Source organism: Trichomycterus rosablanca, chromosome 16, assembly GCF_030014385.1.
Source record: "Trichomycterus rosablanca isolate fTriRos1 chromosome 16, fTriRos1.hap1, whole genome shotgun sequence".
Classification (NCBI taxonomy): Eukaryota; Metazoa; Chordata; class Actinopteri; order Siluriformes; family Trichomycteridae; genus Trichomycterus; species Trichomycterus rosablanca.
Genome location: NC_086003.1, coordinates 10,416,103 through 10,537,240, shown reverse-complemented (window position 1 = coordinate 10,537,240; position 121,138 = coordinate 10,416,103). Strand labels below are relative to the sequence as shown.

General features: G+C 37.6%; 4 protein-coding genes across 7 annotated transcripts; 2 read left to right on the top strand and 2 right to left on the bottom strand.

The window, feature by feature from the left end:
* Window positions 1-268: 268 nt before the first annotated feature.
* Window positions 269-14,143, bottom strand: c16h5orf15 (chromosome 16 C5orf15 homolog). The gene is made up of 3 exons (XM_063011540.1): window positions 14,050-14,143; window positions 12,173-12,819; window positions 269-1,271 (listed from the first exon to the last, which is right to left on the bottom strand). Exons 1-3 carry the CDS (start codon window positions 14,135-14,137, stop codon window positions 1,140-1,142), a joined length of 867 nt encoding a protein of 288 aa, XP_062867610.1. The 5' UTR covers window positions 14,138-14,143; the 3' UTR covers window positions 269-1,139.
* Window positions 14,144-18,542: 4,399 nt separating this feature from the next.
* Window positions 18,543-36,796, top strand: ppp2cab (protein phosphatase 2 catalytic subunit alpha b). Its single transcript, XM_063011732.1, has 7 exons — window positions 18,543-18,852; window positions 28,615-28,824; window positions 28,933-29,106; window positions 29,224-29,313; window positions 29,436-29,597; window positions 33,089-33,207; window positions 36,204-36,796. The coding sequence occupies exons 1-7, from the start codon at window positions 18,751-18,753 to the stop codon at window positions 36,274-36,276; spliced, it is 930 nt and encodes a 309-aa protein (XP_062867802.1). The 5' UTR covers window positions 18,543-18,750; the 3' UTR covers window positions 36,277-36,796.
* Window positions 36,797-40,925: 4,129 nt separating this feature from the next.
* On the top strand, window positions 40,926-57,954 carry skp1 (S-phase kinase-associated protein 1). Of its 2 annotated transcripts, none has more exons than XM_063011733.1 (6): window positions 40,926-41,038; window positions 43,181-43,277; window positions 43,373-43,446; window positions 53,606-53,749; window positions 57,140-57,280; window positions 57,419-57,954. In XM_063011733.1, exons 2-6 carry the CDS (start codon window positions 43,181-43,183, stop codon window positions 57,452-57,454), a joined length of 492 nt encoding a protein of 163 aa, XP_062867803.1. In that variant the 5' UTR covers window positions 40,926-41,038; the 3' UTR covers window positions 57,455-57,954. The 2 variants fall into 2 exon arrangements, with proteins under 2 accessions (XP_062867803.1, XP_062867804.1); XM_063011734.1 differs by lacking the exon at window positions 40,926-41,038 and adding an exon at window positions 41,488-41,536.
* A 7,090-nt stretch (window positions 57,955-65,044) lies between these two features.
* tcf7 (transcription factor 7) lies at window positions 65,045-120,345 on the bottom strand. Of its 3 annotated transcripts, XM_063011130.1 has the most exons (11): window positions 120,169-120,345; window positions 117,223-117,301; window positions 116,680-116,786; window positions 83,625-83,751; window positions 80,728-80,815; window positions 73,709-73,828; window positions 73,237-73,399; window positions 72,966-73,073; window positions 72,014-72,062; window positions 67,526-67,598; window positions 65,045-65,531 (listed from the first exon to the last, which is right to left on the bottom strand). In XM_063011130.1, exons 1-11 carry the CDS (start codon window positions 120,343-120,345, stop codon window positions 65,246-65,248), a joined length of 1,377 nt encoding a protein of 458 aa, XP_062867200.1. In that variant the 3' UTR covers window positions 65,045-65,245. The 3 variants fall into 3 exon arrangements, with proteins under 3 accessions (XP_062867200.1, XP_062867202.1, XP_062867201.1); XM_063011132.1 differs by lacking the exon at window positions 67,526-67,598 and having other exon boundaries at window positions 65,405-65,531; XM_063011131.1 differs by lacking the exons at window positions 65,045-65,531; window positions 67,526-67,598 and adding an exon at window positions 65,532-65,554.
* Window positions 120,346-121,138: the final 793 nt, after the last annotated feature.

The following is a 121,138-nucleotide window of genomic DNA, read 5'->3' as shown; positions in this document are numbered from 1 at the left end:
TTCCAACTTTTATGGGTAATATGCACTAACAATCCATGTTCAACAGTTACACTACTAATCATATTTATTGACATTAATGAGGATTATTTTGCATTTCCAATTAAAGTTTTAGATGCTTACATCTTACCAGATGCTTCTTACCAGAAGAGAATTCCTGAAATTCCTGAAACTGACAAGTACTTGCATTCTATTAAACTGGTAAACTGGGTAATTAAAATACCAAAAGTGCAAATAACTTTTCCACAAGGGTAAATAAGTATTGTACAACTTTGTTCCTTCTCTGTGTATAATTGTTTAATCATTAAATGTAACAAATTGTTCAATAACAAAGGTAAACAAAAAGGCAGTTGCTTATTAAACAACACTATTTTTGTATGCTGTTATTTATTTTGTTCTGTTTTTAAACTTAAATGAGTATTAAAAAAAAAAAGTATATTCACAAATGTTATCTATATGGTAGGTGTAACTTATAACACATCATGTTTATGCAAAATGTTAATACCCGTGGTCAAATTTCACGCTATCTGTGGTCAGGTAGTGCAGATCAAAATAAGCTTTTCTTTCCCCTTGACCCAAAAACTGATTGTTTGCATAAACAAAACAGTACATACTTTCTTAAATGCTACAATACAATTTGGAGATTAGGCAATTATATTAGGATTAAAAAATTGGGATTAAATCTAATGATTAATGGGACCAGCCCCAAAAAGTACCTAAAGAGACGTTCATTTGATTATTTCTTTCAAAAATGTAAAGACAAAACATGCTGTATTCTTTAAAATCAAATGACAAATGAGTGCAGGTCAAAACAGATCTTTGTGTTAAGCACATATAAAATTTTCATCAACATATTACTGTAAGGATAGCAATGATAAACTAAGAATAATCCTTTCTAAGTAAAACTTTACACCAATACTAATTATTACTATACATTTAACAACTGACTTTTTCTTAAACTATTTAAAACAGAAAGGTAAAAATAATAATTACAGAAAACCAACCAGTAGATGGTGAGACTTTATAAACCGTTCCTTTGTAAACCCACAAATCGAAGCATCATCCTCATTAATTGTGCAACACAATTTGCATTTAGCCCATCTTTACATTTACATTAACATCTTCATTTCATGTGCAGTTTTTTAAAAGATGTAATCATTTGTCATTTTCAGCGATGGCATTGCCTCATCAATGTTCTGGTCAAGTCTACGATACTCTACACTGCGTGAGCAGAGGCCATCCTTCCAACGCCGAGTCTGAGCCAGAAGCATAATCTACAGGCAAAGGGAACAGTAAATATTTTTTTTTAAAACTAAACAGAGTACCATTCAAATTAAATAAGACAAGAAAAAAATCTGCATAATGTAACACTCCCGATAACACTTTTGTATGATGTAATAGATTAAGGCACTAGTTACAGCATGGAAAAAATTCAGAGACAAAATTATCATATTTCCCTAGTTTCCCACTGTTTTACCTGCTACCAAACTGCTACCAAAGCAAGAAACGAGAGAGAAGGACACTTGCATTGTTTTAAGTAACACTACACAAGAGAAGTACAATTTAAACCAGGGGTCACCAACCTTTTCCAGACCGAGAGCTACTTCAAGGCTACTGAATAATACGAAGGGCTACTTGGTGATACAAACTTCCTGAATAACATAAAGTTGCACAGTTTACCTTTAATATTATTATTATTATTAATATTCATATATATGAAGAGACTGTCATATCATGTTAATGTTAATGATTCCTCAGAAAAATTATTAACAACAATTTAGGAAGCATATACTGTATATAGCTCACAGTGATAGCTCAGTGGTTAAGGTACTGGACTAGTAAACAGAAGGTTGCCGGTTCAAGCCCCGCCACCACTAAGTTGCCACTGTTGGGTTCCTGAGCAAGGCCCTTAACCCTCAATTGCTCATTGTGTTCAGCTCATTGTGTAAGTCGCTTTGGATAAAAGCGTCTGCTAAATGCTGAAAATGTAAATGAAAATGTAAATGTATATTTCAACATGTAACATTATTTATCTCTATTAATCTAAATCTGTTTCAATATTTGAAAGTCATAGCTATCACATTTTTGATATTTTTGTAAATATCTTTCTTGACAGTTTTGTATGAATTGTATGGTTTGTTTTTGTATGTAGCATTTTGATCAAAATCAAACCATTTTTTGTACAAATGATCATTACACTTATTTTGGATTTAATGATCTTTATTATATTTTAATATAAAATAAATATAAAAGGATTTTTTTTTTTTTAAACAAGGTTTGTAGGAGGTAAGGGACATTAATTTTGTATATAAAAAAATACATGACATTTATTTTTACTTTAAAATAAATGGAAAATAAATACAAACGTTATTTTTAAAAAATATGGTTTGTAGTATTTAATTTGTTTTTATACAACAGGTAGTTCCGACCTTACAATCTGATTGGTTAAGAAGCGTTCTAAACGTGCTGATATTCGTGATAACAGCACGGTCTTTTCACACCACAATGGTATTACTCTGCTGACGCGTTGCCATTAATGACAAGCTTCATGCACACAAACGTGCACGCAGGCAACACAGCCTTTTTTTCCCACTCGCGTTTTAAATCCGTTATCTGATATACAATCTAGCGCATTGTGTAGGGAACATAACCAATTGTCTAATTCACTATCTAGTGCACTATGTAGGGAACATATATCCATGATCTGATACACAATCTAGTGCACTATTTAGGGAACATTAATGTGTTTGTAACGCGAACAGTTAGTTAAGCCAGTTAGCAGCTCCTAGTAGTTCTGTTTTCATCCATAGCCTTTGGTGTGTGCGAGAGGTTTTTTTATTTCTTTTTTTCCCTTCGGAGGTTCTTGCTTTCTTCTTCTTCTTGTTCTTACCTCCCTGAAATGAGTATTTGCAACTTGGGATGTCTGCTTTGTAGTGTTAAACTTTATATTTGTTGTGGAACTACTTTTTGGCTGAAGGTATTGTCAATATTAAAGCATATTTAATATGAAATTCAGGGCTTCTTTGATTTATTTTCTTTCTTTATTTTGTAAAAACTGTTGTATAAAAGCAATAGAATGCTCGAGGTCGTGTGTTATCGCGAATAACATCACGGCTGTGATGATCTACGGCACTCGCCTTCGGTTCGTGCCTGCGACCAAATCACAGCCGTGATGTTATTCGCGATAACACACTCCCTCTCGTGTTCTATTGCTTAAGTATAAAATAGTTTGACATTGATCCATTAAAGCATTACAAGACTTGAATGGAATTATTTCTCTGTAATAAGTAAATGTTTCCTACGTTTTTCTGTTAGTTTGATGACGGTCCCTAATGCGTTAGCTGAAGTGGGGGTTTCATTTTAACCTATCTTTAAATAAGTACATGTCATCTTAAAATTACCATAAAATAGTTTTTGTAGTATGTTGCCTATTTTTATCTGTGTAAGAAAAATAAATATAGATAAATAAAGTAGGTGTTAGGTGTTTTTTCAACCATTTATATAGATCGGAATGGCGAATGTTAAACGAATGTTGAATATTAAACTAACTTTACCGCAGTGAAATACTGTCCTGTTTGTACTCATCACTACTTTTGCAACATTTTAGAAGAAATCATGTTTATTATGGTGACCGCGACAAAAATGGCAGTTTAGCGAGGGAGCTCCGCAAAACCGTGAACGATTTAACAAAAAACTCCGGACAAATGCCACTAACCATTTAAGTGCGAGTATGTCAAACCCTTCTGTAACCAAGCAGTGTGATATTTTTACACGAGCGCGCAAAAACACGTCAAAAACAACTTCGACGAGCCCATCAGCTAACAAGAAGGCTAACGTTAGCGACGACAGCATGGCTAATATAGCCGAAGTTCTAAACGAGCTGAAATCACTCCGTGCAGACTTTGGGACAAAGTTGGACAATATGACCAGCCGCTTAACTGACATGGCAACCTCGATGGCTGCACTGGAGAGCAAGGTAACGGAGGTGAAGGGAGATGTTACCGCTAACACAACGCGCATTAATGAAGTAGAATGCCGTGTAAGTGATGCCGAAGACATGCTGGAAAATGTAAACTCTACGCTAAACTCGGCAGTTAAACGAATCGCTTTCCTTTAATCAAAAACGGATGATTTGGAGAACCGAGGTAGGAGAAAGAATCTCCGTGTGATTGGTGTACGAGAGGGAGCTGAAGGTAAACAGTCACTTTTTGACTTTATCAGTAATATGCTCACTGATGGTCTGTAACGCGTTACTCTAATCTGACCACATTTTTCAGTAACGAGTAATCTAACGCGTTACTATTTCCAATCCAGTAATCAGATTAAAGTTACGTATCCAAGTTACTGTGCGTTACTATTTTAGTGAAAAGATATTTTTGCTTTCTTCTTGGCAGGGGCGGAGCCAGGGGGTGGCCAGTGGTTGCCATGGCCACCATAAAGTAATCTTCGGCCACCCCTCTTGGCCCCCCCACCACCGCTTTGCCGGAAATTTTTTTGCGGAAGCATTTAAACACGCAGGAGCAGCGCACCTCAGATGAGTAGTTCTTCACCAAAACAGTGCAGTAATACACTCAACATAAACGTCAACCACCAACACAATTACAGAAGTACAGTAGTACTATTTAGTAGTATTCGTGGCGCGCTACGAGTAAAAGCGCCAGCTGGCTCTGCGCATTCCAGTGTTGCCAGATTGGGCGATTTGAGACCGTTTGAGTTCGCCGAAGTTTTAATGCTATTACAAAGCTGTTTGTTGACATCAGGGCTTTCCGCGGATTTCAACACAACCCCTACAAACTCAGGGTCCTGCACAATGGCAAGATGCATCTCTTTTCAACACCACCTGAAGCTGAGGAGTTCTACAGAAGCATCACACAGCCCAAGTGATTTACACAGAAGGTGACTGTTTTCTAAGTAGTTGAGCTTTGTAAAACTACTAAGATACATGGTTAGCTAAAATAATATTGTGTTCTGAAAAGGAGTTTATTTTATAAAACAGTGTGCACGGTTGAGGAGAACATGGGTCGGGTTTGTTTGACTAGTTGCTCCCCAAGTGTTGTGGATCAACGTTCCCCAGTTTTTCAACCCGAGGGAGGGAGGGGATAACCCTAATTTGAAAGGGTGTTGTGTACGTTCTGAGGAGAGGAGGTGTTTTTATGTTTGTTTTGTATGTGTTTCTGTGTTGGTGTTCATGGGTAGTTGTTGGTGTATGTACTTGCATCACTTCCACCCTTTTGTGTATTTATGTTGTTATTCATTTACTTATTCTTTATTATTATTTAACATTGTAATCGGACAATAATTTATGGAGATATCAAAACAAAGCAAATTTGAAATTGAAATTACCAGCTGGAATGTGCGAGGAATAAGAAAACTAGCCAAACTCAAACAAGTAATGTCTAGGATAAAATATCTCAAATCTAGAATAGTTTTCTTGCAAGAAACTCACTTAATGGGCTCAGACATACATTTTTTGAATAAAAGGTGGCCAGGCCAGGTATTCTATGCCTCACATAAAACTCACGCGAGGGGTGTCGCTATACTCATACACAGATCAATACCATTCCAGGCCACAAAAACCATACAAGATCCATTTGGGAGATATGTTATTGTGCAAGGTGATATTTTGACACATAAAATTAATTTTATAAATGTCTATGGCCCCAATGAAGATAGCCCATCTTTTTTTTTTAAATTTATTTCTCACTTTGTCTGCCTTGGAAGGGTTATATATTATAGGGGGAGATTTCAACTGCACCTTAAATCCGATATTAGACAGGTCCACTCAAATTGATACAACCCACATACAAACTAGGAAAACGCTGACTAATTATATAAAGGATCTAAAATTAACGGATATTTGGAGGGCACATAATCCTAATGACAGAGTATACTCCTGTAACTCCAGTACATATAAAACCCATTCGCGTATAGATTATTTCCTAATCTCAATGGAACTACAGCCCAATGTTAAAAAATGTTGGTATAATAGTATAGTAATCAGCGATCATGCAGCCGTATCAATAGGAATTCAATTAGGTAGGCTGGAACATTGTTTGAGATGGAGGTTGCAAACGTATTTGTTACAGGATCCAGCCTTTGTCAAATTCATAGAAAGCTGCATTAATAAATATTTTGAACTAAACAGAGATGAAACTACAGCTAGTGTGAGATGGGAAGCATTTAAAGCTTATATAAGAGGAGAAATTATTAGTTACCAAAATTCCAAAACAAAGCAAAATAATCAAGAGCTGCGAATATTGGAAAGCCAAATTAAAAAAACTTGAAAATGAAATATATGAGGACAATGATACTGGAAAACTACAGAATCTTTCTGTCTTGAGGGCAAAATATGATAAATTGACATCTGATAAGGTAGCCAAGAGTCTAATGTGGACTAAACAAACCTACTATGACCAAGGGGAAAAATCAGGTAAACTACTGGCCTGGAGAGTTAAAAAAAATGCAGGCAGAGAGAATAATTGCAAGTATAAAATTAACGTCTGGCAACTCAACTACAGATCCACATGAGATCAATAATAATTTTAGAGATTTTTATGAACTACTATACAAGTCAGAATACATAGAGAATGGGGAGGATCAGAATAAATTTCTTAACCAGTTACAATTTCAGAGGATATCAGATGATGAGAAAACAACACTAGATAGCCCACTAACAATAGAGGAACTCTTTGATGCAATAGGTGATATGAGTAGCGGTAAAGCACCAGGACCAGATGGTTTGCCAATAGAGTTCTACAAGACATTTGGTAAACAGCTTGTTAAACCACTTCTGGATATGTATGAAGAATCATTTGATAAAGGAACGCTTCCAGATTCACTCAGATTAGCTTTAATAACCCTAATATTAAAACCAAATAAGCCCCCAAATGAATGGACCGATTAGTTTAATGGGATGTGATACAAAAATATTATGTAAAGCTCTTTCGGGAAGATTGGATAAGTATCTTCCTCAATTAATTAATGGCGATCAACAAGGCTTTATTTTCTGGATATAAAATTAACAATTCCAAATCAGCATTAATGTTCCTCAACAAAGAAGAAAGGCATAATCCCATAGTAAATACCCCATTCGCAACAACTACAGAAGGTTTCAGATATTTGGGTGTGAAGATCACTCCGGAAATAAATGAAATAATCCCATACAATTATGATCCCGTTACAGAGAGTTACTGACACACTAAATCGCTGGTCTACTTTGCCTATATCTATGATCGGACGAATAAATCTAATAAAAATGAATATTTTACCCAAATTTTTATTCTATTTTCAAACACTTCCACTGCCGTTACCAAATTCTTTTTACGATACACTCAATAAATCATTAAGTCAATTCATTTGGAGTAATAGGAAGGCAAGGCTCCGTCTTAAACTATTATACTTACCTTATGAGAGGGGAGGCCTCCAACTTCCCAACTTTAAATGGTATTATATGGCTACCCAGCTAACCGCGGCATCGTGCTATTTCAGTGGGGTGACACCCCCTGCCTGGGTAGATATTGAACAACAGTCCATTCCAGATCTGCCATTACGTTCATATTTATACTCATCTAATATCAAGACGCTGAAAAGACGTACAAAAAATCCCTTTCTTAAAAACACAGTTTCAGTTTGGCATGCAGCACACGAACATATGGGAGATTGGCCTAAATTATCTCAGTTCACTCCTATTTGGGGTAATGAACAGTTTACACCAGGCAGAAAAGATGGGGGATTTAAGTTATGGAATATGAGAGGCATTCAAAAAATAATGGATCTTTATGAGGAGGGAACTCTATTATCCTTTAATCAGCTATGCCAAAGATACAAAATTCCTAAGAAACACTTTTTTAAGTATCTGCAGCTAAAAAGTTACATGTCCTCAAGATATAAACAGATAGTGTGTTTACCACCTTTATCTAAACTTGAAGTTACACTTCAGAATCTAGAGGGGAAGGGACATATAACTAAATATTACAACATATTGGTTGCTTATAGCACAGAATCAGTAATGGATAAATTGAATGCATGGGAAACGGATATTAAAGAGAACATTGATGAAACAGATTGGGAAGATGCATGTCTTAAAGCACAAAAGCAAACAATAAATACAAGGTTTCGATTGCTTCAATACAAGTGGCTAATGAGAATGTATATAACACCTGTTAAACTCCACCATATGTCTGCTAATATTCCAGATATTTGTACTAAGTGTATGAATGAAAAGGGTACTCTTTTTCACTGCTTATGGAAATGTATAGGGATTCAGAGTTTTTGGAGAGATGTCGTGGGCTGTTTGTCAGAGATGTTTAGTGCCAGAGTCCCTTTGAATGCCAAACTATGTTTGCTTGGGATATATCCAAAGAACTTTTTACAAACACCAAAACAATATCCAGTTCTGGACTTTGGACTTCTTCAGGCCAGGAGAGCTATTGCGCTGTGCTGGAAGGGCATGGAAGGTCCTGCATTGAAAATGTGGATAAGGGAACTCTCAAACTCTATTGGTCTAGAGAGACTGACATACAGTGTATCACAAAAGTGAGTACACACCTCACATTTCTGCAAATATTTTATTATATCTTTTCATGGGACAACACTATAGAACTAAAACTTGGATATAACTTAGAGTAGTCAGTGTACAGCTTGTATAGCAGTGTAGTTTTACTGTCTTCTAAAAATAACTCAACACACAGCCATTAATGTCTAAATGGCTGGCAACATAAGTGAGTACACCCCACAGTGAACATGTCCAAATTGTGCCCAAAGTGTCAATATTTTGTGTGACCACCATTATTATCCAGCACTGCCTTAACCCTCCTGGGCATGGAATTCACCAGAGCTGCACAGGTTGCTACTGGGATCCTCTTCCACTCCTCCATGATGACATCACGGAGCTGGTGGATGTTAGACACCTTGAACTCCTCCACCTTCCACTTGAGGATGCGCCACAGGTGCTCAATTGGGTTTAGTCCATCACCTTTACCTTCAGCTTCCTCAGCAAGGCAGTTGTCATCTTGGAGGTTGTGTTTGGGGTCGTTATCCTGTTGGAAAACTGCCATGAGGCCCAGTTTTCGAAGGGAGGGGATCATGCTCTGTTTCAGAATGTCACAGTACATGTTGGAATTCATGTTTCCCTCAGTGAACTGCAGCTCCCCAGTGCCAGCAACACTCATGCAGCCCAAGACCATGATGCTACCACCACCATGCTTGACTGTAGGCAAGATACAGTTGTCTTGGTACTTCTCACCAGGGCGCCGCCACACATGCTGGACACCATCTGAGCCAAACAAGTTTATCTTGGTCTCGTCAGACCACAGGGCATTCCAGTAATCCATGTTCTTGGACTGCTTGTCTTCAGCAAACTGTTTGCGGGCTTTCTTGTGCGTCAGCTTCCTTCTGGGATGACGACCATGCAGACCGAGTTGATGCAGTGTGCGGCGTATGGTCTAAGCACTGACAGGCTGACCTCCCACGTCTTCAACCTCTGCAGCAATGCTGGCAGCACTCATGTGTCTATTTTTTAAAGCCAACCTCTGGATATGACGCCGAACACGTGGACTCAACTTCTTTGGTCGACCCTGGCGAAGCCTGTTCCGAGTGGAACCTGTCCTGGAAAACCGCTGTATGACCTTGGCCACCATGCTGTAGCTCAGTTTCAGGGTGTTAGCAATCTTCTTATAGCCCAGGCCATCTTTGTGGAGAGCAACAATTCTATTTCTCACATCCTCAGAGAGTTCTTTGCCATGAGGTGCCATGTTGAATATCCAGTGGCCAGTATGAGAGAATTGTACCCAAAACACCAAATGTAACAGCCCTGCTCCCCATTTACACCTGGGACCTTGACACATGACACCAGGGAGGGACAACGACACATTTGGGCACAATTTGGACATGTTCACTGTGGAGTGTACTCACTTATGTTGCCAGCTATTTAGACATTAATGGCTGTGTGTTGAGTTATTTTCAGAAGACAGTAAATCTACACTGCTATACAAGCTGTACACTGACTACTCTAAGTTATATCCAAATTTCATGTCTATAGTGTTGTCCCATTAAAAGATATAATGAAATATTTGCAGAAATGTGAGGGGTGTACTCACTTTTGTGATACACTGTACATTGTATGGGGCAAACAAAGGGAATTTACCAATCTCTGGGAACCGTACATGATTATAATGACAGATAAAAATGCTAATCTCACTGAATAAAAATCTGTAAGCTGTGAACATTGTGAAAGGTTTAGCATTGTATGTGTGTATTATTTATTATGTATATTATTTATTTAATTTATTATTATGTATTCATTTATTTTTATCTATTATTATTTTTTATTCTTGTTTTGTCTTTTAATTGTATTTATGTATGATTTATATTGGAAGGGTGGTGGTGTATGTGTATATGTGCATTGGGATAATGTACAGTTGTACTGTTGTGTCTGTTCCAAAAAAAGAAAAATGACAACAAAGATATTTTGAAAAAAAAAAAAAAAATCATGTTTATTATCAGTTATGTACGATTTAAAAAAGCTGATGTACATGGAAGTTTTAGTGACACGTACTGTACACGTACTCTCCATATTGAAGTTCTCTTTCGCTTTTCTTGTGTGTGTTTTTCATTATTATTATTTCGGGGTAAAAACCGCATCTCGCTCCGCATCGTAGCTGCGCATGCGTAGCTCGCACGACATAAAACTCAGACCAGATCAGAGCTCATATAAACATCAAACATTATTGTTTTTGAATGTTATATTCAGTATTTTGTCATTTTCAAATCTACATCAATGCAAGTGTTATTGATTCAAAAAGAGCAGCAACACAAATATAATATTTAGACGGAGCTCTATAGTCACTAGTGCTATTTTAGAACATGCCCCGCGGGCGACTCACATGGTCCCTGCGGGCGACCAGGTGCCCACGGGCACCGTGTTGGTGACCCCTGATTTAAACAATGCCTCTAAAATCATTCTTTTTTAAATTTAATATGCCAGTATGAACAAATCAATCTGTAATCTGGTACCTTGTTTGCTAATTAAATCGCACTGCTAACAAAAACTTTTGAGTGAAATTTCTGCTAATATTTTACTAGATTATTTAGCTGTTTGTTTAATATAAGAATAAACATAGAGGGTTGGTTTCCTAGACAGGGATTAAGGCTAGTCCAGGACTACATTTTGCTTTAAATGGAGAATCTCCATTCAAAATGCTGTGTAGTCTAGGACTAGGCTTAATCCCTGTCTGTGAAACCAACCCAGAAAGTTTTATAAGTAATTTAAACAAAGATGTAGCAAATGCATTTAGGTTAAAGTTAATTGAATGTGTTTAAGTAAAAATGAAATTAGTTCTCCTTTAATATCCAATCATGATTCCCTCATCTGTTACCAATTCACCTGCTCATTTGGAATGTTTCAGAACATTAAAACTTGTATTGTCTATTAACTTTTCACTCTTATTTTGCCCCGTCCCAACTATTTTGAGTGTGTTACAGGCATAAAGTTAAGTTTGTTTCTCTTGTTCTAAAAGGGCCCACAATGACGCCCAGGTGGCACAGCGGGATATTTCGCTAGCACACCAGCGCCAAGATTCTAAACTCCTTGGTTTGAAACTCGCCGTTGCCACTGGTCGGCTGGGTGCCATCTAGCAGGCATAATTAGCAGTGCCTGCAGCAGACACGGTTCTTCTAGGGCGGGATGACCGGATTATGTGGGTGGAGTCTTTAAAACGCTGTGTAAGGACCCTGGTTGGGCCAGTGATAGCTCAGTGGTTAAGGTACTGGACTAGTAAACAGAAGGTTGCCGGTTCAAGCCCCACCACCACCAAGTTGTCACTGTTGGGTCCCTGAGCAAGGCCCTTAACCCTCAATTGCTCATCGTGTTCCACTCATTGTGTAAGTCGCTTTGGATAAAAGCATCTGCTAAATGCTGAAAATGTAAATAGTTGGCAGGTAGAGAGGCGCCTGTGCAGTGTGCATAGGTGAAAAAGGGTTCTGCTAAGGGCTGCGCGCGGGTCGGAGGAGGCATGAGCAGCAACATACCTACCTCGACTGCAAGCAGGTATAGGTGTTAAAAAACAATGTCATTATTACTACTGCTGTTATACAAGGTACAGCTCTATATTCTTATGTGCTACATATCTTTTTAAAATAAGAGTATTTCATTTCTATTGGTGTAAGGATGACATACCTTTCTTTTATTGTGGTATGTGATGTAGACTATGGCCACCAGGAAAGCAATGATGACCAAGTGAAAGAAGAAATGAGAATCTTCATTCTGGGTGGCAAAGATGGTGGTGTCTTTCATGTGGACTTCAAACTTTCCAGACCTCTCAGGCAGGTCTTTTGTAACATCTCTCATAAATTCATCATCCGGCAGGTCTTGGCTGGAAATCTTGCTTTCCTTGGGCTGGACATTTTCTACTATACCCAGTAGGTCATCTTCAATATCATCATCATCCTCATAGTTTGTGTTTACATCATTTTCGTTTATTTCAAAAGAGGTTGCAGACTCATAATAATCAGGATGTGGCTCCTCTTTAGCAGAGTCTGTGACGACTGAAGATGATTTGGCTTCAAGAGTGGCATCAGGAATTGGCACACTTTGCTTCTTTGTATCCAGCTTTTCCTCAGTATGACTGCCGTGTTCTGGAGTTGCATCAGCAGTACTATCTGATTTAGGTGACACTGGCGTTAAGGTGGTTGCTGCAGTGGTGTCATTAAATTGAGCCCCTGTGAACTTTGTGTCATTAGATTTGGTTTCAGAAGAGTTCTTTTGAGGGGATGACAGATGGGTTGAGAAGCTGGCAGATGTAAGAGTGGAGACAGTCGTTTCATCTATAACAGGATACAGGTTTAGCATTAAAACGCTGCATAGCACACTGACATACTCCCACAGTAACTCTGAGACAATTTTCTCCTTACACAAGTCTTTGTTTAGGGAGTTTGCACAATCAATCAGAATGTCAGACATATCTAAAGGCTAATGTATGCTTCCTGTTAAACCTGCTTCTAATGAAGCACTGGAACAAACATTAATGTACCTTACACCTCAGCACTCACTGGCCACTAAGAACTTTTGAGGTGATGTAGGAAAAGAATGAAGTACGTTTTACAATCATTGTAGCTAAAGATAGTAAAATGTAAAAATTTGTTTTTATGACAGACAGCATGCCATGGGTGGATACACGAGATCTAAATGTCTCTCTGTCCCTGTATTTATGTATATGCTTGTCCTGGCCTGTTGTCCATCATTCATTCATTCATTCATTGTTTGTTTGTTTTATTACTAAGCGGATCAGGGACGTGGTGGGTCTGATCATTGAGCAAAAGGCAGAAATCACCTCGAACAGGTCGCCATTCCATTACAGTACAAACAGACACAGAGACACCTTTCAGTAGCTCCAACTGGCCTGACTGCGTGTCTTACTGCATGACTTCATAGCCTAAAATTGGGTATTATTGTTTGTAAATTTTAAGTACTTATTATGCAACTGAAAGAATAAAGGCTGTAGCTGCTGCTAAATGAGCAATAGTGTGAAACAGAAATGTGTATTTATAGTGTTTATATGCACTGTCCACATCAGGCTGCCTAAAATTAAATTGAAAAACGACTGCTTTGGAATTTACCCTACTACTACTACTAATGGCACATTGTTCTTCAGTCTGACTAAACTACACACTGAATGACAAGTGACTTCTACCGTTAAATCCATTCAATATTCATAATTCACATTTCTGTCAAAGCTGAGAAGACTTTTAACATTACTTAACATCACCAGGAGTAAGCAGAGTGATACAGGCATGGACAGTGAAAGTGCTGTTATTAAACATATAAAAAATATATACCGTGATTGATGATTCCGCTATGGTCAATAGATTTGCTCAACAAATGTGCAATATTAAATAACTTCACCGCAGTCATTTCAAGTAAAGTAACTAACCTTTGCTACACTAGCTATAGCACTCTATGTAGATAGATAAATATCCAAAAAAGATCATAATAAAACCACTATAACTGAGTAATAATCCGAAAACCACACAAAATAACAAAAGACTACAACTTACTGACAGATGTTACAGGTTGTAAAATAAATAAAACAGCCAATAAAACAGCATATAAACATTTCTCTTCCGTCTTCATCACAGCAGCCATTTTAAATAGAGGATTTGTGTAGAGTGCAAGTGGGCGTGATCAAAAGTTAAATGGCTCCTCCTTCTCTTTTTCCTCCTCTTCTTTTCGGTATATTAGCAGGTTAAGATTCAACTGTAAAGTTGCATACCGCCACCTACTGTACTGGAGTGACGTTTCTGTAGTTGATTACTGCCTATACTTGCATACTTTATGACTTTCAGACTTTATGCTTAACATAGCTGTTTAACTGAATTAACTGCATTTAGGAGACTGTAACTAATGTTACATCTTTTATCCATATACTGACACATACCATAACTGAGAGTTGCATTCTGCAGTCTGACTTGCTCTATTACTATACCCTGCTTTTACTAAAGATATCAAAAACAAAATTACAAGATCACGGTTTATAACATGACTAATGCAGGCCAAGAAATAGTATTGGGTATTAAGTGTTAATGTATATACACACAGCCAGTTTATCAACATGTCTGATAAACCTTTTTAACCTGAGGTTAATGTTTGTTTGTTTATTAGGATTTTAACGTCATGTTTTACACTTTTAGTTACACTCATGACAGGAACGGTAGTTACTCATTACACAAGATTCATCAGTTCACAAGGTTATATCAAACACAGTCTTGGACAATTTAGTGTCTCCAATTCTCCTCACTTGCACATCTTTGGACTGCGGGAGGAAACCGGAGCACCCGGAGGAAACCCACGTGGAGAACATGCAAACTCCTCACAGAAAGGACCCGGACCGCCCCACCTGGGGATTGAACCCAGGACCTTCTTGCTGTGAGGCGACAGTGCTTCCCACTTAGCCACCGTGCCACCCACCTGAGGTTAATTACTTTTGAATTTTGTAAGGTTGCTTTGAGACAATGTCTATTGTAAAAAGCGCTATATAAATAAAGTTGACTTGACTTGACTTTTGATATGAGATTGATTATGTTTAAAAAAACAAAAAAAACAAATAAAAAACAAATGTAGAGTTCTCCTTGCTAAAGATGGAAAGAATTATCCAGATTGTAATCGTCAAAATGTGCAAAACCAGCATCTGTTGTAATATATCTTTGGATACTTGGATATGTGTTAATGTAGCATTGACAGTGAGAAATACATTGGGTTTTGAGTGAGACAAATGCAGCCCTGTCAGAAAAGGCTTTTTCTGGATTCATGATTATTTCAGCAAGACAACACCATTCTGCACATGCCACAACAATGTGGTTTCATAGACACAGAGTGCATGTGCTGGACTGGCCTGACTTTAGTATAGATCTGTCTTCTACTGAAAATGTATAGAAAAGAATAAACAGATGAATCAGACAACATAGACCACAGAATGTTGAATAGTTATAGTCTTACATCAAGCAAGAAGGGGCAAAGGTTTTATTTTACAAAACTGCAACAATTAGCACTCTTATTTTCCAAATAATTAAAAAGTGTAAGTGATAGAAAATATGTGGTAACCCATATTTTTTGTGTTGCAGGCATCAAATTATTTTTTTTTTAAAGTTTGTTTAAAATTGTTGCAAATTTATTAAAAATAAAACACAAAGATATAGCTCAGGGGCATCTATTTTCACTGATCATCATTTAGATGTTTCTACAACTTAATAGGAGTCCACCTGTGGTACATTTAGTTGATCGGACATGATTTGGAAAGGCACACACCTGTTTATATAAGGTCCCTTAGTAGACAGTGCATGTCAGAGCACAAACTAAGCCATGAAGTCCAAGGAATTGTCTGTAGACCTCCGAGACAGGATTGTATCGAGGCACAGATCCAAATCTGAAGCCTTAAATTTCTGAAGCATTAAAGCAGTGGCCTCGGGGTAGAAGGGTCTTAGTCAGGGAGGTGAGCAAGAACCCAAGGGTCACTCTGACAGAGCTCCAGTGTATCCTTGTGAAGATGGGACAACCGATCAGAAGATCAACCATCCAGGCAGCACTCCACAAATCATGCCTTTATGGTAGAGTGGCCAGACGGAAGCCACTCCTTAGTAAAAGGCACATGACAGCCTGCTTGGACTTTGCCAAAAGACCCCTAGAGGACTCTCAACCCATGAGAAACAAGATTCTCTGGACTGATGAAACCAAAAGTAAACTTAACTAAACTTAACAAAGTAGTACTTATGTACATGTTATATTTTTGTGTTTTATTTTTAATACATTTGCAAAAATTTCAAACTAACTTTTTTCACTTTTTCACTTTCATCATGGGGTATTGTGTGTAGAATTTTGAGGGAAAAAATTAATTTAATCCATTTTGGAATAAGGCTGTAACATAACAAAATGTGGAAAAAGTGAAGCGCTGTGAATACTTTCTGGATGCACAGTATGTAAACTGTCTGTATGCAGTTAATCTAAACAGTCATGGTGTTTATTGTTTGTTCTCCAGTAACATTAAATATACACACCATAAACAAGGTAGTTAATTTACATACGTTTTTTGTAAAGCAAACTCTGTAATATTACGACATTCTAAACTAAAGTTTTCTAGTCTTATACTTCAATAATGTGTGGTTCAAACTCGTCATCTTACTTACATTATATTGTTTTTAGCCTTGGTATGTGACCCCACTATCTTATCTGCCAGCTACAGCTAGCAAACGGGTGACAGCACGTGCTTGGTAATTCACTAGCAGGCTTACTAGCTTTCAAACTTATAAACTGCTTTTATCAGCCAGACAGAGACTGCGGATATTAATGTCAACTTAACTTAGTGACAAGACAAAAGTTTAATTAACACTGACATTTTAGCCATTCTGCTTTGCCCTTTTACATACTAAATAGCAGTTGTTACAAAAGGTTCCAAAGGTTACCTGCTGTTGATGGCAGCTCCAGGGCCTCTTCATGGACTTCACATAGGGAGAACATTAGACACTTCCAAGACATCCTTCTCACAGCCGAGCATTTAGTATGTGCGGGCCAGAATTATGCAAGGACGTTTTCTTTACAAGTGGTCCACATAACCTTCTAAAAGCAGATTGACTCGCTTGCAGTCAGCATTTTGGCACAGTTACCACACTTGCACCAGTTGGTGTTGCCCACCCACTTCCCACTTGGGGAACCAGTGGCTGCTCCTCAGCACAAACTTGAGTTCATACAGTTACTCTCCTCCTAACTGATTTAAATGCATAAGCTATTGGGTTTCTTTGAATTTCTTAAAAACACCATTAAGCTTTATCTTCTGCCATAGTGTGACTGAAGCAACAAGAAAATGAAACCAATCTGCCTCTTTACTGGTAAATCATGGACATTCTAGTTTATGCCACTATGGTGAATCTTGAGTGCTAAATCAGATATGTTCTCTCCCTGTATGTTACAGACACAGTTTTATTATTGGTCCATCTTCATTTTAACTCGTTTTTCACAAAATTTTGGGGAAGATAATGCTTTTATTTAAAACCTCTGGCAATAAAAATAAATTTATAATTTTTTTAAACAGCAAAATATGACTTTAATGTGATTACAATTTAAACAGCATTTTTCTGATATAAAAAGAAAGAAAAACATGACATATAATTCCCTATAATGTATGAGTCAAATAGCAAGATTCTAAATTAAGCAAATATTAAAATATTTTACTGTAAAGAAGCCAGGTAACTTTAAAGTTGTTCAAACTCTTTGTTGAGTGGAGCCAGACCGTATAAAAATAGTGAAGGCAAAAATGATTCATAGAAAGTGAAATAAAAAAATAAAAGCAACATGGTAGAGATCAGGTGCAGCAGCATTTGTTTATTTTGACACATGCTCTGCACAAGTTATACACATGTACAGTTAAAACTACAGTTATTTTCTATTTGTGCTAATCCTCATCTGGTATTTTATTAGTGTATAGTTTCTGTTTTGAATCTGTACTGTATTTTGATTCTGTGCTATTTCAGATTCCAGATTCAGATTACTTGACTTTTTGCAAACTAAATACTGTAGACACAATTGCCATTTAACCATTTTATCTACACTTAATCACCCATAACAACACAGTCTTGGAATGTCCTTAAATTGCTCAGCCAAAGCCAATACTTAGCCCAGACAGTTTTTAACGTTTCCTACTGTCGCATTTTAACATTGTATTGTATGTGCAAGGTAGCCAAATAAGTTGTCAGTGAAAAAATGGCTCATTTTAAATGAAAGTCAGAAAATGTGCTAGTTGTCACCAAAATACTGCCCCTGTGGAGTGCATCTGCACCTAAAAGGTAACACGGACAAGTTGGTATAAATGTGGACCCCCCTCTCACTTTCATTATTATTATTATGATTATTATATTAATTTATAAGAATTTAGTTAGCGAGCTTAATTCGGTTGTTTGAAGGACCAATGAAAAAGCATGACCCGTTATGTGACCAATGAGAGCGTAGTTTCCTCCGGTTCACAGTGTTGAGGAAGAAGGCTGCATTGTGGTTCAGGGTGGGACTATCACAATTGACGTCTTCCTTAGTAGAATTATGCGGTTTTGTTTGAGGATTAAGAATTCAAGCGTTTCAGCCACATGAACAAAATTACTTATTTGAATTAGGGTGGGAATTCCCTACAAAGTGCATAAGGTTTACGAAATTCTGGAGGGGCGTTTAAATAAAAAACTGTGATTACATTGCCTGAAAATAGCAAATACAGAACAAATATGGACGAAAAGGCCTTTACGAAGGAACTTGATCAATGGATTGAACAACTTAATGAATGCAGACAGCTGTCGGAAAGTCAAGTCAAAACATTGTGTGAGAAGGTATGTTCAACGAAATTCCTGTTTTAATCTTTATACTACAGAAACTGGTAAAGAAGACGCTCTAAATAACGTAACTAACAGGCTAGCGCTCAAAGGCTTCATGTGGAAATGGCGCCGAAGACATTTCATCCAAGATTTCAAGACTTACCGTGACAGTGTAATCCCACAATGTAGATTTAAAAAACATCCACATTTCTGTACAGGGCAAAGTATTTTACTTTACCTATTCATAGCTGTTATCGGCTAACAGACTAACGTCGGTATAGTTGAGATGCGTATCTTTAGACTTAAGTCTTCTAACGGAAGTATTTGGTTTGGAGTTGTTTTTACTTAGTTTAACGTGTATGAACACTAGTATAAGCTCGTTATGTTTTTAAGGACGTAGTCCAGAATATATCATTATTAAACTATGTAGGTAATACTCCTCTATGGTCTCACCACCAGAATTTAAAATGGCGCCGACTTTTTTCGCACACATTAAATTGTTTCTTTTACTGTTGACCCAAATTGCACCTTAAGATTTAAGAATCTGTATCCTACTACAGACCTCTAGACGAGCTGAAGTTAGTTCCCACTCGACTATGCAAGCCAAGTATTAGTAAAGTGTTCATATTCCTCACTAGGCTGTTCACTATGTCCATACAGAAAAGCTGCTGTTCTTTCTTAATTGAATCACTACAGAGGAGTTATATACGTTTAAGTGTCAGTGAAAATAAGTCAAGTCAAGTCAAGTCAACTTTATTTATATAGCGCTTTTTACAATATACATTGTCTCAAAGCAACTTTACAAAATCCAGGACCAACAGATACAAAAACCCCTGTTGAGCAAGCCGAGGGCGACTGTGGCAAGGAAAAACTCCCTGAAAATTACAGGAAGAAACCTTGAGAGGAACCAGACTCAACAGGGCCCATCCTTCTTGGGTGGTCTGGAGGATACTTTAAATAAATACACGATTTACACAAATCATACAAACACAGAATTGAATGATCTAAAAGTCATACAGTGGTAATAAATAGATAAATAAACAATTAAATAATAATAGAGTTGTTATCCGCTCTAGTCTTCAATAAAGTCTGTAGTGATTTCTTGTCGTTGCAATTACTCCAGACCCGTCACATCTGACAGGAGCAGCATCGTTGTCCCGGCAGTCTCGACTTTAATCCTTAACCTCGGCGGGTAAACAGGTTTCCATCAGAATGCCCTCGGGGTAAAACAACAGAGAATGTAGTTAATAATGTACAATGCTAGTTGACAAACAGTTTTACAGAGAGTTTTAGACTCCGGCAGCCCTAATTATTACAGCATAACTAAAAGGGAGAGCGAGCAGGTAACAAGGTCATGAAGGCTTTCACAGGACATCAGCGCCCACCTCTCCTACCCAAACCAGAGTGATTGGACAAGAGAGGCAGAACGACAGCGACCCAACATCCCTGATCACCACAAGTTTCTATGACCAAGAACCCCCAAGCTCTGCGCCTTTGTCTATACTAATCAAAAGCCTGAGAAAATAAATATGTTTTCAGTTTAGACTTAAACATTGAGACTGTGTCCGAATACCGAACAGAGGCAGGAAGATTATTCCAGAGTTGTGGAGCTTTGTAAGAAAATGCTCTTCCACCAGCTTTGGTCTTTTTAATTTTAGGAACTATAAGTAACCCTGCATCTTGTGAACGAAGTGGATGTGCTGGGTTGTAGTAATTAATAAGCTCACTCAGATACTGTGGAGCCAGACCATGTAGCGCTTTATAGGTTAGTAAAAGTATTTTGTAATCAATGCGAAATTTAACTGGCAGCCAGTGTAGAGATGATAGAACAGGAGTGATATGATCAAATTTTTTAGTTCTAGTTAGCACTCGAGCTGCTGCATTTTGAACTAACTGGAGTTTGTTTAAGGATCTACCAGAGCATCCAGTTAGAAGAGCATTACAATAATCTAACCGAGAAGTTATAAACGCATGGATCAGTTTTTCGGCGTCATTAACAGATAGTATATTTCTTATTTTAGAGATATTACGCAAATGATAGAAAGCAACTCTAGTAATATTATTAATGTGTGTATCAAAGGAGAGATCTGAATCTATTGTGACACCTAAGTTTTTTACATCTGGGCTGGGAGTAACAGAGAACGTGTTTAAGTTTAGCACCAGGTTAGACAACTTGTCTCTTGCAGCTTTAGAGCCAACAAGTAAAACCTCAGTTTTATCTGAATTAAGTAAAAGAAAATTACACGACATCCAGTTTTTTATGTCGTTTACACAATCTTCTATCTTACTGATTGTGTCAGTATCATTTGGTTTGGCTGATATATACAGCTGTGTGTCATCTGCATAGCAGTGAAAGTTTATGCCATGTTTATGAATAATTTCACCTAGTGGAAGCATATAGAGTGTAAATAATAGCGGTCCAAGTACCGACCCCTGTGGAACACCACACTTTACTTTTGTAGTTTCTGAGCATTTATTATTTACATAAACGAATTGAGAGCGGTCAGTCAAATATGATTGAAACCAAGAGAGTGCGAGTCCTTTAACACCTACTGTATTTTCTAGCCTCTCCAGTAAAATGTTATGATCGACCGTATCAAACGCTGCACTAAGATCTAATAGAACAAGAAAAGAGACACATCCATTATCAGAAGACATTAACAACTCGTTAACTACTCTAATTAATGCGGTTTCGGTACTATGGTTGGGTCTAAATCCTGATTGAAATTTTTCATGAATACAATTTTCATTCAAATAAGAACATAGCTGTTTGGAAACGACTTTTTCTAATATCTTTGAGACAAAAGGAAGGTTTGAAATTGGCCTATAATTAGATAAAACATGTGGATCAAGATTAGGTTTTTTAATCAGGGGTTTAATAACAGCACTTTTAAACAATTTAGGTACATACCCAAGGCTAAGGGATGCATTGATTAATGTAAGCAGGGGCTCTACAATAGCTGGGAGTAAATCTTTAAGTAAACGAGTTGGAACAGGATCGAGTATACACGATGATGACTTCGATGATTTAATCAACACAGTTAGTTCATTTTGGGAGATTGGATTAAAGGAATTTAGTTGGATTAACTCGTTACTATTATCACCAATGCTGCTCGGAGTGAGTCCATACTTAACATTGGCAAGTGACACACTCTGACTCTGAAGTCGTATTTTTTCTATCTTGTCATTAAAGAATTTTAAAAAATCATCACTGGTACAGTCGGGCGGTATATTAGATTCAGTTTCATTGACGTTTTTAGTTAATTTGGACACTGTCTCAAAAAGGAATCTAGGATTGTTTTTATTTTTCTCTATTAGGGATGAATAATATAAAGATTTAGCTTTTATAAGTGCATGTTTATACTCAGTTAGAGCATCTTTCCAAGCAATCTTATACACCTCCAGTGTAGTGTGACGCCACTTACGTTCTAATTTCCGTGCTGCTTGTTTAAGTGCGCATGTGTGGTCATTGTACCAAGGAGCAAGTTTTTTCTCCCTAATCAGTTTAGTTTTGAGTGGGGCTACGTTATCTAAGGTTGTGCGCAGTACGGTCTCTAGGTTTTGAGTTGCCTGATCTAGTTCTTTAGGTTCTGATGCTGATATATTTGGTAATTCTGGTAGGCAGTTTATGAACGCTGCTGCAGTTGCAGATGTAATAGTGCGCTTACATTTAAAACGATTTGGTTGCTGTATATTATTGGACAGGGACACTTCATATATTAGTAGGGAGTGATCAGAGATTAAGTCATTCTGTGGTATAATTTCCAGGTTGTCTATGTTTATACCATAAGTAAGTATTAAATCTAAGGTATGTTTACAGCGGTGAGTGGGTCCTGTTACATTTTGGGTGATGCCTAAGGATTCTAAAATAGAATCAAACGCAATTTTGAGTGGATTACACTTATCCTCATAATGAATATTAAAGTCACCAACAATTAAAGCTTTCTTAGTTGATAAGACTAATTTAGAAAGAAAATCGGCAAATTCGTTAAGAAATTCTGAGTAAGGACCAGGGGGTCGATAAACAGTAACCAGTTTAAACATACTATTTTTATCAGATGAACATTTATTGGTTATGTCAGAGATAAGAACTTCAAACGAGTTTGTTATGGGAGATGATTTTACAGTAAGACCTATGTCTTTATCATAAATTGCGGCTATTCCTCCACCACGACCGCTAAGACGTGGCTTATGTTCATAACTGTAACCCGGAGGAGATGCTTCATTTAAACCTAGATACTCATCAGGTCTAGCCCAGGTCTCGGTTAAACACAGGGCACTAAGACAATTATCTGTAATTATTTCATTTACAATTACTGTTTTGCATGCAAGTGACCTGATGTTTAGAAGTCCTAACTTTAGTTTAACTTTACTAGGGTTTTCATGATGCTCATTTAGATTAATTTTAATTAAGTTATTATGACATACTTTTTGATTTTGTTTTGGCTTACACCTGCCACGGTAAACAGACACAGTCTCAATGGTTTGTGACCTAAGGATTCCGGGTGACGTCCGATGGCGACTCGCAGACAGTCGGTTAGGCCTGTTAGTCTGCTGCCTGGTCTTGGCTCTGGATAGTCATTTAACACTATTTGCCGCTACACTAACGCGGTGGTAAAGCCTGTCACCTATGCTGCAAGAAATGCGAGCAGCACCCTCCCACGTGGGGTGGACACCATCCCGCTTCAAAAGACCAGGCCTTCCCTCAAAGGTGGACCAGTTATCTACAAAATCGATGCAGTTTTCTGAGCACCATTTAGACATCCAGCGGTTCAGCGACAACAACCTGCTGTAGGTTTCGCCACTGGGTCGAATCGGTAAGGGGCCAGAGCACACTACTGCCTCAGACATCGACCTAGCTAACTCACACACCTCTTTAACATTACTCTTAGTAACCTCAGACTGCCGTAAACGAACATCATTAGTGCCGACGTGGATAACAATCTTCGAAAATCTACGATTAGCATTAGCCAGCACTTTCAGGTTTGCTCTGATGTCAGGCGCCCTGGCCCCCGGAATACAGGTGACTATGGTTGCTGGTGTCTCTATGGGGGTTGCAATACGCACGTGTCGGAGCTGAGAATCTCCTATAACCAGAGCACTTACATTAACAGGCTTCTCAGCGGGTGGCTCACTGAGTGGGGAAAACCTGTTGGACACGTGCAACTGAGATGGTCGGTGCTTTTCCCTACGACTATGTCGCCGAGACGTCACCCAGTCGCCCCGCTGTGAGGGCTCTAATGCCGGAGTCTGGGGTTCTGTACCTGAACTGCTGGCATTCGGGACTGCTACAGCTGAATCTAAGCCCTCACTAGTAGTAGTCTGTTCTAACGCCCGAATGCGCCCTTCTAAAATAACATCCCTTTTGAACACATCCAACTTCATTATCAAAGTTCAAACGTTATAGTTTATGTAATACACTCTGCTGACTAAATAACTGCAGAGTTCCAAACGTCCTCTGGCCTTAACATCATCACATACTGGAGCGTCATTTCATGGTTTCCATGGTCAGACAGCTGCATGAAAGGCTTATATCCCCAAGCACAAAGCCAAGTGTCTGATGGAATAGTGTAAAGCATGCCACCACTGGACTCTAGAGCAGTGAAAATGTGTTCTGTAGAGTGCATCAAGCTCATCCCAGATAGTCTGAAAGACAGTGAAAATGTGTGCTATGGTCAGATGAGTCCACAGTTTAGCTTGTTTTCAAGGAAAATGAACGTCGAGTTGTCTGTGCCAAGCATGAAAAGGAGCATCCAAACTGTCAGTAAAACGTGCAAAAACCTACATCTGTCATCGTATGGGGGTGCATTAGTGCCCGTGGCCTGGGTGGCTTGCATATGTGGGAAAGTACCATTGATGCAAGGCATATGTTGGAAATGAACCCCATAACAGAACAGTGCCCGTATTCGAGCACAGGAATTTAAATCGTTGGTAAATAAGGTACCAGTTGAAAGTTTAAAATATCTACTTTTTAGCAATGTAAACAATTTTAGCTTATTTTGTTTATAAGTTACCTTAAAACAATGTAATTCAGAATTTCTGACAAATTAGTGTTTATACTTTGTAATATTACAAGGCTGTATTTGTATTAATCTTGACAATTTTATATCAAACAAACCAGCAGAATCTCACGATCACATTTATACTTTAAAATTACCCCCCCGAAAATAGAGATGGACCGATAAGCGTTTTTGAGGCTGATTCCGATCGCCGATCACCTTTCAGCAAGATCGGCTGATAGCCGATACCGATCTAGGGCGGGGCTATATGCCACGGCAGCGCAACATGCAATTTTTTGCGCAAGCAAGACATGAAACATGGTCTAACTGGTTTATTACTATTTTTAACGAACTCATGTGAAACAGCATAATATCTTTAACAAAATTAGCAGTAAATAAACAAAGTAAATCAAACAAATACAGCCAATAGTGCAATGATTATATTTAGAACATTAATTTAAAACGAAAAAAGTATATTAAATAAATGCAGTCAAAACTGCAGTCATTAAACGCAGACTCTGGGTTATTTTAAACGAAAAACTGCAACCATTAAATGTAGATCTTGAATTGTTTTAAAATGAACTCAAATTGTTTTTAAACAGTAAATTAAACAGTCAGTATTGCAATAATTAAACGTAGCCCTTAATTAAAATGAAAAAAAAAACAGTAAATCAAACAAATACAGTTAAAATACTGCAATCATTACATTTAGCCCATTAATTATTTTAACACGAAAAAACTGTAAATTAAACAGTCAATACTGCAATAATGAAACATTGCCCTTAATGTTTTAAACGAAAAAAACAGTGAATTAAACAAATACAGTGAAAATACTGCAATCATTAAATTTAAACCATTAATTATTTTAACACGAACAAACCGTATATTACATAAATGCAGTCAAAAATGCAGTCATTAAACTCGGACCCTGGGTTATTTCAAAACAAAAAACTGCAACAATTAAATGTAGATGATGAATTATTTCTAAACGAAAAACTTAAACGCAAATTAAACAAATGTTGTCTGCATAGCGTCACTGAAATCGCACAGTTGTCAGAGGTCTTGAATGAATTAAAGATTAAATATAACAGCAGCCCTGGATGAGTCTGTGTTATATACGGTAAACAACTGCCAGACTGACTGCTTCAGTTCTGGATGTGTTAAACTTTATAAAAAAGTCTGTGTTGCTTTTGCAGTTTAGTTAGTGAATCTTCAGGTGTGACGCTCCGCATCGTTCATGTTTTTGTATTTCTCCGTTTAGTACCGTAACAGCGATTTAAACCCTAAATTGTGATCCTTAAACAGCTTTACATCTGACTTCAGTAAATAAATACTTCAGAAGTTCATGTCTTGTTAAAAACTCGACCGTCAATCACACTCAGTTCTGTTCCCTGACACATTACATGGAATTTGATACACTCGCACACGTGTAAATCAAAACTTGCGGAAATGTAATGACATAGCGCTCCCGTCAAAAACATGCCTGTTATATGGCATGTATGATGTACATTTATTTACGTCTGATTTTTTATTGCCACGGACCTCATGCAGGCCGGCTGGGGATGTCTCGGGCCGTACGATGCCCAGGTCTGCTTTAGCCGCTCGCGAAAATTGCATATTTTGCTTAAAAATCGGCCGATACCGATACATAGCCGATCGATCCTTCCATCTCCACCCGAAAAAGTTTGATATTTGATAATGCTTTATAACTGCAAAATAAAAGCGCATGGTAAACAGCAGCACTGCATCCCAGATCACCACACAGCAGCATAAAATCATAACCACTGCTTACTTTAGCTTCTCTTTCTAGCTTATGTTTGTGTGTTGTTCCATTAGGAATATAATCCACTTTTTGTAAATGTTTTCTTTCTTGGTGCCCATATTTGATATTTCCAGAATATATATACACTGATCAGCCACAACATTAAAACCACCTCCTTGTTTCTATACTCACTGTCCATTTTATCAGCTCCACTTACCATATAGAAGCACTTTGGGTTTCCTACTGGAGCTCCGGTTTTCTCCTACAGTCCAAAGACAGTGAGGTGAATTGGAGATAAAAATTGTCCATGATGTTAAAATCCAAATAAATAAAAAACAATTGTTAAAAGCACCTACATTTTTTGAGTTGTTATCATCGTTTGTGTGTGGCAAAATATATTTATTGCATTTAGCTGTTTTTTTCTGATACGTTATGGGGTTTTATGAAACTGTATATTTTATTTTATAAACTTTCTGAATAAAAAGCCTTAAAAATTAGCTATGTCCTTCAGGTGAAAAAAGCACAAAATAGGCCTGTCTATTATGAGGTTAAGAAAGACACATGCTGCCATGAAGGCGACATCTTTTCAAGGGAAGTCCATGATTATTTTAGCAAGACGATGTTAGGCCTCATTCTGCAAAGGGTTTGGGTTCAGAGAAACAGAATGTGTGCTACATTGGCCTGCCTGCAGTCCTGACCTGTCTTCTACAGAAAATGTATTGTGTAGCATTGGAAGGCAAATCAAAGGGCTGCCACAGACTGTTGAGCTGCTGAAGATGCGTATCAACTGAGAATGGGAAAAAGCCTACTTGCAACAATTTGTGTTCTCAGTTTCCAAACCATTAAAAGGTTTTATTAATGGAAGGGTGATGAACACTGTGGTAGACATGCCTCTCCCAATGTTTAGGGAAATTTCCCGGATGTAGCAGGAGTTATTTCTTATTCATGCATTGGTTGACTTAAGTGGGCTTGGGATCATCTTACTGGAAAGTTTAATAATCACCAGGGTTTAATTTAACCAGAGTTAAATTCTTCTGTGTGTGTATGTGGTTGCATATTTCCGATTGCAATTACAGATTTCAGTATGGACAAACGTATATGGACAGTTACACATTATACCTACAGGAGCTTTTTTGATATGTTATTCTAAATCTATAAGCATTAATATGGAGTTGGTCCCCATTTCGCAGCTGTAACAGCGTCTACTCTTTTAACACTGTTTGCCAAATCAACCTAAAAAAACATTTGTGAGGTCAGACACAATGGTTGGCGAGAGAGTGGCTTTTTTCTAGTTCATCCCTAAGATGTTTGATGGGGTTGAGTTCAAGCACTGTGCAGGCCAGTCAAGGTCTTTAACACCAAATTCGCCCAACCATGCCTTCATGAATCTTGCTTTGTGCATTGGGGCATAGTCATGCTGGAACAGAAAAGGGCTTTTCACTAACTTTTCCCATTAAATGGTAATGTCTTGGTATGCTGAAGCATTAAGTTTTCTCTTTATTGGAACTAAGGGTCTGAGGCCAACCCCTAAAAAAACAACCCCTCAGCATTATTTCTCCTCAACCAAACTTCACAGTTAGCAAAATGCAGTCAGGCAATTAATGTTCTTTTTGGCAACCCATCAGATTAATCAAAGAAAAGCGTGATTAATCATGCCACAAAACATGTTTCCACTGCTCTAAGGTTCAATGGCGGCATGCTTTACACCACTCTATTATTGACTTTGATCCAAATGTTCGTAGTGTCTTTCACAACGACAGTGTGCCGATCCACAGAATATACAGGGTTTCTGATGGGTGTGTGAAAGTGATTTAAATTTTATGATATGACTTTTGTACCAGATTTTAGCCAAGTTAAATACTGAAGGTTGCATATATTTCTGGACATTGCATTTTGTTTGCATTACCCACTGCTAATGTACTCGATCTCAAACATGAGCTTGATTATCAGTGACTTAGTTTGTGTAATGAAAACAAATTTCTCACTTATTTATTTGCTCATTGTGCTTTTTTACAGGCTAAAGAGATTCTGACCAAAGAGTCCAATGTGCAAGAAGTACGATGTCCTGTAACCGTGTGTGGAGATGTCCACGGCCAGTTTCATGACCTTATGGAGCTATTTAGAATTGGAGGAAAGTCACCAGACACAAACTACCTTTTCATGGGAGACTATGTGGATCGAGGCTATTATTCTGTGGAGACGGTTACATTGCTTGTAGCTCTTAAGGTAGTTTTTGATAACATATAAGATATCAAGTAAAATACTAGTCATTTTAAAGCTTTGTAAAGACTTCATTTCTATTGTTTACTTTTTTTATTATTTTTATTATTGCAGGTCAGGTACCGTGAGCGCATCACAATTCTTAGAGGGAATCATGAAAGCAGGCAGATCACACAAGTGTATGGTTTTTATGATGAATGCCTAAGAAAATATGGAAATGCAAATGTTTGGAAATTCTTTACAGACCTCTTTGATTACCTTCCCCTAACAGCCTTGGTAGATGGCCAGGTATATTAATCTTATAATATTTTTTATGTTACAGCTGACAGTTGTAATAAAGTGGATTTTGAATGTATGATAACTAATAATTGTATTATGTAAAAAATGTAACCAAACTTGTTCTAGATATTTTGCCTACATGGAGGATTGTCACCATCCATTGACACACTGGATCACATTCGTGCATTGGACCGCCTGCAGGAAGTTCCTCATGAGGTACAGGACTAAATACTATCCCTAGACTATCCAGGACACTGTCACTTATACATTCTTATTTAATTATTGGTTAAAAAATATACTGTATTTATTTCTAAGTTGCAGACTGTCTTCTTTTGCAGGGACCGATGTGTGATTTGCTGTGGTCTGACCCAGATGATAGAGGAGGTTGGGGAATCTCCCCAAGAGGTGCAGGCTATACATTTGGGCAGGATATATCTGAAACCTTTAACCATGCCAATGGCCTTACCCTGGTCTCTAGAGCTCACCAGCTTGTAATGGAGGTGGGTGGAGCAGCATGTACAACATCTACTCTGTGCCTACATTTATGTTCTGGGGCACTTGTGCCCCTATTGTAAAAAAGACAAATGAGGTTCCATACATTTTGGTTAGTCTATATGTTATATTGAAATGATCTGGACTGCTTATGTTTGTTAAAGGTTTTTTATGTTTCTGTTGAAAATTTTTACATAATTTATAATTTACAAGGGATTTTCAAAATGTTTCTGCAGTTTTATATATTCGTTGGAAACTGTGAGGGCGGGAAGAGTAGTAATTGGTTGTCTGAGATAGCTTATAGTCTGGATGAGCGCGATCTGATTTCCACCTTTTTTGACCGCTCAAATAAGGTTTAAGGGGAAGAAGATTTTCATGTAATGATTATGTGAAAGCAGCAGTGCATCAGTGGCTTGATATTCTTAATAAATAAAGTTTAAAAAAATCGTTTTTGAAGAATCCCCATATAATTTGTACATTCATTTATATTTTGGGCAATCATGGGAACTTTTAAAGTTATGTTTCTATATGGTATACATACATACATATACAGTACTATGCAAAGGTTTCATTTCTGTAATTGAGACCCTCAGTGTGCGTGTTACTTCTGTGTACAAAAGTGAAGAGTGCTACAGTTCTAACTACAATATACAGTATATATATGTATATACAGAGGTTGGACAAAATAACTGAAACACCTGGTTTTAGACCACAATAATTTATTAGTATGGTGTAGGGCCTCCTTTTGCGGCCAATACAGCGTCAATTCGTCTTGGAAATGACATATACAAGTCCTGCACAGTGGTCAGAGGGATTTTAAGCCATTCTTCTTGCAGGATAGTGGCCAGGTCACTACGTGATGCTGGTGGAGGAAAACGTTTCCTGACTCGCTTCTCCAAAACACCCCAAAGTGGCTCAATAATATTTAGATCTGGTGACTGTGCAGGCCATGGGAGATGTTCAACTTCACTTTCATGTTCATCAAACCAATCTTTCACCAGTCTTGCTGTGTGTATTGGTGCATTGTCATCCTGATACACGGCACCGCCATTGGATGCACATGGTCCTCCAGAATGGTTCGGTAGTCCTTGGCAGTGACGCGCCCATCTAGCACAAGTATTGGGCCAAGGGAATGCCATGATATGGCAGCCCAAACCATCACTGATCCACCCCCATGCTTCCCTCTGGGCATGCAACAGTCTGGGTGGTACGCTTCTTTGGGGCTTCTCCACACCGTAACTCTCCCGGATGTGGGGAAAACAGTAAAGGTGTACTTATCAGAGAACAATACATGTTTCACATTGTCCACAGCCCAAGATTTGCACTCCTTGCACTATTGAAACCGACATTTGGCATTGGCACGAGTGACCAAAGGTTTGGCTATAGCAGTCCAGCCGTGTATATTGACCCTGTGGAGCTCCCGACGGACAGTTCTGGTGGAAACAGGAGAGTTGAGGTGCACATTTAATTCTGCCGTGATTTGGGCAGCCGTGGTTTTATGTTTTTTGGATACAATCCGGGTTAGCACCCGAACATCCCTTTCAGACAGCTTCCTCTTGCGTCCACAGTTAATCCTGTTGGATGTGGTTTGTCCTTCTTGGTGGTATGCTGACATTACCCTGGATACCGTGGCTCTTGATAGATCACAAAGACTTGCTGTCTTGGTCACAGATGCGCCAGCAAGACGTGCACCAACAATTTGTCCTCTTTTGAACTCTGGTATGTCACCCATAATGTTGTGTGCATTGCAATATTTTGAGCAAAACTGTGCTCTTACCCTGCTAATTGAACCTTCACACTCTGCTCTTACTGGTGCAATGTGCAATTAATGAAGATTGGCCACCAGACTGGTCCAATTTAGCCATGAAACCTGCCACACTAAAATGACAGGTGTTTCAGTTATTTTGTCCAACCCCTGTATATATATATACTGCTAATAAAAAAATAAAGGGAACACTAAAATAACACATTCTACAATGCCTTCATCATGCAGGAACTGCTGACACACTTCAGCCACATGAGGCCTAGCATTGTCATGCATCAGAAGAAACCCAGGGCCCACTGCACCAGCATATGGTCTCACAATGGGTCTGAGGATCTTATCCCGGTACCTAATAGCAGTTACCACACCATTACTGACCCACTGCCAAACCGGTCATGCTGGAGAATGTTGCAGGCAGCAGAACGTTCTCCACGGCGTCTCCAGACTCTGTCAAGTCTGTCACGTGCTCACTGTGAACCTGCTCTCATCCGTCAAAAGCACAGGGTGCCAATGGCGAATCTGCCAATCTTGGTGTTCTCTGCCAAATGCCAATCACCCTGCACGGTGTTGGGCTGTAAGCACAAGCCCCACTTGTGGACGTCGGGCCCTCATACCACCTTCATGGAGTCTGTTTCTGACAGTTTGAGCAGAACCATGGATATTAGTGGCCTGCTGGAGGTCATTTTGCAGGGCTATGACACTGCTCCTCCTGTTCCTCCTGGCACAAAGGAGGAGGTAGCGGACCTGCTGCTGGATTGTTGCCCTCCTACGGCCCCCTCCATGTCTCCTGGTGTATTGCCTGTCTCCTGGTATCTGCTTCATGCTCTGGACACTGTGCTGACAGACACAGCAAACCTTCTTTGCCACAGCTCGCATTGATGTGCCATCCTGGATGAGCTGCACTACCTGAGCAACTTCTGTGGGTTGTAGACACCGTCTCATGCTACCTCTAGCATGTGGAGGCCACACAAACTACTGAGCCTCATTTTAACTTGTCTTGAGGAAATTCCACTGAAGTTGGATCAGCCTGTAATTGGATTTTCCACTTTGATTTTGAGTATGATTCCAAATCCAAACCTCCATGGGATAATAATTTTGATTTACATTGATCAATTTTATGTTATTTTGTTCTCAATGCATTCCACTATGTGATGAATAAAGATTTTCAACTGGAATATTTCATTAATTGAGATCTAGGAGGTGTTATTTTAGTGTTCCTTTTATATTTTTGAGCAGTGTATATATACACACTACTTTTACATACTAGTCCTTTTTTTAACTATTAATAACTTAACTAAATGCTATAGCAATAATGCAGTATAGATTTTGGGGTGGTGAATTTCTTAAAAAGGGTATTTATAGTACCCATCCCCTGATAACAGGATGGGTACTCACTCCACTTATCTTATGTGACGTCACTCCACAATGTTTAAAAGTATGCATTTATTTTCTGATTTAAAGCATTGCCTAACCAAGAACTGCACACTTTTTTACATAGTATGTCAAATTAGGGACAGTAGGGTAGTTTCTATAAGGGTAGTTTCTGTCTTGATTAGATGACCTACTACTTAATGAGGGTAAAACACAAGTCATTAGTTTCTGTGTTCCTTTATGTTTTTTGTTATTTTTAGTCAGAAATGTGGTTGAACAAATAAATATTGTCAATCTCTTCTATTTAGTTCATAACTGCTGTAGGGCACTATAAAAATGGCAACTAATACATGATGTTTTTTGCAGGGTTACAACTGGTGTCATGATCGAAATGTGGTAACAATTTTTAGTGCACCCAACTACTGCTATCGATGTGGTAATCAGGCAGCTATCATGGAACTGGATGACACTCTAAAGTACTCTTTGTAAGTATCTCTAAAACATAGTAACATTAATTCAACAGTCGTTGTGTGTCATGAGATACTGAAGCCTGGTTATGCTGGTTCATGCTTTGTTTTGGGTGCTCAGTTAGTTCAGTGATCTCTTTAGCTTTTATTTCAGCTAGGCCACTGTGTTGACTGGGTTTTCAGCAGACAAAATTGGCCACCACCCTTCACTGTTGTCTTTGATGCAGTGAACTTTTGTCCTGTTCTCTTCACATCAACCCATGTTACAGCTATACTTCGATCTGATTCTTTACACATCTGATGGTATGGCTGTGGTCACTTTTGGACTGTGTAAATGTGGTTTGGATACAAATTAGGGTTGGGCGATATTGCCGATTTTCATACCGTCTTCAGGAAATACCGCGGTATACGGTATTACCGCGGGGGGGGGGGACAAACTTTACAGTGTACACACTTGAGTGTAATTACAATATTTCAATGTTTTATTATAAAAAGATTTAACAATCTGAACGTCAAACATTGCTTATCTGATCTATAATAAATACGCGTAAGTATAAATGCATGTGTATCAATTACACTTTAACACAAACATTAACACATAACATTTTGGCATTGTAATCTCTCACTGCCCACACAAAACAGAATAATAGCAGGCTAAACACTTCAATATATTTCAAAAGTTAACTGCTTATTTTATAGTTACAGATATTTCTTAAAAGTGTATGAACGTGTACGATTAGTTATGCCTGTAATCCAGAATTAAGTTCTATACCGTAACAAAAAATATGAATGTAAATGTTCATGTTGCGATGACGGTGATGTAAAGTAATGTTAAAATAATTCAAAGTCCAAACATTTGAGTGGTTAACGAGAACGCTACTTTACATGTCACATTTACAAATCCGATCTATTCCCTACACACTCGCTCCCTATGCCCTATAGTGCGCTTAACATTCTTAAAGGGCCAGACAATATATTTTATAATTCACATTACACGACAGGTGAGACGTTCTTTTTTCTTAATATAGCGCTTTTATTTAGGAAAAAATAGTTCTTACATAGGCAGGAAAATCGATGGCAGACAAGAGTCAGAACAGCGGATTGGGCGTAACGTTATTATTACTGTTTGCTCTTTTTTCTTAACACTTGTGCTCGATTTACACTGAAGATATATTTAGTAAATAAGTACATGTCCACGCATGCACGCGCTTGTGTTCATTTCCGGTTGAACTGATAAAAAATTTTGATTTTGAAAAATTAAAAGACGAGCCGTTTTTCAGTTTCTGCTTGTTAGCTCACAGCTAATGCTAGCCAGTGTGGCTCTTCACCAGTGTTGCCAACTCCTCAGTAAGGAAAGTAGCTATTGGCTGTCCTAAAAGTCGCTAGAAGTCGCTAAATGACGTCATCGCCTAATTTGCATAAGGTCCATTTGCATGTAATTGACGCTGTAGAAGAGAGGAATAACGTCGTGGGAGAGACAAAAAGTGGGTAAAAACACCCTAAATATGTTTAGAACTACATATGAACATTCTTCTGTTAATTCGTGGTTTGTTTTTGTTTTTTAAGACAACACTGAGCTACTCTGGGTAGGGTTACCAGATTGCGACAGTAATTTTCAGCCTAAATGCATGAAAAAATGCTCAAAACACAGGATAAGCAAATGATGTTTGGCATTTCACAAATAATAAACCAGTTAAACCATCATGACCTACAAATCAATATCTTAAAATGTACAGATCAGTAATTATACATTATAAAGGACAAATAATTTTTGCTTGCATGTCTTTAAAGTAGCCTACCAAGTTTGTAAAATGCATTATTTGTTAGGACACAACCCTTTGCATGTAAATAAAAATAAACTTGCAAGCAATGAAAGTTTTCCCTCTCGTACATATGAGAGGTTGTATGTACGAGACTTGCTTACCTTCATATTCAACTTAAATCACTTGTCTAACATATGAATCAGTGTATTGATGGGTGTGGCAACAGTGTCTTGGACTGGAAAGAATAACCTGTCAATCAAACTTTTCACAACTGGTTGGATGTGGTGGGAGAAGGGAGACCTATTTATACTCCACCTGCTTTAGCAATAGTTTTTTTATTTATATTTTAAGCTGCCAAAATGATTACAAACCAGCCCATGTTTTGTCCACATGCCAAAGTGTTTTTCCCTGCCAATTTCCAACAAAATCCGCTCATTTTGGTGGAAAACCGCCCAATCTGGCAACACTGACTGTGATACTGACCGCCCGTGTTTTGGGACAGGGGAGGGGCTCACGGCAGCACCCACTGCTCGTTGAGGACAGTAACTGCAGAACAATATAATTTTATATAACAGTTTTCACGTTCGAGTCTCCAAAAGTCTCCAATAACACCAGAAAAAGTCGCTAGATTTGTCGCTAGTCGCTTTTTTTGAAAAAAAGTCGCTAGAGGGGTCTGAAAAGTCGCTAAATATAGCGACAAAGTCGCTAAGTTGGCAACACTGTTCTTCACTTGTCTCTCTGTGTTATCACCAGTAAGCACCCCACAGCCAATCGGCGAGCTCCAACCGCCTACCCCTCCCTCCCCTCCCACCCCTCCCTCACTGTGGATGCGCGCATGTCCTAAAGTCTCAGTTTTCAAGGTAAACCTGAAGCAGAAATTCGGCGCTTCACATTTAAAAAATACGGTCACCATTTTTGAATACCGTCACCATTTTTGAATACCGTCACCATTTTTGAATACCGCGGTATACGGTAATATCGTCATACCGCCCAACCCTAATACAAATTATTCAGTTTTTAGAGTGTCACGCACTGCCCCACTTAAAACTTTCAGTTTAGCTATTTTTTGATGATGAGAAAGCCTCTCATTGCTTTGAGAACTGTTTGATGTCATATTTAACAGGCAAACAGAAAAATTTATTAACTTAAGCCACTGATAAGTAGATTAAATTAATCTAGTGTTGTCTAAGCATGTGCTTTAATGGAAGAAATAAGATTTATTAATGTGTTTATTTGCTTATTTCTATACAGCTTGCAGTTTGACCCAGCCCCTCGCAGAGGAGAGCCCCATGTCACCAGGCGAACACCTGACTACTTTCTTTAAATCCTGTACAGTGCAGTATTTCCATGATTTAATTCACATTTACCTTGGAAATGAGACTAGAATGGTGGCAAGTATAGGATATGGGGAAAAAACTTTAGATTAAAATGTCTTTGTACATGGACCAAAAGATGAGTGTCATATCCAAAAGTCTCTGTCTAGTATCATGACTGTGATAACCAGTAAATCCTCAGTTCTTTCTCATTTCTTTCTCCTTACCTGTAAATCTAGACAGGAAAAAAGATTTTGCCGGCAATCAGACAGCTGTTTTTAATCTGTCAGCAATGTTTTTTTATTGGAAAGCATAAACTTAGTAGTGTTTAACATGTTTGAAACTTTCATCCATATTAAAGGTCTTAAAAATTCACAATTCACAGAAGGAAAAATAAACTTGAAAATAAAGATGTGTAATTGTGTAATCAGCTGTTTGTCTGCCAGCTAAAAGGTGTCTGAATAGTGAAAGATGATTAGATATCTGTCAAACGGGCACCAGCTAAATAATAAAGTTGGATCTTGCTTCTCAGTTGTGTCCCTATTTATTTGACCCTATCTGAATGCAGTATTACAGTTCATTATTTATATATGATACACTTACATTGTTTGAAGAATGTATTTAGTGCTTTAAAAGTATTTATGCCATTCTGGCTATTGTTTAAGATATTTAAACAAATTCAATACAAAGTAAAGAACTTGTAATGAACACACTTTTTAAAAAGATTTTTATTTATTCAGGAACAAGTTAAACATCAACTGACCCTTGGTGTTCATAAAAATCATTGGATTTAATAAGACTAGACACCCCTGGGTTTGATAACGTCCAGTCCTATGGAATTTAAACATCTTAAATAAAAACCTAAAGTAGGCTAAGAGGTCACAACAAAGAACATACATTGCTGTTATCAAAAGAAAAAACCCAGAGGTCATTTAATGCACAAACCAGTAAATATCAGTCTGGAAATGGATGCAAGGTTCTTGGTCACCAACAAAACATACGTAGAACCTTCATCTACAAATATAGAAATACAATATGTGACCGTTTGTCTTGCCTCTGAATATCAGAGTCCAATCAGCATCAAGTTGTGTTCCGTACAGTACCGCCCCTTTTGGGAGATTTCAGTCTGATTAAAAATCGCCCAGATTTCTCTGATAGACTCATATTAAGGCAATTTTTTCAACTGTAGTCACTGCCATGCAATTTGTATGGGTACTGGGAGGGCTAGCACTTACGTGCTTGCATCATAGGTAACCTGGTGTAGAGATAAGCACCTGAACAGGGTGAAGTTGTATTTACCATTTAATTATACTACATGGATGAGCATCCGATGACTTATCCTGGTGTAGGGATAAGGTGTGGGGCACCTAGCAGTCTGGTCAACATGGCTATGTCCACTCGGAGCAAATCAATGTGTCATTAAGAGAAGTGCCATTCATTTGTCATAGTACTCAGGATAAATTGGCAACTAACTGACTTCAATGAGAGGGTAATTGATTACTTTGCTGCTTTTAAAGAGGGATGAGCAAAATTTCAATGCAAGTAAGTAATGTAATTTTTACATTGTGATTGCACTTACTGTATCTCCCTAATTGTAATTCTAAGTCTTTTATTCATTGCACATCAGCCCCAATGCCAATCTTTATTCTGGATCTGCTGCACCTAAAATAAAATACTATCTGAAATTAGCAATTAAAAAAATAATTAAATTATTTGTGTGAAGGCTTTACTTAATTGTATTTGATTAATGGTAAAGCTGGTCTCTCTCCATGTTCAAAGTTATTTGTGAGGACAAACTGATAGATGACAATTTCTGTTGATGACCAGAGCTGATTTTTTAGTAATTGTAGAGCCTAAATAATTTTATTCAAGAAGATATGTATATATTCTATGCTTTAGATAAGAGACCATGTAGTTTTTTTTTAAAACAGATTTTAACATCCAAGCTTCATATAAAAAACTAAGCAGTTCTACAGCTTTGTATTTATACTTCTTAAGATGCGAACAATGTCCAGTTGCTACCAACTAGTACTCAGCATCCGTGCTGCCACATCTGCCACTGTCTCACACGCCTGCTGTAACCATTATGCTGGACCGCCTGCAAACTTGAAGCTGCTGTTTCAAATATTTGCACTACTGAGTACTTGCTCTGTTCTCACAGCATCTCACCACAGACCCTCTCAAGCATTAAAGAATCAAACACCAAGAAATTGCTTTGTTTCTCTGTATGACAATCCATTTAAAGGGGTTTCAATATTTGACAAATGCATCAATAACGCATGTTTTGTTATTAATGTTATTAAACTAATAAATAAACAGCTACTCTTTAACAAGACAACTCACAAATGCCTTTATGGTTGGATAATCTTAATCTCTTCTATTCAGTGTTTGGCCCTGAAATAAAATAGTACATGTCCAGAAAAAGAGGATGTATGGTCACCCTAAAAAAAAAACCTTCAGTGAACTTTTAGCTAACGTGCATGACATGTAAAAAACCGCAGTCAAGCTATTCACACTTAAAGCATTAGTGTTTAAATTTTGGGGGGAATTACGGTAGTGCATGCATATAGACCTGAGCTTATATGTTATTTACACCGCAACTTGATTCAAAACTACAGTATCAAGATAACTGAACACACTAAGCTTGAATCAGATATGTGGTGAAACATCTGGGTTTTGAGAGATTTAACATGCCTCAATATACAGTATACTTTAATTATGAACACAAACACATGGGGCTGAATCTGTTAAAAGTCTAATAATCATATGTCCATCATTCCATATTGACTCCTTTTATTTTAGGATATCAGCCAAGTGTCCCCACCAGGTTTGAAGCAGATCGGTGGTGGGATTTTAAAATTTTGGAAAGGTAAACACCTTAAGGTATACTCAATATCAATGCTTGCACATACAACATGACTTATTTGTTTGTTCATATTATATTAGAGTTTTCAGGGGTTTAATAACTCTCAACATATACTGAAATTATGAAGCCATGCATTTGGAGCTGTATCTGTAAAAATCTCATATGTCCATGCCAACTTAATTCTGTACTAGCATATCTGACAAATGTCCACACGAAGATTGAATCAGATCTATGGTGGGAATTTTGTGATTTGTGGGGATTTAACACACCTCAATATACTGTATATTGTAATTATGAACACATTCATATACATTTGGGACTATCTGTGATAGACCTTACAATATGTTTTTTCATTCCAATTCATACTACTCTACATCATCTGACAAGTGTCCACACCAAGCTTGAAGTAGATATTTGGTGAAAAATGTTAAGGTTTAAAAAATTAACCACCTTAATGTTTACTGTAATTACTTAAAATTGTTCTGTTTACTGCATATCTGTTTACTGTATATCTCATTTTTAACAATGGTTGGAAGTTTATTAAAAAACTCAAACATCTGGCAAATATCTTATATAAATAAAACTTCACCAGTATTATCCCCCATCCTTCACATTTATGCAGCTAAATAACAATAAAAATAATAAATATATAAAAAATCAGAAACAAAATCGGCTAAACAATGGCAAAGTGCAACATTAATTTCAGTAGATTAGCTCATAATTTTTATTTAATTTTTAAATTAAGGCAGTGGTAGCTCAGCGGTTAAGGTACAGGACTAGTAATCAGACGGTCCTGGTTCAAGCCCTACATCTGACAGCTTGCAACTGTTGGGCCCTTGAGCAAGGCCCTCAGTTGCTTGCAATGTATAATCTCAATTGTAAAACGCTTTGGATAAAGGCGTCTGCTAAATCCCAGCTAACACAGAACGTTCCCGTAACGTTAGATTTTGGTTCCTCTATGGTTATTTTTATGGTTATGGTAACGTTCTATTTTCGTTAAAAAAATCAGCGCTGTTCCCGGAACGTTCCTGGAACTATGAAACCTAACGTTCTCTCATGTTTTTATGAAAACTAACAGAGAACGTTATCTAAAAGTTGCCTTAAGGTTTTCTTTCTTATGTGTATAAAGTATCGTTCCAGTAACGTTCCCGGAAGGTTTTCTCATGATCCAGTGAGAGAAATTAGCTCTATAGCAAGCAGAACTCTCCATTAGCACAACTAGAAAATGAGGTTTTCTTGTCTAAAGTTTTCAATAATTTACAGGTTAGTACAAGGTTCCCTTAAAGGTTTCAATAATTTTAAGGTTACGGAACCAAAAACTAACGTTCCCAGAACGTTCTGGGAACCAAAAATTGTTAGCTGGGATGCTATAAATGTAAATATTACAATTGTAAATATTAAACTTTCGTTTAATATTCAAAATTCACACTTACCTACTTGAGCTTACCTATTTAGGCTAATGAACTTAAACCAATTCTAAAAAATGAATTATAATAGTCTTTATAAAGGGTTCGCGTTTATTCGTGTTAGGTTAGCTTCCTCCGTGTTGTGAGCGTATTTCCGATAAGCACCTCAACAGGGTTAAGTTGTGTTTACCATTTAATTATACTACATGGACAAGCATCCAATGACTTCTAAAAAAGCAGAATAGTACATTGAATATATTCTTGAAAAGTTAGACTTTGTGCGTTTTTACTTGTTTTATATGCAATCTTTTGTACCCACTTACTTGGTGTGACCGATAGCTGTATGACGCAGGCTGACGTATGTTGTTGGTTGCCTGGATTTCTGACAATGCGCCTGTGCTAGCTAGTAGCTACACACCAAACGCTTTACTGGGATTTCAGGTGACGACTGGCTTTCTGGTGGTTACATTTTGTTTTAAATCGGTCAGCAACATAGTCACTGTAAGTAAACACTACTTATCGAATACCGGACTACAGCGAAATTATGTTGATTAACAATAAAATACAAATGTAGATTTTCATATTAACCCAATGTTTTCTAGCTGCGGCCTTCAACAAGCACTCTTGTGTTAGCTAGATTGTTTTACAAAAACTGGTTTATAATCAGAAACTAGTAATTAGCGACTTATTACTCGTTTTGCTCAGCAGAAACTTTATCACGCCACATTTGCCTATTATGTTGTGTAATAATACGTTGATAAATTATGTTGTTTTGCATAAGAAATGGTTGTTGTGTAGCTGCTGGGTAGCTAACCTTTACAGGAGAGCCGGTAACGCTAACTTGCTAGCTAAATTGTAGCGTGTTTTATTTATTTATGAAACCGGAAAGTCACCCTGTTCTGTACATAATATAGCACTTTTGTTATTAAGTTTAATATGAAACCGAAGTCAACCAAACGATAGATACAGCTGGAAACTGCCATTCTGTTTTTTAAAAAGGTAAGACACGCGCTTTCGCTCTGTCTTTATTCTCAACAATAAACTCAATAACGTGAAAGGTATGTGATGTACGTGACGCTTTTCTGTAACTTTACTCGTGATCACGGGCATTTTTGCAGGCTAACCGATTATTAAAATTAATCGAATATGATTTTACATTTTAAGACAATCTGAATAAGCACAAAATACAATGATCATTTCATTTGTCAAAAAATGTTTAATACCAACTGGCCAAGTGTGGACAAAATTGCTTCCTTAATTACTTAATTAACCAGTTCGAACAAACTGAACAACTTATTGGGATGAACTAGACCAGGGGTGTCAAACTCATTTTCACCGATGGCCACATCAGCATTATGGTGGCCCTCAAAGGGCCGATTGTAACGTATCCTGCTGTGATTGCAGTCTGTTGTTTTTCTTGGTGGCCGAATTCTGCATTTATATTGTCCTACTTTACCACAGACATGGCCTCATAACACAAGAGATGCACCGGTTTCTCTTCCTGAAGCACAAACTTGTTTTCACTTTCATTAAATTTCCTCCTTATGCTTAATTTTCTTACTTATCTTCTTGTACATTTTAGGATCATGTGTAAATATGTGTAACATCATCTACTGGCAGGCTGTGTCACTTTGCAGGTCACAAAATCAGCATGCATTTTGAAAGATGCAGTTTGCTTAGGATTTTACAGTGTATTTTTAAGACAATTATTCTGCCCTCACTAATAGTTTATCCCCCCTTCCCAGCTAAACAGACAGGCAGCTCCCTTCAGAATACAGTCGGTTTATTTGCTCGCCAGCTGTGTGATACACTGTGTGCTACACTGTGTGCATCAAAATGAAGTAAAAATACAAACAATAAAAACAATAAAGAACTTAATACAGTAAAGGCACACAGCTGTAGTCAAGTGTTACATCTGGTACAATATGAGATTTAACCAAACGTAAAATAACGCTAACGAGTAAAAATTTTGTGTAAAGATACTAATTGCTATAGTAACGTAACAACAGTATTTAATTACGGTAAATTTGTAACTAAAACGCTGTGATCTACTCACTAAACGATGCTTTGGTATTATACTGAAAGATAATTATTTGTATTTATTTATTATTGTTTACATTACTGACTGGCGGCACGGTGGCTAAGTGGGTAGCACTGTCACCTTACAGCAACAAGGTCCTTGGTTCGATCCCCAGGTGGGGCGGTCTGGGTCCTTTCTGTGTGGAGTTTGCATGTTCTCCCCGTGTCTGTGTGGGTTTCCTCCAAACATTACTGACTACGCTACTTCGCGTTCTCTTTGCCGTAAAAGTCACATGGCTTCTTAGCGAAGGTTAAAGTTAATTGCCATGACTACGATGTCACGGTTGTCTCTTAAAGGCGCAGGAGTCCCGTTAAATTATAAGCGCGTCTCTGTAACGACTCGAACCATCACAACAATCATACAGTTGTTAAACCTCTCGCGGGCCACATAAAATGACGTGGTGGGCCGGATCTGGCCCGCGGGCTGTGAGTTTGACACCCCTGAACTAGACTTTCAAAGAAATAAGTTGTCTTTGTTGTTTAAGGAGTTCTGTGTAATGTATACATAAAGTAGTAACATAAATAACCACGTGTTGTTGACTGTACAATAACAATCTGTTACAGATGCCAACAATTAAGCTGCAAAGCTCTGATGGAGAAATGTTCGAGGTGGATGTTGAAATCGCTAAGCAATCTGTGACCATAAAAACCATGCTAGAGGGTAAGCTATCTCAGTTTGTTGTGGTCACAAGATTTTACAGCATAGCCAGTCATTCCTGTGCTTGTGATATAACGTAAGGATTTTTAAAAAAATAGATTTAGGTATGGATGATGAAGGGGATGATGATCCTGTCCCTCTTCCCAATGTGAATGCAGCCATCCTCAAAAAGGTGCAGTATATGGATTTACTTTAATACTTTTTCAAAATATGCTGACAAGGCAAGCACTGTATGTAAACTTTATTTTTTAAACAAATATTTATGCAGATCCTTTTATTTTTCAGAAGACAGTTTTAGTCAAGTTGGAATCGAAAAGTTTAACTAAAATGACTGTCATTAGTTGGGCATAAACTGCTTTAGAACCTGCTAAGATTTTATGTCAATAAGACTACCTTTTTTTTATTACCTTTACTTCTTGGTAATAATAAAATTTAAGTGCTGAAACACCTTTTCTATAAACATTGTAACTGGATTCCTATACCTCGTTTAAATTATTTAAGATAATGACACAAAGTTCCATTCAAAAATCTCTATGAAAAATCAACGTCACACAAGAGCATTTGCTATTCAGATGTCATTTTAATTATATATATATATATTATATATATATATATATATATATATATATACAGGGGTTGGACAAAATAACTGAAACACCTGGTTTTAGACCACAATAATTTATTAGTATGGTGTAGGGCCTCCTTTTGCGGCCAATACAGCGTCAATTCGTCTTGGAAATGACATATACAAGTCCTGCACAGTGGTCAGAGGGATTTTAAGCCATTCTTCTTGCAGGATAGTGGCCAGGTCACTACGTGATGCTGGTGGAGGAAAACGTTTCCTGACTCGCTTCTCCAAAACACCCCAAAGTGGCTCAATAATATTTAGATCTGGTGACTGTGCAGGCCATGGGAGATGTTCAACTTCACTTTCATGTTCATCAAACCAATCTTTCACCAGTCTTGCTGTGTGTATTGGTGCATTGTCATCCTGATACACGGCACCGCCTTCAGGATCCAATGTTTGAACCATTGGATGCACATGGTCCTCCAGAATGGTTCGGTAGTCCTTGGCAGTGACGCGCCCATCTAGCACAAGTATTGGGCCAAGGGAATGCCATGATATGGCAGCCCAAACCATCACTGATCCACCCCCATGCTTCACTCTGGGCATACAACAGTCTGGGTGGTACGCTTCTTTGGGGCTTCTCCACACCGTAACTCTCCCGGATGTGGGGAAAACAGTAAAGGTGGACTCATCAGAGAACAATACATGTTTCACATTGTCCACAGCCCAAGATTTGCGCTCCTTGCACCATTGAAACCGACGTTTGGCATTGGCACGAGTGACCAAAGGTTTGGCTATAGCAGCCCGGCCGTGTATATTGACCCTGTGGAGCTCCCGACGGACAGTTCTGGTGGAAACAGGAGAGTCGAGGTGCACATTTAATTCTGCCGTGATTTGGGCAGCCGTGGTTTTATGTTTTTTGGATACAATCCGGGTTAGCACCCGAACATCCCTTTCAGACAGCTTCCTCTTGCGTCCACAGTTAATCCTGTTGGATGTGGTTTGTTCTTCTTGGTGGTATGCTGACATTACCCTGGATACCGTGGCTCTTGATACATCACAAAGACTTGCTGTCTTGGTCACAGATGCGCCAGCAAGACGTGCACCAACAATTTGTCCTCTTTTGAACTCTGGTATGTCACCCATAATGTTGTGTGCATTGCAATATTTTGAGCAAAACTGTGCTCTTACCCTGCTAATTGAACCTTCACACTCTGCTCTTACTGGTGCAATGTGCAATTAATGAAGATTGGCCACCAGACTGGTCCAATTTAGCCATGAAACCTCCCACACTAAAATGACAGGTGTTTCAGTTATTTTGTCCAACCCCTGTGTATATATATATATATATATATACAGTGTATCACAAAAGTGAGTACAGCCCTCACATTTCTGCAGATATTTAAGTATATCTTTTCATGGGACAACACTGACAAAATGAAAATTTGACACAATGAAAAGTAGTCTGTGTGCAGCTTATATAACAGTGTACATTTATTCTTCCCTCAAAATAACTCAAAATACAGCCATTAATGTCTAAACCACCGGCAACAAAAGTGAGTACACCCCTAAGAGACTACACCCCTAAATGTCCAAATTGAGCACTGCTTGTCATTTTCCCTCCAAAATGTCATGTGATTTGTTAGTGTTACTAGGTCTCAGGTATGCATAGGGAGCAGGTGTGTTCAATTTAGTAGTACAGCTCTCACACTCTCTCATACTGGTCACTGAAAGTTCCAACATGGCACCTCATGGCAAATAACTCTCTGAGGATCTTAAAAGACGAATTGTTGCGCTACATGAAGATGGCCAAGGCTACAAGAAGATTGCCAACACCCTGAAACTGAGCTGCAGCACAGTGGCCAAGATCATCCAGCGTTTTAAAAGAGCAGGGTCCACTCAGAACAGACCTCGCGTTGGTCGTCCAAAGAAGCTGAGTGCACGTGCTCAGCGTCACATCCAACTGCTGTCTTTGAAAGATAGGCGCAGGAGTGCTGTCAGCATTGCTGCAGAGATTGAAAAGGTGGGGGGTCAGCCTGTCAGTGCTCAGACCATACGCCGCACACTACATCAAATTGGTCTGCATGGCTGTCACCCCAGAAGGAAGCCTCTTCTGAAGTCTTTACACAAGAAAGCCCGCAAACAGTTGCTGAAGACATGTCAACAAAGGACATGGATTACTGGAACCATGTCCTATGGTCTGATGAGACCAAGATTAATTTGTTTGGTTCAGATGGTCTCAAGCATGTGTGGTGGCAATCAGGTGAGAAGTACAAAGATAAGTGTGTCATGCCTACAGTCAAGCATGGTGGTGGGAATGCCATGGTCTGGGGCTGCATGAGTGCAGCAGGTGTTGGGGAGTTACATTTCATTGAGGGACACATGAACTCCAATATGTACTGTGAAATACTGAAGCAGAGCATGATCCCCTCCCTCCGGAAACTGGTTCGCAGGGCAGTGTTCCAGCATGATAATGACCCCAAACACACCTCTAAGACGACCACTGCTTTATTGAAGAGGCTGAGGGTAAAGGTGATGGACTGGCCAAGCATGTCTCCAGACCTAAACCCAATAGAACATCTTTGGGGCATCCTCAAGCGGAAGGTGGAGGAGCGCAAAGTCTCGAATATCCGCCAGCTCCGTGATGTCGTCATGGAGGAGTGGAAAAGCATTCCAGTGGCAACCTGTGAAGCTCTGGTAAACTCCATGCCCAGGAGAGTTAAGGCAGTTCTGGGAAATAATGGTGGCCACACAAAATATTGACACTTCAGGAACTTTCACTAAGGGGTGTACTCACTTTTGTTGCCGGTGGTTTAGACATTAATGGCTGTATATTGAGTTATTTTGAGGGAAGAATAAATTTACACTGTTATATAAGCTGCACACAGACTACTTTTCATTGTGTCAAAGTGTCATTTTGTCAGTGTTGTCCCATGAAAAGATATACTTAAATATCTGCAGAAATGTGAGGGGTGTACTCACTTTTGTGATACACTGTATATATATATATATATACCCGATCATAATCAATTATCCTTTCATAATTCACCTCTGCTGCTACTGACCTCCACTCCTGACAGGTGGGCTGTAACTAACCCATGCCCCTTGGACACGTGAAGTAGCCAACCACTTCTTCTTTTATTTGCACCATTTGGGTTTATGTGGAGATTTGTATTGTGAATGGAGAGTGATGCACTAGTGATGCACTAATCTCCATTATGCCCCTATGTTTGTGCAGACATCATTCACCAACCAGCAGAGGTGATAAGTGCAGCAGTTATGAGGGAGGAATCCCTCTGACCCTCCCTCCCCAAGGTCTAGCCTGTTATTAGGCCCTGATCGGCTAATAGCAGAGCTGAGAATTGGGCTCGAAATGTCAGCAGTGGTGGGCTAGAATGTTTTTACAACTGTGCCACCTTAATGCCCTATTTAGTTTAAATGTATTTTTATACATACAGTTTATCTCTACTGACCACCTTATTAAGCACACATCACAAGCACATGTTCTTGGTCGGTGCATCTGTATGGTACTTGTTACCCATAAAATGGCCAATGGCCAATAAAGTAGGTAAGTAGATAGGTAAGTAGATGGGTTTATTCACCATGGTTTCCATGGATTAACTGAATAGGTGAATTTATAAATAGCTAATAATCACACTAATGTACACTGGTACCTAAAGTACACTAAAGTACAGTGGTACCTTGAAACTTGACATCAGTTGTTTCTGGGACAAGACGTTGAGTTTCAAGGTATTTAATGTAAAATAGTGGGGTTGTTTTCGATACTTACACACTTGAAATTGAAAAACAGTCAAAGGTTTATAAAAACAAATACAATAAAACTTGCACTTTACCTTTACTTTTTTATTGTTTTCTTACGCTTTCTCAAGATCAAGCATCCTTGATTAAGAAGCGTAAGGAAACAATAAAGAAGTAAAGGTAAAGTGCAGGTTTTATTTATTTTATTTTTTTTAATGCATTTTCTCCCCATTTTCCTCCCAGTTTAGCGCACTCAATTTTTGTCTTCCACTGCTTATAGATGCCAGATTGCATCCGAGGAGATCAAGTCGCTGTGTAGACTTTTTGTACTAAAACAACGAGTGAGGAATTTTATTAGTGGAGAGAACTTATGAGCAGCAATAATTAAGAGAAGTTTAGTGTTCCTGTGTTGTTCTTTTAGTACATTAATCCACGTTAAGCTGATTCTCACGATTTCTCAGAACCCCCCGCTATAACACAGTTTATAAGTGATACAGTGAGGAAAGTACTATACAGCTAAACACAGAGTGGATTTGATCGTTATTCATCTCATATTCTCACCTTGATGATGTTTCACCACACCGCTCACGTGGAGCGTTGAACAAAGCTGCTGTTAATTTGAAATTAAATAATTCTTTTAAAAGTCTGAACACATTGAATTTAAGGGAACGTCAAGTTTAAGGGTACAAATTTTTCCATGAAGTGCGTTGTTGCAAATATTTCGAGTTTAGGTGACGTCAAGTTTCAAGGCACCACTGTATTAGCGAACAGATAATTTAACATTGTAATAGATTTACATTTGACATTTTCAGCATTTAGCAGACACTTTTTTTATCCAAAGCAACTTACACGATGAGCAATTCAGGGTTAATGGTCTTGCTCAGGGACCCAACAGTGGCAACTAGTCTAGTACCTTAACCACTGAGCTATCACTACCCGATAGATCTCATTATTCTAACAAACACTAATTTTTTTCCCCTTTTTCTCCCCCTTTAGCGCATCCAATCGTTCAATTTGCATCGTGCTTCCTCTCTGTCTATACCGAACCCTGCCCTGACAGAGGAGATCAAAGCTAACCCATATCCCCTCCGAAACATGAGCAGCAGCTGGATGCATTTTTGCCACCCGCACATTGATGAGTTTGGCGCCACCTAGCGTTGCATGCGGAGAGACACACCCTAAGGGCACTCATTCCTCAGTGTGCAGGCGCCTCTAATCAGCCGGCAGAGGTCATAATCGCATTCTGACAGAGAGAGACCCACATCCGGTTCTTTGTCCCACCCCCCAACTGAGCAACCGGCCAATCGTTGCTCATACAGCCGCCCAGCCTCGAACCGGGGAGGCAGAGCTGGATTCGAAACGATGTACTCAGAATCCAGCTCTGGTTGCAGTGTGTCTTTTTACCGCTGCGCCACCTGAGCAGCACAAATCACCAATTTTTACCTTACATAGTCCCACTGGTTGTGCACTAAAGTTGTAAACCTTGATTTGAAATATTTAAAGTTGACTTTAAACAGTCATATTGAAATTTACACTTCTTTACATTTAGATTGAGGAGGCCAATCAGACACTAAAAACCAGAAATATCACATCGTAAAATCGCATTTACACACACCCATATAACAACCAACAGAACAGTAACCATATTTTCTAATTAGACTGCATTCTGAACACATGCTCACACCCAGTGAACATAAAGCAAGGGTCTGAGATTTTGGCAATAAAAACCCACCAAAACTCAGTTACATACAGTGAGAACTTAACATCAGTGCACCATATTTTGGTTAGTGGTTGACTTTAAACTTGGTAGCTCACTGGTTAAGGTACTAGATTAGTGATCAAAAGTACAGTGGTTCAAGCCCCACCACCTCCAAAATGCCACTGTTGGGCCCCTTAACTCTCAATTGCTTGAATTTCATTCAGTCATAATTGTAAGTTGCTTTAGATGCAAATTGAAATATACATTCACAATCAAAATAAATAAATAAAGAAAGATGTTGTTTAGAAGCAGCACCCAAAAACACCAATGTACACTTTAAAATTAAACAAACCCTTTGGCATTCAGGATTATGATTATGCAGTAAATATATATATTTTTTTACCAAAAGTAGATGCACAGTGATATCCACACACACACGTCAAGTTATTTTGCATTATTAAAGACAATGACACAATGTTTCACTTAAAAATTACTAAGCAAATAAAAATCTCTGTATGATCTGCAATATAAGTCAACATCATAAGAGCATTTGCTATCCAGATGTCATTATATAACTTTAATGGTAAGAAGTTGTAATTCAGAAAATCATAGCTGTACTGAAATAAATGGTAGTTGTGTATATGCAAATCACTTAAAAGTGAGTTAAAACAAACTGAGTTAAATTAACCACAACTCCTACTAAACACTTTCTCAACAGTCCCTCCACCCTTTCCCCAAGCTAATATATGAACTTTGCATATGGCTGCACATGGGCAAACATAACTGTTTAAAAACATCCTGTCAGAACTCATAATAAATGCACAGTAATGGTGATTCACTGTAGTTTAAAATTTTATTCATTTTTTATAATTGTCTTAATTATTTAGTGCACTTACAAACACACAGTTGATGAGATCCAGTACTTTGAAACAACCATATAGTGAGTGAGGCAAACTGAGAATGGATTTATAAAAATTAAAAGTTAAAGGAGTCCTTGAGTCCATTTAGTTCAAACAGATTACATTTGTGGCTATACAATTACTGACTGTAGCCCATTTGTTGTGTATGCTTTGTAAACCTCCTCTTAGGCCATTCCTACATGGAAAGGCACCCCCATGTACATGTGCACATGTGCTTGCTGAGGTGTAAGATTTTAGTTGTCAGACAGAATAACAGAATTAGATCATCATATAGTTCGTTTATTTGTAGTTCATTTTAAGCATATCAACAACTGCACACTTAAATCATCAACATAAACTCTTGCATATGAAGTTGCTGGTAAACAAACATCCAACAAAAATTTTTATTTTTGGCCTCATGCTCCCTAACATGACTATCCAGATAAACTAATGATGCTGTTAGTCATGCAGGCAGTATCTCAAAGCTGCTGTTTACTTGTAACAAACCACTAGCGATTAATTTTAAAAACAAATATACATTGAGAATACTGAACTAGTTAATGTTATTGTTGTGCATTACTGATTTTCACATCTTTTTAAGTACTGAATATTTTTTCTTCCTCATAATGCCACCTATTTTGTAAAGTGCACCAGATTTGTTTGCTAATGATGTGCTTTTGCTGACCTACACAAACTAATTTTCAAAAAAATTCTCAGTGGCTTTTCTTTGGTGGTGTGTTTGTTCTTAGTGGTAGCCTTGTTGGCACATCTGCACAAACATCTGCACAAAGCACACACCAAGGAAGCAGTTTTGCAACAGTTCCATCAGCATAAAGCAAGCTGGACACAACGATTGTCATCTGCTACATAAGAAACAAAATTACAATAATATGATGGTACAGACAAATTATCTGAACTCCTTTTAAACACGTAACAAACTTGTATATTACTTTACTTGATGATTATCCCTACCTCCAATCTATGTCATGGTAGAAGAGCTACTTACTCCCCTTCCACTTGAACTCTTGTACATATGTCAATCCTTCTCCTTTCCATCATATCAGCTTGCCTACTCCCTTGGCTAGTTATAGTGCCTCTGTTCAAAGGTTCAACTCTCCTTTCCACTTTCTGCCTTTCTCTGTGCTGTAGAACATTCCTTTCCCCACTTTTTTTCCCTCCTCAACAGTAGCATAGTTTTTACCAGAACCCTGCTCATAAAGGTTCCTGTTTAGGACAGTGGTAGCTTTGCTACTAGGGTCCTGGACTAGTAGTCAGAAGGTCACTGGTTCAAGCCCCGTTACCGCCAAGTTGTCATTTATTTGGGTTCCTGGGCAAAGCCCTTACGCTGTATTCATTCACTCATACTATACAAAGCTACAGCTTTAATGCACACTGTACTTGTACAGACTTGTACTTGTGCCTGATTCTAATAATCAAACATTAAATGCACCATTGCTTTACATATAACATTTTACATTACATTTTCTGCATTTAGCAGATGCTCTTATCCAGAGTGACTTACAGAAGTGCTTTCATAGTAAACATTTCATTTCCCAAGTTTTAGTAAACAACAGTTGAGGAACACATCTGCTGAAACCTGTTGGAACCAAAGTGTTTTTTTTTGTTTTTATGTTAGTAAATAAGTACAAGTCAGCTTAAGTGCTTAGTAAAAAGGTGGGTTTTTAATCGTTTTTTAAAGACAGCAAGAGACTCAGATGTTCGGACAGACGGAGGAAGTTCATTCCACCACTTGGGTGCTAGAACAGAGAAGAGCCTTGATGCTGGTCTTCCTTTAGTCCTGGGTGGAGGCTCAAGTCGAGCGAGACTAGTGGCTCGGAGGTTGCGAGGTACAGAGCGAGGCTTGATTAGACCGCGAAGGTAGCTTGGGGCTGGTCCATTTTTGGCTTTGTAGGCGAGCATCAGTGTTTTAAACTGAATACGTGCAGCTACAGGAAGCCAGTGAAGAGAACGCAGCAGTGGGGTGATGTGGCAGTGTTTGGGCTGGTTAAAAAATAGACGGGCAGCTGCATTTTGAATGAGGTCAGCTGGTTATCCAGGACAACACCAAGGCTTCTTACCTTATCAGATGGTCTGATCTGGGAGTCATCAAGAGAAATGACTAGGTCCTGGGTTGGAGATTGATCTCTGGGAATGAGCAACATCTCTTTCTTGCTGGGATTGAGTTTTATATGATGAGCTGACATCCATTGTGAGATATCTCGCAGACATGCTGAGATGCGAGCTGAGACTTGTGTGTCTGAAGGAGGAAATGACAGAATGAGCTGAGTGTCAACTGCATAGGAGTGGTAGGAGAAGCCATGGGAGGCTATGACCTTACCCAGAGAGCGGGTGTAGATGAATGAATACAAATATGATTGTCAGATAAAAAAGTAATTAGCTGAATATACTGAATGAATTTTCATACAGTATGGCATCTGTGTAATGAAAACGAGTCAAGTGTCGAGTGAAACAAAATGTTTGGTTCTATGTTCTCTGCTCTCTGTAATCCCATTTCAGCTGCTTGTGCTAGGGCCTACCAGACTGTTGAAACTGAAGTTGCAGCAGAAATGAGGTGACTTTCCAGTGAGTCTTTGCTTTATCAGACATGGCTAATTGTGTCTGTAAAGTGTCCAACCAGGCCCTTTGCACCATTGAGGCTTTAACCCAGGTAGCAAAGAGGCTAAAAACAAGGACTGTTGTCTGTGCTCCGCTATGTTGATTTTTGGGAAATGACTCCTATTTGTGCATGAAGTAGATGATGTAATTGGGATGGTCATTACCAAGAAAAAAGCCAGAAAAACCTGAGGTGATAGAATTACATTAAAAGGAAAATGTTTTATATCTCTAATAGTTTATTCTTTTTCTATTTCACCCAAGCAGAATGAGTCCCTGCTGAGTCTGGCTCCTCTCAAGCTTTCGTCCAGTAATTTAGGGGAGTTTTTCCTTGCCACTGTTGCCCTTGACTTGCTCAACAGGGGTTTTTGGTCTGTTGGTCCGGTGCTGGATTCTGTAAAGTTGCTTTATGACAATGTCTATTGTTCAAAGTGCTATACAAATACATTTAATTTAACTTGACTAATAAAACTCTGTTATGTCATATTGAAACATTAAAATATGGTGGATATAGTAAATAATAATAATAATATGCCTTTTTTTCATTTGCTTGTCACTGTTTAATGCTTTGGATAAAGACCTAAAGACATTTAGTCAAAACGGCGGCCTTGTATACAAAAAGATTTTAGCATTTTTTAAACTTTTATTTGCTAATAACATTCACATACAACTTGCCAGTTTACTATGCACCTTTTGGTTTAATTAGGCATTCTTAAGCAGTTAATAAACTATGGACCTTACATATCCAACACTGAAACTGATGTCTACTATCTTGTACTGTCTGTTTGTACAGGTGATTCAGTGGTGCACACATCACAAAGACGACCCCCCTCCACCAGAGGATGATGAAAACAAAGAGAAGAGGACCGATGACATCCCTGTGTGGGATCAGGAGTTCCTTAAAGTGGACCAAGGCACACTCTTTGAGCTCATTCTGGTCTGTTGTGGTTTTATTATAATGTACCCCCATATTTTTTTTTGTAGTAGTAGTCTTTATCGTCACTATAAATTGCAACAGGTACAATTACAGCTAAATTAGCCATCAACCTGTCCAGAACATTCAATATGACAAGGGGGGGGGGGGGGGGGGGGGGGGGCAGGACAGGATGGGAAGACAGGATAAGAAACAAGAAATAATAAGCACATTGGGAGAGTAGGAGATAAAAAAACAAACCAGCAACCAGATTGTGCTCCCTGAGGAGCACACTATGGTAACACAAAAAAAGCCCCTTACAGCACACAAGCACATGTAAACATAAGAACATAACATAGTCACACCACCAGCCACGGGTTAGGGATGTGGGGGATGAAAAGTAACCAACTACGACAAGCAGCCATCCGGCGATTCACAGCCATAACCAGCGCGCGCTGCAGACCCGTCCTGCCGTATTGGTGGAATTAAGCTAAGAGTGGAGACGTTGGGTTGGGGGTTGGGGAAAATGTTCTGTCAGTCCTTCATTCCTGTAAGCAAAAAGTCTGTACAAAGTTCGCGATAAGATTGCGTTTACAGCAGTTGCTACCCAGAATGAAAAACAGCCAGAGAGCAGGGGAGGGTAGGTACGAGATGACCCGTAGCAACAGATCCTCTGGAGGAATTTCCTTATCAGCAAGGCCGATGCTGATAACAGGGTGAGCCGAAGAGCAGAAATGACTTGTTGTTTTTTTTAAATCTGAGCACGAGTAAAAATTTCTCAACACATGCTCTCAGATTGAGTCAGTCTCTGGTTCAAACCGCTTTGCCGCATAGCCGTTAAGTTTCTCCAAGATGGAATCCATATTGCGATTTATAGTCACAGTCTGAGTTCCAATGGCTCTGCCCATCATATCAATCAAATTGGGCAGTTTCTGGGGACCTTTGACAACTGACCCAACTCTTTTAATTTCCCAATACAGCAGGGTAAAGCCTAATCCAATCAGCAAAAACCCCACAATCAAAGTTCCGAATAGGTAAACATCCTCTATGTCCTCTAACGAAAGAGGTGCCAGGCACACGACCCTCCACTTCTCCCACGAGTCCATCGCGTATCCCGCCATCTGCGTTCCGCCGGGGCATGTGGGTTCCCCTGAACCCAAACTTCTCGATGAGAAGATGGTGTCAATAGCATTCAGAGACCATTTAACCAATTCCATAATTTGTTTTTTGAAGAGCAGTGCTAAGAAAATCCCTGTAGAGTAGAGTAGACGAGACAAGACGATACAGGAGAAGCCAAGCAGGAAAGATAAGGGAGGAGAGAGAAGTGCGACCGCCTTCCACGAGAGGCTTGTTGTTTATTCACTATTAAGTTTATTCAGTTGCATGACTTGGCTGTGGGGGTGGGTGGAGTTAATGTGTGTGTTATTTCATTTGCTTTTCAATCCTGCCCAATACAATAACCTGTCTGTATATAGGGCTGTAAAAACCCTGTCTTAATTTCTTCTATTTTTGCTAATTTGACACATTCTCCAGATCGTCCAGCCATGCCTTTGTAATGTGTGTAGCATGTGGTTTTGCATTGTCTTGTTGAAAAATGCATGGACACCCCTGAAAAAGATGATGTCTTGAAGGCAGCATATCTTGCTCTAAGATCTCAATGTACTTTTCTGCATTAATGCTGCCATCACAGAAGTGTAAATTACCTTTGCCAAGGGCACTGACGACACCATCCCATGACAGACCCTGGCTTTTGGACTTGTTGCTGATAACAGTCTGGATGGTCCTTTTCATCTTTGGTTTGGAGCACACGGCATCCATTTTTTCCAGAAAAGACCTGGAATGCTGATTCATCTGACCACAATACACATTTCCACTGTGTGATGGTCCATCCTAGATGCCTCAGAGCCCAGAAAAGTCAACGCTGCTTCTGCACATGGTTACCATAAGGCTGCTTTTTTGCACAGTAAAGTTTTAAGTGGCATTTGTGCCTGTAATTCCATATTGTAGTGCTTGACAAAGGTTTGCCAAAGTAATCCCTTGCCCATGTGGTTATATATCAGCTATTGTTGAGTGTCGGTTCTTGAAGCAGTGCTATCTGAGGGATCGATTGGCCTTTGCGCACTGAAATTCCTCCCAATTCCTTGAATTGTTTAATGATATTATGCACTGTAGAGGGAGAAATATGCAAATTCCTCTCAATCTTTCTTTGAGGTACATTGTTTTTAAACATTTCAATAATTTTCTCATGCATTTGTTTGACAAACTGGAGATCCTCTGATCATCTTTGCTTATAAAAGACTCAGCCTTTCCTGGATGCTGCTTTTGTACCAAACCATGATTACAATCACCTGTTGACATCACCTGTTTGGAATCACATCATTATTTAGTTTTTTCACCTCATTACTAGCCCTAAATTATTTTTAATTCTAATTTTAATTCTGTCCCAACTTTTTCTGATTTGGAGTTGTAGATGACCCATTAATGTGGCCAAGTCAAAGTCCCTTTGAGATGCTGTAGCAAGATCTTAAATGGGCAGTTCATGCTCAAAAACCCTCCAACAACCCACCTAATTAAAACAATTCTGCAAACATTTAATTACAGTTGTTACTGCCAAGGGTGGCACAACCAGATTTCAGGTTTAATATTTGGCAATTACTTTTCATGTGAGTAATATAAGGGTATATTGAATACATTTTTATCTTTGATTAATGGAATGATCATTTAAAAGCTGCATTTTGTGTTTACTTGTGTTGTCTTTATCTGATATTAAAATTAGTGAAACATTAAAACATTTCAATGTGATTTTAGCAAAATGAGGAGAAATTGCTCTTCACAGCGTATACACACAAAAGTGGAAGCTTTTAGAAACCACAGCAATTCGACCATGAAGTACAGACCATGTTAAGTTAGAGAGCGGAATCGCAGAATGCATAAAAGTCGCCAATGCTCTGCTGACTCAATAACTGGGGTTCTAAACTTTCTCTGGCATTAACATCAGCACATATACTGTTGCACCTGGAGCTTTATGACATGAGTTTCCATGGCTAAGCAGCTGCTTTCTATCTGGAAGTCTGATGGATTATTCTGAGCTGAGTAAATGTCAGGAGATTGTTACCTGCCAGACTTGCCAGCTGTAACTTTGGTGGAGAAGGGATAATGCTGTGGTGTTGTTTTTGAGCGGTTGGTCCATATTTCGTGTGTGTGAGTGAATACTTACATTATGTGCATATACATGAATCGTAGAATATGTTATTTGGTTACATACCAGTGAATGCCATGTTGGGGGGGGGGGGCTGAGGAGGATAAGCATTTGTGAACACTACACAAGTTTACTGACTGATAGTGTTATAAAAAGATTGTTTTTTTTTTTTTCTCATTTTTACTGCCACTAATGTTTTTGTCTTTCTTCCTTAGGCTGCCAATTATTTGGACATTAAAGGCTTGCTAGATGTTACCTGCAAGACTGTTGCAAATATGATTAAGGGCAAAACACCAGAGGAAATCCGAAAGACCTTTAATATTAAAAATGACTTTACAGAGGAAGAGGAAGCTCAGGTAAATGGAAATATGTATTTTGTGCAGCTGCTATTAAAATGTGAATAAGTCGTCATCATAAAATTTTATGATCATAAAATAACAGCACCATAAAATTTTAACTAGCTTTCAATAGTCTGACTCTTACATTTTATGCAGGTACGCAAGGAGAACCAGTGGTGTGAAGAGAAATGAAGCTCACTTTGACAAACACTGTAAGAATTGTTCCCAAAAACACATTACCTGGTTGCACTGCGCTCCTCATACCTGCTGATAATTACCAGTACAATGAAACCCCTTGTGTAGTCATTGCATGATCTTCATTGCTTATGTGGTGCAAACAGAAATATAATTTAAACTGTTCTTGTTTTTATTCATCTTTATATATTGACCTAAAATAAATGTTTACTTCTTACAAATAAGACATTCAATTTATTGTGATAAAATTAAACATTTTCTCATCCTGCAACCAAGTAGATTTGATTGTGTGCTCATTCTTAAGTCAAACGGAATAGAAAAAACCCAGGATTTTTTGAGGTGACAACTTGTCCTGTGGACTTGTTTAATAATTATTGTGTTTTCTTTATGCATGGCTATTATTTTGCCTCTTATCATTGTAAATGATTATTGTAAACTCTTCTTTTCAAACTAAGTTCAAATTACTTTTAAGTTTAAAAAATAAAACAGAAAATATTCTTGTGTGTGCTTCACGTTACTCTGTTACCTTAAAAGGACACTTGATAGTCTGCTTACAATCATTTTACCCACTCCTTGAAAACAAAAGGCTATGCATAAAATTTTTTCAGACTGTAAAGAAGAACTGCATGCGTTCAGACCAGCAGAGCCTTTCCATAAGGCATGTTTTTGCAAAGGACTATTATCTTATAATTGAATGTCCTAAAGTTGGATATCTTTAAAAAGCTACTGCTTACATCACACAATTTCTTTGGCCATTCAGATGTACCTAAGTCATAGCAAAGTCATCATTCTAAAAAAAATAAAATAAGGTTCTTTCAAAGTTGTCATGGAGTGCAATAAAGCAAAGATTTTTTTTTAAGTAAATGGTGATATTTAAATTGTTGTCTAGAATTTGCCCAGTGACTGAGCTGACATGAAGATGGGATCATGTGCTTGTACATGCAAGAGTTTGTTTAAGACACCCACAGTTTCAAGAAATGCTTTATAAAACAGTTACATATGCGATCTGACCAAAAATATGTAAGGCATGATGTTATGATTCAGGTTAAAATAACAAAATTTTCTGACTGGTACCCAAACTGTATGTGCACCACTGTTTTGCTTTTTTGAAAACTTTGAAATTTTGTTACTCTCTATACAGGAAGAGAGAGTTAAATACTACAGGGTGGGCCATTTATATGGATACACCTAAATAAAATGGGAATGGTTGGTGATATTAACTTCCTGTTTTTGGCACATTAGTATATGGGAGGGGGAAAACTTTTCAAGATGGGTGGTGACCATGGTGGCCATTTTGAAGTCGGCCATTTTGGATCCAACTTTAGTTTTTTCAATGGGAAGAGGGTCATGTGACACATCAAACTTATTGAGAATTTCACAAGAAAAACAATGGTGTGCTTGGTTTTAACGTAACTTTATTCTGTCATGAGTTATTTACAAGTTTCTGACCACTTATAAAATGTGTTTAAAGTGCTGCCCATTGTGTTGGATTGTCAATGCAACCCTCTTCTCCCACTCTTCACACACTGATAGCAACACTGCAGAAGAAATGCTAGCACAGGCTTCCAGTATCCGTAGTTTCAGGTGCTGCACATCTCGTATCTTCACAGCATAGACAATTGCCTTCAGATGACCCCAAAGATAAAAGTCTAAGGGGGTCAGATCGGGAGACCTTGGGGGCCATTCAACTGGCCCACGACGACCAATCCACTTTCCAGGAAACTGTTCATCTAGGAATGCTCGGACCTGACACCCATAATGTGGTGGTGCACCATCTTGCTGGAAAAACTTAGGGAACGTGCCAGCTTCAGTGCATAAAGAGGGAAACACATCATCATGTAGCAATTTCAAATATCCAGTGGCCTTGAGGTTTCCATTGTTGAAGAATGGCCCCACTATCTTTGTACCCCATATACCACACCATACCATAATTTTTTGTGTTCCAACAGTCTTGGAGGGATCTATCCAATGTGGGTTAGTGTCAGACCAATAGCGGTGGTTTTGTTTGTTAACTTCACCATTCACATAAAAGTTTGCCTCATCACTGAACAAAATGTTCTGTGTAAACTGAGGGTCCTGTTCCAATTTTTGTTTTGCCCATTCTGCAAATTCAGTGCGCCGATATGGGTCATCCTCGTTAAGATGCTGCAGCAGCTGGAGTTTGTAAGGGTGCCATTTGTGAGTAGCTAATATCCGCCGAAGGGATGTTCGACTGATGCCACTCTCCAGTGACATGCGGCGAGTGCTACGCTGTGGGCTCTTGCTGAATGAAGCTAGGACAGCCACTGATGTTTCTTCATTAGTGACAGTTTTCATGCGTCCACATTTTGGCAAATCCAACACTGAACCAGTTTCATGAAACTTGGCAAGCAGTTTGCTAACTGTAGCATGGGAGATGGGTGGTCTCGTAGGGTGTCTTGCATTGAAATCTGCTGCAATGAACCGGGTACTGCGTTCACCAGACATCAACACAATTTCTATCCGCTCCTCACGTGTTAACCTCTGTGACATGTCAATGGCTGTAAACAAAGAGAAGCTTGTAAATAACTCATGAAATAATAAAGTTACGTTAAAACCAAGCACACCATTGTTTTTCTTGTGAAATTCTCAATAAGTTTGATGTCACATGACCCTCTTCCCATTGAAAAAACTAAAGTTGGATCCAAAATGGCCGACTTCAAAATGGCCACCATGGTCACCACCCATCTTGAAAAGTTTCCCCCCTCCCATATACTAATGTGCCACAAACAGGAAGTTAATATCACCAACCATTTCCATTTTATTTAGGTGTATCCATATAAATGGCCCACCCTGTACAAACTCTATTTCAAATCTGCTTCATTGATTCTGGCTGCCACCAAATGTGCTAGTTACTGTCTCACTGCTCGTCAGCTGAAGTACTGATTTGTCAGAACAAAAGGGGATGTTCTATTTAGGTTATTAAATTTAACAAGGGAATAGGCTAAATTTAAAGCTGAATTAAAAGGTGTTAGCACTTTTACATGTTACATGGTGTGAGGTCTTGGACAGAAGGTGAAGACTTGTTTTTGACAGGAAAATTATGAAGGGTGCACTAATCTAAAAGGATATCATGACATGAGATAAAACAATACTATTCTTAAATTCTTACAGCTGTTAGCTTTTTTCATTTGATCTCTTAATAAATTTAGAACATGCATTCACAGCAAACATCACACACAAAATCAATTGACTTTAATATATTAAAAATGAATATTCCATCAATTGAAAAGTAAATATCAGAATGCCACTTATATAAAACAAAAACAAACAAAACATTTTCATCGACAGTGGATAGCTTCTACCTCAGTCAATTATGTGAATAAGTAGTCATTAAATGTAGCACAAAAGCTGCTTTAATCTACAATTAATGAACTCTATTATAAACTAAAAATGTATGTACATTTCCATTTGTTAGGAGACTTAACTCACTGAATGAATACTGGCTGACACGCATACACAGCAAAAATTAAGAATCATTTTGTCCTAATCTTAGGACAAAATCGTTTTAATAGAAAAGTAATTTAAATATATAAAAAATAAGACAACCATACATTTTTTCAAGACATGAATGAAGTACAATTTTTTCAGAGAATTTTTTGTTTCTATAAAAACAAAGGTTGCTAATTAAGCCAAAAGACCTTAACACCTTAAATTACAAGTGAAAATGTTAAAAATAAGAAGAAGAAGAAGAAATTGACTTTGCTATTAGAAATGCCCCTGTAAATGCTGCCTCTTGCCAGCTAGCTAAACTTTTATTAGCTTGCAGGTAAAATCAGTGGAATGTAAGCACCTGACTAATATACAGTGCTGTGAAAAACGTATGTAACCCAACTGCGCTTGAGCTTAGGTCACAAACTGAAGAACTGACACTCTCCTTCAGTATTTACTGGCAAAGAACAGTATTCATGGGTCCATTAATTACGACAAGTGTTCCAGATGCAGCAAAAGCAAAGCAACCCCAGACCATCATACTACCGTACAGACCATAGGCAGGGCATACCTGTATTTTTCTTTCAAGAAAATTATTTAAAAAAATTATTTAACTTTTTTTTTTTTTTCATAATATGAAAAAATGCTTTTTGTATTTACTTGGTTTATCTTTGGCTATTATTAAAATTAGTTTGATGACCTGAAACATAATTGTGACAAATATGAAACAACAGAAAAAAAAATTAGGAAGGGCCAAATACTTTCTCACAGCACTGTAATCATATTCCCAGCAGTTTATCAAACAGTTGTCAGTCATTTCAAAATAAATTAACAAGTGTACACTTCTAGTTTTCACAGAAATGCTTAATGTAAAACTGAACATCCACCATTATGGCTGCCTTTTAAAGCATATTTATTAATTTATTTATTTACTTCTTTCACTGGGTTCAGAGCTTACCCATAAAAAAAACCCTGGACAGGTGCCACCTTTTTGCAGGGCAACCACTCTAGCTAATAAACTAGCACACAGAAAAATTGTTTGTAACTTTTTGTACAGTTACAAGGGAAATGACTGTAAAACATTTGGAATTAACTGGATGTAAAACATGGTTAAGAAAATCATGCTTTCATGTTTAGGGCCTAAATTTCTTCACCATTGTGCAAGTCTGAAAAGCAAATGAAGGAGACATTAATTTAAATAAAGCGTTAATAGCTATTAAATGTTTTGTAATCTAATCACTAGCTTAGGCAGTACTGGTGGTTTTTGTTATCTGAATGGACATGTTACAGTGCCTATAGAAAATCTTATTACCCCCTTTAAAATAGTAACTTTTGGTCTCCGTCTGAAATCAGTGGTAGCTCAGTGGTTAAGGTACTGGACTAGTAAACAGAAGGTTGCCGGTTCAAGCCCCGCCACCACCAAGTTGCCACTGTTGGGTCCCTGAGCAAGGCCCTTAACCCTCAATTGCTCATTGTGTTCCGCTCATTGTGTAAGTCGCTTTGGATAAAAAAGCGTCTGCTAAATGCTGAAAATGTAAATGTAAATCAAAACTGCTTTATTCATACTTTTTTAAATTATATTTTTTATTTATGAAATTTATTTAAATGTAACTTATGTAATTTATTTTCATAATATAATAGGCAAATGCAAGGATTTTCGAGGGTATGATGATTTTCTGTAGGCTCTGTATTTTTTTTAGTACATCCTAAACATCTTTTTCAGGTTTTAGGAGGTGGTAGGAAGCCAGACGACCTTAGGAAACACATACACATAAAAACATACCAAACTCCTTACAGACAGTGACTTAAGGTCACCAGGACCTGATTGCTGTGCACCACCTTTATTAGCCACTGTACTGGCCTGGATGAAGATAATTTAATATTCAATATTTTCAAATGTGCATTTCAAAGGCTATTTTTTTCTTGTAAATTGTAGGTAACCTCACCACAAAACAATCCATGCAGCAAACTGATAAGTCACTTGTAGATACATAAAACATTTTAACCGGCTTCTCTTGTAGGTACAATTAACACTACCAAGTCAGTGTTCAGCAGCTATGTGAATACATATATATATATATATATATATATATATATATATATATATATATATATATATATATATATATATACCCATTCCAAAAAATTTGAATATCATGGAAAAGTTGATTTATTTCCATTATTCCATTCCAAGAGTTAAACTTTCATAGATTATAGATTCAGGGCCCACAATTTAAACGATTTCAAGTATTTATTTGTTTATTTTTACATAATTTGGGCTTCCAGCTCATAAAACCCACGAAAACAGGATTTCAAAAAATTAGAATACTGTGGAGAAATCAGCCCAAATTTTGCAGGGCATGAATGTTTTAAACTGAGTGTGACACACTAATCACCTACTAAACTCAAAGCACCTGCACAGGTTTCCCCAGGTGTCATTAAATTGCTTCAGTTTGGTTCAATTGTCTCAGTTCGGTTCAATATGGGGAAGACTGCAGACCTAACAACTGGCCAGAAGACCATCACTGATACCCTGCATAGGATGGGTAAGCCACAAAAGTTCATAGCTAAGGAGGCTGGTTGTTCACAGAGTGCTGTGTCCAAGCATATCAATGGAAAGTCTAGTGGAAGGACAAAATGTGGCAGGAGAAGATGCACCAGCAAAAGAGATGACCGTGGGCTTCAGCGGATTATCAAAAAGAGAAGATTCAAGAATCTGGCAGAGATCCAGAAAGAGTGGAATGAGGCAGGAGTCACAGCTTCAAAAACCACCACATTCAGACGCATCCGGGAGATGGGCTACAACTGTCGGGTTCCTCGGGTCAAGCCACTTCTGAACCTGAGCCAACGTAGGAAGCGTCTCAACTGGGCCAAGGAGAAGAAGGGCTGGACCGTTGGCCAGTGGTCCAAGGTCCTCTTTTCCGATGAAAGTAAAGTGTGCCTTTCATTCGGGAATCAAGGTCCAAGGGTTTGGAGGAAGACGGGTGAGGAACAGAACCCAAACTGCTTGAGGTGAAATATGAAATATCCACAGTCAGTCATGATTTGGGGTGCAATGTCTGGTGCAGGTGTTGGTAAACTCTGCTTGGTAAACTCTGCTTTCTTAAATCCAAGGTCTACCAGAATGTTTTAGAGGACTTCATGATTCCTTCTGCTGAGGATCTGTATGGAGATGCAGATTTCATCTTCCAGCAGGACCTGGCCCCTGCCCATGCCGCCAGAAGCACCAAAGCCTGGTTTGATGCCCATGCCATCACAGTGCTTGACTGGCCAGCCAACTCGCCGGACCTAAACCCCATTGACAATCTATGGGGTATTCTCAAGAGGAAAATGAGGGCCACCAGACCCAACAACAAAGAAGAGCTGACAGCAAGCATCAAGGAAATCTGGGCTTCCATAACTCCCAGACAATGCCACAGGCTGATTGCCTCAATGCCACGTCGCATCAAGGCAGTGATTAAAGCAAAGGGATTCCCAACCAAGTATTGAAGATTGACATATCGTTTTGAAAGTACCATATTTTGATTGATTTGATGTGATTCTAATTTCTTTTTTTTCTGCAAAAACTGAGAAGTAGTTTGGGCTGATTTCTCCACAGTATTCAAATTTTTTGAAATCCTGTTTTCAGGGGTTTTATGAGATGGAAGCCCAAATTATGTAAAAATAAACAAATAAATACTTGAAATCGTTTAAATTGTGGGCCCTGAATCTATAATCTATGAAAGTTTAACTCTTGGAATGGAATTATGGAAATTAATCAACTTTTCCATGATATTCAAATTTTTTGGAATGGGTCTGTATATATATACACACACACACACACACATATGGGTAACAGGCCAAGAGCTAGTGGCTAAGAAACTTGCAATCATTTTAAGATTTACATCAGTAAATCTTACAAATTAACTCAAATAACACTTTTAAATAAAATGTACAGTATGTTTCAAGGAGAAAAAAATCCTTATGCACTCCAAAACTCATAAAGCCATATAATAAAGATCTGCTTTTACAGAGTTAAAATCTATTTAAAAACCATGTTTTACAATTAGGGATACTTTCAGGAAAAAAACACAACATTTTACAGCTTTAACTTTTACTAATAAGGCAGTAGTGGTGTGATGAAGCATCTTCCCAAGATTAAAAAAATAAAAATCTATTTTCCTTACTTTTAAAAAAGCAGTAAAGCACACACACACACACACATACACACACACACACACACACACACACTATAGAGGCTATAGAGACTGCAATACTTGTCATCTGCTTTTTGGCCTTGGTTATGCAAACATGCATTAAGTTCATAATTTCATAATGGTCAATAAAACCTCTGATAAATTAAATTATGCTGGTTTCGATTTTTATATCACTTGGGGTGCCATGCTGTGGAATTGTTCTTGATGTTTTAACTGTCCTGACTTTGCTAAGGTCCAAATTTGTTCTGGTCTGTGAATGAAGATTGTAGACTGATACTGTTGGAGAAGGGGAGAAGCAGTGTAAAGGAGAGGTGGGATGTGTTGTGTGATGTACAGGGGGTAATGGTGAATCTACAGGACTTCCATCGGAAGAATGGGGACTGGCGCACTTTCCTCCTTGAAAGTAGCGAATGCACTTCTTTTTTCTCCTAGGAACAGTCAAGAGAGTTATCTGTGAATAAAGCGTGGATGTAAAATGTCACAAATATGTACAATATGTACATTATGTACAATACAACATTAAACATTGGTTTAAAAAACATTAAGGGGAAGCAATGTACTTTTTGACCACTGGGTGGGACTGTAGACAACTGTAGGATAACGTGGGTTCCCATAAATTGTTTATCATATGCGCTTGGCCTGCATTCCACTGTACTTGAATTTCTGTAAAAAACACAGACCTTGAACTTAGAAATTTAAAGCGGAATTGAGAGGTCTGTGTTGGGCAAAATTTTATTTTATACACAAACTTATTCTTTACAGTGCTATGCTAAGAAATATGCAATTGTTACAGTTTGATGTTTAATCAGCATTTAGTGCAGAATCAGCCAGTGTCCCCTAAATTACCAAGCAGACAGATTTACATTCGGTGTAAAAATTGAAAGCTAGACAAATGTGATTTGTACCACTACAGTGGCCCTAAATTGCAAAACAAACTGACAGGACAATAAAACTAAATATTGAATAGATCACAAATGAACAAACTAAGAAGCAAATAAAAAAATAATAAACAAATCAGAAAATAAATGACCAAAAACAAGAAAACAAGTTACCTAATTACAAAACAGGTTATAAAAATTAAAACACAAAATAATGAAGAAAACAAAAACTTATAATCAAAACACAAACAAACCAGAAAAACAGAATAAAAAACAAAACATGAAAACTATCTAATCAGAAAACACATTACCCATTATAAACAAATTATAAATGTGTGTTTTGCTAGTTTTAATTATTAGTTTATTTGTTTCTTTGTTAATTTTCTTTGTGTTTGGGCAATGTGTTTACTGATTAGTTAGTTTTCATGTTCTTTTCTTGTTTGTTTTGTCTTTTTTGTTACTATATATCAATAAGAGATGTGACATCTGGTTTTCTTCATTCTTTTTAAATACTTATAGCAAGTTATTGTCTACATGTGTACATGCAGACCATGAAAAGTCATTTTTGCAATTGCTTGTTATTAGTAGCTGCAGATCACCATTTAATAAATAGTACAGTTACTCTCACAGTATCCACACATTACTACAGTGTTGTAAACAAGTGCTTGTTTAAGGTCATAGCATGTCAATGGGAGTCAAGTCAGGACTTCGACTTGGCCACTCCAAACTTTAATTTTGTTTCTTTTGAGCCATTCAGAGCTGGACATGCTTGTGTGCTTTGGATCATTATCCTGCTGCGTAACCCAACTGCACTTGAGCTTTATGTCACAAACTGATGAGCAAACTCTCTCCTTTTAGAGTGCAGAATTAATAGCTCAATCAATTATGACAAGTTGTCCAGGTCCTGTGGAAGCAAAGCATGCCCAGACCATCACACAGCCACCACTATGTTTAGCTCTTGCTATGATGTTCTTATGGTGGATTGGGGTTGTCTAGATGTTGTTTGGCAAATGCGAGAAAAGGCTGTGTTCTTTTTGATAAGCAGTAGTTTGAGTCTTGCAACTCACGCATGGATGCCATTTTTTGTCCCAATGCCTTTCTCATTGTGAAATCATGTACTATAACTGATGCAGTTAAGGCCTGCAGTTCATTATTTTATCTGGGTTTTTTGTGACTTCCTGGATAAGTTGATTTGTTTTTGGTCAAATATTGGTAAGAAGGGTCACCAGTGTTTGAAGTTTCCTTCATTTGTGGATAACTGCTCTCACAGTGGTTCACTGGAGTCTTAGACTTTAGAAATGGCTTTGTAACACTTTCCAAATGGAATTTCAATGGCTTTCATTTTTTACTAACACTTTTTGCGTTTGTCAAAGACAAAGAAATTCTACAAAATTCATGAGCAGATAAGTTGTTTGTCACTGACACTATAGTGTACCCCAGTATTAGTTAGAAGTATTAGTTACATGCAAAGCAGACCACAGCAGCTGGAGATAGAAAAAAAGAAAGAAAGAACAGAGTTACAATAGAAGATGAGAGGTACACACCTGCAAGGGCTGCACCAGTCCGTTTGTTGATTAAGGCCAAAGCGAGCTCGACATTTCCTAGGAGAGCCTGGGTCTGAGTGCAAGGCATGCGTGCACACATAGAAAGGAAACAGAAACAAAGGAAAATAGGAAGCCACGAAAGGGAAGAGCGCAAAGGCAGAGTCCATCAACAAATAAAGAAATGGCCAAAAAAGCCAAGTTAAGTCTATAGCAATTACCACTCTATAATGTTGAGATTCCTTCTTACAACACTTAAAAGACGTTTTAGAACTGAGGATACCAAGCAATAAATACATTTTAGGTGTTAATATTTTAGGTGTACAGGGTTGTAATTATCATATTATTCGTTTCCAAATTCTCTTACTCATTATCTATTATGGACAGGTCAGGTACCAGTACCCTCTTCCTCCACAGCCATGTCTTTGTAATGTGTGTAGCATTGTCTTACTAAAAAATGCATGGACGTCCCTGGAAATGGATGTCGTCTTTAAGGCAACATATGTTGCTCTAAAAGGTTAATGTACTTTTCTGCATTAATGCTGCCATCACAACCTTTACCAAGAGCACTGACACAACCCCATGCCATGACAGTTAGTCCATCCCAGATACTTCAAAGCCCAGAGAACCGAACATGGTTAACATAAAGTTTCTTTTTGCACAGTAAAAAAGTGGCATTTGTGATTGTAATTCCGTATTGTAGTGCTTAAAAAAGTTTGCCAAAGCAATCCACAAAACACTGTTTTTAAACAATTCAGTAATTTTCTCAAGCATATGTTAACAAACTGGAGATACATAAAGATTTAGCCTATTGTGGATACTGCTTTTGAACCAAATCATGATTACAGTCACCTGTCAACATCACCTGTTTAATATCACATCATTACACAAGTATTTTTTTTAACCATATTGCCCGTAAACTGCCTTTGTCCCAACTTTTTAACACTTTTTTTTAACTTGCTGCAGGCCTGAAATGCAGGAATGTTTGTATATTAACAAATGGAATAAAGTTGACCAAAACATAACATATCTTGGGTTCATACTGTCTACAATGAAATAAAAGTCAAAGTAAATGTAAGAAACACTGCATGTTATTTTGTTTTTTTGCATTATCTACACTGTCCCAGCTTTTTCTGAGTTGGGATTGTATATTGTGATTTTAGGTAAACTGGTCACCTTTCACCATTCTTTTATAGTTTTATTTGCCCCTTGCTGATTTCTTCTATTTTTGCATATATCATACTTTATTACTTCAGATCATCAAACAAAAATGAATATAATTATAAATTTATTTTTTTTATATATATAAAAAAATTATTTAGCACAGTCTTCATTTCAGTCTTCCTTTGGTGTTACTGCTCCTATAGGGACTGAACAGAACTGGCTGCACTGGTGCCTTGGAGACTAGGGCCCCGGTGCCCACTGTTGTTGTCAATGCTTTTGGACTGTCCCCACCAGTGCCACTGTCATCGCATTAATGAGAGTTCTGCTTTTATTGCCTGCAGAGGGTCTGCCTCCAGGTCTGCTATCAGCTTCGGCTGGCACTCCAGTCTAGTCACTATTCCAATCTTTGACCCAGTCTGACCTCTAGCCCTACTTCCGGTTTTATCGCCAATTACAGCCAACTCTCCAGTCAACTCTCCAGTCAATCTCAAATTTAGCCTTTTGGCCCGTTGCCGGTCCTGGCCGGCCCCTTAAGTGTGTCTGTGTTCTTGTTAGCATCACGCCAAGCTTTGATTTCATGTAATGTGTATCACTTATTCATTGTTCCTTGCTTCCTGATATTACAGTTGATCATATTTTTATGTCTGCAATTATGAATTAACCTTGAGTTTATTTGCATGTACTCTGACCGTTGGCATACTATGACTTATTATTTGAACAACCTAATAAATAATTTGTTGGCCCACATGGCCCTGCATGAAATAATCATTGCCCTTTAGTTATGCAACTAACCAGATTTAATTTATAAATGAATTTCATTAGTCATTAGTCTAATCAATTTAATTTGATTTAATTCAAACTAGGTTATTTAACAGGACCATTTTCAGCAATGTCAAGATAGGCTTAATGCAAATACCAGAGGTGGAAAGTAACGAATTACATTTACTCGCGTTACTGTAATTGAGTAGTTTTTTACAACCAGTAATTTTACTTTTACTTAAGTATGTTTTGTATTAAGAATTGTAATTCGCTACATTTTAAATAACATCCGTTACTGAGTAAAAAAAAAACACAAAAAAAAACAAAAAAAATCGCGTCTGGGAAACTGCTGCAGTGAATTCTGCCATGGAAAATAAACTGGTGCTAAAATAAAGGAGCTGTAATCTAGGTACAGAGTAGGGAAGGGTGATTTTAAAAGTTTTACATGTTTGGAGTTTGATGTTTCGTTATTCGATAACATAGTCTAATGTCAAAGAATGGCAAAGTTTTGTCTTACATCTTGAAGGTTTTCTTTGGGTCATTTAGTGAAAGTCACAACACTTGTAACCTTGACTTGTTTTGTTTTATGAGATTTGCAGTATGACTGGTATTTGTTGGTGATAAAAGAATCCACAATTAATGCCAACTTCAGTGGTTATACAGTTTGAAAAAGTTTTATGGGATGGTCTGTCCTAAAATGACACATTACACATCCCAAATGTTTTAAATGTTGTAACAACATGTTTTTTTCTATTTTATTTTAATTAAAAACAACTATTGTGAGATTTATATCCACTTGTCCTGTTTGCATTACACAGGAGAGACACCCCCTCCTGTTAAAGAAGTAACTAAGTAGCGTTTACTCTGAGTACATTTTAAATGAGTTACTTTTTACTTGAGTAGATTTTTAGACTAGTAATTTTACTCGTACTTAAGTAAAAATTCATTAAAGTAATAGTACTTTTACTTGAGTACAATATTTTAGTACTCTTTCCACCTCTGGCAAATACATGGTAATTTCAAAGTTTCCGGAATCCTAGCTAACCACAATAAGTTCATCATAGCCAAATAGTAATAACTTGAAATAGTGGTAAATCCTCACAGAAGTGGTCAGCCTACAAATATTCTAAGAAACATCTCATCAACAACCTATCTAGAACTTTACAAAAGATCTATAATGAACACTTAAAAAAATGCAGGTCTTACTTACATCAAACTAGGTTTATTATTACACCATTAAAAAAGTCAAAAATGGTATTCATGGAAGAGCAAGTGGTTACTAACCAACAGGAACAATCAGGATCACCTTACATTGGTTAAAATACTTTGATAAAGCTGTACTTTGATTGAGCTAATTAAAAGACATGGCTTTATAGCTGGTGTAAAGCTAAAAATAATAATAATAGTAGTGCAATGGCTCTGCTTCGGAGCCTGGGTGATATATTTCAATTAACATTTATATTGTACTGTCAAGCTAAAGTTCAATTGGGTTATGCAACACAACAACAAACATAAATCATGTGAATACAAGGTTTTGTAATGGCCCAGTCAAAAATCACTCCATTGAGATGCTATGGTTAGAACTATGGTTAGAACTATAACTAGCAATTCCTGGTTGAAAGCCCTGTAATGTGGTAAAGTTAAAGCAATTTTGAAAAGGAGATCTACAGGTCTTAGAAGTGTTTGGTTGCAGCTGGTAATGTTAAACATGTCAAGTCTGTAAATGTAAACTGCCACAATTATTGTTGCAATTAATTTGACATAGTATTTTGATGCTGCATAATGGATTTTGTAAAAGGATTTAGTGACAAATATGCAAAATAGAGGAAATCAGCAGAAGCAAATACATTTTCACAGCAGTGGTAATGCCAAAAACTGTACCAAAATTAACCATCTTGGCCTGAGTGAAAATCTGGCCAGACTGCTAATTTTAGAAGGGTTTAAGGTTGTGCCACTTTTCTTCCATTTCCAAATGCCATTGATATATTGATGCTAATGTGGCTTTAGGAATACTCAAAGCCTTAGATATTGTTTTATATCAGTGCCCTGATTTATGCCTTGCCACAAGCTGATTGTGAAGAGCCATAGACAAGTGTCTTGGTATCTTGGTATTTTTGACAATACAGTATATAACTGACAATGCATTTCTAATAATGCATTTCCTTCACAAAAAGATTTTGATTGATGTACACAGGTCTTTAGAAATTCTTAGTAGCCTTCCTCAGCTACAGTTGTTTTAAGATCCAACTGAAATGCACTTTATTGTTCAAATTCTCAGATACTTTTAAGAATCCCAGACTTAACTTTTTCTTTATGTTACTTTTTTCTTTATGAGTACCAGCCCGGGTCCTCTACAATGCACACTTCACCTCCACACCTCCACAATTATTTAGACTACCTGATATTTGGAGAAGTATTTAGCCCAGAGGTTCACATTTTCCAGTCTGGTCTGTAAATAAGTAAAGTCCTCACCAAATACATGTAAAGCTATGTTTAGACATTTTGTGAGTAATTCAAATGATTTACAAACCACCCTGTATAGATATAAAAATGTTAACATTTATGTACCTGTAGAAGAATCTTGCTGCTTTTCCTTTTTTCTCCTCTTCTTTTTGCCCTGTGGGAATAAATACACAACAAAGCTGTTTTAATAAATAACACTTGTATGAGAGAACTGTAAAAAAGATATCAACTACAGTTAACTACACCTGTAATCCTACATTCAGACCAGCAGCTAAGTGACAGATTGCAAGGTTTAGGATTATTGTTCTACTGAAAGATCCAATTGTCACCCTTTTTGTGTCTACTTGGCAGACAGATTTTGATTTGAAATGTCCTGGTACTTCATGGAGTTCATGACACCATGTACCCGAACAACATTTTCTGCTAATTTTCCAAGACTGATCCATTGGGGACTTTTTGCCTCTCCTATCATCCTCTGTACTTTGCATGGGGGCAAAACAAACTTGGTTCCTCGTTCAGGCAAGCTTGTCACAGTACCAGCCTTGTTTATTATTGCTGTAAATATAGGCATTTTCGGGTAGGTGTTCTGTTTTATAGCCATTCACCGACTTATGAGGGTCAACACATTTTTCTTTCTTTGCCATACAAATGCTCTTTTGACTGAGTGGGCACAAATTCCCACAGACATACTTCAAAGATATACACACAAAGAAAAACAAAAAATTACTGTATATATGTACAATTTCTGGTGAATATTATTTATCAAACAGACTCTTGGTTTCATAAATATGCAATAAAAATGTAAACTAATATATAAACTTAAAAACCTAATGATGTATCTTTCCTTAAAATGTCCAACAATATTAGATGCAATTAGATGCAGAAATATTCCACCGCACAGAACAAGCAGCTGCAGCTTTTAAAATATCCTAATTAAAACATACATCCTGTTAAATTTCTGTTTTTTTTTTTTTAAACACCTGTGATAAGTACTCCAAATGTAACAGCTATTGACAGAAATAAATGGGAAATACATAAAAAACTCTTGGTTACTCACATAGTTGTCTCGGGCAGACCAACTAGGATAAAGCTGCATGTGAAGCTGCCGCTCTTTCCTGGCCAGCTCATAGTATTTAGACTGCTCCTCGCGAGTTAGGGCATGCCACTACAGAACAAACATGCATTCAAACACGTACACACACACACCACACACACACACCACAATCAGTGCCAGCTTTAAACTGAAAGCAGAGAAATGTGGAAGAAAAAAGATAATTAGTTAAATGGGATAGTAGCGTGAACAGGATGCTTGTTTAGGGGTCCCTTACCCTGCGTCCTAGTATCTGATTGATAGCTGCACTCTCCTTTAAGGTGCATTCTGCAATGACTTTTGCCCTCATTTCCTTCATATAAAGCATGAAGGCGTTTAAAGGCTTCTTAATTACTGGCTTTTTGGGGTCTCTCTCTCTCTTTGACTCTGGGTGTGGCTTACTGCACAGGGTAAAAGATAAAAAGGTGAAGACAATGTATTTAATTGGTTCAATTGTTAAATATATTTAAATACTGATAAAATTCCATGTAATGTTATGTAATGTATGTAAAGACACAGTAGGATGGTTAGAGGTCTTTACCAAACAACAGTTATAGTTTTGTAAATAAATATTAACCACTTGTTTTTGTGTGATATATCCATTGACTTGCAAACTTCCAATCTTTTTCAACAGAGATTAGTTTAGAGTTTACAGAACAAAAGTAAAAAGCTTCTTACGCATACATGAACAAAAGTAAAAAGCTTCTTACGCATACATGTTCCTGTCAAACTGATCATGGTTTTGTTTGCCGGAAGGGGGTACAATCGCTGGGTGTGGAATTCCTGTGGGGTGCATACCAGATGGTCCTAGCATCAGAGAGTGGGGGAACCTTCACAAAAACAAGAACATCCAAGTAATTTATTTTACAAAGACTTGTGATATAGATGATGCTTTCAATAGGAAATGTAGAACATTTAGAAGAAGAAGAACCTTTATTGTCATTATACTTGTGTACAACGAAAGTTAGTTTAACCACTCTACAAAAGATAAAAAGAAGCAAAAGTATTTACATAAACATATGGATATTTACACAGAATAACCAGTACATACAGAAACCAGTTTACTAAGAAACCAAGGTGACTAGATGACAGTTTACACTTTACTTGCACTGACAAAATTTTTATCTGACCCTAATCAGTAACAAGTTGCATAGCCTTTTTATTTTTATATCAACTTATTGATACTCGCTAACCACAAACAGTGTTCACATAGTTTAAAGAGCATCTATAGTAAAGATAATACATGTGATTGGAAGAGGACAGGTTATTTGGTTTGGCTATTGGAATGGTTATTTGAAAAAAAACCACAACACTGTCTACATAACCAAAATGTTCAAAAAAATTGTTCTTTCTTCTAATTCTTTTTAATTCTGGATTTACTAATTCTCATACAGTACAGAATTAACATAATAGTGAAAGATCTGACAATGTCTAACAAAGCTAAACTGTCTGAAGCAAAAGCCACAAATAGCTGCAGGCACTTTGCAAGGGTAGAGGCAGCTTTTTTAGCAACTAAAGCATTAGGCACATCAGATTTCACTATTTCACTACAAAACTGACCTAAAGACAAGACATTGAGTGGACCACAAACAAAGCATAAGCTTTACACAGCATTAAGCAAAAAATTCTCTCTCTTTTTCTTTTTTTTTTTTTACCAATGTTTAACTAATATTCTACTAATTTTAACTCAATAAAAATCTCAGTAAACACAAACACATTTTTCAAATAACTTTTTAACTGCGACCCTGAATACACAAGCAGAAAAGATAATGATAATGAAATAATCATTTAATTCCCTAAAAGGTTATCCAAAACAAAATTGCATTGTGTACCTTAGTTAATATTTTACCAAATTTGAAAAAAATAAAGTGGAATTAAATTAAATTACAGTAGGTCTTCTACTTTTTAAACAACTTTAACATTAACAAAATGGCACTTTACTTGCACTGACAAATTTTTTAATCTGACCCTTATCAGAATCAAATAATTAGTGGAAATAAGCAATTAATTTCTGCTGCTACATATCCTTTTTATTTTCACATCATCATATTAATACTTATCATTTAAAGCTCACTAAGAAAATATTACCAGAAGTGGATGGTCTTACTACATTTTTCTTGAATGCATTTAAGAATTTGAGTTCCAGAGGCCTTCTTGTCTCAGATTAAGTCATTCATAACAACACCTTAAAAAGGCATTGTGCAAAATGGTGTCAAAAACCACTGCTAACCATATACCTCCCTTGAACCCTAAGAAAACAAGGTTCTGTTGACAGATGTGTTGAGAGTGGAACATTTTGGAACATATACAGGTCCTTCTCAAAAAATTAGCATATTGTGATAAAGTTCATTATTTTCCATAATGTAATGATACAAATTTAACTTTCATATATTTTAGATTCATTGCACACCAACTGAAATATTTCAGGTCTTTTATTGTTTTAATACTGATGATTTTGGCATACAGCTCATGAAAACCCAAAATTCCTATCTCAAAAAATTAGCATATTTCACCCGACCAATAAAAGAAAAGTGTTTTTAATACAAAAAAAGTCAACCTTCAAATAATTATGTTCAGTTATGCACTCAATACTTGGTCGGGAATCCTTTTGCAGAAATGACTGCTTCAATGCGGCGTGGCATGGAGGCAATCAGCCTGTGGCACTGCTGAGGTGTTATGGAGGCCCAGGATGCTTCGATAGCGGCCTTAAGCTCATCCAGAGTGTTGGGTCTTGTGTCTCTCAACTTTCTCTTCACAATATCCCACAGATTCTCTATGGGGTTCAGGTCAGGAGAGTTGGCAGGCCAATTGAGCACAGTAATACCATGGTCAGTAAACCATTCACCAGTGGTTTTGGCACTGTGAGCAGGTGCCAGGTCGTGCTGAAAAATGAAATCTTCATCTCCATAAAGCTTTTCAGCAGATGGAAGCATGAAGTGCTCCAAAATCTCCTGATAGCTAGCTGCATTGACCCTGCCCTTGATAAAACACAGTGGACCAACACCAGCAGCTGACATGGCACCCCAGACCATCACTGACTGTGGGTACTTGACACTGGACTTCAGGCATTTTGGCATTTCCTTCTCCCCAGTCTTCCTCCAGACTCTGGCACCTTGATTTCCGAAAACAGTACTTTGGACCACTGAGCAACAGTCCAGTGCTGCTTCTCTGTAGCCCAGGTCAGGCGCTTCTGCCGCTGTTTCTGGTTCAAAAGTGGCTTGACCTGGGGAATGCGGCACCTGTAGCCCATTTCCTGCACACGCCTGTGCACGGTGGCTCTGGATGTTTCTACTCCAGACTCAGTCCACTGCTTCCGCAGGTCCCCCAAGGTCTGGAATCGGCCCTTCTCCACAATCTTCCTCAGGGTCCGGTCACCTCTTCTCGTTGTGCAGCGTTTTCTGCCACACTTTTTCCTTCCCACAGACTTCCCACTGAGGTGCCTTGATACAGCACTCTGGGAACAGCCTATTCGTTCAGAAATTTCTTTCTGTGTCTTACCCTCTTGCTTGAGGGTGTCAATGATGGCCTTCTGGACAGCAGTCAGGTCGGCAGTCTTACCCATGATTGCAGTTTTGAGTAATGAACCAGGCTGGGAGTTTTTAAAAGCCTCAGGAATCTTTTGCAGGTGTTTAGAGTTAATTCGTTGATTCAGATGATTAGGTTAATAGCTCGTTTAGAGAACCTTTTCATGATATGCTAATTTTTTGAGATAGGAATTTTGGGTTTTCATGAGCTGTATGCCAAAATCATCAGTATTAAAACAATAAAAGACCTGAAATATTTCAGTTGGTGTGCAATGAATCTAAAATATATGAAAGTTTAATTTTTATCATTACATTATGGAAAATAATGAACTTTATCACAATATGCTAATTTTTTGAGAAGGACCTGTACAGTATATCCTATAACATCTGTTGTACAGCTAACACAGCGTTTTACTGTAGAAACATCATACTAACAGTAAAACATTGTTTTGGAAGTGTGATAAAACTGTAAAAAAAAAATTTTTGCTGTCTGTCTACAAGCATTTGGTTACAGTTGCTACTGTTATCAGTTCATTAGATTTGCGGTGCAACACTAAAGTAAAGTAGCAAAAGGTGATCCATACTACTAATACTAATACTTTTTACAGCACTGTACTGTTTTATTATTTTAGCCCACAACCAGTTTTATGTCTCGACGGGACTGATTTTAGTAAGGCTGAAAATAAGAAAAAGTGTAAGAGAGAAAAAGAAATGCAAAATTTTATTATTAATAAGGTTTACAAATAACAAACATTTTTTCCTCATACATGCTCACATCTTCTGAATTAAAATTTTGAGATGATAAAAATCTGTGAAACACTGAGTTATTTTCTCTGATTTGATCAAAATGATGCAGCACAAACACAAAAACATGACAAAAGCATGGGCAAGCTATGCTGTATGCAAGTTTGGAAAAAAAGGGACAGGGGACACAGTAGGTTTGTCTAAACCCTTAACACCAGGTCAGGTTTTGATAATACTTTACCTGGAGAAGGTGGAGTTGCTGGAGAGGCTGGAAGAGTAGGGCGGTCTGAAGCCACATGAAGAGAGTGGATACACAGGCTGACTTTGCCTGCAGGTAATTGGATGTGGAGTAGGAAACATAATAAATGTGAACTAAGCTTGTGGACCTGCTGCAAAATCCAGTGCATGGAATTCCTTCTTGACTGAAGTCATAACTTCAGATTACTATAAGCATTTGGGTTTAACTATAAAATGTCAAATGTGCCTCAACTAAGCCACAGCTTGAGTTCTGAATAAGAATTTTGCACTTTAAAGATCTTTGAATACAAATAAACATGTGTAATACCCCAATAATTGTTATGGGACATGTTTTATGCAGGACATGGTATATAAATGTTGGATAGCCATCTTTACATTGAATGGAATTTGCTTTTATTATTAGACATTAATACATAAGAGTTTTATGGCATCTTGGCTGCTTTGTTGAAATAATAAGGCATGGTTGTGCACTTGCAGATAGCAATTAAATATTACCAGTATCTTACCAGTGATTCTTTTTTCAGAAAAGTAGTTTTTTCTAAAATAAATGATATAGGATATGGTCAACAAAGCTGGGGAATCATTTGTATGTAAATTTGAGTAATTGTCATAATCCCTAATTTTATAAGTACAAGTATATTTATGACAATTTATGACAAGTGTCTAGACAAATCTTTAAATTGGGTGGGATGTTACTTATGTTTTTACACATACAGTGTATCACAAAAGTGAGTACACCCCTCACATTTCTGCAGATATTTAAGTATATCTTTTCATGGGACAACACTGACAAAATGACACTTTGACACAATGAAAAGTAGTCTGTGTGCAGCTTATATAACAGTGTAAATTTATTCTTCCCTCAAAATAACTCAATATACAGCCATTAATGTCTAAACCACCTGCAACAAAAGTGAGTACACCCCTAAGAGACTACACCCCTAAATGTCCAAACTGAGCACTGCTTGTCATTTTCCCTCCAAAATGTCATGTGATTTGTTAGTGTTACTAGGTCTCAGGTGTGCATAGGGAGCAGGTGTGTTCAATTTAGTAGTACAGCTCTCACACTCTCTCATACTGGTCACTGAAAGTTCCAACATGGCACCTCATGGCAAAGAACTCTCTGAGGATCTTAAAAGACGAATTGTTGCGCTACATGAAGATGGCCAAGGCTACAAGAAGATTGCCAACACCCTGAAACTGAGCTGCAGCACAGTGGCCAAGATCATCCAGCGTTTTAAAAGAGCAGGGTCCACTCAGAACAGACCTCGCGTTGGTCGTCCAAAGAAGCTGAGTGCACGTGCTCAGCGTCACATCCAACTGCTGTCTTTGAAAGATAGGCGCAGGAGTGCTGTCAGCATTGCTGCAGAGATTGAAAATGTGGGGGGTCAGCCTGTCAGTGCTCAGACCATACGCCGCACACTACATCAAATTGGTCTGCATGGCTGTCACCCCAGAAGGAAGCCTCTTCTGAAGTCTCTACACAAGAAAGCCCGCAAACAGTTTGCTGAAGACATGTCAACAAAGGACATGGATTACTGGAACCATGTCCTATGGTCTGATGAGACCAAGATTAATTTGTTTGGTTCAGATGGTCTCAAGCATGTGTGGCGGCAATCAGGTGAGGAGTACAAAGATAAGTGTGTCATGCCTACAGTCAAGCATGGTGGTGGGAATGCCATGGTCTGGGGCTGCATGAGTGCAGCAGGTGTTGGGGAGTTACATTTCATTGAGGGACACACGAACTCCAATATGTACTGTGAAATACTGAAGCAGAGCATTATCCCCTCCCTCCGGAAACTGGGTCGCAGGGCAGTGTTCCAACATGATAATGACCCCAAACACACCTCTAAGACGACCACTGCTTTATTGAAGAGGCTGAGGGTAAAGGTGATGGACTGGCCAAGCATGTCTCCAGACCTAAACCCAATAGAACATCTTTGGGGCATCCTCAAGCGGAAGGTGGAGGAGCGCAAAGTCTCGAATATCCGCCAGCTCCGTAATGTCGTCATGGAGGAGTGGAAAAGCATTCCAGTGGCAACCTGTGAAGCTCTGGTAAACTCCATGCCCAGGAGAGTTAAGGCAGTTCTGGGAAATAATGGTGGCCACACAAAATATTGACACTTCAGGAACTTTCACTAAGGGGTGTACTCACTTTTGTTGCCGGTGGTTTAGACATTAATGGCTGTATATTGAGTTATTTTGAGGGAAGAATAAATTTACACTGTTATATAAGCTGCACACAGACTACTTTTCATTGTGTCAAAGTGTCATTTTGTCAGTGTTGTCCCATGAAAAGATATACTTAAATATCTGCAGAAATGTGAGGGGTGTACTCACTTTTGTGATACACTGTAGAACATAATCTTTGAGAGCTATATAGCTATATAGCTTATCTGTTGGTTAAGAAAACAACATGTGTCATAGTCAAAAATATTGGAAGCCCTACATTTCTTTTAGTAAATGCATTACTTCTCCAAAAAATTGCACTTGCAAGTAGCAATTTTAATTGCTTTGGACTGGATTATTGACACCTTTTTAAAATGGTAAAGAATAATTGGATTTTAATCATGTGATTTACTCAGTACTTAAACTCACTTGTGAAAAGTAACATAGATATCACACCTGCAACAGGATGTGAGAACCAAAATTGTACAAAAGCATGGACAATCGTAAGGCTTTAAGTCAATCGCCAGAGAATGTAATGTTCCTGTTTTCACTATGAGCAATGTCATTAAGAAGTTTACACCACATGCCATTATAGCTGACTTCCCTGGGCATGGATAGAAAAGAAACAATTTTGGCAGATTGCAATGGACTATTCGGTTGGTAGGAGTATGCTATGGTAAGAAACCCAGGAGGACCCCACTGCTAATACAGAGACATAAAAAAAAGCCTGCCTGGAGTTTACCAGAATTTACCTGAAAAGCCACAATCCTAGTGGGATGGTACATGATTGTACCATTTACAGAAAATGAAATGCCTTTAAAGAAAAGAATACAGTTCCTTTAGTCAAACATGGTTTACAGGTTCACAGCTGTTTGGGAGTTGCTTTGCTATGTCTTGACTGTATTCTTGGCATCATGAAATCGAAAGACTACCAAACAATTCTGATGTGCAACCAGTGTCAAAAAGCTAGCTTTCAGATTTAATTATTTTTTACAATTTTATTACAGCTTACAAAACCTATTTTTATAACTTACCAACTCATTGTCGGGGGCATTTGAGCAACTCCACTGGGGGGCAAGGAATAGAAGCTGGAGATGTCCTGGGACTGATGTCGGTGAACACCTGTGAGGTACATTGATGAGAACAGGTGAGGTGGGGTACTGTTTTTAACAATATAATGAAGCATTGGTTAAGTAAGTGTATCATTAGCAGACTAGAAATCTAAGAGGTAAAATAGCCTCTTGTTAATGAAACATATTTTTTCTAAATAATTACACAGATAGTAAAAAAGTTTTTTTTTAAATCATCCTGAAATGTAAAAAAGTCACTCATAACTAATTACAAAAAGAAGAAAAATGAATGTGTTGAGCAGATGAGAACACTTATGTGAAGAAGATTCTTAAAAATACCATAGTGACTGTATTTATTATTCTTTTTAAATAATATTTTAATAATATTCATAATATTATACATAATTATTCATATTATTTAATTCATATTATTCATAAAATATTATAAGGTACTCATGTGGCACAGCGGTTTCACGTTAGCCCACTACTAAAGCACTAAGATTTTAACCTGGCTGGCCAGTTGTCTACACAGACATGATTGGTGATATCTGGGGGGTAGGGGATTCCAAATAGATCAGACCCAGAATAATACCAACAATAATAATAAGCAAATAATAATAATAAACAAATAATAATAATAATAAACAAATAATATAACAACTTAGCAAACAATGAAGGCCACTATTGTTTGAGCATCATGTCTGTTGATGAAATGCTCAAAGGTGGATGTTGATGATTTCCCACTGCTTTTACAGCAGGAGCCACAGTGTTGCAAAAGGAAGTTATGTGTCAACAGCAAGCACCTACCACTTAAGTGTAACTTGAAGATAACCTGTATTTGTACAAAAGAATGCTGTTTGATGACTGTGATTTGCCAATGCTTCAGGCATGTTTCTGGACTCAACACTATAAATTAGTTGAGATGGAATGTGACTGAGTCAATTTGCTTTCTGACTTTCCTAACAAAGCTATTCTATACAGGGTATAAACACAGCATATACGTGTCTCACACAGACCACTGATTTTTAAAGATTCTATGGAAATTTTTTGTTTTCTGGAATAAACATTGTTTCATTTCTTAACTAATTAAAAACCACCTGTCCTCTGACACACACACACACACTATTATATATACTATTTTATATATGGATAATGTATAATAATGTATAATGTATAATAGATCATTTTGCACAAATTAAAACAGATTTGCAAACTTCCAATAACGTCTCTGGGTTTCCAAGGCATGGTAATGTTTTTTTTTTTTTTATTCTGTTTCATTTGTTTTTTTTGTAGTAAAAAAAGTAATTATTAAATTGAATTAAATATTACTTTAATTTGCGTTCATGTGTAACTCTATGTGTAATATTATTTGCAATATACTGTAAAACTGTTAAAACATTTTATTTACAAATAATAATGTCAACATTTTATAGCACATCAAGCCACTTTTTTACTTAATAATTAAAGTTTAAATATTGATGTTTTAGCCTGTAAAATACTTTACCTTTTGATATTTGCAAGTTCTAGAAATATAAAGCAATTGAAATTGCTTCATATTATTGTTGTTGCTCTCAGTGGAGGCTGTAAAAGCAGTTGTAGACTGAGTAGTGGTAGTAGTAGTAGATGTAGCAGTAGTACTTATTTTATTATTTTATTCTTAACTTTAGATGGATTTGATTTTAAATAGTTACACTTTAAATAGATACTGATGTAAATGTAGAGATGGACAAAGTAGTGAGATTTTACTGATATTAGCAACTTTGAGAGTTATATTAGATAGCCTTTTATAGCTAATACATTATCAGTAAATACTTTTTGAGTTAATCAGCTGGTAATGTCAGCAAATGTCATCTAAGCAGTTAAGGGAAATTCCACAGATTATTTGGCTTGATGAAGGTAAGCAAAACTGTCTAGAATGAAATTATATATTTATGTTTATATTTAGCATATATAACTGTTAAGCTATAACTCCTTAAAGTATGTACTTTACAAATGTGTTTTTCTTTTAAAAAAATCATTGATCTCAAAAACACTTAATGTTATGTTTTTCAAGATTATTTAAAGTATGTTTTATATAAACAAGCATACAAAACATCAGCTCAATGCAAGATTATAAAAACATAGCTGTGTTTTAAACAGAGTTCAGCTGTATTTGAAGCAATTTGTAAGCATTTTGCAAAAAATACATTCAAAAAAAATTTTAATTGAAAATTCTTTAAATGATTGTTCTTGTGAAAAGATGTTCTTAAAATTATAAAGAAGCATACTAAAATGACTTATCCATACAGAGCAGATAATCTGTTGGTCACCAAAACCATAAAGTGAAAGTTTCTTGAAGGTCTACTGATGAGTGGACAGTACAAAACCGTTTCATAAATATAATATGGGTAGTACTTAAAAGCAACACAATATTATGGGCACTGCCTGTGTACTTGGCTGCATCCTTAAATATGAGATTATTTTGTCTACTGACACTTATGATTTAATAATATTTAAATCCAACAATATCTTGTTGGATTATTTAATACTATGATATTCTTGTTTACCTTTAGAAATGTCTTAATGTATTGTCCAACATACAATATCAAGTTGTCTAATATTATGTAGGTATGGATATGTTGTTATTGATCAAATGTACTATTGCCAGGGGCTCCACAGAAGTTTTTGCTTTTCTGTGGCTATAGTGAAGCTTTCTTGTGGCTATAGTGAAGCTATAATCTTCTTTGACAAGGTAAAAACAAGAGCAAAAACAAACTCAAAATGGCAGAAAGATAAATATGATTTATTTATTTATTTTCATTTGATTTATTAAGTCTGATCATATTTATTATTTTTATTTCTCTTCTTAAACAGAGACATACCTGTTTTCTGGCTCATCTCTGAGGGCAGATGCTGAGGAGCTGGGTTAAAGTGTTCATTGGTATAAGGCAGAAGTGATGTCAGTGGGTGCATCCCATGTGGCTGCTGCACCACTGACACTTTATTAGCCTACAAAACCACAGACAAAATCATATATGAGTCAAGTAAACAACATGGCTAAACGCAGATGCTCTAATATCTTAGTCTAAGGGACAAATGGCTTATTTGGAAAATCCTTCCATGGCCACAAAAGACATGAAAGAACTTGTTTTCTTTAAATATTTTGTTTACAAATGGTCTTAAAAAGCAGTGTGTTTAAAAAGCCTAACAAGCATAAAAAAGTTTAATTTTTGTTGTAAACTGTTGACTTGTAATTTTACATTGATAAATACTTCTAATTTGATTTACATATAAAAATAAAATACAAGAAAAAAGATGTGTGACAGTCTGACTTGATGTGTACCATTGTGAATTCACAGCACAAACCTACTAGGGCTATTTCAAAGGACTGGGGTTTAAATGCCATTTTCTTTAATGGCTGCAGAATTTTATACTGATTTAGCCTGACATCCTATAAGCAATTATATGCTCTTGAAGTGGTTTTCCATGTTCAGATCTTTCTTTTCCAAACCCACTGAGGTTAAATGAGCAAACATCTTTAACATATAATTATCAACCTTCTATTTAAGCTTACCCTTCATACAACTTAAGATAATTATATTCCTGTCATTATAAGATACAAAGCAGCACACCCACCCAAAGTACAAGCCACATAGTGATCTTTTGGTCACTGTGACATCAAAGTAAAATTCCAATTAGATATCAGCTTAGTGTGCCATTCATCAGTGTAATCTAATTCAGTGACCAAATGATATGATGTTAACATAAAGACATTTTCTTTTATCTTACATTTATTTGAACATGAATTATGCATTAAAGAAGACCATGTTCAACAGATCAGTAGAAATGAATGATGGATTCATGGTACTGACCACTAAGGGATCCCATGGCCCATCTGCATTTAATTTTATTCACAATGCAGATAGAACACACGAGTTTAATGTATTCTTTGGTTTTAGACATGTACAGTGCTTTTTGAAGAAAGTATCCTTTTACCAACTAAACTTTGAGTCATGTTTTAATCTATTTGAGCACTGATACTTTACACACTCTAGATAGATAGACAGCCAGACAGACAGATAGACTGATTGATAGATAGATACATAGATTGACAGACCCCAAAACAATGATCTAAAAAAATATATCCTAATGTCAACTACTATGTTTTACCTGACCTTCTTCATCTTGGTCAGGATCACATTGGATCTCAAGCCCAAACTATAAACAAGAAAATACAGCCTGCTGTAGAGCACCACACGGACACAATCCTTTTCACAGTTACTTTGCCAAAGCTTGTATTATTGGATGACTTCTTCCTCTCACATTTTTGCACTTATTTATTTTTTTATATTTATATATGGTCATCAAATTCAGAGTGAGTGTTTACATGTCAAAAACAATTTAATTGTTTAGATGAAACATATATTGTCAATATATTGTCTTTGTTCTGTTTTCAATTAATACAGGTAAAAAATTGCAATCAGTTTTTATTATCTTTCCTACTATCCTAACATTTTGAAATTGGGGTTTTATATTTATGAGAATACTTGTGACATAGTTTAGACTGTTGATTACAAGAGCACTTTGGTTTTAGCTAAGTGGTCTAAGTATGTGGGCAATAGTTAAGTCTGTGGGAGAGCAAAGTAAGTCATCAACTTTCAAAGCTGCCCACATTAAATCAACAGTCTAAAGATGGGGATGAAGTCTATATAAAGGAACTAACGTACATAAGAGTTTTTTACCCGTTTCCCTACATTTGGATAAGGTTTCACATTATTGCACAAAATAGCCTAATATTTACAGGTAAAAAGTTGATTTTTTTCCTTTTGTTTAGATTTACTGTAACGTAAAAAATAATTTCCTTTCTGAGTGAAAGTGAAATTAGCAAAAAAAATTCCAGTGGTCTTTAAAACCTGTATAGGTATTTTTGTTGTATTGTGGGTAACAGTGTGTGGGATTTTTTGAATTTGCATCTATTTTATTTAAACTACTTTCAAATCACAAAACAAACTGTAAATTACATTTAAACAGGCTGACATTGTGCTAAAATCTGGAAATGATTTGGCAGCTCTTAGATGGAGAAAATAAAAGCCAGTTAGCCAGAGGTTCAAAGGCACTACAGACATAACAAGATAGACATGTTTAAACACACACAATTCAACCATTGCCACTGCACCCACACCTGATCTTACTCTCCTTCCTAATTGTTTAGCTTCACTTAGGTGGGCAATCAAAAAATAATTTATTCACTTTGGAAATGTTTATAAATAACTAACAACAATAACTTCCTACATTTCTGTTCATTTACACTTTAATTATATGTTATTTTTTTAATAATTCTTTAATTATCATATGTCAGATTTTTGTAAACTTTGTTGCAAAAAAGTCCTTTCCTTATGATTGTTAAGTGTTTTTCCTGATTGGTTCCGGTGATTTCTGGAAACAGTGACTTGCACATTTTTAAAACCATGAGCCCATTTACATATTTTTATATAAAAAGAATATAATATGAAAATAATATTTAATAAAGAAATACAACAGCACATTAATAAATATTTCTCAAAAATAAATATTTACTCATAAACATGTTAGTGTATGGTAGGTTTGCATCTATCAGATAAAACTGAATGGATTTATAATAAATTAATTTTAATTTAATGTGAACGAATTGGCATAACGAATTCATAACAATGAATTAATATACCAGATATTCATTATTATTATTATTATTATTATTATTTGATTAGCCAGGTTTTTACAGTTTTTACTTTTTTTTAAATAATCTATAGTGTTTTCCTGATTCTTTACCATTGTGCTGCAGGGAGCAACATATCTTTTTAGTTTTAGCTTTATGTGTGAGTTCATGCCCAGTAGGCATGTTTGGAAACCTTCGGGCAGGTGTAACCACAATTTAATTTTTAAAGCTCTGTAGTGTTTATACAAACAAGACCAGTGTTCTTCCACTATAAATAAAGTGTATAAAACAGATTAACATCTGAAGAAACTGTGGAAACAATAGTCTCCAATGGATGTCAATCATACTACAAATTAAACATATTTAGAAACATGTTAAGACAGCTCTAGGAGTAATAGTGAAACCTAGGGGCTGTTTAATTTTTTTGGGTATTTCTTGAGGCTCTTTTTTAACAAAGGGAAATACCTTAATGTGTTAGACATACATTTAGATTAAATTCCACTTAACATTTAACTTAACAAAACATTTTTACATATAACAGTAAGTAAGAAATTGCTCATACACATTTACAAAAAAGTTGGGACATACAAATAAAAATACGAATCAAAATTTAAATACAAATAAAAATAAAATCAGTCATTTTAAAAATGTCCATATTTAATGTTTAACCCTATCGACTTTATCGATTTTCATAATACAGTGGATATAAGTCTCCACAACTTATAAAGCCAGATTTTTGTGATCAAAATGAGACCAAGATGAACTTTTTCCATCTTTAAAGTGACATATTGTGACTATCTGTGCAATTTCATTGAAAAACAAACTGAAATTATTTGGAGGGAAAATAAAAATTTACAAATATGAGGTTGCATAAATATGCACACCCTTAAACTAATACTTGATTTTAGGACACAATTAGTTGAATTTATATAGAACCTAATCTTATACCTGCCTTTTAGCTTAGTCGTAAAAGAAGAATATGAAGAACAAAGGTGCAGACTATGTGGTGTCATAGCTTGGGTGCCACAACACTGAATGATCCACCACCAGCAGTTAATCTGAATTTAGTAACAGAAAAAACTATCAGATGACCCAAGTGATCATAACAGACAGTAAGGGTGTAAAAGTCCAGATACATAGACTGGTGCCAGAACATGCAGAAGGTTTTACATCAGCAGGAGAACTTTAAACTGAATACGGAGCAGGACAGGTAGCCAGTGTAGCTGACAAAGAACTGGAGTGATATAAGCCGACTTTTTAGAATAAGAGAGAAATCTAGCAGAAGAGAACGCATTGGAAGATAATATATGGCTTGTTAGGGAAGTGAATAAAAAGGGCAGGATTGGTTAATTCTGAACACAGACACATCCATTATTATAAAATGGCATGCACACTTATGCAACCACATTATTTTAGCATTTTATTTTCCTCTCTAAACAATTTTAGTTTGTTTTTCAATTAAATTACACAGATTATAGGTCACAATAAATGTAGAAAAAATCTGAAATTTTTTATCTTGGCTTGATTTTTTATATCCACTGTATGGCAACTCTTAATTTGATAGTCTGGGATCTTTTGTTGGATCCAGAGCCAGTAAATTTGACAAAGTGACTGGAATTCCAAAGAAGCTAAGATAGCATTTTGCAGTGCAAAATGCAATACTCTGAGGAATATTTGTTTGGGTAGGTGTTTATTCTACAGCAAGACAATAACTTAAAGCATGCCTCCAGGCTATGACAGAACTTAAGAATACAAAGAACAAGATGGCAGGCTTCAAATTATGAAATCCCAGCACTGTTTAGAAAAACTTTTTGAGCCATTTTTGATTTCTATCATAGAAAGCATGACTCAAGCATGTTCAGATCTGCAAAAGGTGGGCACACCGATTAGTCAAAAAATTTAGTTTTTATTTGAGAGATTGGTCAACTTTAATCTGCATAATTATTACAAACCCTAAGAAAATTGTGGTGTTAAAAATACTTTGACCTGGTTTATTAGGGACATTACATATCTTGTACTGTTTTCATTTGAATACAGGCCAAAACAGATTTGCAAATAAATGGGTGTCTATCTGGGTGTCTATCTGAGATCTGGGGTTAACATGTATGGACTGTATAGGAAGGGCCACAGCCAACTTTAGTTTCTGCCAAGGACACCAAGGACTCAACCAGACTATTAGGAAGGCTGTCTCAGTACTGGGGGTGAAATTGGCCACAGTGAAGATTGTGGTTGAGAGGCAGATGCTGGCAAAGGTGTCAGCAATCATGAGGAACCCCTTCCACCCACTCCATAAAACACTACAAGAACAAAAGAGTACACTGAGCAGCAGATTGTCCCTGCTCCCCTGCAGGAAAAAAGCTTCCACAGATCATTTCTCCCTGCAGACACCAGACTCTAATTCAGCTAAAAAGCAATGCATAATCATCTTCACTGGACACTTTTACTGCAGTTTATTTAATATATGTTTCTGGTCAAGTCTGTTCTGTATGGAACCTTTTTTTTGATGAATGGGTGCAATCCTTCTTAAATACTAAACAGCTACATCATTATAATGCAGCATTCATATTCATACAGATGTAATATTAATACAAAAATGTAATTACGTAAGTAAAGGATATGTATAGCTCTTACACTGTTGTCCTACCTACAGTTTAAGTGCATGCTGATGCCTAATCTTGTTTGCCTTGTGTTGTAAATAGAGCTGCTCTTGACCCAGTCTTGCATGAACAATAAAGTATGTATAATCACATTTTCTTGACTGTTTTTTGTTATCAACATTTTGACTGCCAGATGAAGCATGGAACCAGTTTTACATTGTAACACCAACAGAACCCATTTGGGTGCTATATAGAACCATTTTAATTTACAGCACATTGGCCATTATTCTGAAGAACCATTTCATGATGCAAAGAACCCTTTAAACATACAAATAAACATGTACTTTATTTGCACGTATGTAAACCCAGACAAAAAATAAGTATAGCACATCTTTGTGCAAAATAAGCAGGATCAACAATACAAACATTTACCACTACAAGTGGCAACATCGTCATTGTTCCTTCCACTCGCAAGCAACTCAGCTTATCAATGCTGTTAATAAATTATAACTTATCCAAATAATGGATCCCTGGGCTCTCTGCTGAGTTTGTCTTGGTATGGTTTCCTCTCAGCTACTTCAGCTTTCACTGGTACGAAGGAGTATAAAAATAATGCAAGTGTATTTTCTGCTACTTTCACTGCACCGGTAAATAAAACAATACCTGGTGCCTTGGTTACATCACAGACATTAAACACACGTGTACAGTACAGTTTCCTATCAGAAATACAAAACATGCTGGCTGGATTAAAAAATTTTTAAGCATGTGTTAGGAAAATATAGTAATACAACAAATACACTGACTAGGCATAACATTATGACCACTGACAGGTGAAGTGAATAACACTGATTATCTCTTCATCACGGCACCTGTTAGTGGGTGGGATATATTAGGCAGCAAGTGAACATTTTATGCTCAAAGTTGATGTGTTAGAAGCAGGAAAAATGGACAAGCGTAAGGATTTGAGCAAGTTTGATAAGGGCCAAATTGTGATGGCTAGACAACTGGGTCAGAGCATTTCCAAAACTGCAGCTCTTGTGGGGTGTTCCCGGTCTGCAGTGGTCACTATCTATTAAAAGTGGTCCAAGGAAGGAAGAGTGGTAAACCGGCAACAGGGTCATGTGCGGCCAAGGCTCATTGATGCATGTGGGGAGCGAAAGCTGGCCCGTGTGGTGGTCATAATTAGTGTAACTAGTTATGTTACACTAACTAGTTATAATTAGCCTAATTAGTGTAACTAAGCTTAACTGCTTTCTTTGTAAATAGACTGTTTTATATTGATACAAAGAACGTTACCACACATACTAAGTTTATGTGCATCAATGACTGTGTTCATTTGCTGCATTGCTTGTGCTCATTCTGAAAAAAGACAACCTACATGCACAAGCTGCTAGCCATTCATTTATAGTGTTAAGGCAGTATAAAGATATGTGAGATATCACCCTAAACAAAGTAATATTTACACAAAGCTTTTAAATAAAAAAATGAAAGTGTACTGTGTACATCATACACATGCGTTTTACCTACAAAATGTAAACTGTTTAATTAAAAACCTTACATATAAGCCATAGTATGCTACTTATGTGCACATTGTCTGATGTTTCTCATAAGTACAGTGTATCACAAAAGTGAGTACACCCCTCACATTTCTGCAGATATTTAAGTATATCTTTTCATGGGACAACACTGACAAAATGACACTTTGACACAATGAAAAGTAGTCTGTGTGCAGCTTATATAACAGTGTAAATTTATTCTTCCCTCAAAATAACTCAATATACAGCCATTAATGTCTACACCACCGGCAACAAAAGTGAGTACACCCCTAAGAGACTACACCCCTAAATGTCCAAATTGAGCACTGCTTGTCATTTTCCCTCCAAAATGTCATGTGACTCGTTAGTGTTACTAGGTCTCAGGTGTGCATAGGGAGCAGGTGTGTTCAATTTAGTAGTACAGCTCTCACACTCTCTCATACTGGTCACTGAAAGTTCCAACATGGCACCTCATGGCAAAGAACTCTCTGAGGATCTTAAAAGACGAATTGTTGCGCTACATGAAGATGGCCAAGGCTACAAGAAGATTGCCAACACCCTGAAACTGAGCTGCAGCACAGTGGCCAAGATCATCCAGCGTTTTAAAAGAGCAGGGTCCACTCAGAACAGACCTCGCGTTGGTCGTCCAAAGAAGCTGAGTGCACGTGCTCAGCGTCACATCCAACTGCTGTCTTTGAAAGATAGGCGCAGGAGTGCTGTCAGCATTGCTGCAGAGATTGAAAAGGTGGGGGGTCAGCCTGTCAGTGCTCAGACCATACGCCGCACACTACATCAAATTGGTCTGCATGGCTGTCACCCCAGAAGGAAGCCTCTTCTGAAGTCTCTACACAAGAAAGCCCGCAAACAGTTTGCTGAAGACATGTCAACAAAGGACATGGATTACTGGAACCATGTCCTATGGTCTGATGAGACCAAGATTAATTTGTTTGGTTCAGATGGTCTCAAGCATGTGTGGCGGCAATCAGGTGAGGAGTACAAAGATAAGTGTGTCATGCCTACAGTCAAGCATGGTGGTGGGAATGCCATGGTCTGGGGCTGCATGGGTGCAGCAGGTGTTGGGGAGTTACATTTCATTGAGGGACACATGAACTCCAATATGTACTGTGAAATACTGAAGCAGAGCATTATCCCCTCCCTCCGGAAACTGGGTCGCAGGGCAGTGTTCCAACATGATAATGACCCCAAACACACCTCTAAGACGACCACTGCTTTATTGAAGAGGCTGAGGGTAAAGGTGATGGACTGGCCAAGTATGTCTCCAGACCTAAACCCAATAGAACATCTTTGGGGCATCCTCAAGTGGAAGGTGGAGGAGCGCAAAGTCTCGAATATCCGCCAGCTCCGTGATGTCGTCATGGAGGAGTGGAAAAGCATTCCAGTGGCAACCTGTGAAGCTCTGGTAAACTCCATGCCCAGGAGAGTTAAGGCAGTTCTGGGAAATAATGGTGGCCACACAAAATATTGACACTTCAGGAACTTTCACTAAGGGGTGTACTCACTTTTGTTGCCGGTGGTTTAGACATTAATGGCTGTATATTGAGTTATTTTGAGGGAAGAATAAATTTACACTGTTATATAAGCTGCACACAGACTACTTTTCATTGTGTCAAAGTGTCATTTTGTCAGTGTTGTCCCATGAAAAGATATACTTAAATATCTGCAGAAATGTGAGGGGTGTACTCACTTTTGTGATACACTGTACATAATTCTAACCTAAAATAAATCGTATACATATAGGACACATTTTATAAGAACATTTACAGAGATTAGAAACATTTTTAAGGAGAAACTCCATGCCACTAAACAGAGTGATGTGTCCTTGATTGATAAAAAGGTGCAACATCCAAAACGGTTAAGTACTGAATATAATGTCAAAATAAAATTGCATCATTGGTAACGTTTATCTCATTTTTTATTGCAGATATTTTTAAGCTCAAATTGGATGGCAAGTGTATCTCCACAGATTCAATGGAGTTTAAGTCTGGACTTTGCCTTAGCCAATCTTTAAGGACATTCAGAGACTTTACTTCAGTGTTGTTTTGGGTCCCTGCCATGTCAAAATGTAAACTGTTCCCACAGTTTACACTTGTGCTGAAAGAGGTTCTCTTTATAGATTTTCATTCAGAAACACCCCCACAACATAATGCATGTATTAGCTAGATGAGACCCTGTTTTTTTTTAATCAGATATAGTGCTTGTTTTTGTCCTTCATCTTATTGACCAGATAATCTTCTCCCTCATGTTGTTGCTCATGCAGATGCTCAATTGGGCCAAATTGCTAAGTTTAGGCTTAAACTTTATGGCTCATTTTTGTACTGAGAGTGCAGTGTAAAATGTAGGCCCATATAATCCAGATGTGTGCCTTTTCAGATTTTTTCCAATCACTTCAAGTTGAAACAGACGAATAGATACAGATACATCACAGAGATACATCACAAGAATAATTAAAGCAAACAGGATGCATCTGACCACAATTTGAAAAGCTACTGCAAAGGATCTAAAATTCTTTTATAAATGAGGCATTAAAGTTTTTATTTTTATTTTTAAACATTCTTAAAACAACTTTTCACTGCTGGGAAACACTGAATGCAAGGTGGATTGCCCTGGATAATTCATTGCAGGACTTTGGCCACCCCCTTGGACATGGCAATCATGTCTGTTTTGACACCCAGCTGGCTGACAGAACTGTTGAGATTCAAACATGAATCTCAGCAGTGGTGGGCTAGCTTAATAGAGTGCTGCACCAACTAAACACTGGTAGCTTTTTGATAATATTGTTAAAAAATATGCTCAAATGTATAAACAGTAAAAAAAACTCTGTTTATGGTTTTCAGAAATGTCATTATTTGTGGAGGGAACTGTAGCATACGATACATAGTCTACTATTTGGACAAAGCCTGACTTTACTGGCAGTAATAAGAATAACATACACATACATTTTTATTTATTACTTGACCAATTTCTTCCTAATAATTAATAAGATTTTTATTAATTACTTCGTGTTGCACATAAAAAGAATACAATTTCTTTAATGTCCCCAAAAGCACCATATTTTAATCCTATTCTTATTTATCCTAGTAAAAGCCCAAAAGAGCCAATCAAAAAGCATCCTAAATGTGTGAAGTGAGTGTTAATGCATTTTAAGTGGAACCATGCAGCACTAAATGATTAAAGGATCAAGGCAACCTCTGAAGATGATATAATCCTTTGTGAAGATCTGCAATGTGCCATTACAACACTTTTATCCACACATATATTATTCCTCCCTCTACAGTACATTAGTTAAATCCCTTTCCATTTGGCTTACATCTATGCTATTAGCTCACTGCAGCCACCCTCCTTTCTCTTTAATCTCTTGTACATTTCTATTGAGTATTTATTTGATGTTTAGACACTTTCATCTCAAAACACAACAAGAACCCTCATATTGTGTGGTGTCATTAAATCATTTTGTTGTAAAGTTAGATGGATAAGGAATATATGATAACATGGTCCATGTTAAATGTCTCTCTGCAACATGGTTAAAAATGTGCCCTGGTATAAAGCAGACCATTTACAAAGGCTTGAGAGCAAACTGAATTTGACCACTAGTCTGTTTGTTGCCTTCTCCTTTGAAACTATTAAGTCTATCTACAACATGTGAAGTTTGATTACAAAATTGCCTCAAATTCTATTAGCGCCTTGCAAAGGCGCATTGATGGTAACCTGCCTGTTTTACCTTTCCTTACAATGCAGTTGCAGAACAGTTTCCATATACTGTAGGTAAGTTGTTGTTTTATTGCTGGCCAGTGCTAACAGAAAAAAACAAGAATGCAACAAGAATGACTATTGTATTCTACTCTGTCAAGGTCTAGGTCACTGACCAAAGTTTAGTTAAATTCTTTAAGTCTTTAAATTTCCTCTCCAAGCCAGAGCTGCTGGAAATCTCTGCCCATTTTTGTACAGATCAGTTAGTAAATATGTGCAAAGAGGTGTGGGTAGAACTTCAACTCTACTGATAAGACTGATAAGATAATTATGTACAGTGTATCACGAAAGTGAGTACACCCCTCACATTTCTGCAAATATTTCATTATATCTTTTCATGGGACAACACTATAGACATGAAACTTGGATATAACTTAGAGTAGTCAGTGTACAGCTTGTATAGCAGTGTAGATTTACTGTCTTCTGAAAAGAACTCAACACACAGCCATTAATGTCTAAATAGCTGGCAACATAAGTGAGTACACCCCACAGTGAACATGTCCAAATTGTGCCTAAAGTGTCAATATTTTGTGTGACCACCATTATTATCACTGCCTTAACCCTCCTGGGCATGGAATTCACCAGAGCTGCACAGGTTGCTACTGGAATCCTCTTCCACTCCTCCATGATGACATCACGGAGCTGGTGGATGTTAGACACCTTGAACTCCTCCACCTTCCACTTGAGGATGCGCCACAGGTGCTCAATTGGGTTTAGTCCATCACCTTTACCTTCAGCTTCCTCAGCAAGGCAGTTGTCATCTTGGAGGTTGTGTTTGGGGTCGTTATCCTGTTGGAAAACTGCCATGAGGCCCAGTTTTCGAAGGGAGGGGATCATGCTCTGTTTCAGAATGTCACAGTACATGTTGGAATTCATGTTTCCCTCAATGAACTGCAGCTCCCCAGTGCCAGCAACACTCATGCAGCCCAAGACCATGATGCTACCACCACCATGCTTGACTGTAGGCAAGATACAGTTGTCTTGGTACTTCTCACCAGGGCGCCGCCACACATGCTGGACACCATCTGAGCCAAACAAGTTTATCTTGGTCTCGTCAGACCACAGGGCATTCCAGTAATCCATGTTCTTGGACTGCTTGTCTTCAGCAAACTGTTTGCTGGCTTTCTTGTGCGTCAGCTTCCTTCTGGGATGACGACCATGCAGACCGAGTTGATGCAGTGTGCGGCGTATGGTCTGAGCACTGACAGGCTGACCTCCCACGTCTTCAACCTCTGCAGCAATGCTGGCAGCACTCATGTGTCTATTTTTTAAAGCCAACCTCTGGATATGACGCCGAACACGTGGACTCAACTTCTTTGGTCGACCCTGGCGAAGCCTGTTCCGAGTGGAACCTGTCCTGGAAAACCGCTGTATGACCTTGGCCACCATGCTGTAGCTCAGTTTCAGGGTGTTAGCAATCTTCTTATAGCCCAGGCCATCTTTGTGGAGAGCAACAATTCTATTTCTCACATCCTCAGAGAGTTCTTTGCCATGAGGTGCCATGTTGAATATCCAGTGGCCAGTATGAGAGAATTGTACCCAAAACACCAAATTTAACAGCCCTGCTCCCCATTTACACCTGGGACCTTGACACATGACACCAGGGAGGGACAACGACACATTTGGGCACAATTTGGACATGTTCACTGTGGGGTGTACTCACTTATGTTGCCAGCTATTTAGACATTAATGGCTGTGTGTTGAGTTATTTTCAGAAGACAGTAAATCTACACTGCTATACAAGCTGTACACTGACTACTCTAAGTTATATCCAAGTTTCATGTCTATAGTGTTGTCCCATGAAAAGATATAATGAAATATTTGCAGAAATGTGAGGGGTGTACTCACTTTTGTGATACACTGTATATGAATTATATAATGAGTTATAGTATCTCAGGGTGCATTACTAAACAAAATATCACATTACATCATTACTTAGTAGTGCAAGTACATGAAAGTAGTTAGTACAGAAAAGTAGTTAGTATAGTAGTATGCAATATGGGACAGTGCCCTGATGTAAAGAAAGGCTGATATGCAATGTTGGTTTATTCGCTGTCTGTGCACTTTGCCAGGCCAATTGTGATATTCTAATGATGATGGTAGAAAAACTGTTTACATATTTTGTCCTGTGGTTCCTTCTTAAAACTGAAACCATTGGTATGTTCTGTTGTAATAAATAATTCCACCTAGATGCCTTACTTCCAAAACGTCTGCCATCACTATATGCAGTTATGAATTTGCAGTTCTACTAATCCTATTTTATGCTTTTATCTGTACTTTAATCCATAATAAGCTTTACCCAAAATGTTTTGTTTAACCACAGTGCTGTGCACCATTCCTTTCAATATTATACTAAACTGTTATACTGACACTTATTACAAAATTATGTAAATTTTTGTCACCTAACAAACTAGATTTTCCTTAAATTAAATTAAAGTCTAGTTAATTCAAAATTATCGATTATAATACCTGTGATAATTCCAAAAATGCCTGCCACTGTCACTGTCACCTTAATCTTGCTAATATTGGTCAGAATCTCTGTTTTGTTAGTAACACAATATAAATAAAATCAAACTCAGTGGAGGTGTCAAATCTGAAACATCCTGAAACAAAACTGCATTGTACCCTAAGACACTTAGTCCAACTCGCCTTGATTCAATCTCCAAGACTCATATATTGGCTACATATGTTTATGATTACTCATGTGTATGATTACTTGATGATGTAACTGCTAAGTCAACACATCTGTTTTTAAAGTAAAAAGTGGAAAGTTCTTGAATAGTCACCTGATTTAAATCCAATTGATCCTACGTTCCATACGCTGAAAAGAAAACTTTACGGAACAAGGTCCCAACAAGCAACATGCAAGAGCTTAGAATAGGCCTGGCAAAACATCACCAAAGAAGATACTGGTGATATCTATGAATTACAGTCTTCAAGCAGTCATTGCATGCAAGAGATATGCAACAAAGTACTAAATATGACTGCAATAAGATACCTATCATTGCTATGTCCAACGCATTATGGTTCTCTGAAATGAGGGGAACTGTGTAAAAAGTGTTGTAATTTCAACATGGTGAAAGTGAAATATATGGGAATACCCTTAAATTCCAGTCTGATTTGTCCATTTTAAATTTAAAATCATGGTACATCATGGAAATATCAAGAAAAAAAAGGTTTTTGTCCCAAACATTTTGGAGGGCACTGTATATATACTACATGGATAAAAGTATTGGGACACTTACACATTACACTTACAAGAGCTTTAATGATATTCCATTCTAGATCCATATATATACAGTGGGGTCAAAAAGTATTTAGTCAGCCACTGATTGTGCAGGTTCTCCTACTTAGAAAGATGAGAGAGGTCTGTAATTTTCATCATAGGTACACTTCAACTATGAGAGACAAAATGAGAAAATCCAGGAAATCACATTGTAGGATTTTTAAAGAATTTATTTGTAAATTATGGTGGAAAATAAGTATTTGGTCAATAACAAACAAGCAAGATTTCTTCTTTAAGAAGCTCTTCTGTCCTCCACTCGTTACCTGTATTAATGGCACCTGTTTGACCTCGTTATCTGTATAAAAGACACCTGTCTACAGCCTCAAACAGTCAGACTCCAAACTCAACCATGGCCAAGACCAAAGAGCTGTGGAAGGACACCAGGAAGAAAATTGTAGACCTGCACCAGGCTGGGAAGAGTGAATCTACAATAGGCAAGCAGGTTGGTGTGAATAAATCAACTGTGGGAGCAATTGTAAGAAAATGGAAGACATACAAGACCATTGATAATCTCCCTTGGGGTCAAGATCTCATCCCGTGGGGTCAAAATGATCATGAGAACGGTGAGCAAAAATCCCAGAACTACACGGAGGGACCTGATGAATGACCTGCAGAGAGCTGGGACCAAAGTAACAAAGGCTACCATCAGTAACACACTACGCCGAGAGGGACTCAAATCCTGCAGTGCCAGGCGTGTCCCCCTGCTTAAGCCAGTACATGTCCAGGGCCGTCTGAAGTTTGCCAGAGAGCATATGGATGATCCAGAAGAGGATTGGGAGAATATCATGTGGTCAGATGAAACCAAAATGGAACTTTTTGGTAAAAACTCAACTCGTCGTGTTTGGAGGAAGAAGAAAAACCCAAGAACACCATACCTACTGTGAAGCATGGGGGTGGAAACATCATGCTTTGGGGCTGTTTTTCTGCAAAGGGGACAGGACGACTGATCCGTGTTAAGGGAAGAATGAACGGGGCCATGTATCGTGAGATTTTAAGCCAAAACCTCCTTCCATCAGTGAGAGCATTGAAGATGAAATGTGGCTGGGTCTTCCAGCATGACAATGATGGCAAACACATCGCTCGGGCAACAAAGGAGTGGCTCCGTAAAAAGCATTTCAAGGTCCTGGAGTGGCCTAGCCAGTCTCCAGACCTCAACCCCATAGAAAATTTGTGAAGTCCGTGTTGCCCAGCGACAGCCCCAAAACATCACTGCTCTAGAGGAGATCTGCATGGAGGAATGGGCCAAAATACCAGCTACAGTGTGTGCAAACCTGGTGAAGACTTACAGGAAACGTTTGACCTCTGTCATTGCCAACAAAGGTTATGTTACAAAGTATTGAGTTGAACTTTTGTTATTGACCAAATACTTATTTTCCACTATAATTTACAAATAAATTCTTTAAAACTCCTACAATGTGATTTCCTGGATTTTTTTTTCTCATTTTGTCTCTCATAGTTGAAGTGTACCTATGATGAAAATTACAGACCTCTCTCATCTTTCTAAGTAGGAGAACCTGCACAATCAGTGGCTGACTAAATACTTTTTGGCCCCACTATATACAGTGTATCACAAAAGTGAGTACACCCCTCACATTTCTGCAGATATTTAAGTATATCTTTTCATGGGACAACACTGACAAAATGACACTTTGACACAATGAAAAGTAGTCTGTGTGCAGCTTATATAACAGTGTAAATTTATTCTTCCCTCAAAATAACTCAATATACAGCCATTAATGTCTAAACCACTGGCAACAAAAGTGAGTACACCCCTTAGTGAAAGTTCCTGAAGTGTCAATATTTTGTGTGGCCACCATTATTTCCCAGAACTGCCTTAACTCTCCTGGGCATGGAGTTTACCAGAGCTTCACAGGTTGCCACTGGAATGCTTTTCCACTCCTCCATGACGACATCACGGAGCTGGCGGATATTCGAGACTTTGCGCTCCTCCACCTTCCGCTTGAGGATGCCCCAAAGATGTTCTATTGGGTTTAGGTCTGGAGACATGCTTGGCCAGTCCATCACCTTTACCCTCAGCCTCTTCAATAAAGCAGTGGTCGTCTTAGAGGTGTGTTTGGGGTCATTATCATGCTGGAACACTGCCCTGCGACCCAGTTTCCGGAGGGAGGGGATCATGCTCTGCTTCAGTATTTCACAGTACATATTGGAGTTCATGTGTCCTTCAATGAAATGTAACTCCCCAACACCTGCTGCACTCATGCAGCCCCAGACCATGGCATTCCCACCACCATGCTTGACTGTAGGCATGACACACTTATCTTTGTACTCCTCACCTGATTGCCGCCACACATGCTTGAGACCATCTGAACCAAACAAATTAATCTTGGTCTCATCAGACCATAGGACATGGTTCCAGTAATCCATGTCCTTTGTTGACATGTCTTCAGCAAACTGTTTGCGGGCTTTCTTGTGTAGAGACTTCAGAAGAGGCTTCCTTCTGGGGTGACAGCCATGCAGACCAATTTAATGTAGTGTGCGGCGTATGGTCTGAGCACTGACAGGCTGACCCCCCACCTTTTCAATCTCTGCAGCAATGCTGACAGCACTCCTGCGCCTATCTTTCAAAGACAGCAGTTGGATGTGATGCTGAGCACGTGCACTCAGCTTCTTTGGATGACCAACGCGAGGTCTGTTCTGAGTGGACCCTGCTCTTTTAAAACGCTGGATGATCTTGGCCACTGTGCTGCAGCTCAGTTTCAGGGTGTTGGCAATCTTCTTGTAGCCTTGGCCATCTTCATGTAGCGCAACAATTCGTCTTTTAAGATCCTCAGAGAGTTCTTTGCCATGAGGTGCCATGTTGGAACTTTCAGTGACCAGTATGAGAGAGTGTGAGCGCTGTACTACTAAATTGAACACACCTGCTCCCTATGCACACCTGAGACCTAGTAACACTAACAAATCACATGACATTTTGGAGGGAAAATGACAAGCAGTGCTCAATTTGGACATTTAGGGGTGTAGTCTCTTAGGGGTGTACTCACTTTTGTTGCCGGTGGTTTAGACATTAATGGCTGTATATTGAGTTATTTTGAGGGAAGAATAAATTTACACTGTTATATAAGCTGCACACAGACTACTTTTCATTGTGTCAAAGTGTCATTTTGTCAGTGTTGTCCCATGAAAAGATATACTTAAATATCTGCAGAAATGTGAGGGGTGTACTCACTTTTGTGATACACTATATATATATATATATATATATATATATATATATATATATATATATATATATATATATATATATATATATGTGTGTGTATATATGTGTATATACAGTATATATATATATATATAAAAGATTAGGATGTGTGACTTTGGGAACCAGGGAGGGCTCTGTGTGGACCAGTCAAGTTCTTCCACACCAAACTCTTGCCACTCTGCCATGAAGGCCAGATTTATGAAGTGCTGTAGAGATGGTTGTCCATCCATCTGGTTCTATGATCTTCGCTTCTTTTTTGCTACCCAACCAAGGCCCTTCTTGCCTAGATGCCCAATTTGGCTGGATGGCCAGCGTTGAGATTGTTTAAGGCTGTGCCCAGGTTCTGCCATTTCAGAATGAGGCCACTGTGGAACAGTGTGTCTGATTCTGGGTACATCTAAAGTCTTAAATATGTTTTATATCTTTGCCTCAATCCATGCCTTGCCACAATCGCAAGGATAATTAAAGCAAGCAGAATGCCTGACCATGATTTGGAGTGACAAAGCACAGGGTCTGAACACTTTTGTGAATAGAATATGACAGCTTTGATATTTAAGTAATTAATTAATTAATTAATTTATTTATTTATTATTATTATTTAAGGTGTATCAGTTCGAAGTAAAATGATCAAGGAGCAAAAACAATACTTCGAGTATCTAAATAAACACTATGACCAAGACTTTATTCTACTTTAGACTGAACTGAAGAATGGTTGACTAATGTATTATTTTATTATTTTTTGTTATTATGCTATGTAAGGCACATTAATTTTCTTTCTATTTAGTATCTATTTGCTTATTTCTAATTCACTGAATCCAGCCAACCTATAGGCCACTCAAGAAGGTTGGATCCATATTAAATATGATTTCTCTCAAGATTTCTTCCTCAGGAAGTTCTTTCCTTGCCATTGTTGCCAGAGCCTTGACCATAAAGCGTTTTTGGACCTGTAATCTGCAAAGATGCTTTGAAATTATGCTAATTGTAAAAGCACTATAGAAACTAATTTGTGGTGCTCATTAAAGAAAAGGCCCTTAACCCTCTCTGCTCCAGGGGCTGACCCTCCGCTCTGACCCCATCTTCCAAAAGAGCTGGGATATGTGGAAAAGAATATTATTGTACTGTACACCTGTATATGCATATATGACAAATAAAGGCATTCTATTCTACTTTTCTATTATATTATATATTAATTGCACTTTTTAATTGTTTGGGAACTAAGGTCACTAACTACTGAAGACAGCTATTCTTGTTTTATATAAACTTTAGCTGTTCAGCAGTCTGTAGTCGCAGTTGTCTGATTCTCCTTTTGATGATACAGTTTTAAAGAGAGACTGCTGGCAGACCAATCAAGCACACACACACACTCACACACACTGTGTCTAAAAGCCATGATGTAGTGTGTGCAGAAAGAGGCCTGGCACTGTCTTGCTGACATAACCATGGACCTTCCAGGAAGAGACATTTCCTTGTTGACAGCATGAGCCTTTTAAAAATCCCATTATACACCTTTGCATCATTGTTACTTTTACACATATGCAAGCCACCCATTACATGGGCACTGATGCCATACAATGTTGTATTTTGCATCTTTTGCTAATAAAGTCTGGATTACCTTAATATCAAATGAGCTTGGGCCAAGAGAACTCTTGACATTTCTGCATAAAATTAATGTATGGCTTTTCTTTGCATAATGAGGTTTAATGTTGTATTTCTTGATGCAGTAACAGACTGTTGGTGAAAGATCTAAATAATTTGCAATCTTTGTTTTTGAACTGCTTTGGTGACATGCAAATTGGTTATGCCTAAAAGTATACTTCAAAACAGTATTGGTTAAAATCTGCCTTCAGCATTAGGCATTATACGCACTACAGATAAGAAAGCGGATCAAAGATTTATATGGCAGGAATGTTACTTAGAGCCAATTTAGGAAAGTTTAAGTCCCACGATAATTTGTACAAGCAATGCACTTAAACAGTGATCTCTTTGCTAAGGTTAACTTATATGAAAAGGAAATTCAGCAAAAAACTGAATAAAAAGCTGCTGCAACATGTTAAAGATGTGTTAGAGCTTGAATAAATATGTAGCTGATCACATGGACAAAGCCAATGCCTTCAAAGAAAAAGTCTTGTGGTCAGATAAAAGATTTACAGTATGTATTTGGCCACAATGACCAGAAGTATATTTAAAGAAAAAAGAGCGAGTCAATTAAACCGGAAGTCCCTGTACCAACTCTGAAGCATGATTACTAATTCTTAAGCACCCTCTTAAACTTATCACTCAGAGGAATAAATCTGGGATGCAACAGGGTGTTACAACAGGACAATGACACAGAACTAAAAAGTATGTGTTCCAATCATTAAAAAAATTATTCTATAATTTTTTGTACTTTTTATGCACACCGAAGTTTGATAAATTATTTAAGTTATAAACCAGTTCAATGACAATATGCCTCACAGCAAGATTGCAAATAATTTAGGTCTTTCACAATTTACAGTTTATAATATTATGAAAAGACAGAGAAACTCAAAAGAAATCTCAGTGTTTAAAAGCCAAGGGTGGAATGTTTGTAACTCAGGCAATACTCTTTGAGAAATCATTATGCTACTGCGATACCACATGGGCTCTAAAGCCATCAAGAAATGCAACCTGAAATTGTTTTATGGAATAAGATACAGTGGAAACACGTTTTGTGGTCAGACCACATTCAAGCTTGTTTTAGGGAAAAATGATTGATTCTACGTGCCAAAGATGAAAAACACTGGCCAGGCTGTTACTAACAAAAGGTGCAAAAACTAGCATCTGTGATGAAATAGGGGTGCATCAGTGTCCACAGCATGAGTGATCTGCGTTTCTACATGGGTGATCTGCATATCTACATGGGTGATCTGCATATCTACATGGGTGATCTGCATATATATATATATATATATATATATATATATATATATATATATATACAGTGTATCACAAAAGTGAGTACACCCCTCACATTTCTGCAAATATTTCATTATATCTTTTCATGGGACAACACTATAGACATGAAACTTGGATATAACTTAGAGTAGTCAGTGTACAGCTTGTATAGCAGTGTAGATTTACTGTCTTCTGAAAATAACTCAACACACAGCCATTAATGTCTAAATAGCTGGCAACATAAGTGAGTACACCCCACAGTGAACATGTCCAAATTGTGCCCAAATGTGTCGTTGTCCCTCCCTGGTGTCATGTGTCAAGGTCCCAGGTGTAAATGGGGAGCAGGGCTGTTAAATTTGGTGTTTTGGGTACAATTCTCTCATACTGGCCACTGGATATTCAACATGGCACCTCATGGCAAAGAACTCTCTGAGGATGTGAGAAATAGAATTGTTGCTCTCCACAAAGATGGCCTAGGCTATAAGAAGATTGCTAACACCCTGAAACTGAGCTACAGCATGGTGGCCAAGGTCATACAGCGGTTTTCCAGAACAGGTTCCACTCGGAACAGGCTTCGCCAGGGTCGACCAAAGAAGTTGAGTCCACGTGTTCGGCGTCATATCCAGAGGTTGGCTTTAAAAAATAGACACATGAGTGCTGCCAGCATTGCTGCAGAGGTTGAAGACGTGGGAGGTCAGCCTGTCAGTGCTCAGACCATACGCCGCACACTGCATCAACTCGGTCTGCATGGTCGTCATCCCAGAAGGAAGCTGACGCACAAGAAAGCCCGCAAACAGTTTGCTGAAGACAAGCAGTCCAAGAACATGGATTACTGGAATGCCCTGTGGTCTGACGAGACCAAGATAAACTTGTTTGGCTCAGATGGTGTCCAGCATGTGTGGCGGCGCCCTGGTGAGAAGTACCAAGACAACTGTATCTTGCCTACAGTCAAGCATGGTGGTGGTAGCATCATGGTCTTGGGCTGCATGAGTGTTGCTGGCACTGGGGAGCTGCAGTTCATTGAGGGAAACATGAATTCCAACATGTACTGTGACATTCTGAAACAGAGCATGATCCCCTCCCTTCGAAAACTGGGCCTCATGGCAGTTTTCCAACAGGATAACGACCCCAAACACAACCTCCAAGATGACAACTGCCTTGCTGAGGAAGCTGAAGGTAAAGGTGATGGACTAAACCCAATTGAGCACCTGTGGCGCATCCTCAAGTGGAAGGTGGAGGAGTTCAAGGTGTCTAACATCCACCAGCTCCATGATGTCATCATGGAGGAGTGGAAGAGGATTCCAGTAGCAACCTGTGCAGCTCTGGTGAATTCCATGCCCAGGAGGGTTAAGGCAGTGCTGGATAATAATGGTGGTCACACAAAATATTGACACTTTGGGCACAATTTGGACATGTTCACTGTGGGGTGTACTCACTTATGTTGACAGCTATTTAGACATTAATGGCTGTGTGTTGAGTTATTTTCAGAAGACAGTAAATCTACACTGCTATACAAGCTGTACACTGACTACTCTAAGTTATATCCAAGTTTCATGTCTATAGTGTTGTCCCATGAAAAGATATAATGAAATATTTGCAGAAATGTGAGGGATGTACTCACTTTTGTGATACACTGTATATATATATACATATATGGGTGATCTGTATATATACATGGGTGATCTGCATATTTACATGGGTGATCTACATATCTACATGGGTGATCTGCATATATACATGGGTGATCTGCATATAATTGATGAAGAGGCTCATTTTAGTATTTTGGAGAGAAATATGCTTCCGTCACATCAATGTTTTTACCCAGGAACTCCATATATAATTCAGCATGACAATGCCAGGCCTCATTCTGCAACAGCATGGCTTCATAGACATAGGGTGCATGTGCTTAACTGGACTGCCTGCTCCTATTAAAAATGTATGTTACATCATAAGGAGGAAAATTAGACAATGGCAACCACATTAGTAGCTCAGGTCTTGTATACAACAAAAATACGCAAAAATTAAATTAGCAAAACAGCAACAATTAGTATCTTTAATTCTGGTATAATTAAAAGAAAATCCCAGCTTGTGTTGCAGGTATCAAGTTCTAAATTTGTTTATCACTAACAAACAGAAGTTCGCCTCAAATGGCTCAAAATGGCTATGAAATTTCTTCACTTCCTTACTGCTTTTGGCAGAGAGCAGGTCAACGTAATTGACTAACATAAAATGTGGCCACTACCTCTTTAACTTAGAGCTTGAAACCATAGCTATGCCATAGCCCACCGAAAACACTGCTGCGTGTTTGCCTCTCTAGCAATCCAGAAAGTTTTTAGCTGGATGACAAACAGTGGCTCTTAGATAAGGCATTTAAGATGGATATAACCAGCATATTGAATGACCTTAATTTAGAGCTGCAGGGCAAGGACAAAAGTGTGGTGAACATGATAAGCTCTGTGAATGTTTTCAATCAAAAACTGAAGTTAGTTGCAGTGTCACAACTTAATGAACTTCCAAAACATGTCATCAGAGCTGGAAAAGCAGTGGGACATAAGGATGAAGTAAACCTTTTTTAAGGTCAATCTCGATGACCTCAAGCTACAAAATATGGACATCCCTGTTCTATAGGGTTTAAGTCTGAGCTTTGTCTGCACCACTTATGGACATTTTAAGACTTGCCCAGAACCACTCCAGGCTAGGTTTTGGCTGTTGCAAAAACTTTTAATCATCTTATTAATCATCTCATTTCTGATTATTCTAAAACTTAATTGGAGTCCATCTGTTGCAACTTGAACTCTAACTATTTACACTGCAAAGTCAAAGAAGTAACAGAAAGTACAACAGATCTGGCTGCTTAAGACAGTGAGATAAATAATTTGTAAAAAAAAAAAAAAAAAAAGAATCCACAAAAAATGATTCAATGTCCATTCAATCAAGCATCTGTCATGGCTATCTCAGTTAACCAAAACCCCACTGAAACCTGTAAAGTAAGATAAAGAAAAGAAAACCAAAAGAACTTAAAAGATTTAAAGTTTTTGAATTGATTTTTGTTTGTTTTTGTTTTAAGTCCTTGCTCTGGCAAATGGTGATTGTTTAAAGTGGATGCTAAATGGAGATTTGGCAGTTCACCCATGTAAAGAGTCCTGCCCTGACAAGCGGACTAATGATGTGACCTGTGACTCAAGAGAGCTGATACACCCCAGGTGGCAGGTTTTCCTTTTATATTGTAACTGCTCATTAAATCTTTGTCAGTGCACAATGATGGATTGCTTGATCCATTTAGGTTTTTGCTGATGCAGAATGTCAGCAGTCTCTTGTTTTTTGGGAGCTCGCCCCGATGTTTCAGTGTCTAAGACCTCGCAAGAGGAACGCTCTTGGAGAGCGGAAGGTCCAAGTCATGTTGTAATGTCATCGTTTCCTGGGGTGAGACACACCCATAAATCCACTTGTTGCACAGAAAGTTCCCCTACTGTCCACATGCTGCCAGAACAGCCTGTTATATTGTGACGTACAGTTTTAAATCTGCACTATACAGCACTATACTCTTTATTGTCTCCATAGCAGGTTGCGGACTTTTATTCCATTATTCCTTTGTAACTTTGTATTTATTAATTGGGTGCTTTATTATTTTAAATTCTCCCTATTTAGTTCATGCTACTTAGTTTATTCAAATTTCTCCTCTTTAGCTCTGTGGGGATCGTGCCTTTTACTCTCTCTAGTGAGGCGTGTCCAGCCCCATTACAACAAAGCAATAATTTTTAAACATAGTTAAATAAATGTTTCCTTAAAGACAAAAACTCTGGAAAACAAATAATATTATTACTTAAATATCACATATCTATTTTATTTACAGTATCTGTAGTAATTGAGACAATTAACAACAAAGGACTTCTGCAGTATTACAACCTTTTCAATCTTTACAAGCATTTACCTATTTAGGTGCCAAATTTTTAGAGCTGTAACATAGTTTCTACATACTTGTACTTAGAGAGCTTAAAAGTTTCCATTTGCTGACATGTTAGCAGTTACTTTTTTTTCTTAGGTAACTGAATCTTGCTTCTTGCTTGCTCTATTTTCCATGGTAAACCACAAGACCTGACAACTGTACTTACACCTTACACAAACCCAACATTTATGTAATATGAACAGAATTGTAATAGACATATACTGAATTATTGTAATAATAATAATACTGCAGAACAGAACAATAGAATTAAATATTTTCAAATCAAACCTACAAGTCCATATAGGTAGAGCCTATTGCTGAAAGAAGTATGGCTTGAATATATATATATTTTTTTATATAATTGCTTAATTGTTTGTTTTTTAATTAATTTAATTAATAATAAATTTGGCTTGCATAATAAAGTCAGAAGATTTTGGTGTTAAGAGACATCGCCAGTTATCTGTGTGTGGGTATATGTTCCTTGACAGCGTGGATGGGAAATAGTTAAAAGACAAGACTGCGTCTGACTGTTTGAAGTCGTTCAAAGTGAGGTGTGCCAGGTGCGCTACGTGGTTTTTAACTTCTGTGTTTACTACATGCTCCCTTCCGCCATGGTTTAGCTTCACACATTCTGTTTGCGCTCCTTTCACTCATCAGATAAGAAAGAGGAGAATAAGACTTCCACCCTCAACATCTTTTCCACATACAGGCATTTGCACTCTTGCAAAAATTCAGATACTCACACATTAACATATACATACAAAAAACAAGACTGCTGTTCGTCTAACCGCACTACGCCCCGTCTTCACTCTACTTATGTAGAACAGCTTGCCCTTGATATCACTGAACACAGGATGTAAGATGTATGTCAGCAGAGCAGTTACCACAGTGTTTACGCCATACATGTGTGTTGATCACAGCTGAATGGCAATTAAAACACACACACACCTTATACACTCTAAAAATGTGTTCCAAAAGCAGATCTGTTCAGTGGTTGCTGTCATTAGAAGCATTATGATAAACCCACAAACACAAAAAAGTGTCAAGAAGTACAAGATCTGGGTGTTTTCCCATGTAGATGCTTGCACACATTTAGGTCACTGGTAGGATATGGAAGTTTTCATTAAAAGTCTTAGATTTATTTACAATGCATTTGTATATTAATGGCCTAAATGTTTACCACAGATGTTTGGGTGGCAAAGCGCTCTATTACACTACCCACCACCACTAAGATCTAGGTAAAAATCTCAGCTGTGCTATCGCCCAATCAGCCATCTACACAGACATAATTGTCTATGCATGCAGGGGAGGGGGCGAAGCCCTGCATTAGACTGGTGCCCTGTCCAGGGTATTTCCTGACTTGGGCCCATTGTTTTCAGGTGGAACCAGACCTGATGTTACCCTGAGCGGGATAAAGCGGTTAATGGAAATAGATAAATGTTCACCAAAGTAATCACTGTGCTATTTTTAAAGGTTTAGCTCTCTTTTATCTATAGGAGTTTGTTCTCAATCCCACATACACAGCTTTGTTTACAGCAAGTTAAATGTTTCCAGTTGGTCCCCAGAACACAGGGGACTCAGCTATATGGAAAATCACATTCCTAACATCTGATAGGTAGCAAGCAGTCAAATTAAGAAAGCTCTCCCTTAGAAAAAATGACTTGATGGTGACACCAATTTTATATGCAAAAACACCAGCTAAATGACAATATGGGATGACCACAGAGCTCAGAGATTTAGTGTTTAGTGTTCACACAAACCAATTCGCCAGTTGCTTTTTTATCTGATGCATACCCTTAAGGTGGAGTGGTTAAACAAGAGCGCCAAAACAAAACAAAAAACATACAAGCTTTTGACAATTATGTGTTGATGTCACTAAATAACAATCTATAGCATGTCACAAATTTTATTGCCAAAGACTACATGCGACACATAGTCATACAAATTGTTATTAATATCACATAGCCAAACACGTTCTAATAATACAAACTGTATGTTTAAGCTTAATTAAAGTAACTGGCAGTAAAATGCTTTAAACCAAAAAAGAAAAAAACTAACAAAAAGAAAATAATTTTGATCTTTCACCATTTATTGTACTAAATATTGTAAAGGCATTCGGTTGGCGTGGAAGGTCTATTACGCTAGTGCACCCAGGTTTTAGTAATGCTATCACCAGGGTGGATACAAGGACATGGATATGATTGGCTATGTTTGAGCACTATGGCGTATCCAAAGCCCTGCAATGGATTGCCCTCACATGGCATTGCATGAAAATGCTACTGTGATAAATATAGCCACATGGACTTGGAAACACTTTTGGAAAACCATTGTCACTTAACACAGTCAACGACTGCATAGAGAAATGTAAACTCAATCTCTATTAGACAAAGAGAAAGAAATATATCAACTATGCAGGAATGCTAACAAGCTCACAACCCAAGCTCATCACAGATATACCAAATGACAGTAAAAATGTGCGCTGTGGTCAGATGAGTTCAGATTTCAGATTCTAGTCATGAAAAAAAATCTAAAAAAATTAGTAATTTATTTTAAATTAACTACATTTCATTCTACAACTGTCAAGTGACATTCACCCAAATTGGCAGCCATCCAACTCATTGATACACGGTGGCAGCGAAGAGTTGTTTTTGCCCTCTGCCAGTCTGTGCCTTTGTTGTCTCTTTTGTCTGCTGTTTGTAGAACTAACAGAACTAATAGAATTGCAGTGTTTCACTTCAATAGCTTCGAAAGAAAGAAAGAAAGAAAGAAAGAAAGAAAGAAAGAAAGAAAGAAAGAAAGAAAGAAAGAAAGAAAGAAAGAAAGAAAGAAAGAAAGAAAGAAAGAAAGAAAGAAAGAAAGAAAGAAAGAAAATATTCTATATCGCCACATATGGAGAACTTGTCCCACTTCCCACAGGGACAACCAAAACCACACACATCCCGAATTAGTGTGGCCCAGACCCAGTGGAGCCTCTACAGCTGTGTGAGGGCCACCCATCATGGGTGTGATCACAGCAGCCTATTCCCACTCCCATCTGATTCTCATCTGAGACATATACATTTATGGAAGCACACGTGTGCATGGGCATGCAGAAACTAAGCAAGTTTTGTATGATTTAACACAAGGCTAGCATTAAAATATCCTACCCTGTACTACCCTAACTACTCTTTGTGTAAGGGGTACATGTCTACATATGTAGATGTCTTTTAAATAAAAAAAAAACTTTAACAAAAGGACTCTGCTATAGTGAACTTATAACAATAATGGATAGCTACACTTTCAGTAAGGGTACTAGCTAGCCAGGCAATCTTCATAAACACTCACTGGCAGTAGAATGGGTAACCCTGAAAAGTTTAATGATTTTGGTTGCCAACTTTTAACAAGCTTAGCCAGTTATGCTTCTTTTTTTATTTTAAAATTTAAGTTGGAATCAGGAATGCAAATGCCTACCTCATTTAACAATAGGTCAACCGGTAACTGAAAACTTACAGCTTCCCTTTACAATATAAAACACAATTCATCTCAACATGTTTTTATGTAATGAAAAACAGTATAATGTGAACATGGCAGTAACATAGAACAATAAGATGAACGTAAACACCATGAGCAGAACCAGTTAGTCATTTAGAATAAGATTTTATACAGAGTTGGTAGCAAACAAAAAGCTAGACGCTAATAATAATGAAAAGAGATAAAGTCAGTATTTTAAAGTGTTTCCTGTCAACAGTAGTGTTTTTACTACATGATTTTAAGCAACGTTATACCTTACTACTTTTATACTGGGGACATGTTGTTAGAAAACCGACACTGACACAGGATGAAGATGCAAACTCCACACAGAAAAAAACCTGGTTTTCCAACCAGAAATCAAACCCAGGCCTTTCTTGCTGTGAGGCAACAGTGCTGCCCACTGCACTACCATGCCACCTTTAAAACAATCTTAGTGCATTTTTTTTGTTTGGGCAGGGCAGTGGTAGCTCACCAGTTAAGGTACTGTACTAATAATCAGAAGATCGCTGGTTCAGGCACCACCACTACCAAATATGAATACGAATACCATAACATAATACCGTAATTATTGTCATTGTACAAGTACAATGAGATTCTGTGTGCTCTACTTGGGAAATAAAATATTAAAAATATACGTAATATACGTAGTTACAAAGTTGGATAGCAGTATATACAATCAGTCCAGTGGGGAAGTGTGCAAGGTACAATGCTATATACAATCAGTCCAGTGGGGAAGTGTGCAAGGTACAATGCTATGTACAATCAGTCCAGTGGGGAAGTGTGCAAGGTGTGTAATGCTACATTTTACATATAAACAGGCATATGTATAAATGTACAAATGAGAGTTTGTGCATAGAGGTAGTAACAGAGAATCCAGGAAGTAGAGACTCCCGGGTTCCATTTAAGGTGTCCCGTGCAAAGTACAAGTACCAAGTACCTCAATTGCTTGAGTGTAATTTTGGGCAGCTTGAGGGCAGTTGTAGTTAAGGTACAGGGCTAGTAATCTAAAGGTTCCTGGTTCAAGTCCCACCACTGCCAGATTTCCACTGTTGGGCCCTTGAGAAAGGCCATTAATCCTCAATTGCATAGACAATATGCTGCCACAGTACTGTAAGTCGCTTTGGATAAGTGTCTGCTAAATACTGAAAATGTAAATGTAATTAGCTACAACTATACGTTGCTCTGGAGGAACATGTCTGCTAAATGCTATAAATGTAAATGCTCATGTAAAATCCTCAGAATAGAATGGTACCACTGTCTTTAAAAGAAATGCATGTGAAACCGCATGTGCACTGAGGATAAGTCTCAAATCAGCAATCTGAGCTCTAATTTGTGTAGAGACCTGTACCTCCACTGTAAGTTTAAATCAATCAATGCTTTTTGTTGGTTATATGTTAAACAATTAATCACAGATATCTCTAGTTTGAATGTCAGAATTTTATAGTATTTAGTATGGTCACATATATAATAGGTAAACAATGGAAGAAAACGTACACAAGCTTCTGATGAGCAGCTCAAGCTCAAATGCTTGAAGTGAACTTGACTTTTAAATGCTTAGCTTTTTACTCAGATTAATATCAGAGCAGTGGTACACACGGAATTTAGGAATAAAATGTTACTGTTTAAGCCCCACCACCGCCAAGTTGCATTGTACATTTAGAAATGTAAATCACTACTGATTAAGGTGTCTGCTAAATGCTGTACATGAAAAAATTATATGATTTGTAATAAAAGACATTTTATTACACTTTATAGGATTTTTTTTCTTTACCATATTTATAAATACTGAGCCTTTGTGACCGCTAACTTAATTAAGGATTCACATTTACCAGTGAAGAGTATACAAGAATAAAAGCAATAATAATTTGCTCATGCTAAGTATCTGTTATGCTGCACATAAAAATTGCCAGTAAATTGTGGCCTTTGTCTTTTACCCTGTGTAAAATCAGCAAAACAAAAACAAACTGGAGAACCATTTTAAACATTTTTACCCTTCCCTTTTTTTTCTTATCATAGATTAAGTGAAAAGCTAATTTTGTTTTAAATGGGTGTGTAACAGCATATAGCTCCTAAATTGATAATTTAATTCATACATTCAGTTAAACTTTAGGCAGCATGCTCATTCCTGCTGGACTGCCTATCAAGCCAAATATAACAATTTTATAATTAAAATACTAGTTGTATACTGCCCACATTAACACATATTATGATGAAACCTGAGCAGTATAATATACAGTGTACTCTAGCGTATTCTAAAGACCTAAAGATTCTAACAAATTTGCAAGGGCAAGTGGAATGTTTTAGTTTCAATATGATCTTCAAAGAAATATCCCCTCATGATTTTTTTCAGAAAAACCCCATACCTTTTAATCAAACCACAGTTACTGTAATAAGACGTGTGACCACATCTGCTTTAGTGATTACTCCCACACATTCAAAAAAATGACAATCATTAATAAATAAAGTTTTTAATGTGTAAACACACTTACTAAAGCAGAACATAACTAATGCTAATGCTAATACTAAAAATGTAATTTTGTCAAAAAAATTTGTTTATAAGTATATATACATTCTTACATTATAATGGCACAATGATCAGCAAAAAAAAAGTTTACTTAAGTAAATAAATAATTGTTTGGCTAGCCCTACTACGACATGAGCAAGCACACGACCATATAATACTTAAACAGTATAAGATGTGTTTGTATTGTCTGTAAAGCACATCTGTAATAAGATCAAATATATGCTTTGTACAACCCCAAATCAGACGAAAATTGGGACAGTATGAAAAATACAAAAAATGGAGTACATCTTTATTTTATTGCAGAGAGAGTGTACCCAATATATTTCATGTTTTGTCTGGTCATATTTCATTTGTTAATATACATCCATTTCTGCATTTCAGGCCTGCAACAAGTTAAAAAAAAGTTGGTACAGGGGAAATTTAGGGCTAGTATTGAGGTTAAATTGCCAGGATATGTTGTGGTATTGGGTTGTGTTAGTGCCCTTGGCAAAAATAATATACATCTCTGTGAACCCTGTAATGTTGCACACATTAAACCGTGTTGGCAGAAAGAACGGGAAAAAATTACAACAAACACTCGCTTAATATCCGTAGTGCCAAAGCGTCTTTTAAGTGTTGTGAGAAAGAATATATTACAAATTTGACAAATATTATATCACATTTTGGAATGTATTGCAGGCCAACAATGCAGGAATAGTTTGTTAACAAGGGAAAAGAAGTTGACCAGTCAAAACATAACATTTCTTGGGTTCATACTGTCTGCAATGACATAAAAGTCAAAGTAAATGGTTCATACAGTTCCAAGTTTTTCTGATTTGGTGTTGTATAGTAAAGTATAACCTTTGTAAGGAACTATAGACTAAGGATGGAGACAAAATAGGCCATCTTTCCTTTTAACTGTTTTGGTAAGAATGAATACTAATGGAAAATTGTGTAAATTCAGTTCTATACAAGGTATCCCTGCTGGCTGTCTATTTTTTGCTACACAAAAAGGTTTTAAAATAATTTTGCATGTTAAAAGAAAAATGTCATATAAACCCTATATAACCCATGTAAAAAAAAGAAATTGCTCCTTTTAAGAAATGAATGTGTAACTAGCAACAACTGCAACCAAACAATAATTATAACTGAAAATCAATCACATCACTGTTGTGCAATTTAGGCATGCTCCACTGTGCATAATTGCTTAAATTTAGGCACACCAGAGAAACCTGAACAGCATGTTTGGAATTTTACAGCTCCATGGGGTTCAAGTCAGAATTTTAAATAAGCATCCCCAAAACATTACTTATGTCTTGTTGCTCAACACAAATTACAGTCAAATTACAAACTGTTGACTGGACATTTTCCTTCAGGAGTTTCAGGTAGATTGAACAATTCAAGACTTTGTCAGTTCTGTCAATGGCAGGTCACCCAGGACATTAAGCAGCAAAACATTTCCACAACATCACATTACCACAACCATATTTGACTGGGTAGCATAATGTTCAAAGTGCAATGTTGTAATACCTTTACTCCAGATGAAACTCATGTCTTTTTTGTATTTTAAACTTATTAAAACAGTATTACTAATGTATTGGGGGTGTTTTAAGCAATCTGAAGACACATTTGCTTAATATAAATTTTGGGTAGCATTGTTTTTACTCTGACAATCTCTCGTTTACACTATTTTGTACAGTCTCTTTCGTTTACAATCAAAACACTGACATTAAGCAAGTAAGGCCTGCATTCCTAAAATATTTATCTGGGTTCTTTTGTGATTCTGAATGAGTCACTGATGAGTTGCTGGAAGAACTCTGGTAGGCCATCCACCTCTGGGAAAATTCACCACTATTTTTAGTTTAGTCCATTTAAAGCTAATGACCCTTAACTGTAGTTCACTAATGTCCCAAAGCTTCAAACCATGCTGATATTTCTTTCCTTATTATTCCTTTCTTAATTTATTTTGATGACAGGGAAGTGTGCTGCTTGTTGATACCTTTGGGCCACTTTCACATTGCTGTAAAAGTTTTGGTTAAGTTTAGATTTAACAAGGCTAACATTTATTAAACATAGGTCTGTCTATTCTAACTCAATCAATTATATGTAGTTATTTAATTAATTCCATTTAAAATAAGTTAAAATAAGAGTTTTCAACTCTACTGTATGTCCTCCCAGTCAAAAATAAATATATACATCAATGTACATACTGTGAACATAAACAAACAAGAAAACAAGACAAACACTATGAAATAACAATAACAGTTGTTCACTAGAAATACTGCAGATGTTTACCCATTTACAATAAGTTTTTTAAATAAAGAAATAGGAAGTTTTTTAAAAAGGGATAACAAAGCGAGATATTCCCTGGTTCGAAACTCGGTGTTGCCACCAGTCGGCTGGGCGGCATCTAGCGGGCATAATTGGCAGTGCCTGCAGCAGATTCTAATTGGCCACCGTATCTGCAGGGTGGGGGCCGGACTATGTGTGGGTGGGTGGGTCTTCATACGCTGTGTAAGGACCCTGATTGGCGGAAGAGACGCCTGTGCAAAATGCATAGGCGAGAAGAGGAGGGCTGTGCACGTGTCGAAAGAGGCGTGTACAGTGACCTGCTCACCTTGGATGCAATCTGGCATCTATCAGCAGCGGAAGACAAAATTGAGTGCGCTAAATCGGGAGGAAAATGGGGAGAAAATGCATTAAAAAAATAAAATAAAAAAAAGTCCAACAACCAGTTTATTTGGCTGCTTTCAGCAGTCCAAAATTATGGTAATCCTAAAATTTCATAAAATGTATTTCTTGTGGTTTTTTTTTTGATAATGCTATGTCTATAATTACTGTAACCATTTTGAAGCCCTGACCTACCTTTCTTTACTTTATAGGTACAATATCCTGTTAGATGTCTTTACTTGACCAGACTGTTGCAATCATTGTTATACAGAACAAAGACAAAAAGTAACTTACAGATGGTGACACTGGTCCATTTGGAAGGTAAGTATCTGGCAACATTAAAAATGGGTATCCAGTGTACGTTGGCGCTTTGTACATCCCACCATCTTGAGGCTTTGAGACTAAAAAAAGAAAAGAAAAAAAATTGAAAAAGCTAGCTAGCTATTTAAGATTAATGATCAGTAAGAGAAGAATTTCGCAACAATTACAAATATGTTAATAAACGGTTAAATAATTATAAGAACTACAGTATTACCAAAATGACATGTATAAAATATACCCTAACCAGCTTAAGGAAGCTAGCTTTTGATTTAGTATCATATAAAAAACCACGTACTGTATGTTAAAGAACGTTATATAATCAGCGGTGGAAACAACATACTATGTTAAAACAACATTACTAACATTTCCCCCTCCCCCCGCCAAGGAAGATAAACAACACACATTGAAGAGCAGTAATACAAAAAATATATCTTTATAAAATGTTGACTGCATTTAATTTTATATTAGATAGTATTAAGTGCTATTACTTTAATGTTCCAACTAGAATACACTCACCATCATCAAGATGTTGCAAATGCTCCCTGTGTTTCTCCTCGTATACTCTCAGTTCGTCCTGCTGTCCTGTTCTAACTACCTGCACCTATTTGGTAGAAATAGAAATCAACTTCATTAAGTTACAGTACATATACAACACCTTGTACCATCATCATCAACTAAGACAACTGAAAAGAAGGAAGAAAAATTAAATACATATAGTTGCTATCAGAAATAATTAACCCCCCTAAATTTCTTGTATATACAGTGGGGCCAAAAAGTATTTAGTCAGCCACTGATTGTGCAGGTTCTCCTACTTAGAAAGATGAGAGAGGTCTGTAATTTTCATCATAGGTACACCTCAACTATGAGAGACAAAATGAGAAAAAAAAATCCAGGAAATCACATTGTAGGATTTTTAAAGAATTTATTTGTAAATTATGGTGGAAAATAAGTATTTGGTCAATAACAAAAGTTCAACTCAATACTTTGTAACATAACCTTTGTTGGCAATGACAGAGGTCAAACGTTTCCTGTAAGTCTTCACCAGGTTTGCACACACTGTAGCTGGTATTTTGGCCCATTCCTCCATGCAGATCTCCTCTAGAGCAGTGATGTTTTGGGGCTGTCGCTGGGCAACACGGACTCCACAAATTTTCTATGGGGTTGAGGTCTGGAGACTGGCTAGGCCACTCCAGGACCTTGAAATGCTTTTTACGGAGCCACTCCTTCGTTGCCCGAGCGGTGTGTTTGGGATCATTGTCATGCTGGAAGACCCAGCCACGTTCCATCTTCAATGCTCTCACTGATGGAAGGAGGTTTTGGCTTAAAATCTCACGATACATGGCCCTGTTCATTCTTCCCCTAACACGGATCAGTCGTCCTCTCCCCTTTGCAGAAAAACAGCCCCAAAGCATGATGTTTCCACCCCCATGCTTTACAGTAGGTATGGTGTTCTTGGGTTCTTCTTCCTCCAAACACGACGAGTTGAGTTTTTACCAAAAAGTTCCATTTTGGTTTCATCTGACCACATGATATTCTCCCAATCCTCTTCTGGATCATCCATATGCTCTCTGGCAAACTTCAGACGGGCCTGGACATGTACTGGCTTAAGCAGGGGGACATGCCTGGTACTGCAGGATTTGAGTCCCTCTCGGCGTAGTGTGTTTACTGATGGTAGCCTTTGTTACTTTGGTCCCAGCTCTCTGCAGGTCATTCATCAGGTCCCTCTGTGTAGTTCTGGGATTTTTGCTCACCGTTGTCATGATCATTTTGACCCCACGGGATGAGATCTTGACCCCAAGGGAGATTATCAATGGTCTTGTATGTCTTCCATTTTCTTACAATTGCTCCCACAGTTGATTTATTCACACCAACCTGCTTGCCTATTGTAGATTTACTCTTCTCAGCCTGGTGCAGGTCTACAATTTTCTTCCTGGTGTCCTTCGACAGCTCTTTGGTCTTGGCCATGGTTGAGTTTGGAGTCTGACTGTTTGAGGCTGTAGACAGGTGTCTTTTATACAGATAACGAGGTCAAACAGGTGCCATTAATACAGGTAACGAGTGGAGAACAGAAGAGCTTCTTAAAGAATAAGTTACAGGTCTGTGAGAGCCAGAAATCTTGCTTGTTTGTTATTGACCAAATACTTATTTTCCACCATAATTTACGAATAAATTCTTTAAAAATCCTACAATGTGATTTCCTGGATTTTTTTCCCCCTCATTTTGTCTCTCATAGTTGAAGTGTACCTATGATGAAAATTACAGACCTCTCTCATCTTTCTAAGTAGGAGAACCTGCACAATCAGTGGCTGACTAAATACTTTTTGACCCCACTATATATATATATATATATATATATATATATATATATATATATACACAAGAAATTTTAACATATTTTAAGCTAATATAATTTTAAGTGTAATTAAAAAAAAAAATTCTTTTGACAAATGTCTGTGTGCACCATTATTCAACCCCCACCTAAGTACTTGGTGGAACATCCTTTCGCCTTAATAACCTGTGATAAACTCATTCAGTAAGTGCTAACAAGCTTCTGACATGTCTTCTTAAAATCTTTGCCCATTGTTTTGAAGCAAAAGCTACTGTCTCACTGACGCTTGATGGCTTTTATTTCTCCTCAAAATGTCTTAGTATTTCTGTAAATCCATTATGCCAGTCACACGGTCAAGACTGCACCACATCAGCAACAATTCACCTCCAAGCTAGATTGTGGAAATAGTATTCTTCTGGTCATAAGCTTTACCTTTCTTGTGCCAGACAAACTACTGATCTCTATGGCCAAACAGTTTCAGTTTTAATTTGTCAATCCATACAACTGTGTGCCAGAACTCAGCTGCCTATACGGATTCCTGCTGGCATATTTCAGTCAACCCCTTCTGGTCTTTCTTGGTCAAGAAAGGCATGTACTGTAGAGTTCGGCAACAAAGTCCTTGCTTCATAAGTGATCTTCTTATGCCTGTCACTGACACATTTCACCTAGCCTTCATCAGTTTATCCTGTATGTTGCATACATATAAATAATTCTTCATTGTCCTGAGACGATTTCTTTTTCCGTAACCAGACAGGTTTGCTGTTGCACCATAAGTTTGGAACTTCTTGGAAATCCTCGTATACCCATTGCACCTTGGTGCAGTAAAATGATCTTTTCTTTCAGGTTTTGTAACAGCTCCTTAGCTTTCCCCAAAAGTAGCACACACTTAACACATCTTTGGGTGGTTTTTAAATAACACATTCAAGCTGAAGAACAATACGTTTCGTGATTGTGTTCACAGTAGTTTGATCACAAATTTAGTTTATCCAGACTAGCAGTAGGTTTTTAGATTAGCAACATTATGCAGGGGTTGAGTAACTGTTACATAGCAAGGTTTAAAAATATTATTTTCTTTGTAAGCACAACAGCACAAACACGTAAAATAGTATAAACACAAATGAGAGCACACATACCGGCGAGTTCTGGCTGATTTCCGATTCGTTCACCAAAGACGACTTTAGATCGGCCAAGTCCCGCTCAGTAAACGCATTTTCTTGTATTTTCTCCTCTTGTTCCCCTTCGTCCTTAAAGGCAATCATTTCATCGTTGGCTCCTAGATCATCTCCTCCTCCGCTATTGAGTTGTGGCATTTTATGCTTTGTAAAAAAACACTGCTTTTTTCTGTTAAAAACTTTTGTTTGTATTGTTGGATGTGCTTTCAGAAAAGGTTATGAGATATAGAAAGACAAAAACAAAAAAGACGAGGTAATGTAGCCCCGGCAGCAACAAATAATGCTTTTGAGTTGTAGACAGGACGGGTAGCCACGAACATCAAAGGGCGCCGCGCTGATTGACACACTCAATGAGTGTTGGGGGTTGGACAAAAGAGTTTCAGTCACCGCTTCCGCTCTTAAAGAAACACTTACTTTTAGCATTATTCATGAAGCTTTTCGGAGTTAAGTAAGATTTATCTAAGCGTCCAGTATGTGTTGTGAGTTGAATATGCAATACACAGAATTCATTGTTTTAATTAATTAAACAATGTACTTTTAAAAAAGCTTAAACAGTATATGCAAAATAATGTATCGTTTATTCATTGGTTCATTCATTCAATTACTATGTGTTTTACCACCGATTCATCTTGGTCAGGGTCGCGGTGGGTCCAATTTATTGAGCAAAAGGAAACGCCCATCACGGTTTTAGTAGCACTGCACCAGGCCTGACTGTCTGTTTTTGGACTTGTGGAAGGAAACCAGGGCACCAAGAGGAAACCCACACGTGGAGCACATAAAAACTCCAGAAAGGACCCTGGTCGCCCAGCCGAGAAACCGGACCAAGGCCCTTCTTACTGTGAGGCGGTATCATTTTAATAATTGACAAACATTATAAGTACAAAAACATATCTAAAAAGTTATCTAAAGAGTTTATTTTGCTTCTTATGTA

What these genes read in the sequence shown, in the direction of transcription:
- c16h5orf15 (XM_063011540.1), bottom strand. Translation starts at nt 14,137, where the DNA reads ATGGCTGCTGTGATGAAGACGGAAGAGAAATGTTTATATGCTGTTTTA. An exon ending in ACAACCTGTAACATCTGTCA is followed by an intron (nt 12,820 to 14,049) that starts GTAAGTTGTAGT and finishes ATCCTGTTATAG; the next exon opens with ATGAAACGACTGTCTCCACT. An exon ending in CATACCACAATAAAAGAAAG is followed by an intron (nt 1,272 to 12,172) that starts GTATGTCATCCT and finishes CTTTGCCTGTAG; the next exon opens with ATTATGCTTCTGGCTCAGAC.
- ppp2cab (XM_063011732.1), top strand. Translation starts at nt 18,751, where the DNA reads ATGGACGAAAAGGCCTTTACGAAGGAACTTGATCAATGGATTGAACAA. An exon ending in TCAAAACATTGTGTGAGAAG is followed by an intron (nt 18,853 to 28,614) that starts GTATGTTCAACG and finishes GCTTTTTTACAG; the next exon opens with GCTAAAGAGATTCTGACCAA. An exon ending in GACACTCTAAAGTACTCTTT is followed by an intron (nt 33,208 to 36,203) that starts GTAAGTATCTCT and finishes ATTTCTATACAG; the next exon opens with CTTGCAGTTTGACCCAGCCC.
- skp1 (XM_063011733.1), top strand. Translation starts at nt 43,181, where the DNA reads ATGCCAACAATTAAGCTGCAAAGCTCTGATGGAGAAATGTTCGAGGTG. An exon ending in ATGCAGCCATCCTCAAAAAG is followed by an intron (nt 43,447 to 53,605) that starts GTGCAGTATATG and finishes CTGTTTGTACAG; the next exon opens with GTGATTCAGTGGTGCACACA. An exon ending in CACTCTTTGAGCTCATTCTG is followed by an intron (nt 53,750 to 57,139) that starts GTCTGTTGTGGT and finishes TTTCTTCCTTAG; the next exon opens with GCTGCCAATTATTTGGACAT.
- tcf7 (XM_063011130.1), bottom strand. Translation starts at nt 120,345, where the DNA reads ATGCCACAACTCAATAGCGGAGGAGGAGATGATCTAGGAGCCAACGAT. An exon ending in ATCAGATACTAGGACGCAGG is followed by an intron (nt 73,074 to 73,236) that starts GTAAGGGACCCC and finishes TTTGTTCTGTAG; the next exon opens with TGGCATGCCCTAACTCGCGA. An exon ending in GGTCTGCCCGAGACAACTAT is followed by an intron (nt 72,063 to 72,965) that starts GTGAGTAACCAA and finishes TTATTCCCACAG; the next exon opens with GGCAAAAAGAAGAGGAGAAA.